The sequence below is a fragment of the Melanostigma gelatinosum genome (assembly GCF_949748355.1).
Source record: "Melanostigma gelatinosum genome assembly, chromosome: 7".
Taxonomy (NCBI): Eukaryota; Metazoa; Chordata; class Actinopteri; order Perciformes; family Zoarcidae; genus Melanostigma; species Melanostigma gelatinosum.
The window spans coordinates 19,321,005-19,451,414 of NC_136640.1; the positions used below are offsets into that span (position 1 = coordinate 19,321,005).

General features: G+C 43.1%; 12 protein-coding genes across 13 annotated transcripts; 8 read left to right on the forward strand and 4 right to left on the reverse strand.

Moving 5' to 3' along the window:
• Positions 1 to 2,675: 2,675 nt before the first annotated feature.
• Positions 2,676 to 5,055, reverse strand: lpar6a (lysophosphatidic acid receptor 6a). The gene has a single exon (XM_079271989.1). It carries the CDS (start codon positions 4,246 to 4,248, stop codon positions 3,157 to 3,159), a length of 1,092 nt encoding a protein of 363 aa, XP_079128115.1. The 5' UTR covers positions 4,249 to 5,055; the 3' UTR covers positions 2,676 to 3,156.
• Positions 5,056 to 11,530: 6,475 nt separating this feature from the next.
• rcbtb2 (regulator of chromosome condensation (RCC1) and BTB (POZ) domain containing protein 2) lies at positions 11,531 to 20,259 on the reverse strand. Of its 2 annotated transcripts, none has more exons than XM_079271827.1 (12): positions 20,070 to 20,259; positions 18,966 to 19,100; positions 17,835 to 17,985; positions 17,352 to 17,518; positions 17,093 to 17,251; positions 16,584 to 16,691; positions 16,352 to 16,494; positions 15,837 to 16,027; positions 15,240 to 15,366; positions 13,312 to 13,451; positions 13,099 to 13,229; positions 11,531 to 12,976 (listed from the first exon to the last, which is right to left on the reverse strand). In XM_079271827.1, the coding sequence occupies exons 2-12, from the start codon at positions 19,089 to 19,091 to the stop codon at positions 12,836 to 12,838; spliced, it is 1,584 nt and encodes a 527-aa protein (XP_079127953.1). In that variant the 5' UTR covers positions 19,092 to 19,100; positions 20,070 to 20,259; the 3' UTR covers positions 11,531 to 12,835. The 2 variants fall into 2 exon arrangements, with proteins under 2 accessions (XP_079127953.1, XP_079127954.1); XM_079271828.1 differs by having other exon boundaries at positions 11,531 to 12,992.
• A 2,105-nt stretch (positions 20,260 to 22,364) lies between these two features.
• fndc3a (fibronectin type III domain containing 3A) lies at positions 22,365 to 63,066 on the forward strand. Its single transcript, XM_079271826.1, has 26 exons — positions 22,365 to 22,752; positions 25,459 to 25,602; positions 36,157 to 36,232; positions 45,468 to 45,544; positions 45,650 to 45,890; positions 46,068 to 46,385; positions 47,035 to 47,093; positions 48,139 to 48,305; positions 48,421 to 48,480; positions 48,571 to 48,709; positions 49,393 to 49,446; positions 49,555 to 49,679; positions 49,916 to 50,090; positions 50,729 to 50,815; positions 52,768 to 52,906; positions 53,465 to 53,533; positions 53,650 to 53,768; positions 54,688 to 54,793; positions 55,153 to 55,328; positions 55,471 to 55,584; positions 55,699 to 55,848; positions 56,792 to 57,147; positions 57,597 to 57,809; positions 58,100 to 58,266; positions 59,333 to 59,457; positions 60,543 to 63,066. The coding sequence occupies exons 2-26, from the start codon at positions 25,492 to 25,494 to the stop codon at positions 60,864 to 60,866; spliced, it is 3,747 nt and encodes a 1,248-aa protein (XP_079127952.1). The 5' UTR covers positions 22,365 to 22,752; positions 25,459 to 25,491; the 3' UTR covers positions 60,867 to 63,066.
• A 1,879-nt stretch (positions 63,067 to 64,945) lies between these two features.
• LOC306779814 (E3 ubiquitin-protein ligase MARCHF6-like) lies at positions 64,946 to 70,807 on the reverse strand. Its single transcript, XM_079271829.1, has 7 exons — positions 70,612 to 70,807; positions 69,991 to 70,090; positions 68,482 to 68,552; positions 68,236 to 68,399; positions 67,677 to 67,749; positions 67,487 to 67,558; positions 64,946 to 67,292 (listed from the first exon to the last, which is right to left on the reverse strand). The coding sequence occupies exons 3-6, from the start codon at positions 68,508 to 68,510 to the stop codon at positions 67,489 to 67,491; spliced, it is 336 nt and encodes a 111-aa protein (XP_079127955.1). The 5' UTR covers positions 68,511 to 68,552; positions 69,991 to 70,090; positions 70,612 to 70,807; the 3' UTR covers positions 64,946 to 67,292; positions 67,487 to 67,488.
• Positions 70,808 to 72,800: 1,993 nt separating this feature from the next.
• mlnr (motilin receptor) lies at positions 72,801 to 76,269 on the forward strand (the record flags this gene model as incomplete). Its single annotated transcript, XM_079271753.1, has 3 exons — positions 72,801 to 72,938; positions 73,505 to 74,299; positions 75,962 to 76,269. The coding sequence occupies exons 2-3, from the start codon at positions 73,522 to 73,524 to the stop codon at positions 76,267 to 76,269; spliced, it is 1,086 nt and encodes a 361-aa protein (XP_079127879.1). The 5' UTR covers positions 72,801 to 72,938; positions 73,505 to 73,521.
• A 5,079-nt stretch (positions 76,270 to 81,348) lies between these two features.
• Positions 81,349 to 95,477, forward strand: LOC306780237 (capZ-interacting protein). Its single transcript, XM_079272525.1, has 6 exons — positions 81,349 to 81,482; positions 91,121 to 91,204; positions 91,326 to 91,394; positions 91,920 to 91,982; positions 92,630 to 92,845; positions 94,486 to 95,477. The coding sequence occupies exons 1-6, from the start codon at positions 81,477 to 81,479 to the stop codon at positions 94,903 to 94,905; spliced, it is 858 nt and encodes a 285-aa protein (XP_079128651.1). The 5' UTR covers positions 81,349 to 81,476; the 3' UTR covers positions 94,906 to 95,477.
• A 1,039-nt stretch (positions 95,478 to 96,516) lies between these two features.
• c15h3orf52 (chromosome 15 C3orf52 homolog) lies at positions 96,517 to 99,796 on the forward strand. The gene is made up of 7 exons (XM_079272534.1): positions 96,517 to 96,843; positions 97,081 to 97,158; positions 97,424 to 97,510; positions 97,710 to 97,821; positions 98,115 to 98,275; positions 98,948 to 99,018; positions 99,142 to 99,796. The coding sequence occupies exons 1-7, from the start codon at positions 96,775 to 96,777 to the stop codon at positions 99,329 to 99,331; spliced, it is 768 nt and encodes a 255-aa protein (XP_079128660.1). The 5' UTR covers positions 96,517 to 96,774; the 3' UTR covers positions 99,332 to 99,796.
• Positions 99,797 to 102,989: 3,193 nt separating this feature from the next.
• Positions 102,990 to 106,467, forward strand: guca1c (guanylate cyclase activator 1C; the record flags this gene model as incomplete). The annotated part of the gene is made up of 3 exons (XM_079272295.1): positions 102,990 to 103,058; positions 105,045 to 105,132; positions 106,331 to 106,467. The coding sequence occupies 3 exons, from the start codon at positions 102,990 to 102,992 to the stop codon at positions 106,465 to 106,467; spliced, it is 294 nt and encodes a 97-aa protein (XP_079128421.1).
• Positions 106,468 to 108,647: 2,180 nt separating this feature from the next.
• thrsp (thyroid hormone responsive) lies at positions 108,648 to 109,067 on the forward strand (the record flags this gene model as incomplete). Its single annotated transcript, XM_079272322.1, has 1 exon — positions 108,648 to 109,067. One exon carries the CDS (start codon positions 108,648 to 108,650, stop codon positions 109,065 to 109,067), a length of 420 nt encoding a protein of 139 aa, XP_079128448.1.
• A 289-nt stretch (positions 109,068 to 109,356) lies between these two features.
• ndufc2 (NADH:ubiquinone oxidoreductase subunit C2) lies at positions 109,357 to 110,864 on the reverse strand. The gene is made up of 3 exons (XM_079272728.1): positions 110,634 to 110,864; positions 110,132 to 110,275; positions 109,357 to 109,551 (listed from the first exon to the last, which is right to left on the reverse strand). The coding sequence occupies exons 1-3, from the start codon at positions 110,770 to 110,772 to the stop codon at positions 109,502 to 109,504; spliced, it is 333 nt and encodes a 110-aa protein (XP_079128854.1). The 5' UTR covers positions 110,773 to 110,864; the 3' UTR covers positions 109,357 to 109,501.
• A 719-nt stretch (positions 110,865 to 111,583) lies between these two features.
• On the forward strand, positions 111,584 to 115,552 carry rab30 (RAB30, member RAS oncogene family). The gene is made up of 5 exons (XM_079272630.1): positions 111,584 to 111,701; positions 112,908 to 113,006; positions 113,096 to 113,179; positions 113,348 to 113,531; positions 113,900 to 115,552. The coding sequence occupies exons 2-5, from the start codon at positions 112,914 to 112,916 to the stop codon at positions 114,148 to 114,150; spliced, it is 612 nt and encodes a 203-aa protein (XP_079128756.1). The 5' UTR covers positions 111,584 to 111,701; positions 112,908 to 112,913; the 3' UTR covers positions 114,151 to 115,552.
• A 704-nt stretch (positions 115,553 to 116,256) lies between these two features.
• Positions 116,257 to 127,035, forward strand: prcp (prolylcarboxypeptidase (angiotensinase C)). Its single transcript, XM_079272629.1, has 9 exons — positions 116,257 to 116,640; positions 120,677 to 120,817; positions 120,904 to 121,005; positions 121,184 to 121,365; positions 121,477 to 121,634; positions 123,197 to 123,369; positions 125,165 to 125,332; positions 125,454 to 125,641; positions 126,305 to 127,035. The coding sequence occupies exons 1-9, from the start codon at positions 116,461 to 116,463 to the stop codon at positions 126,516 to 126,518; spliced, it is 1,506 nt and encodes a 501-aa protein (XP_079128755.1). The 5' UTR covers positions 116,257 to 116,460; the 3' UTR covers positions 126,519 to 127,035.
• Positions 127,036 to 130,410: the final 3,375 nt, after the last annotated feature.

Sequence of the window (130,410 nt, forward strand, 5' to 3'; positions counted from 1 at the left end):
TGTTAAACCACATCCTGATGGGTATGCGATGTTCTGTCTCCCTCATTGTGTGTTTTTATTGCCTTCTTCTTTCCCAGTAAGCAATCTGCCCCCCTCCCCTGAGGGTGACAAACATTTTACCAAGCGATAATAATACCTGTTTACCCAAAAACCAAGTTGGGACTGTAAATACCAGAGATGTGGAATGTGATTGTAATGTCGGCCTAATTGTGGGAAAATGTTGCACATCTCTAAATGGGCACTTGGCTAATAACAGCTATTTCCTCTTCAATTCATCCTGTGAGCCATGCACTGGGAACACGGTGGATTAACCCTTTGCGGAGCGGCATTCAGTGGGACAGGCGCTGCCCTTGTCATGTGATCCGGAGCTGTGGAGTGAAGACCTCTCCCCCGATCCCACGTCAGACGGAGAGAGGTCCTCGTTAATGCCCCAGCGGAGATGACTCCTGACACGAGTGCTCAGCACACCAGAGGATCTTGGGTCAGATGGGACTGACAGAACTTCAAAGAAGCCATTAAGAGGGTCATTGGAGAGAACATGCTGGGTTCACCAACAGGGGGAAGAGAAAGACCTGGAGGGAGACACTCAATGACTATCTGATTCTTGCAGAAGACAAACGTTGTTTTTGTTTCAGTTAAAACAAATCACTTTATGATAGATTCTTAAAAGGTTGAACAATGCGAAAATCCTATTACTACATAAAAGCATTGGATGTCAACCTTTGAATGTCGTAATGTTAGAAGAATACATCTTTATGAGTGTTTTATAGTTTCTTCGCATCACTCGCACAATAACATTTCCCAGATCCCCGGATCTGCACGAGAAGAAGACTTTGATGCGCGCTGCCGTCTTAGAAATGACCAGAGCAACACGGAACAGTGTACGTGATGACACGCAGTGTGGCGTCTGTGTTTTCTCTCCCTGCAGCCCGCTGTGAAGGAAAGGTCAGGCTGATTAGATAACTGTTGTGTATATATGCAGGGCAGCCTGCTGGGCTCATGTGAGGGGGGGGGGTGGGTTCTGATCCCTGATACAGAGAGCTTACACAACCACAAGGCTTCAGGGTATACACAACTTCATGTCATGTTCAACACTGTGAAGCGGGAACAATTAGGAAACGTCTAGCAGTTACATCAGTCAGCGTTTATCAGGAAGGGGCTGGTTTCTTTTCTGAGTAAATGTGGCTATAGTCAGTAAGAGCTGTATTTACTTCCTCCATTTAGTTTAGAAAACCAAACCATTGTATTTACATATCTCAACTGCATTTGTACTGTGATTTCCTCTGCTTGCTCCGGTATCTCTGCCCTGACCTTTGGCCCTGATGACAACACCTTGTGTTCAGATAACGGTCGTGCGTGCTGACTTCACACGGCCTGACTCATCCACGCAGAGTGGTGAAACCAAAACATCCTCTTGAAATGAACAAGCTCGAGTTCAAGATGCTCAGTGTAAGCATGTGGGCAAGTCGCGGCTATACTCACACGAAGATGGCCTCCAGTGCAGATGACGCGAACCGCCTCCGAGTCAAAGTGTGCTCGTTTGTTTTCATAGCGGCCCGGGTCTTTGACCCCCGTCCTTGAGTCGCTCACATGGCTCCAGAACTAGAGTTATAGGTGTGAATAAAGTGCCGCTGCATGGCCTTCAGGCTATGTCAATAAAGCTAAAGTACCATGTTGCTTTCTTGCTCTTCACTCTCACACTGCGTTGACTCCTCACCGATGCCATATCACCACAAACAGGACACATATCTCACACGTATGTTTTTTTAGAAATCTATTTAAATTTGATGTCTTGTTTTCATATATATATATATATATATATATATTTGAATTCCCTGTTGATCAAAAGACCAGCCTCTTCAGGGACGACAGTTAAAAACAGCATGTCCTTGTGGAGGAGGAAAACAAAATGTCTCGGGAAGATAAAATGGAATTCCTATCGGGGTTAAGTTAAACATAAAAGACACTGCACTGCTTTCACTCCTATCTCGTACCAAACCGATCCGCTCACTATGTTTAAGCAGACATCAGAATGGCACACAAGTCAATGCTGTTTTAGACCTGGTGGTTCTTACACCACACTCTCATACACATTTATTTAATGTTTGGCTGAAAAATGTGAATAGTCTGCTTTTATTAGTTGCCAATAATAACGACTTCCTCTCCTTCACTGCTGATTGCCACACAGGAAGCTGCCTGTGGGACTCAGACTCACTTACTCCATCCAAATTTCTACTTCCATTTATTTGCCACCTCATTTGCATTCGGCACAAACATCTTAGCCCCTGTGGCAATGCTTCATAACTGGTAGCTAGTGTGCACTAGAGCCCGGCATATTAGTGTGCACTGAGGCCCCTAACTACCTTACGCCACTGCTACAATCTTCACCTGACTTGTGCAAACGGTCATAAGGTGTAATGTTGTAAACAAACATATTGTACCAACATGTCATTTTGGTCCATTAGGTCCAAGTTCAACATTTAAAATCATTCCTATTCCAGCATCAAAAGATAGCATCTTCTTCATTCAAATGACAAAAAAGGTTTCAGGTGCAATATTTTGTTTTAAACAGTACATGACTTTTATTCATTACTGTGGCATGAGTGCAGTATGTGAAATTCTGTGTCAGTGCATTTAATGGTCAATAAAGACAGAACAAAAAAAGGCACTTATTTTTGAATTATTTGTAATTCACAATTTTAAAAAAAGAAGCCCTGTACAATCAATATCTTGATATCACTTTATGTTAATTTAATGGATGCTAATCTAAAGTTAGCACCACAACTTACCACAGAAATGTACAAATATACAGGCACGAGTAGCATTCAATATCAATATCATAACTGTCCTCCTGGATCACATTCCCCTCAAGATCACATGCAGAGCAATTGTGCTGAACACAATTACAAAATACTCCACAGGAAAGGGAAATGAACGAGTAGTCATAAGCAATCCACAGAAGCGTGTAGCAATAACACTGCAGAGCCGAGGCCGTCAATGACAAGTCCAAACATTTGCCCTGAGATGAAGATTATACCTCTTTTGGCAGGTGTTCCATAAAGCACTCCGAAAACAAACAACCTTCCCATTGTCTCAAGGAGGTTAATTTTTCTAAGGAAAGATGGATTATTCATGTTGTGTGTTGGAACCCCGCCATCACACTGACGACTCATTGTGGAAGACTTTAGCTTTGAGGTTCCGCAGGCTACACTGCAGGTTGGAGCTTGTTTCTGACTGCAGCGCCTCAGAGAACTTGACGTCATACAAACGGTTCACCTGAGACTTCTTCTTGATGGAGTTCTGAATGGTCTCCGAGGTGAAATAGTACACAATGGGATCAAAGCAGCAGTTGGACACAGCAATGCAGAGGGCTATCGGGTAGATGGTCCGCACCACCGACTCCATAAAGCAGCCTTTTAAAGTTTCAGTGCGGACCAAAGCGTAGAAAACCAAGTTCACATTGTAGGGGATGAAGCAGAAGCAAAAAATGAAGAGATGCACAATTATCATGCGCAGGATCTTTGTTTTGTTCAGCTTCCCCCCACGATTGATGGTCTGGGGCCGGCGCAGAGTCTTCAGCACCATGATGGAGCAACACACATTGAGTAGGAGCGGGATGAGGAAGCCTACTGTCTCTATGAATATAACCACCTTGGACAGGTGAGCTTTCCACTGCTTGGAGGAGAAATTCTCAAAGCAGGAAGTGGCGTTAGTCTTGTTGTTTTCGCGTGAGGTGGTCTCCAGCATGAACCCTGTGGGGAGACTCCCAGAGAGCACCAACACCCACACGGCGACGCACACTATCTTGGCGTTGCGCTTGGTCCGGAGAGCCCTCGAGCGAAAAGGGTACACAATGGCTAGGAAGCGATCCACGCTGATGCAGGTGAGAAAGAGCATGCTGCCATACATGTTGGTGTAGAAGAGCGAGTTGGAGACCTTGCAGAGCGTGTTTCCGAAAGGCCAGTTCCCGTTGATGAAGTAGAAGATCCTCAGAGGCAGCGTGAAGACAAACAGCAGGTCAGACATGACCAGGTTCATCATGTAGGTCGTGGTCTCGTTCCGCAGCTTCAGGGAGCAGGTGAATATGTAAATGGACACAACATTGGTGATCAGTCCCACCACAAACACGATGCTGAAGACGGTGCTGTACAGCGGGTACTTGAACCCATCGTTCTTCTCACAGGTAGAGCTGTTTGCTGAGATATTTTCAGCCCAGCGCTGGGTGGGAGGGAGGGTACTGTTATACATTCTGAGAGACTGAAAGGCTATATAATGAAAGGGCTGCCCTGCACAATGAATTCACCATGAATGGAGAGTAAAGCACAGAACAGTCCTAAACCAGGATACATTAAAAGACACTCTGTCATCTGATAATTCAGGCCATTGGTACAAAGGTTTCTTTCCAACACGACTGCCCCATGTTAGAGAGCACTGCTGCACATGGTCAACATGAGTCCCTATCTGGATGTAGCTATCATGGGGGTTACCTCATATTGAAAAGACCCCCCTCCCAGAGGACAGAGAGACTCAGGCAGGAGCGTCCTCCCCTCCCCCTGGCCTGTCCTGTCTCCCGAGCGGGCTGCAGCCCACAAGTTGCAGACTGAGCTTGACTTACTCACATGGATCAGTCCACACAAAATGTGTCTCCTTTTCACTCCAGACGTCCTCAATAAGCACGAGCCGCTGAGTCCACAAAAGAAATGATGGTAAATCCACATTCAGGCCCCACACAGACAGATGTCCACATGGCAAAATCCTTTCTCTTTGTCAAAACTCAGTCCGGTGTTTTTGTTGTTGTTGTCCTTTTCAGTTCCAAAGCAGCAAAGTTGTTGTTAGCTCTCCACCTCTCTCACAAGGTCCTCACTACAAACCACCAGGCTCATTCAGAGGAGCTCTGGAGATTTGAGTGTGTCACAATGTGAGTGTCTCACTGGTTCCCTCCTCTTTCTTTCTCTTGCTACCTAACTGAGTCCCACAGTAGGTCTACTTCTCCTTCTCACTCACAGACTTCTCTGTCTCTCTCACTCTGACAGCCTCCCGAGCTTTTGCTCAGCACGCATCACACTCAGGCAGAGCTCTTCTTCTCCTTTGTGCCGGTATCACAGGCAGTTTTTGTACTTTGGAAGGGTGGTGAGCCCTCCCACTGCCTCCCATCTAACTCCTCCTACTCCTTTGTCTGTGCTACAGTTGGGTGTAGGAATCAACCAGCCCGCATGGTGAGGGAATTCATTGAAAGTTTACAACACATGCTCATCATTTGCTGGAATGCTGTCACTATAAAAACATGTTGATACATCAATAAATGTAAATGAAATAAATATTTATAGAAATGTTTTGAACTATTCTTACTTGAGCAGTGAGAGAGCAAAAGTAAAAAAAATGGCAATATTAAATGTAATACCACCAATATTGAGCTTATTATTAAGCAATAATATTCTGTATCAAGTAGAGTTTAAAAGTGTGCCTTTATAGGGCCAAGAAATATCAAAACATTTTTAGATATTAAAGCAGAACAAGTGCTTCGAGCTGCATTGGAGTTGAAACATAACTGAATCATCTAAAAAGACCAGCTCTGACTCTAAGCTGTGATGTACTGAGCAACGATAAAAGGCCTCTTAATGTATTTATTCATGTTTTTGTGACTTCTTAAACCCCGTACAACCCCTTACACTACAGCATCTGTGGTGGAATGTATCGAAGTACATTTACTCAAATATACTTCTCTACTTTTACTTCTACTTGATTACATTTATTTAGCATCTCTAATTACTAGTTACTTTGAAGACTATACGTTATTATATCACCTATATTATTAAATTATTATAATTATATGTCAATTAAAATGAGCTCCATCTCTGCATCATAAAATGCTGCTTACAGCAGTAAAAGTCCAATAATATGATACCGTAATAATAGAAAACTGTCAGGAGCCATTGTTTTGCATAACAAGTACATTTACTTCTGACGCTTTAAGTACATTTTACTGCTATTACTTCACGTAGCATCCTGAATGCAGGGCTTGTAAGGGAGTATTTCTATGTTGAGGTGTTGCTTCTTCTAGTTAAATAAAGACTCTGAATACTTCGTCTCTGTAAAGCTTGAGAGAAATGCAACAAAACAATCGAGACAATTTAATTCCTGGATTGCTGATTGATTTGTTTTTCTCATAAGTCAAGCTGTCAATAAAGACAGGAGGTCAAACGTGCCTGGGAAGTTCACCAAACCTCTGTAATTGCAGGGGATGAAGGCCTCCCACAGGTCTGATGGGCGGAGCACCAGAATTGAACTGTCTCCTTGTTGTTTTTGACAGCCTGTGTGGGCAGCAGCTCTGCTAAAGAAGCACTGTTTTATTCGGCAAGGGACATAGAGAGAGACAGAACAGAAAGCTTTCTCTATTCAGTGGCTTTTCAGGCGCCCATGTCTGCCCATGCCCACAGCTTTCTCTTCACATGTGTTGCGAAAAAAAGCATTCAAGTTCTCCTTTAGTAGAAACTCCCCACTTGGCAGCCAGTAAAAACATTGAGGCCTTTGTTGCGAGTGAAGTAGCTTAGCAGGGAGGAATGTGAAGTTTATCAATAATTAGTCTCAGACAACTTGAAAGTGCTCTCAGCTTTGTGATAGGCAGCGCGGTGAGTGAATACTGTAAACTGTTTGAGTGTGTTTCTGCTGACTGTAACTGTGTCAAATGGGATGTATATTACCTACTGGGGGTTTTCCCGTCTGTAAACGAATGTGTGTCCTGCAGCTAAAACAAGTGCATCGCTGACAAAAAACCATGCAGACATGGGGGAACTTATCCAGCGGTTTGTTATTGATGAGAATAATATCTCCCCACTTGTAACTGACTCCAGTGATACAAGCGTATGTACTCTAGTTGAGCAACATGACACTAATTCCACAGTGGCTCATTTTGACTTCACAGAGTTACCAACAATAGCCAAACAAATGAAGGGAAATATTGCAGAGAATCAAAGAGCCGGTGGGTGTTTTATGGCCACTGTGCCTCTCTTTGTCGCTCCACCGCAAAATAAACACCATCAAGGCTAGAATGAAATGTTCAAGAAAAACCTGTACTATTGTCTTTCGCTCGCAAAATACTTCCATCCAGCACATAAAAACAAGCTCTTCACATGCGAGTGTGCGGTCGCTAAACAAAAACATGTGCCTGAAATCCCTTGACTGGTGCATTTCTCACAATGCCAGGAAACTGTCTGGCACCTCCAAGGCCAAGACTGAAGGCTTTTAAAATAGAAAAGAAAAAAAAGGCACGAGAAAGATAGCAGGTGACAGAATAACTGTTGTGTAAAGATGATCAGAGACGGTCTTCAAACATCACAAATATCGTTTGAAGAATGCAACAGGAATGTGACTTCACACTAAAGGTTTGTTGCTCAACGTAGACTGAACCTTAATATTATACTTCTGATACACACTTGAAACCTGTTTTAGAGACAGACTACACTTAGCTCACTGGTTCTACTGAACAGACGCCTGGAGCACATTTGGGTCAGGACACCAATACAGCTGGTTAAACGTGTCATAGACTAGAACTGTAAGATGAAATGTGCTAAAATATGGTAAACCTGCAGTCAACAGGTAACCCCTTTGATATTAGTCAAAGGGGGGGGGGGGGGGATGCATTGTTTCTGCTGCTGGTGTTCGTGAGGTTCAGAGGTGCTGGTAGGTGGATGTTGTTACCTCTGGACAGAGCCAGGCTGTTTCTCTCTGTTTCCAGTCTCTGTGCTAAGCTAAGCTAACTGGGTCGAAGCGGCAGCTTTACGTACATAATGGAAGAGCAGAGTTAATCTTCTCATCGAACTCTCAGCTAGAAAGGGAATGACAGCACTTCCCAAAATGTTGAATAATTCATTTAAACAGAAATCAATGAGTTACTTGACTTCACTTCACTTTTAATGGCCTATAATAATGGACTATAATTCGTTTTTGGCACAGCATGGAAAATAACGCACCCAGTGTAGCTACCCTGTCAGTAAATAGTAATAACAATATTACTATTAGCTAAATAATATGAGGTTGTGTATCACAATATAAAACGTCATCACATTTGATGAAACACAAGGACTTGTTTTGGACTCTAAACCCCAAATAGGTTGGATTTGGGGCTCAACTTTGGGATTTCGTAGATTTCAGACTTGACACTCCCACGTGACTTTGAAAACAATGATTTAATCCCACCTCTTGAAGAAGATCGAAAATAACACATCCGGCAATACAAAAAATGAGCAACTCAAATGAAAACTGCTGAACAAATGTCTAACTTGGCAAAAGAAGACATTCTGGACCACGGACAGCTTCACTGCAACTCAAAGGGATTTTCGGCTCATTCCCTCACGTTCACCTTGGAAACAGAGGCCGCGCAAAAGTTCTGCTGGCGTTAACAAATGACGTGCGAAACGGACACAAACCAACAGAACTGCAGTTTATACACAAACCGCTGAGGTCAAGGAAGTGTTTCAGGACTGACACACTGACACATCTGGAATCATCAAGAATAGAAAATAAAAATGTTTCACCAAAGAGACTTCAAGCTTTAAAATGTCCAGAGAAGGCACCAAAGGGAACATATGTTCCATCAGCGAGGCTGTAATACCCTTCTCCGGATTGAATACAGCTTTTCATGACAGTGGGAATTCTAACTTTTTCATCTTTATCAGTTACCAGTTGCACCTACGATCACATTTTTTTGTCTTGACATTTGAAATATAAACACAGAAGAAAAGCGTGTGCTGCTGGTGCTCTCCCACACTGCCTCAATCTTTTGACTGTTTTGTAAAACAAATACTCCTCACCCACAAATACTTCACTCTCCCCCACTGAAACCACTGACTGCATATAAACAGTAGTATAAAAAGCCTTTTTATCACGTCTTATCTTATCATCTCGGTGTCAACTTGTCTTCACAACTTTCTTTCTTTTTTAACTTAACAGTCTCTGTAGCTCCAAAGCCCAGACAACTAAACCACCAACAGCACTAAACTAACTCATTTGCAGGCTATATTTACTGTGGGTAGGTAAAGTGGTTTGGGAATCAGGAACTAGTGATTTTGCATGCTGCGTAGCTTGTTATAAAGCATGACCTACAATATTTGTGCCTTAGATTCATCATGTAGTGTTGCATGTCAGTAAATGGCATGCACCTTAGACGGAAAGTCTTTAGTTAAGCTCTGCTTCACTGAAAACAAACATGAACGGGGTCGTCCGGCCTCCTGGCACCATGTTTGGAATCTAAAGACCTCGCCTGTTGTTTCCATTTTCTGGATGAAGCTCGGCGTATTCGAGCAATTCTTCACCGGAAACAGCCATCCAGATGCCATTTCATTCTCCTGCTACATGTACATGTTTTACTACATAATGTCATCCTGAGAGAGCCGACTGTGAGACCACTGATGTTAATGTTGTCTCGAGGGTAAAACGAGCCGTACTGCATGCTTGAGTAGCAATGCAGAGAAGTGTTTAGGAGGGGAAAGAGAAGCCAGTCGATGTTCGATTACAGATTTCACAGAAACTGTTGCATGAGACTCAAAAAAAAGAAACTAACACACTATTACAGCCAGAAACTAGATGCAGTGTTGTGATCACGAGCGGTGAGTAGAGCAGCCAACCACACCGCAGACCCGAGCTGGCCCTGAGAGAGAGCAAAGTTACCAACGTGTTGTGGCATCACAAGGGGACAGGTTGCGGAGGGGCGCTACATCCTCACCCAGGATCAGGGCCCACAACCCAAAATGGCCGCCGGGCTCGAGACTACAGCTCCCAGACTGCCTCATCATGCACCCAGCTGCAGGTGCTTAAGGCCCCTAACTGAGGCAGGGCTGGGAAACGGAATAAAAGGGGAGAGCACCACGGCAGAGGAGGGGGGCCGGGAGTAGGAGAGAGGACGCATACCTGGAGGAACCGAGACCAAGGACTTTGCCGGGTGGGAGTACTTTGTTGGATGAAGAACCCCCTTTCTCCTCCGGGACGCTTTAGGTTTATTCATGGGCTTTTTTGTTTGAGGTGTGATTTTTGGAGTTAAAGGAACTGCCAGTGAAATGGGCCAATAAAACCTTTATTTTTGTTCATCCGGTCTGATTGTGCCTGTTTGATGCTCTCTTTTGCACTGCCCCACCCTAGGGACAACTCATGACACTACAGTGTATAAACCAGAATGCAACGCTCTTCTATCAAACCCACAACTTCCTGTCAACACAGAGGATGCTTGACATTTAGCCCAGACTGAACTACCACCCCGCTAAGCAGAAGTTCCAGGATTCTTCATCTCGAATAATAGAGAATGAATTTGGTGGTAAGCTTACTCATTGCAGTACAATTTTGAGGTAGTTGAGTACAGTCATTTTTTTTGTGACATCATACTTTTACATTACAGAGGGAAATATTTTTTCTCAACTACATATTGTCTGGTGGCTTTAGGGTCTTTGCAGATTAAGATTTTACGTACATCATGTATGACCATCTTATAAAATGAACTTCATCCCGACCGGGAACATTTAAATGCTTCTTACACATCAATCCATGTGGCTCTGAATAGTTACATTTTGAATGCCGTCAAAGTCATTTTCCAATCAAGTAAAAGATCAGAATTCTTCTTATATGTTTTCTTAGGAAAGCCAAAGGGCTTTATTGGGATCAAATGAATCCATAATTTATGGCATTTCTGTCAGTGTCAGCAGGGTTCATTTGTGGCAGAGTGCCAGTTACCGTTGGCAGCTGAGTGCAGTTCCTTATTCTCTTGGAAAACCGTTTAACTTGCGTGCCAGCTACGTCGAGTCATTTTCTGTGACAATTTATCTTGTGAGGTGTCCCTGTGCTTCAGACCACACCCTGAATCTTTCTGGCAGGTATTTGAAATACTGGAAGAAGTCTGACTGGGTGATGCAACACCGTAACAACAGGAGCTTCCTCTCGCAGGAACACTGCAGTTGTCACATCTCAATGTGCAAACAGTTGTCAGATTCAGATTGTATTACACATGTTCAAATCATTGCCACCGCTTCCTCTATGCAATAACGCAAGGTGTGTGTGTGTGTGTGTGTGGTAGGACATATCTTTTAAACAGCTCGTGTTGCAAGCCTCATGCATTGCACTCACCGGACACTACTTTAGAGTTAAGGCAACTACGGTAGATAAGAGACGAGTTGATTTCTTTGGTAGCAGAGTGACGCAGGTGTGAAAACCTCAACATGTACCTTTGGGTACTCCGCAGGCTTTGTAGCAGAAACATACAGAAGTATGACAAGATCTTCAAGTGAAACACACTGCCCCCTGATGTCTTAGAGCTGCTACTGGTTAATCACAGGGTTCTCACAGTAATGTGTTTGTAGCTAAAAAAACACACATGTGAGCTAAATATTGACTCATTATACAGTAGTTAACACCGCGTATGCATATTTGTGAAGGCTGCAAAATATTCCACCACAGACAGACAACCAATTACAGCAAGAACACATACATACATCAAAGTCCATAGTTACTCAATTTAATATATTTCAAATTACAAATGTTACCCTTTGTGTCGCTGTCAGCAGATTACAGCACTTTGTTTCCATACAAAATGAGAAAACACAGGCATTTTCTTTAGTAATTATCAAAATGTTCCACAAAAACAAAATACAATAATTGGCTTGTTAAAAGTAGGAGTGTTTTGTTACATTTCTAGTTAGATGTATCTGGTGAATTATCTGGTGACTACGTTTAAAGACCCTGTGGTCTTATAGTCAGTTGGCGATTCCACCAAGCCGGCACTATTTAATACCCACAAGGTGCTACCGGGGGACTGACACACAGCAAGACTTGTCAAAAGATCCAGAATGTTGCTGCCAACATACAAACAATGATAATAAAATAAAAAAAATTAGAACAAAACTTTTGTAAACGGAGCAAATGAAACATCTGTAAAATCAGCTGCACCTACAGTGTGACATCACCCACAGGCTGCACGGGACTCAATATGCTCCTGTGAGTCAGACACTGTTTCCGGCTGCACACCGAGTGTAACCGACTGAACCTTTCTGCCAACTGTCGACAGCAGAACAGTGCAAATGTTAGTCGACGTTAATCAGTAACCGTAAGCTTGGATGGCAAAGGTGAACACTTACAATATAAAACAAAATGGCAAAATGAACTGGTGCAAGAGAACAGATGGTATCATTGACCAGGTACAAGCTACAGCTGTTTAGAAGAAAAAAAAAAAAAAAGGGTGTCCATCAGAAGTTTTCTCAAAAAGAAGAAGCGCTTGTGTTTTTCCTCATTAAACATTACTTCTCAATCCAGAATGTTTGGAGAATCAAGGCTTCGCAGAAAAGCAGCACAAGTTGAAGGGTCAATTCATGGCTACAGTGCGATATATGCGCATTGATCATTCGTCCCACACCTCAAACGCCAAACCCCTTGTAATGCAATGAATAGCGAGCAGCGTTTCCAGGCATTGTGTCTGATGAGCTGGCTGTAATGAGGCACCCCATCCGTCTGTTGATCAAACCAATCAGACACCTCCAGTTAGTCGCCCAGCCTATTGTCCGTGACACAAAGACCACTTTCTATTCCTGCCTCTGCACTGCCGGCTCGTGACTGAGTGAGTGGGGACACCCAATATTTACGCCCCGAGCAGCTACTGTGTTGGGGATAGTTTTAGGACGGCAGCACACGGACGCATCAGTTAGAGGGCGGAACCTAAAGCCATTTGCGTCTCCAGTGTTAACATCCCCAGCGACATTGAAGCGCTCATCAGCCTGGTGTTTACTTTGGTCTAGGGTCGACTCTCAGGGCCTCGGTGAACCGAGACCGCATCGCGTCCGTCGCTACGGGGGCCCTCTAGTCAGTTCTTGAAGGCCCCGTAGCGGCTGGCTTTGCTAATGAAGTTCTTGAGCAGGTCGTGGTCCATGTCCGCAAAGGCCTGGGTCTGCGTGACAGCCGTTAGGTGGTTGACGCAAAACTTGAAGCAGAACTCCTCCAGGTCCTAAAAATGAAGAGGGCTGTCTGGTCAGTGCTGAGGAGTATAACTGACTAGCTACTTGAGAAGGCCACCCCCCCACCCCCCCACCACGGTGTTTGACTGTGTGCCAGGGGCTATGAGCTTACCCGCGCCTCATACTTTACAGCGGCAGAGAGCAGAGTGACGGCGTTCTCCTCAGAAATGCCTCTCTTGATCGTTTCCTGGCACAGCCTCTTCAGCCGGGTCTCTCGGTAGTACGTGGCCAAGTCCAGCAAGCCTGCACACGGGAGAGCAACATTAGGGACTTCTGCACAGACCTTTGAGTGTGTAAAAGGACTGTGGTCCTTGTGCGGGCGTACCAATAGCATCCTCTGGTGGCAGGTTGATGGTGTCCGTGTAGAGGTACTCCAGAAAGGCTCGGTACACCAGGTATGAGAACTGGTGGACTTCTATGGCCTCCTCGTCGGTTTCATTCAGCAGTGCACGGAAATGCTCACACCTGGAGAGGGACGAAAAGGATCGGACTGCTCCGGTGACATGAAAGATACCACACCGGGGATTCAGAGAGTAATGTGTTTTGTAATGAATGTGTGCTTGACAGCAGTTTGAATTACTGCCGCATGAATCACTATCACGCAGTAGAAATTTAAAAAACAGCAGTGCAGTCTGCAGTGCAGTCTGCACTTGCAGAAAATTGCATTACCACCAAATGAAAATTAAATTTGCCGGAAAACAAATAATGAGATTCGAGGTTCGCTGTGATACAGTCACACAACTCAAGCAAGAACGTCCTAGTTAACGTTCATGCTGTATGGAAATAAATGGACTGACAATATGAATGAACTGCAGATAAAGACGGAACAATACCTGTAAAAACCTGAAACGCTACAGCCTCATTTTGGAAACATTCAGTAGCAACGTGAAGTATACGTGATTAGGAGATAAGGAAATAAAAGTGAATAGAACTCTATTTCTAGTTCACGATTTGTCTGAATTATAAGTAAATCGTGTTTCCTCTTCCACAGCATTATATCGGAATCCCAGCACTACCCCAAGAGTTTAAAATAAGTACGGTATGTAGCAACAGCTGTCGGTAATACACTGCTAATGTTACTGTAACATTGTAATGTCAGAGTAAAAAGGAAATATATTCCTGTAATCTAAGCTAAAGTTCACTCTTAATGCATACTTCCTGCAGCAAAGCTGAGGCACTTTGCCAACAACTACAGCCCACAGTATATTTCCTTCTAGTCCTCTGCATTATAAATACCGATTACCATTTTCTCTCGTTGCTAATCTCTACTGGCTCAAACCCCCCCCCCCACCCCCATGATTCAGTCTCAGGACGCGGTTGAGCAAACAACTGAATCTCCATTCTCGAAGTGCATGTCAGTTGCATGTGATGTCGCCGAAGCACGCGTCTGGCTCGGTTTGCATGCAGCTGCGCGTGAGCGTGTTGGCGCGAGGGGCGACGTCGCAGACAGTCTGGCTCCTTCCTACTGACGGTGCAAGAGACGGAGCAAGTGACTGGAACGCAGAGGCTGTGTGTCCAAGTGTGGTTATAAAAAGACGAGCAGGAAACAATAGGTCTGTCTTTGCGTCCCCGTGACATTAACAGGAAAGAGGAGGAAACACTGTCGCACAGAGTTTAAACACAGGCAACGCAGCATTCGCTCAGTATATGTTGAAGCCATTATCATAGGAAGGCCAGTGTGTTTGCTGTCATGATGGCTGCACGATTAACACAATTATTTCTTCCTCTTGATTTTATGTTTCCGTAATTAACAAGCACGTAATTCTGCAACATCGAAGCGTGTTTCTGTTCCTCTGAAAATCCCACTGTGGCATACCAAGCGCCTCTATTACTCATGAACAACCACAACCTCCAAATGTGAAAAATAGACTCATGTGACCAACATGAAAGTCAGGATGGAGAAGCACGATGCTCTGGTGAGTAAGAAAGGAAAATCATCTCTTAAAAACAGAGTCAAGCAAAGAAGAAAAGGAGCACAGAGGCCCAACATCAGAGAGGAGACCCTGGAGACAAAGGATGATTACGTGCATCCAAAAGTCATTCTTAATTTGTGCAAATAAGAACCAAAATAAGAAGACAGTCTAAAGAAAATGGTACACATTACCAGACACAGATTAAATGGGAACTGTGTTGTTTTGATTTGCTGGACTTCTAAATACATTTTTAAGGAGGCAATGTTGCACTAAAAACTAAAAGCTGCAAAAATAAGTTCACATTTTCACTTTGGACTCTGTGGCTCCTTGTTTTCTGTACCTGATTTTCAGCAGCGCTTTGTGAACATGGATGCACTTCCCGTCAACCAAGAACTTAAGGTCGGAAATCTCTGGGCAGTCAAACTCCCTCTTCAGAGACTGGGCAACGGTCAGGTAGTCATCGCCATCTGGCAAAAAAACAAAAACAAAGAAAAGTGAGTTCTTCCTTTAGGAACGAGTAAATAACTAAATGTTGCACGAGCCTATAGATATGACTCTCTCTGGCACACTTGCTCTTCAGTTTGAACAGGTGACAGACAGAAAGAGATAACACTCATGAGAGCGCCGATGATTTCAGTGGCTTTGCGAGTTGAGCAGATTACAATGCATCACAAAATGCAGTGTAAACAAAAAAAAGAAAGCTCTCAGAGTGAAATGTTCCTGCTCCTCAGTTTGAGCGGAGTTCAAAAGACATCAGTGGGTAAACATGTCTGTTTGATGAGCACAGGAAACAGACTTTCCTGTTTATTTCTTAAAGCGCTTCCAGGAATTTGTACCTATGGCCCACAGTCCCTATAACATCCTCAATTAGATTGAGGATGTTATCGGGAATCTCGGGCTCCGTTTAAAAACACCTATTTCCCCATCACACTCTTACCTACTGAGAGGAGGTGCCACGTGACCGCCGGCGTGGCGAAGCAGGCGAACACGTCGTCTGTGCTGCTGAAGTGGGTGAGGTGGGGGCTGGCCACAGCCTGACCTCGACACTGACCCCACATCAGAACCTGCCCGCTCTGTGTCTTGGCAGCTGACGTGTGGCTGGTGTGACATGCAGCCACCTCCACCATTCTGGTGGCAATAAAAACTGAATGTCAAACCTTAAAATACTACTAATGTGCAGCCTTCTCATGCAGGTTGTATGAGGAAATACGTCTCATGAAGAGGCAACGGAGGCATTCTATCCGAGATAAATAGATTTCTACAATGAGCGCTACTTCTCTAATACTTCTCTCGAGTCGGAAATCACGTCTTTTTTTCACACTATAATGTTAAACTATTTATGTCTTTGAGGCATTTAGCGGCTAAATCTCCGAGGATCTTGTGATGGGGCCCCTCGGTGACCTGTTGTTGTGGCAGGGAGGTGTTAGTGCTAATTTTGGACAAGGTACTAACCTCTCCTTGTCAGTGTTTATTAGGGTGGGGAGAGCTTGGTTACTCTTGTTGCCTGTTCCCAACTGCCCATAGGAGTTGGCTCCCCAGGCGTAAACCATCCCTTCGTCTGTGAGTGCCAACGTGTGCGCATATCCACAGGCAACCTGTGTACGCAAGGGATTACGCTGAATGTTAAGAGATGAATCATCAAAAACTGGAGATTCACGAGCTGCATCTCACCCTCGGCTCTTACCTGCACGACGTTGACACCTTGCAGAGCAGCGATCCTGCATGGGGTCTGCTGGTTCCCATTGTTGCCCAAACCAAGCTGCCCATTGCAATTGTAGCCCCAACCATAGATCTACACACACACACACACACAGGGGACACATTTAGAGGACGCACACAGCTACATCAAGGCATTGGTTGTTTTCTGTACGTTTCGGGCTAGTTGTTTTCTGCTTCTATTAGCTTTTACCTGCATGTATTCTGCATAATATATCTTTTAGTGCATACATTCTGAGATGAACACGGTCTTCTTGGTGGAGAAAAACATAACTTCTAATGAATCTGTATGTTCCTAAAAAATATATACATAAGAACATAAAATGATTAGCCATGCCGTCCTATGTTAAGGTGTGTTACACGTTTGCATTAGCCAACCCCCGTCAAAATAAGAGGGAATATGCCCACCGCCAATCAATTGACCTACTGGTAGCTCTGACTCGCTTGCTGTTCATGCAGACTGACGTGACCCGTTACCTCTCCGTTGTCCAGTACAGCCATAGAGCAGAGCTGACCACAGGCTATGTTCACCACCACTTTGTTCTGCAGGCAGCTGCTAACCCGCCGCGGTGTCGGCTGGTTGGCCGTAGACCCCGAACCCACTTGGCCCGAGTTGTTGTAACCCCACGCGAACACCTGAACGCAGAGAGGAACGCTCACCGTCACACCGAGACACACGCAGATGATGAAGCAGAGAAGAAACTCGCGAGAGGACACAACCGGGGAGACAGGTTACCTCTCCATCAGTCGTGAGGGCAATAGTGTGGTGGGAGCCACAGGCCACCTCTGTCACTCTCTTGCCGAGGAGGTTGGTGGAAACCAGGGCGGGGGTCAGTCCGTGGTTGGTGGTGCCATTGCCCAGCTGGCTGTAGCCGTTATGGCCCCAAGCAAACACCTCTCCTTCTACGGAGCAGCAGGCAAACTTGCACTCATGTTGTCTCGATGGTTCATATTGTATCATTAGATCATTAGATGATTTAAAGACAGCAGGATAGAAAGTATTCAGGTTATACTCATAGGAATACAAGTTATTAGACTCTAATAATCTACTATGAATATATTTACCACCGTTTTGTTGTAATTGGGGGATTTTTGACAGTGTACTGGCAGCATTGACATAAAACCAGATTCTAGACATTTGCATGCATCGTCTTGTTGTTTGTGATGTCATACCCGTGCACCCCTCAGGGACAAACACAGGTTTTCTGGACTGGATTACCTGCAGTAGTGATAACCACATGTGGTCCCGTTCCATAGCTTAGGGACACAATCTTCTTTCCACACAAGACGTCAATCCGGCGCGGCTCTATCGTGCTTTGAAGGTCTCCGAGGCCTAAACAGCCGCTGCAGTTGGTGCCCAGAGCAAAGACCTGAAAAGACCAAAACGTCACTGATGAAATGGTCCCAATATAAATAAAATGACACATCCTGTTGTTCACTGATACATACAGACACCACAGCAAACACGAAAGATTTGCTGAGACAACATACTTGGGAAGACGCTGAATAACATCAAAACTTTGTATTATATTTATGATTTGTAGTTATAGAAGAGTCAAAAGTGTGACAAGTGTGTTCACAGTAAATTAAATGTTCAAATATTTTTTTAACTGTCCCACTTGAATTCTTAAATATGCAACTGGCCAGCAACTAATTATATTTACACTATTGCTAATCCGTCTATGATGTTTTTGATCAATTGTGTCAGAAGTCTCCAAAATGTCAGAAAGTTTGAAATGCAGAGATTTGGACTTTGTGTCAACGGACTAATTAATTAATTAATGGACTAATCATTTCAGCGCTATTCACACACAGGTAACACTACACCTGCAAACAAAACGTAATCTTTTGTGAGATTCTGTTTTCAGAAATACTTCAGCATCTAATTTCCCAGAATGTTTGTGTGCTATATAAAAATAAGATAAACTTAAGAACTAACTGAAATGTACCCTACCATTTTAAGCAAACCCAACAAAATATACAATTTATATTCCGCCACCAGTTACTGCTCCGAAAACACAACCTGCTTGGGCCACAGGGACAAACAAATGAGCACGGGTGGCAAGAAGGGACGCGGCCTTTACCTTTCCATAGGATAAAAATGGAGCTTGCTCGGGTATTAGGCCTCTAAGGATAAAGATAGCCTCGTTCTATCTGCTTATCTCTGTACCTGGAACTGCAAGCTGCAGTATCAACCACAGAGAGCGAGGCCTGCAACACTTTTCATGTCCACTTCTAAAATCGTCAACAATCACACCAATCTGTTATGAGAGCAGGTTAAGTCCATCAGCAACACATCTTCACGTAAACAGGAGGATTACAGCACCCGGGCTTAAAGCCAAAGTGTTACCTCATCATTAACTGTGACATAGAGGGCTTCATTTGCAGCACTGCCAAAGACACAAGCCTGCCGAATAAGCCGTAGCTCCTCGGGAGGAAGGAGCGCAAACACAGGCCACTTCCCCACCTCCAGCATACTGCTCAGCTGTGCAATGAAGAGAAAACACAGTTAGACAAATGTGAATACGAGGCATGTGGAGATTTTGATTAAATCTTCAATGCACACAAATTCCGTGCTGTTTTTTTTATTTTTATAAATTGTACAGTTGTCAAAACTAGACCGTTTAATAAATATGCCAAACTGTGACTACTGTAAACTATTGTCCAGCCTGTAGCAACCGAGAGGAGGTTTTCCATGTCTCAAAAGTGCCCAACGCAGACGGCAAGTGGGCACTTAGTCCACTTTTGTAGACAGATTAAAACATGTATGCCTGTTAACCGAGGTAGCCTCATTAACAGCGCGTTTACTCTCAGGAGTGCCACCAGATCTACAGCCTGATGCAATACTTCCCAGTACAAAGGAACCGAAGTCAGATGTGAAGGGTGCACTCTTCTTTTGAATTTACATCATCAGTGTTCTCAGGGTGGTATGTATGTAATGGAACTTATTTATCATCTTGACTACAGGATCAATACATGCTCATAATAAAAGATCACTGGTAATGAAAAAAAACTAACGGTAATATGATGGAGTCATTCTCAGCTGATTCACAAGCGCCAAGTGCGCAAAATTCGACTCTTTATAATAATTAAGAAACTTCAAAGTGAGCCTTGCATAGCTGCGTCTCTCAATGATCAACAGCATGAACCCAGACCTCGTGAACACCACCCCCCCCCCCCCCCCCCCAAACTGCAGTAAGCCTACACACGGCTTTTAGGAGATGTCCAACACTAAGATTAGGAAACGCCAAAGAGGATGCACACAAACAACGCTAAAGTAACGGGGCGTGTTTTGTTGCATCCTGGGTTTTCCAATTTAGAACATCAAAGAGTTGCTAATGCGTACCTAGCATTAGTGGTGCCCTGACTATCAAACTGCCCAACACAGAACAATGAAGCTATTAATCGAAAGGACCGATGTTGCTGCTGGGAACAGCTAACGTTATAAGCTTACCTTGCTGTTGTCCTAGCTAGTGTTTCTCCCGCGGTGTCGTTTTCTAATCACTGAGCAGTGAAACATTGACAAGTTGTCCGACAACATATTGGCCATTCAAGTTGCAGGTGGAGTCATCTCGGCAGTCTGTTATGGATCTCTCCTCACATCACTTGTCACCTCGTTATAGTTTAGCTCTGATCGCTGCACCGCCGACTGACAAAAACACACCGCGGTACTTCCTGTAGTAAAATGGTGCGTTCACTAAAGTCGGAGATGGGACAGTCTGACGTTTGTTATGGGCAAAAAATATCATCACCATCTATTAGTAATTTAAAGCTAGTTGTAACATTTAAATCGTGTTTTGTGACGCAAAAGGTATAGCTATCTGTATACAAAAAGTGCGAAGCACATATAACAAATGTATTTTCTAATTAAAGCTCCAATATCAGTTTGATTTGAAAATCAAAAATGGGTGAAAACGAGGTTTTCAATCAATAAAACTAAAATACAAAACTGCAAGTAAATAAAGTCATTGTATTATAATTTGTATTGTATTGGAGCAAATGGAAACCTTTTCAACCCTGATTAAATAAAGATTTCATTTAGGGGATAAATACATTAGAGACATTTTGTGTGGCTTTTATTTGTATATACTTGCCTTGATTTTAACATTATACAATACAAACCCTTACGAAATTATACTCAATTTAATTTGGAAACGTATCATCATGTAAATATTCACACTGTCCTCAGAGGCACCTGATGCAAATGGATCTTTCATGACAGTATTCACACTTTGACTATTTATCTTAATGCATCTGTGTAACTTCCATTGTTGTTCACAGAAACAAAATACAGTGTGGAGATATTTATGTTTAATGTTGTCATCGAGATAATTACTAGTCCACCACTTATGTGACGATATAGAACCGGTACAAAACAATATAAAAACAGAGAAACAAAGGGATGACAAACATGCTTTACTAGTTAACTGAAATGTAAAACGAACAAATGCATCACTTAAACTGTATGTAACATACAGCAACCAGCAGGTGGAGCCATGGGTAGCATATAAATTCATGACTCATTGCACTTGTTTCTGCCAAAGCTTTACAGACTCTAATTTGACGTGCTGGTATTTTATTTGAAGATAAATTCATAGCCTATGTGTCGGTGAGTATAATTAGTGTCTTATAAATGACCTGTGAGGTAATATTTCAAATAGTACTTCCATTTCCACGTGCACCTTTAGACACATAGTCTATATTACAGATAGTGTTTGCACATGTTTGTTTATTGGGTAAAATAAAAACACTTTATTGAAATATTTCATTTTGATGCCACTCACTTTACATAATACAGCTCCTTAATATGTTGTTTGGCTGTACCACAGGTTGTGGTTTAACAATTGTTCTGCATGTCTAAGTTGGAGTTCAGCACTGTTCCATACTATGGAATGTAAAGGGCTGCACACAACCAAGACATGCTATGTGAATTTACTTAAAAGTATGTATGTGATACTGAGTTGTGATTGATTGATTGTGATGTTTCCTGTCAAACCTCAGTGTCAACTTCCTGGGACTTTGTGTCAATCGGGAGGTATAGTCATGGAAATGTTAGCATCCATATGCAACCACAATTTATATCTTTGATATATAATGTCACACATGGGAGACATTATGACTTAATATAAGATAGATGGATGGATCGATCGATAGATAGATAGATAGATAGATAGATAGATAGACAGACAGATGATCAAATATTATTTCGTAATGAATGAAAAAAATATGCACAAAACATACTTTCATTCATTTATTTCCAGTTTACTTATTGGTACTTAAAGTGAATATATTTTCTGTACAAGGAATGTGGAGAAAAATGGAAGATCTGTACCAATATTATCCTTTGAAGGCAATATGATGCTGTGAAGGTGGACCGGAGAATTCACTGTTCGGCAGGGCAGTACTGAAGATTACATTAACAGTTGAATGTGTTTCTGACTCTTTTGTTTCATGTTTATCTGCGAATTACTTGGTCAACAAACCGATCACGGACACGTCAACCTTTAGTTCCTCCTTAATTAAAACCCTGAACACGTAGACACACAGATGACGTTTATGAATTAAATGTGCGGTGTACTGACCACAACCACGACACAAGCTAAATTAAAACGGCGTGACAATATTATAAATGTTTCTCTTCGCTATCTTGGAATTTGGGATTCGTCATGACTTGCTGTACCACACGCATGCGCACACAGAGCCCCGTAAGCGATGGTGAAATTCCTGACTTTTTTTTGCGAGGAGCAGGGTTGGATGGAAAGTTACCTCGATAAAACTGTCAACCAGGCTGACATTACCGATGCTTAGCACCATCACCGGTGCTCGCTAGTAACTTCGCTTTGTTCTAGGTGCAGCCGATGCGAGCGGCCGTCGTTGAAATTACGAGAAAAAGCAACATCTTCATCTTGCTAACTGTTAGCTTGGTAGCATTAGGTAGCTCACGCTAGCATGTCACATCTCGCATTGTCTTGTGTTTATCTAGGTAGCTAGCGAGGTATCCGTCTCAGGTGTTGCAGAGAGTAGCTGGTCATCGGAGCTCGCTGACGTGAAACATTTCCGGAAGAGCTGCAGAGGAATCATCGCTGTGCATCGGCGTGTCTGTGAAGACTGCTACTGCTGCTGTGCCGACTGACAGAGTGAGTAACGCTAGCTGACAATAACCCACTTATGTTACAGTGTATGGTGCATTTTATACGAGGGACTCGAAGTAAAACTCTAAGGTTATCGTTCGTGAATTAGCTAACTTCCGTGTTATGTTGCAGTTAGATACCGAGCAGCTAACGTTGTGACATAACGTTGAGCACACACACCTGTAGCTAGAGTAAACACTCGTATTGGCTGCGAGGTAGCTAACCTAACGGTGGGTAATTTAACGTCAGCCATTGCAACAAAAAAATAAGGAACATTACCTCTGAACATTTACTTTAGTGTTACCAGTGCGACATGTTTAACATGCTTTTAGTTGATACAGCGTTACGTTGTAAGGAGGCAGAGATAGGTTTAGCTTCGTGGGTCAAATACATGAGCAGCTGTTACACTATGTGAAGCTGTCCGCCATAGAGAAACATGTCTCCAGGTGTTTAAAGGTAACCCGCAGAATTAGAGAATTAATCGTCACTAGAAACTGACGTTATGCCACTTTTTCTACTTGACAACAAGGAATAAACACAATGTGCTATTATTCTGCCCATTCGGGGTTGTTTTCTCCATCTCACCAAAACTGTAACTGAAAAACAGCTGTTGTGCCCTGGTTGACTCCTCCATTAGCCACAGTCAAATAGGATCTACAGTCAACAACAGATGTTGCCACAATTTCGATGCATAAGTAATGTTTATTGTGCTGCGACAGGAAAAGGCTGTTGCATAATATGCTTTAGTGAAAGGCAACTGCAATGTACTTTTAACACTGGAGGCTGTGGTGACCTGATTATTTATCAACTTTTATAGCCACAGGAGCAAAGATGGGAAAGTACCTCCACTGTGTGTTGTTAGCACAGGTAACAAGGCACTCATTCAGCCTCCACAGGTACTAAAAACTGTGTAAAAAAAAAAATGTGATACCACCCTTATGAGATGATGTAATTTCTGGGTTAATTAACCCTCAAATCTTATTTTCCACCACGAGTATCGAGTGCCAATTTGGAGTTTCATGAAGTGTGTGAACCGTGTGTGATCAGGGATTCCCCATTGTTGCTTCTTCTGTCACTAACTCCTCGCTAGCTGTTGTGTGAGCGGTCTTGGCAAACTTATTTTCGACTTGAGCATGAATCAATGTGTTGGAGAGTAATGTGCCAAGTGATTGACTCAGAGGGCCTCATGATATCACATGTCGGTCCCCCGCTGCGAGCAATGGTTCCCTCAAACCCATTATATTGACCATCGCCCGGTGAGCTGACTTTGTTGTTTAAGCTTAAGGATGGGAGGGGCTAACAGATAAGCCAGATCACCGGGCGGTTTAAGGGGCGCATGCGCTAGATTGTAATTAGGTTCAAGGACATATGTTGCATTTCTCTCGTGCTGTTCTGTTGTTTTTTTGACAGAATTTCTGAGAGCCAGAGTTCGTGTAGTTGTTTTTCACAAGTGATCAGTCAACGTGGCCCTTTGTTCGGCTCATGTCGTTGCAGTGTATTTAAAGGCTCTGTATCTTCCCTATTTACACTCACAGGGTTTGACTTGACATAAGCTTACGTATTATCCCTCTTTGTTGATGTGCATTTGTCGATTGCTTGAATTTGTATGCCTCCAGGGTCAGCTTTTGAATATTTGTGGTTGTTTATGTGAAGGATGTGAGCACACGTTGGACCGCAGTATGTATTTGTTATGTGGCCTGAGAAACAATTCATTTTTTCAGTAGAAGGGGCTAGCATGTTTTCATATGCAACGATGTATTTAAAATAACAATTAAGTGTATTTAACTTTCTTAGAAAGGGAGACCTTTCCTGTGTATGACAGGAAACGGGTGCATATCAATAACCACTTTTTAAATTGAGCTGTGATTTATTGTTAAAACAGAAACTTAGTTTGCGTCACATTAACGCAAATTGAGAGACACAAATTCCATGTAAGTGGAGCATGCAATAGACAACGTTGACTCCGTGTCAATGTTGTCTATGGACACGGTCATAAGGAAATGCATCTGATCAACCCTGTCTTTGGTTCTCAATCGCTTTAGTTTGGATGGAATATCTTTTTTCAGTCAGCTGAACTGGGCTGCTGTGCCAGAATGCTGCCGGTGCGTGACTGGCAGTGGAGAACGGTGGATGTACTTTGAAATGAATTATCATGTGCTCCAAATTCCCACTCAGTGCGGTTCAGCGAGTCACAACGTCTTTACGGAGAACAGTGCATTTAGAGGTTATTTGTGTCCCATTGCCTGACAATTGTTTACAAATAATATTTACGGTGTCTCTTTCATATTGTATTGTATATTGTCACTCTGTCACAGTTTGCAGTAGTAATTGGTACAAATATCCATCCTTTCATCCATCCATAAATGATCCTTCATTTTCATGACCTGCTTAAATCTTAAAGCCAATAACGGCAAGAATGTTTCTGTTTTTGTTGTATGATTAAACTTGTGAAACGTAAAGAAATCACACTTCAGAATAAGCTTAGTTGATCATAATTTTAATACACATATAGCGATTCACAATTTGTGTGTAGTTCACATTAAAGGCATTCACAACCCAACATTATACAGATAGGTGAGGAGGAGAGAGAAGCCACGTCCTGTGGTCATTCTGGGTAATGTAGTTCTCAGCACTGGTCTCATGACAATGACACCACATCTCTTGGTGGTATACGTTTGTGCATTTTCACTGATTGCATTGTCTTTGTTGCAGGAGTTCCTCTTCAGTGGTGTGAATGAAGGAGACATGGCAGACCACACCTCACCTCTGGAGTCCGGCCAGCTTCTCAGCCCTGAACTCCAAATGCTGGCCTCACCACTGCCCCAAGCCATGGTCAATGGGGAGGGCCCCCAGCAGGTACCGGTACACTCATGTCTCCCTGCTATTAGTCTCAGTCGCTGCATCATCAATCTTTAAGCAGTCTGCCTTGTTATTCCAGTTGAAGGAATTTGTTAGAAGCAGAGCCTCTGGCTTATTTTCTCTCTTGTTGGCCTTTTATTGAACAGTTCTGTGTTCCTACGATATAGAAGAAACAAAGCTATAATAGCTTGTGCTAGTTTTATGTGTGTTTGTCAGAGATATTTGAACAATTTAATGCATTACACGGCTGCTTTGCAAAACCATGAATATCAACGCATTAAAATGCACTACTTTCACAAACTTAAATTAGGAAGTTTCAGCACACTTGAGCACGTACTCCAATAGTAACACTAGAGGCAGTGATGCCGTGTATGGTTTGACCAGCGCAGCAGGGAAACACTAATGTGCTGTTTGGCCTGATTGTAGTGCAGCAGAGGATGGAGCCAGGGTTGTGTGTGGGTAAGGGGATAATGAATCAAAAGTCGCCTGCATGGAGAGTCTGTTAATATAATCACTGTAGAAAAATCAGATGCCGCTGTGTAAATTGGTTTAATTTGTTGATATTTAGCCTCAACTTACTCCAGCAATATTTTCAAAAACGCTCTTTTGACTCTTATCGGGCTGCTGCGAACTCCATCTGAGCTGTTGGTTCCATCCAACTCACTTTGACAACGGCGTACAACATGCACCTCGTGTGAAACCTGCTAAACAAAACATGCACATTTGGGTAAGTATTGAAACAAGTACTGAAACGGCCCAAACGGACCCGCTGTCCTCTCCCAGCAGCATATTTCACAGGCAACAGGTGCTCGTTAGTCAGGAACCACAACTCTCTCGGTTTTGATAGCAGCCTCGCCTGTATGGGTGCAGGATATGAGCTGATCGCCTCTCGTCCGTATCAGAGTGAGATTGAGTGGCCCTGACAAGCCCGGGCTGTTTCCCTGTCATTTGTGATGGTCATCTGTTCAATTTGCTTAAGTTTCCATGACTTCTTTCTGGAGACGGGTGGTACCCAACAGTTCCATCTTTTCCGTCATTTCCTCAGGCTTATGCAGTTCGTCTAGATAAGACTCGCTAATATTAGCTCTGCCCCACGGGCCTTTCCAGTCGTCTCGTCTTTTTCCTCAGTGGAAAAATCCCCCTGGCCTGAATCTGGCTTTGTTCACGCAGAGATCAGGTTTAGCTGGTTGGGTTGTGATGGTGTTGTTCTCATGGAATTCAGTTACCCCCCCCCTCCCGCAAAGGTTACCTGATTACCTGTGCTCGTCCTCTGTCTGTGTTTACAGTTTTTTATTTTATTTGTCAGAGTTATAGGAAAACAGTTCCTACCTGGCTCACGTCATTACCACCCTGCTGCCCGGACCAATTTGAGACGCTGCATGTTCATGATGGCTGAAATGTGCCACGAGGAGGAATAACAAGTGTCTGATAACAGAGCGGCTTCTGTGTTTGTCCACCGACAGCACGATGGCTTTGTTTATGCACCAGAGGTATTACTGTATATACCTCTCAGACATATCAATACCCAGCATACATTGTATACAATCGGATGCTGAGACAATTCATCGATTTGACGTTTTTAATTCCACATGAAATAAATTCTATGAGGTTTGAATTGCGGTAGCTTAAAAATAACAACAATATTATTAATGACAAAATAGCAATTGCGAGCAATTTCTCTGAAATGCTGGATATTATGCGCTGCGCTTCCATGGCCAGCGTCATCCATCTGTAGCCAGCATTTTCAGCACAGCTCTACGGGTGCATGTCCTTGCGCATATAATCCCTTATGACCTCAGTTTTTACCTTTTGACCGTGAGGAGCTGGGTGTGAGTGTCCAGTTGGCTAATGCTAGCATGGTTAGCTTGCCTTAGATGGACTTTCCCCTGCAGGTAGCGTGTGTACCAATATATGTATTTTATGGTCGCTTCAATTTTTGGCATGGATCTGTTTTTCTAGTTTTTCTAGTTTTTAGTACCTTGTGAAAGCCTATATGGCACATAAGGCGATCATGTGACTACTGATCGTGATAGGGGATTATTATTATTATTCGATATCGGGCTTTTTAAGGGCCGCTGTTTTGTGTGTCCCTGCGAATAAGACGGCACTCGTGTGTGTTGTGTGTCTGAGGAGGTGTGTAAATATCCTGACAGCTGCAGAGCGAGGCGCAGGAACCACTGGAGGGGTCTGGGGCCCTGACGGTGCGAGGCAGGACGGTGGTGACGGTGAAGAGGATTCACAGCGATGGCTGACCCCTCCCTCCTCTGACACCCCATTCGTTGTTCTTGGTTTCTTTCTTCCTGCCTCGGCTCGGTAGTAGCTCTGTTGGACCAATTATTGTGAGTCAGAGAGAAAACTGTTGTCTTGGGGTCAATACCTGAGATGATTCCTTTTGAGAGATGACTTTGGCTACAGTATGATTCACTGCTTCCATCACCCCCCCCCCCCCCCTTATGTTCCTGCTCTTGCTGTTTGGTTTGTAGCTATATTGGTAACGGATGAATCTGTCCGTTTCTGTCAATGTTTAAGCCCAGCTAATGGCTTATGTACTTACGGTAGCTGTTGTTTGTGCTGATGGTTATGTATATTTTCTTCCATTTTGTTCATTACCCTTTTTCATGAGGCCATCCATTTAATGTGTTCATGTTCTTTTGTGCTTGCGTCAATACTCAAAGTCTGTTTGTAACCTGAACGACTGGAAGTGATAAAAAAAAAAGAAAAAAAAACTTTTAGAAGTGGTTAATTGGCAGTTATGTTCCAAAGTATAAAATCTGGGGGGGGGGGGGGGGGGTGGTCACTCCTTGTCACTTTGTGCCGTGCAAACCCAGGAATCATCCAACATCTCTGAATATAAACTCAAGATTTTTCAAGAATTCATAGGGACAGCGTTGACAGAAAAGTGTAGAGTAAGTATTTTTCAATTGGTTTGAATTCCCGTTCTATTCTGATGTTTGTCAAACATAATCGTGTCGTTTTGTAAATCTTCCAAAAACATGAGCTGAGATTCAAAATACAAGAAGAAGCCATTTTCTCCAGTTGTCTGAGAGAACACTCTGCATTGAATAGTCTCTACAAATTGAACAGGGACCACACACAGCCGTGAGTCTGTGTGTGGTCTGCTCATGGCTATGCGTGGGCGAATGTTACTGTGGTATAGTGAGACCTCACCCGCGTCTCGGCCGTCTTTACTGCTGGCCTCGTACGCTGTAGCCACACACAGGAGACGGGGCCTTGGACATGTTGCCTGAGGACTCGAGATGTCGTGACAAAGACAAAAACGCCAAAACAAACGCAGCCCGCTCTGCTCGTCTCCTGGTCCGCCACCGACTGGTCTGTGAAGATGGGGGCGGCCCACTGTTTGTCACCTGTTGTGAGGAGGTGGACAGTGAGTGACTCAGTGTTTAGGACACTTTCCTCCCAAAGCCAGGGAGAATAACTACAACAGTGTTACTGCACTGTTGGGAAAGTAGAGGGGTTTGGGTTATCAGTATTTAAGAAACTGAATTCTTGACATTAATAGAATTATTAATGTAAGTAACAATTATTAATGATTATTAACAACAACGGGGCACCACCCTGTAAACGGGGACTAATAACCAAACGATAAACTAAGTCTCATAATTAGTGGCCACTCGTAATGTCAACGAGGGGAGGCCCATATGAGGGACTCAGCCAGCCAGGAGATGGCGCCAGACCCCAACAGCACCAATACTGAGAAGTGCTGCATATTTCATCATGCAAACCAACCGATGCTGATCTGAGCTCCACTCAATAAGCATTCAAGTAGATTCTTGCGTTGATCAAGATACGCACTGCACGCTTAAAGCAAGTACAACTAATTATTTCTGTTCAATATTGTAGAACATGGTCCCTTACATATTAAGTATAACGGGCATAACATTCGTCAAACAAGAGCCAAACAAGCAGAATGTTTTGTTGGCTTAAAATGGCGAATTATGTCATATAACTAATAATAAAAAGTGACGAAATGAGTAGTGGTGGTAAAGTGATTTTAATTGTAAATTTTTAGCATAAGAACTGTGTTCACATGTTTGTAACACCATCAATTGCTTTTTTCTTTTGCACTAAAATGACAAATATGTGTTCTCCATATCAAATTCTAAAATTTGAAATCCAAATCTGGTCATCTGTGTTTTACTGCTAACAACCTGGCGACATGGAGCAAGACAAACCTGGGAGGAAAGTACCCGTGGAAAAGAGTAAAACCTACATTTATGGAGGAGCACATAAGGCTTTATCATTAAAAATGACCAAACGTGAAACTACCTTGACTTTTCCCGAGAGCACGTTGACAAAGTGACCAAGCTAGAAGGACCTGAGCAAGGAGGCTGAGCCGGATCCCAAGGACGGCACCCGACATTAGTGAAAAGTACCTGAACTAGTCCTCTGGGAGGACTGCACTCGTGCAGCTCTTCACACGTCTGGAGCCAGATGAAAGGCTCTCCTGAGGAGAACAAGAGCGCGTGACTGCATGCCTGCTATTTGCAGAAATTCATGTGAAATTTTGAGAGGGCAAGAGCCAAAAGATAATGTGGTCTGATTGAAGAAAAAAAGAATATTTGAGCTGTAGTGGAGAGCTCGGTGTCAGGACTGTAATAGCCTCTCACCTCCCTGGACCGGAGGGTTCTTTTTAAAGAAGGGAGCAAACAGCACAGTCAAAAACACGCAAAGTCACAGCAGCATCCTTACTTATTGGACAATGATCCTAACCATGCAGCCAGATCAATACTGGAGTGTCTGTTATTGATTTTATAATGAATCTTATTTAAAAGGAGTTCAGTGATGTTGCGTCAAATTTAGAGAGAAGCAGAGACGTGACAAAGTCCAGATGTACCAAACTAATGACGCCATGAAATCAATAGACTGGCAGGTATTTCTTGTTTTCTTAGTACCAGACCTCACATAATCAAACCTCATTTAACACTAATATGTAACACTTTATGTTCGGCCCATCAGTGGTCATTTCCTACATTTGTCCAAGGACCAGAATTTTTGTAAGCTAAAATAAAAATCTTGGATACAAAATTAGCCTATTTTTATTAACTATCAGTGTGAACATAAAATATGTGAAATCCATAGTAATAGTTCGTAAATACTCAGGGAGAGGGAGGCAGTCTGCGACGTGCTGGATGGGAAGCTTCGGTGGGCCGTATGTGGCTGACGATCACTGCCCTTAGTCACCGTTGGTCAGGAGTGGTTGATGACGTGGTTTAATTAATACACATAAATATAGACCGACATAGGAATCAACATCGAAAAAGATAGTGGAAAAACAAAAGCAAGTGTAACGTATAAAACAGAAAGCTGAAAACAAAGGTCGTCTCTGTGCTTTGATAACATTTCCTCCGATAGATCCATAAAACACAATCTCTCCTCTGTGACTTAACATGGCTAAGAAGATACTATTTCTACTTACAAGGACTTGCTACCGCAGATACTTCTTACTCGGACTTGCTGCAGCATGAACACCTCACTACTTTCCTATCATGCAATGTTTCCAGGGGATCTTGGAGGGTGGAGGATCATCAGATTGCCTCGACTTATCATTGCGCATGTAAGCGTACACCATCAGCTGCAGGGAGACCGGGACCCCCCCCACCCCCCCCACCCCGGGGGGGTGGCACGGTAAACAATTAAGAGGAACAAATAGTGAGAAACCCGAGCTCTGAGTCACCGACGTCTGAGAAACGTCAGAGCTAACAGCCATGAAAAGCACAGAGCGGGCCCTTTTTCTCCTCCTCCGGGGTAATAAAACACAGCAGTGGCCATCTGGATTGATCCGCGCTCTTATTGCATGAGCGTCATACATACGGTCTTTACAGCGGTGCGAACGAGACACATTTCTTTTGGCGAGGGGGGACATACTGTTCTCTGAACCTGTGGCAGTTTATTTTGTTTTCTTTGTCCCTCTTCTCTTACTGCATGGTTTCTTACACCCAGCGCTCTGTTAAATAGATCATCTCTGTTTGTGAATGTGAGCAGGAAACCATTTCACATCACAGTGCTTAGTCATCTGTGTGAAAAGTAACCTTTTGCAGTATCCAAGCGCCTCTCTTCTGAGTCTATGCACTTCCGAAATGAAGTCCTCGTACAGTTTGTGACGGCGGCCACGCATCCAGTGACGCAGTGGTCGTACAGCAGCGGCGTGGCTCGGGCAGAATGCATCTGACGGTAGCAGCACTATACATTCAGCTGAGCCTCGGGAGATTTAAAAAGCTTGGTTTGGGATTAGTGCTGCAACGCATCATAAAACTCACGGATCGGATCAGCACAAAAGAAAAAACATGGCTAATATAACTTTTAGAGATTCCTGATCATGTTTTATTGCCGCCGATACTAATTGCTTATCATTGATGATCCACATCGATAGAAACGGATCCCTTTGTTGTTTGATTATACAGCTGCTCTACAACCGCTCTGTAGTTGATGTAAACCATGAAAAAATGTCTAAATGTTGTTCTTTTACTTTGTTATAGTAGATACACCGCTATTACGATCAAAGTCCTTCAGTCCCGAAAGCGATACCCGGGCATCGGCCGGTATAAAGTCCAGTGTGTGATTAATAAGCCGTGTGCCTTAATGTGTAAGGAAACCTCAAACCTGACTTAAAGATAGCTTTCCTAACTTTATCAAACAAGATGTGACCGTGGATATAAATGTATTTTATTCATTAAAATAATGGTGTCCAATACCAGATCAGCCAATTGTCACGATACCTGATCCAGCTATGCAATATGGATATCATCTGTAGTTCATGTATGGATAAGGGTTGTTGTGATCAGAAGAGGAACTTGACTAATCTTAAAACAATATATTAATCTCCTCCCTTTTTCCTGCCACTTACACACTTGCACTAAATATGTTGTAGACAAAGCTGCACAAAAACTGAAAAGAGGTTGTCTGACATTGATGTGACATTATGAGGCAATATTAGCAGTCTTAAGCATAAAATACCTGACAATACCTCGGTAACCCATCTATATTCTAAACTCCCAAAAACACTAATCACATCACGCAATACAAAACTATATTATGATGTAACATTGAAATCAAAAAAATAAATCTGAACACCATTTCAGCCACAACCTCATTGCAATTCTATTTTGTAACATCAGCCGTATATATACATGTGGGACTGGCAGCACGAAGCAAACATGGTGCTTGCTGCAACTGGTTGCTTGACTTTGTGTGTTGCCAAGTTGACTGCTTATTTGACCTATTCAGTTGCTGGGGGTGCGTCTACAGTTCAATGAATAGCAAAAGGGGGCGTGATTATCATGGAGAGATGCATCCTTATTTCATCACATTCTCAGCATCATGACCATAACAGATCTTTTGAATTCATCAATGCAAAGTCCAGCTGATTATCCCAGTGCTTTCTGAGCAGTCTTCTTCTTAAACATTAAACTGATTATTGCTGCGAGTGGCTATATTATTCTATTTACTTAAATTCCAGCTTCTTTTTTTTCCCGGAGTAAAAAGAAGCGTCTGTTTCTCCTGGTGGAGGCTGGGCCATAGGTGTACCACCCCGTGCGCAGCAGTATATCCGTGACGCAGAGTATCCGCTAACTTGGCACGCGCCGATCAAGTGGCGAGCGCTGTCCCTTTAAGGAACGAACCGTTTAGAATGAATGAGGACAGATGTTACAGAAGCACTGAATACTTTACGAGCTTTCTTGTTTTATTGTGTCGCCGTACAAATGGTGTCCCCGTTCTGACAGTCGGCGGTGCCGCTTTGTGATCTTTTTGAAGGCGGCGGCGGAGGACTCGAGGGTGCAATCGTCGCTGAACGCTGGCGCTCTGAAATTTAACTCCCACCACCTCGTCTCCTCCCACCATCGATCGGAGTATGAAGAGAGGGTGTATGGCATGTCACTCTGTGAATGGGGGAGAGAGAGAGAGAGCCAGGGAGAGTATGAGGGGGAGGGAGAGCAGCGGGGGGAGGGAGTGGGACTGTAGCGTAGTCGTATATGTCAGCCTCAGAGGCTGCGTGGGTCGCTCTGCTCCCTCACGCCATTATTGTTGTTGTGGAAAAAAAAAAGGCAGAACAAAGGACTCACCACGCTATGGAACCTCTATACCGGTGTTATGATCACGCCCTGATGGAATGCTATTTAAATGAAGCACATTAAGGAGCACAGCAGGCGGTAACGGAGCTGGCACACAGTCGGTGACAGAGAAGAGAACTGAGGGTATCATTCCTCTCACATTTGGTTCCGTTTCCTCGGGTTCATCCGCCTCCCTTTCCCCCCCCCCCCCCAGAGAGTGGCCACTGCTGATACGGTTTCAATCCCTCCTCTGAAGGTTTAGAAGCGGACATCGCCGTGGCTTATTTGTTGGAGGGGTTGCTGTGGATACTGACTGGTAGGGAGGCTGCACCAGGAGCCCAGAGGCAGAGAGTGAACCAGCCGCCCTGCTGCAGAGCGAGCGAGCGATCGAGCGCCGCCGCTACGGAGCAGATGAGACCGAGCCACGCTAAGCAAACATGAGATTCACGCCACACTTTCTGTGAAGGCTGCGTCCAGCGCAAGAGAGACCAAGCCCTCATCCGCCTACATAGCTCCTGCTGCACTCCTCCTCCTCCTCGCCTCTCACCGGCTTCTCCCTGGATTTCGTTGCAGGAGTTGATGGAAGTGGAGGGTGTAAAAGGATCAGCCCAGCCAGATGTGTTAGCATCGCAGGCCATGTGATTTCTGATGAAGTGGTGGAGGGTCTGGTTAGACCCTAGAGCATCTTTGTTGTGGTCGTTTTTTCTTTTTTTTTCTTTTTCTTTTTTTCTTTGACTGCGTGAATAGCGACGCCTGAATGAGAAAAAGCAATGCGGGCGACAGTAAGTACCAGTCACATCTTCCAATGCAACGAATGTATCTGTGTTGATGTCACTGACACTGCGAGGATTAACATTGGTCAAAGGGGAGGGATCGTCCTGGGAGGGGTGGACCACACACACACACACACCTCTGTTTGATTAGAAACCCCCCCCCCTCTACACTCACTGCTGACGCGGTCTGTGTAGGTGTGTGTGAACATACGAGTGTGTGTGTGTGTCTAGCGGTCAAAGGGCTCTTTCCGCTCCCTGCCGAGCACATGAATGGGAGCAGTGTCAGAGATGGAGGTGCTGATGGTTTCTGTGCTCGAGGAGAACCGTAGCCAGAGCCCTCTGCCAGCAGAGTGTAGATTCTATGACGGAGACTTCCACAAGACTGAGGTAACTCGCGCCCACACGCAGCGCCGGGCAACTGAAAACCCCTTAATAGAGTTAAGAGAATGACGAATCTCTGACCTGTTAGTGAACGGGGGGGGAAACATATTGTTTGTCTTTAGTTGTGTTGATTTCAGTTTTATTTGACGGCAATCGGAAGAAGGCGACGTTGTCGGGGATGTTGAGTGGTTTGAAAAGTTAGTTCCTCGGGCACAATGCACCTGTTCTTCTGAGGCTGATTCTCTTGTGATGACAGAAGCAGCATGACTCAGTGCAGGGGAGCAGTGTGTACCTGATGCTTCCAGTAGTCATGTTGAACTCTATGAATAGGATGGAGATATGAACGGTTTGTGAGGTTTATAGTTGAGGCTCGTAAGGCCGGATGACTAAAGTTGTTTTTGCCGCACATTACAGCTAAGGTACAAGGGAGAAGCAGTTCAGTTCAAAATCATGAATCCTTTGAAATATTAACCCAATCAATATGTTTAGAGATTGAAATAGGGATCAGCTTTCTAGTTGTTGTTTTTTCCTGCTGGCAACATCTGTTGAATGTTCCTGAGATTTACAGATTGTTGTTTTTACGTCATATTCACAGAAAGGTAAATGATCACAACAGTGAATGCATCGCATTAACACATACTTTGAAAGTTATCATGTTAAACATTCAATCGTTTCATCTCTTTGATTGACAAGATAAGCAGCCGTTTAATTACATTGTGTTTTTGAAAGAGACCCAAATCATAAATTCATGATTTCAACTGTTTTAATCATGAATTATGATGAGCTGGTAATGTTCTTGTGCTTTTTTTTTTTCTAGAGGAAAGGGTTGCATGCTAAACTGATACGTTTGTCTTTGTCGCCTTTAGATTTTGTGGATGACTTTAATGAACCAATAATGAGTCTTCTATGCTTTTTGCGACCAAAAAGAACCAGAATGAAGATGTGATGTGAAATCGAAGCTGTATTCATTACACTGCTGCTTATGAGAAACAGTCCCACACTCTATGTCTGGCAGTGAAAACTGGTGCAGAACATGTGTGTGTGTGTGTGTGTGTGGTACATTCAACACACGCACACACAGTTGTCCAGGTATGGCAGTGATTATTGGTGTTCACACTTTAGTCTCCCATGTACGTTCAGATGAATGAATGCTTTATTGTCATTGTAACGGCGAACACTGTTTGTGTTAACGACTGTTGTTGAATGTTGCTGCTTTGATTCATACCGGAGGAAGGAGTCCCAGAAATGTTACACGATCTCGAGTGTGAAGTTGTCCATGTGTGGAAGTTAACTTGGTCAAATGAACCGTTGCTTGTGTTTCTCCACAGGTAATCCTGGTGCAGGTAAACCCAGGTGAGGCCTTCACTATTCGACGAGAGGATGGTCAATTTCAGTGTATCACAGGTGAGACGGCTGCTCTGTTGTGTGGAAACCCTTTCACTGTCATTTAAATTCAAATGCATGTCTGAAAACCCAGTGGTTGATTTCAAAATATAGATTTTTATCATGTAATACAAAGAAAGTAAATAAATACCATATTTTTTTAGCCTTGAAGAAACAAAATGGGTTTATGTAATGACATCTATGATTCCATTTTTAAAGCTCAGCCGTGCCTCAACATTTAAATAGGGTTTGACAGTTTTAATTTCATACAGTTAAGCCGTAGCGTATGGTTCAGATACATGAAAGATGAATACAATTATTTGATCAAAGTTTCATTCTAGTTATAGCGTCACCTTCTCAACATGAAGACGCGCAACAATGTGCACGGGCTCATTGCGTTTAACAAGCACGACTGTTCCAGCAGAGAGTGCTCAAAGGGAGAGCAGACGACGCGCTGAGGGCGAGTTTCAGGGCGTTGTGACCGCAACACAAACGCCTTCTTGGCCACGCTCTCCACGGGGCTGCCTCCATTAAATGTATGGCTGGTTTAAAAATGCTCTGCTTTTACCTTGACATCTATGGAAAAGGAAGAGCACGATAAAATATGCAAAACCTCAAAGGTACAAAAACTTAAATAACTAATTTTGTTATTTTCTTAAAAACTTAAATTAGTTTTGATTCTAATGTGGTCACCTGTCAAAATGCACACCCATTCAAAGAGATTGTATTTAAAAACTAACACAGGCTTTTAAAAACCAGAGATGTTTCGCTTTCCATTTGTGTTTGGCTTATTAATAAAAATAATATTACCTGAACATGGGATAATTTTCCTTCTGAAATTGCCTCGCCTGTAAGCAAGAGCTTAGAATCTCCGTGCCTGCTTGTGTAGGTAATTATGTCGACTCAAGAGGCCCCCAAAAAAATTAGGTTGCGAAAAGGCTCTTGCTGCTCAGAGCAAATTTCATGTTAGCGCTTAAAATCACACTGACAAGTTTTAATAGGCATATAAGTATAATCTGATTAACTGAGCTGGAATTTTGCTTTCACCTCTTTTTATTTCCAGCGATCACCTTCACCCGGATTCATCCAGCTTTTTTTATTTTTTTCAGTGTGTGCAGTGAAAAGGGGGAGGGGCTTGGCCAGGAAGCGTTGACATATTTTTTTTACAGGAATGTCAACAGGATGACAGTCATGTCTCATAGGCTGCTCATAGCTCGATGCTCGCTCAATGACATAATCACATCTTCTGGTTCCACCCGATGCGATGGAAAGCATAGCTTGAAAGGATCTGTTATTTACGTGCATCAATATGTTTTTAAGAAATTTGATGTTTTTTTTTTTTTAAGGAGACAGAGCTGATGAAGCTTGGTCACATGGATTGACGTTACACTTGCATGCTGTAACTGACCAAAAACGTGTTATGATAATTATAGGGCAATACGCACAAAATGCTTCCTGACATCTTCATTCTTTAGTTCAGGACACATGAATGCACCCTTTTGGTTTTATGTAGTTTCTGTTACAACGCTTTATTACACTGCTCCTGTGTCATTTGGCACGCGGCTCTTGATGATGAAATGAGCTGCGTGCCGCCATGCTATCATAATGCAGAATAAGCATACGGTCTGATCAGTGTGTTGGTAGAGGAGTTGGGGCTGAAAGGCCGTGTTTGAGTAAGATGTGTTCCACATTCATCCCGATGGCAGTCATTTCCTTCTCGATTGTGTTGTGATTGCGCTGGCTTTGTGACAGCGACAATGAAGTCTGGCTCCAACACGTCGCTGACATTGCTAACGGAAGACAGCTGGAGTAGTAGGAGGTGGGGCCGTAATTGTAAATAATTATGGTAAAACGGGAGATCTGAAAATGATTAGCTTTGTTTTGTTGTGCTCCGTGGACATCCCTCCGTGTATTTCTGTGAACTCGCTGCCACGGTTTTCTTTTGGTTTTTTTTCCTGTGAAAGGTTTGATTTGATAAAGAAAGATAAAGGATCTCGGCGTAATGAAGGTTTGTGAGTGAATAATTATCGCTACCCTTTGTGACCGCAGTAGGCAGTCGCTCGACATTTCAGCATAAATATAATGAGTCATGTATAGACTTGTGCTTATTATCCCTCTTGTCCGTAGCCTTTGGCTATGCCTCGTGACGTACATGAATAACAATGAGACGATAGGCCTCGGGCATCCAGGTTTGGATGACAAAGAAGCAAAAGCAGTGATATGAAGCCATCATACGGTTTCCCAAAGCAGGGGCTCTTCCACCTACTCCTGTCTGCCCGAGCTCCCGCACCGGGCCCTCTCATCATGAGCCGAGTAAACCTCCCTAATGGGGAGCGAGCATACATAGTCTCTCCATCAGAGGAGAAACAAAGGGAGAGAGGTGCCACATAGATCAGTGCGACTGCTACTAACTGGCCTGTCACAGGGTGCACTCATCTCTCGGTGACGTGAATAGAGGGATGACTCACCGCTTGCGGTGCAAGGAGGGAGGAAGAAGAAAAAGAGTGTGTGCGTGCGGGGTTGGTCGGTTTGTTGTGTGGTCACAAGAACAGATTATCCTTGTTCACTGAAGTGTGTTGTGCATATGCATGCTTTCACCTTTTTACCCTAGTATGTACCGACAGAGACAGCGCGACACGGTTCCGGAGCCAGAAGGATCCGGTTTACACACACTTATCAGGATTTGCTCCCACACCCAATTTGTGTTTTCAATTATGTATTTCTAGCAGCTAGATGTGTGTAATTGCTTCGTGTTAACGCATGACAGCCTGCTCAATACAAACAGGCAAATCTTATAAAATGCAGTGCCTGGAAGGCAGTTGCCTTTTCTTTTTTTTTGTGATGCGTGAGGGGCAAGGGAGGCTAATTAGCGTGGCCATCTAGTCTCTTCCTGCTAGCTGTCGTCCATCGCCATACGGAGAGTTCTGTATGTGAGTGGACATGCCCCCCATGACCCCCAGCGCTCCACAGGTCGTCTTCTCGTAGATCTGAAGGCTGCATCACTGGCACCCAGCAATAGACCACCTGATCAGCTTGGTGACTGACGAGGCAAGTCAGCATCAGGACCACTGGGTTGATTAGCTCCACCTCTTTATCTGACTCGGCCTGCCGGTGATTCACAGCACTGTGGATGATTCAGTCTCTGGTTAATGGCTGAAAGCAGCGTCTCGTTCCACTCGGCTTGCTGAGCCTGATGGAGATGTGCCTTCTCCCACAAAAGCCAAGGCGGCCATTTCGGCATTTCGACTGAAATTGACTTTTAGGAAGCTTTCCTGCTGCAATAGACGTTTTCCATAATGTGTTCTGTACAACTTCAAGCATTGACTGTAGAGGAAAAGTGGACGTAGTCTCCGTCGTTTTGAAGCCTTGAGTTGGCTCACCAAAGACACCATCTTGGTTTTTGAAGTGACACGACGGCTGAAGAACGTCCTTGCAGGGACCTGTCAATCACAAGGTAGCCCCGCCCTAAAGCGTACCCTGCTTTATGGTCTATTTGACTCTAAATGGACCATAATTTACTAAATGAACATCATGCTGCATTAAAGACTTGAAGCTGGAGCTTGAGACCAAAAAGTCATGTTTACAATGTTTAAATCAAGTGAGAAGGAGTCATTTTCTTATAGACTTCTATACAACCAGAGGAGTCGCCCCCTGCTGGTCAGTAGAAAGAATGCAAGTTTAAGGCCCCTTCACAATGGCTTCACTTTTCAGCCTGGAGGATGCCGCCTGGCTGCAATACACATGCTCCATCACATGTCTGTTCAAGACGAGTTCAATTGTTACGATTGAGTGAAAGCAGTCCAAGTGGTGTCATTAAATTGAATTACTACAGTTGGGGCCTGGTTTTGATCGGAAATAAGTAGATTGTAGCTGTTACAGAGTTACTAATGTTTAAAATGGTTGCAACACGCATCTTCACACACTCTCTCTAGAACGACATTCGTAGAATTGCACTTGGTTGTCCAAACGAAAAAGTGCCACAAATGGGTGTTAATTGTCAAGAGTGAAGTTCACACCCTCACCTCCACACAGCTGGACAATCACAACAGGAAGTGGATGTTGGATTGTAGTTTTCAAAAAGGACGCAGCCCACTCAATCCCAACGTCGGAGAGGTTTGGGTGGTTCCTAAGCTGTTCGACTGTCCGTCATAATTCTCAATAGGCAGAGTCTTAATGACGAGAAAAATGTAGACATTAGTGTTTTACAATCGGTGGGAATTAAGGAGCCTTCATTTTTACTGAAGACTATCATTCAAAAATACATTTGCCATAAATGACCCCTCACCTGAGACACTCTGTAGTAGAAAGTATTTGCCACATTGACTCGGGTAAATATTATGATGTCAGAAGGAGTTGCATGAATGAAGCAAATACACATCATATAAAAACTGCGTGGGCTGCATCATTCAGATTGTTGTGGGGTGGTTGCATGTTTCCTCACACCCAGCACCCTTTTTTTTTTTTTTTTAAACAAAGCTCATCACATATGGTTCACATAATTCGACCGCAAACATCAAACACATTAGCCGCATGAGCACGTTATTTTTATACTCGCTACCTCCCCCACCGAACTCAAAGTACACAAACATGTGCGTGGAGACGCGCACACAGACGAGGTTCATTCACAGCTTCTGCAGTGAGTAGAATGACTGAGCTTGTGACTCATTCTCCCTTTTGCTGCGTTGATACGAAGGGGGGGGGGATAAAGAGGATGATAGAAGATGATGTGTTTAATCAAAAAACATTCTTCCCAGTGAATCAAGGGTGGGATGTCCAGGGGAACGGGGCGATTCCCCCGTCCACTGGGCTGTGTTTGTTAAATGATCCACGTCACTGGGTTTGTGAGGTTAGCTTCTCGTCACAGGAGGAGACAGCGTTTTTTAGAGTGGAATCGTCATATCCTGAACGGAGCCAAATCATTCATTATTTAAAAACCAATCCGGCCCCTGTGGTCATGGCTCTTCTCTCGCCCTGTGTTTGTCTGGCTGAGAGCAGCAGCAGCAGTGTGGCCATTTCTGTCACAAGCACAAGCATGAAGGTTACTGATTCCCTCCCCTCCTGTAAACGCCATTCATGCTGGTGGGTTTGAAAGAACCATGCGGATGCCTTTTTTTTAAATATCTGCAATTCAGACAAAGTTTCCCAAATATTCTTATTCATTTGTTCCATTGTCTACTGTACAGCTTCCTCCCTCAGGCTGTGGTTTGCACACAGATCAACACAGAGTGCCCTTTCCTTCCTTTTCCACTTGCCCCGGCCGAGGATAGAGCGTGTCCATCCCCGGCTTTGTAATCTGCTAATAGAACGGTACGGTTATTGCAAATTACCGCTCGCTTAATTGATGGAAGATCTTTCCTGCCGGCAAAGAACAATGGGCCGGGCCGTGCCATGCAAGAAGAGAACCATTCGCCACGGTGTCATCACTAAGAACGAAGGTTAGGTCGCAATTAGTCCTTTTTAAAATTTTTTTTTTTTTTGCTTTACTGACGGTTCAATACTTCGCCTCTTTCCTGTGCTTGGCTGTAATTAGTAACCTCTGCCAGTTAGTCGGCGTGCCTTCCCTCTCCTATCCTCTCTCCCTTTATTTGTGGATGGAGACAATGTATTAGCTCCAATTAATAATCAAGCCCGCTCCATCTTTATAGGCTTACAGTTTATCATGTTGCCATTGAGAGCTTATTGCGAGCTCCCATGTGAAACCTCTGTCTCGCTCTCGTCTCTCTCGTCTAGCGTGCCCTTCTTCAATTTTCACATCTTTCTCTTAACCCAGCCAGCCTCTATCTCGCTTGTCGTCTTCTTTTTTTAAAATTTTTATTCATCGTATCTAATTGAGGGTTCATTTGCACACCCGATTAAATCCCGACAGTTCCCTCGGCTTGCAGTATGCCTAAGAAGACCTTCGCAATGTCCCACTTGAATTTGTTTACAATCTCGATCCCTTTTCAGGAAACAGGTGGGTGCTTAAAGTGGCGTTACCACCCTAGCGTATCCGTTTACGTGTATGTACGCGTGTTGACGTGTGTGTGTGTGTGTGTGTGTGTGTGTTGCCCTTTGGTAAGTCTCTCCCCTCGGCTTTTTCACCCGAGCAATTCTCTCCCCGTCTCGACTCAGACACGCCACACCAGTCGATACCGTCGGCCCGCCCCGGGAGGCGTGGCGGTGAAAGACGGGTTATGCGAGGTTGACGGGAGACGATGGCGGTCCCAAAGTGTTGCCCAGCCTCTTGTTTACGCTGCCAGAACGGGCAGCTTGTTTGTGGCTATTCTTGGCTCAGTGGCCGCCTGCTGTTTCGTGTGGAGGAGGACTGATGTTCCCCCCCCCCCCCCATGGCCGCTGGCACTCCTCGGCCACGTCGGCACAACCGATGCTCCAGTTGACTCAGGCGGAGGGAAGGGGGGGCGATGAGCATGTGGCCTTTTCTATCTGATATCTGTCAGCACTCGTGCGTCAGCCTGATGTAAAAGAGTGGGTGTCTCTCCCCCCCCCCCCCCCCCCCCCCTACCTTTGCTCTCCTAGTCGGTACACACGAAGCGTCTCGTTCTAAACAGACAATCGCATAATAATAATAATGTGATTCATTCGATTTCCTGTTAGTCAGCATTGCCGTAATCGGTCATCACCGAGGTGCACAGAGGCATTTGGCTCAAGCAAGAGATCCTTTATTAGTCTTAAAAGTGAGTCGAGTGAACACTGCACACTTTGAACACCCACTCAAATGATGTGGATCTGAAATCAAAGAGGACTGAGTCGGTGTGACTGCCTTCATTCAGGCCGAGCTCTCCCAATGCTCCCTGGATTTTTTTTTTTGTCCTTGTGTTCTTAGGCAGTGAGTCACTTCCCCACCCATCAGTCTGCTGCTTCAGTGTACTGAAAGGGGCTTCAAAGCCGTTTGATACCAGGATAAGAGGGCCGACCTGCTAGCTGTCTTCTACAATAAAGTTTAGAATGTGTAGACTAATGTAGTAGACTTTGAATGTTTTTACTAACAGAGTAATAAATTGTGAAGCATTGGAGCGAAGAGAACCGTGAAAAGAAGTTTTAAGAGGAGCGCGTCCTCCGGTACACAGTACCTGTTATTTTGTGTGTTTCTTAGACGATTTTGACATTATCAGAGTATTGCAATCTTTATGATAAAGTACTTGAAGTAACTCAATTTTTTCTGTTCACTTCAGGTCAGCTCTGTCCACCTTATTCACAAATTGACCAATAAGATAAGATAATCCTTTATTAGTCATGCTGTGGGGAAATTCACAGGATCACTGATGCCAACCACTGCACTGTGGATCTGGTAGCGTTCATCCACTGTACCACGTCTTCCTTATTTGCTCAGTGCTCGGCAACATTGAAGCATATAAGGAATGAGTGTAGTGTTAAAAATCCAACCGGCTCTATTGCCTTGCAAACATAGCGTGTGACATTGTTGAGCATTGAGTGCAGCAGTAAACTCTGTACCCGAGTTGTTACGTGTTCAGGTGTAAACTCGGTTGTCAGTTTATTAGGTACACTGCGCTAAAATGAATGCAACCGCCCTACAGTAAACTGTATGATCATTAGGAGGGTGTTTATCCAGCTGCTGAACGGTGCTACATCATACACAACATTTACACATTACAAACCAACAGCACCACAAACTTCCACCTCCAAAAAGACGTTTACATAAATAAAAAGGGAAAACTGTATGCGCTTATCTGGAAACGTCCTTATTCCAACACTTGGAGAGAGGTGGAGCCTGGACTTCAGCACCTGGGGAGGTGCTACTAGACGTTTTAAATGTGTCATTACAAAGCCAGCCTCTGGTCGTTGGCCCAGTATGGCTGCTCATTTAGAAGTGTCTTCTCTCTGCTCACGGCAGCTTCGTCAAAATGAAGAGACACTCTTCCTCAGGCGGGCTGCTGGGAGGTCAGTACGTGTTGTGGATCCCTTTTTGCTCTCCTGCATGACATCTGGCGTTGGGGCCCCAGTGTTTACGTCTTAGGTCTGTAAGAAGAGAAATGTGCAAACTTGGCACAGAGGTCCCTCTCTCTCCCGCTCAGGCTTTCTGCTGAGCTGTCACTTCTCTGAGCTGAGCTAAGCCGCCGCACTGGCCCCTACAACAGAGCCATGCAGGGAACTTTGGTCTTTCTCAGCACTTTTATAAAGTGGCCTTCTTGCGTTTGCCAGTATTAAAACAAAAAAGAGAAGAAAAAAAGCCATTCTTTGCCTTTTAAAAAAATGAAATAGTCATTGAAAATACAGCTGGTTTAGAAGAGTGAATGGACTGTCGGGATTGTTCCCGTACTGAATTTGCCTCTGGCGAAAACCTGACAAGTGTTATATGCCAAAGGTGGCAAGCTGGGAGGAGTTATTATGGTTGTCCAGATATCCAGAAATATAATATAAAGTCCATTTATTATCTGTGTTTAAGACTGTTTAAGACTGTTTAAGGCAGTCGGAAGAAACTTACAAGTTTTGATTACAAAGTCAAAAGCACTGTCTGACGGGGCCGTCTATAAAAACATTAAGGGAGAAGTCAACAAAGATGTATTTTGGATGTATTGATTTATTCTGATCTGACAGTTCTGGTGCTTCCCCAGAGCCACTGAGACTTCTGGGTAGTACTGGTAGTAGTACTGGTAGTTTTTAGAGTAAGCTGCAGTACTAAGCTGATGGTTTGTGAAATATTTGAAGCTGACAGTTTGTTAATCATGCAACTGCTATGTTGAGCCACATTTTCAACAACACTCTCAAATGTTGGTGTGAGCTTCAACGGAGCTCTGTTTATGTTAATGAAACACATTTATTTGGGCATAAACAAGTTGGTATTAGGGATGCAAGATGATATCCGCACGTCATCGGTATCGTCGGAGAAAGGCCTTACAATGAAATTAACTTTTCCACCGATATGACGGAGACTGAAGTGTTACATAAACATAAATACGTTTACATGTAAATTACCGTAGTTGTGTTATGGCCAGTGATAACCGTAGACATGATATGTTTATTCCACTACAGGACAGACTTGAAAAATAAGTCTGTGCGATTAACGGTATTGGCAATCGGCCAAAATTTGCTGGAAATATTGGATAACAGCAAAAATCCAATATAGTGCATCCCTATTTGTTATGAAGACATTTGTTAGTTGGGGCCCAGGCTAGAGCTTTGATGATTCCAGTCAGACTGGGGCCTGCGCACCACTACTTTCAACACATCGCCCACAGATGAAACAGCTGTTTTCCCCCGGGGAACGTGTTTGATCTCGCTCCTTCCTGCTTCACAGGTCCTGCTCAGGTTCCCATGATGTCTCCAAATGGTTCAGTGCCTCCAATCTATGTGCCTCCTGGATACGTTTCACAGGTATTTATTCTGAACTATTTCCAGCGCAGTGTTTCCGACTGGCATCTGGTCGACCTCGGAGCGGCTTTGATACCGCGTGCGTGTGTTTGTGTGTCTCCTCTTCAGATCATCGAAGAGAACGGAGTGCGGCGGGTTCTGGTTTTACCTCAGCAACCAGAGTTCCACCCAGGGGGCCACTCCCCTCTCCACCACCCTCCGCCCCATGCCCACCTGCCTGCCTTCATTCCACACCCTGCCATGATGCCCCTGCCACCCCACCTGTACACGGGCATGGCGGGCGGCGTGGGCGACATGAACTCCCAGTACATCTCCCAGTACCATCCAGCCCACATCTACTCAGAGCAGGGTGAGTTGGAGCCAGCGGTGTCCGGGCTGTATTGTTATGTTAGACGAGTTTTTACAATCAAGGCCTGAGTCAAACTGCTAAGTCCTTCAGACTCTTTATGCGGCGAGACAGGTCTTTATTGTGTTCCTGTCTGAGTCTATACAAACTCTCAAATCTTGTCTTTTTTTGCCCCTTCAGTCTCTACAGATTCTCACTCCCAACACGGACGCCCGCCGTTTGTTCACAGAGACGACAGAACTAGCAAAACGTACGAGCGTCTGCAGAAGAAACTGAAGGACCGTCAGGGTGGTGGTAGAGGAGGAGGAGGAGGGGGAGGGGGGCAGGTGAAGGACAGCCCTCCGCCTTCGCCACAGAAGACCTGCAGCAGCCTCCCGACAGTGGACATTCACAACGGCGTCGGAGGGAAGGGGCCGGAGGCGGAGCCAGGGCAGCTCAGCCACGCTGTGGCCGGCCCCGACAAGCAGACAGGCAGGGGCAAAAATGGAGAGCCAGGAGGTGAGGAGGTTAAAGTGTGGAGGTTTGTCCAGGTTCACAATCTGACGTAAAGCACTCGCAGTGTTTTCCGGATGCGATGTGCGATCAGTGCGTTGTGTTGAGGTGCTGAGAATAGTGCCTCATTAGCCGCTGCAGCTGGTGGCAGTGAGGGATTAGCAACACGGCCAGTGTTATTCTTGATTGCGTGAACTCTGCTCATTAATCGTGGCGTTTAATACAGCTTTTGACAGTGGAGGGGAAAAAATAATTTCACCTCATGAAGGTTTCAAGAAATGTAGAAACACGAGCAATCTACGGCAAAATTGGAATAGGATGCTCAAAATCCTGCTGTCTTTTGCATTCTATTAGAGGCGGGCATACAGCTGTAACTAAGCTAGTTTGTGAACTTGTAAATTAGTATAACTGTGGCAGCAACCCTCTCAGGATTGTGTCAATTATTCTAACGATTTTGCAGAGCTTTGAATTTGAACGACTATCAATAAAACCTTACATTTCCTTTTGATTCATTGTAGATGCACTGAAATGTTCTCTGTGTTGGTTCAGATGGTTGGTATAGATGGAACCCGGCATGTTATTTATCACAATCCTTAATTTCATGAAGACGGGGCTGTTTTTTTTAATCCATATTCGCTTGTATTTCTCTTCTCAGAGCTGGATGAGGAAGCTCTGGCCCTGCAAGCATTATTGAGCACCATCAGTACCCCAGTGGTTCGTATTCACTCCTGATATCTTCCTTTTTATCTTAGCAATGAAATTTGGATGATGTTGTGTGACGCTATTAGCGCAGTGTTTACGAGAACCCGTAATGATGCGAATGCATTGCGTCATTAAACACTGTATTAACATCCATGATGGATTCTTGCTGACATCGTGCTAATGGAGTCAGGCGTGCTGACTAGCATCCATGTGAGTATTTCTATTCCCACATGTGCCACCAAACAACGATGCTAGCGTCTCCTAAAAGCTCTGAGCTCTTTGCGAAACAGTTGCTTAGCTCTCACGTCTTCACGGTAGTGTGCTTACAGATGACGATCACGATTACTTTTTGGCCAAATGAAATAATCGGATGGAAAGACACATGTATGCCAAAGTCCCCTTTGTCTTATTCTCTGAAATAACCAGTGGTATAATGATGCAGGGAAGCAATGAGGATAAACCGAAGAGGAGCATAGCTGTTTTAACTACAAATAGGATTTCCTTGACCTCGTATAAGATGGGATTTGTCATACACTGTCGCTAAGGTCTGAACTCTTTGTAAAAGGAGCAAACCAAACCTATCGTAAAGATGATTGATCAGGTTAAGGGAGGATGTCTAAGGGAAGCTTCTGATTTTTGCTGCCAAACTGCTAAGAATCACACTGTGTGAAGTGAGGGAGTAAGGTGGCCCCCTAGGGCAGAGGGGAGGAGGTGGAACAGACGTGACCTGATTGAGTTCTTCCACATATGAATCTGTGTTGCACAACACATCCCTGCCAAGTGCTGAAAACCTTTCCCAGAGTGGTATCGGCTCGAATATTTTGAGTCCCGTCTCTTTTCCACGACCCGGCAATGTGATTTTTGTGTTGGTTTTGGGATAATTAAGAATCCTACATTTTCTTAGAAACTTGATACACAACACGCGACCCCTCTTTGGACTCTGGTTTAGGGTGGTACAATTTAGAAAAGTGAGTTTATTTTGCCGTGGTTAGAGGGACAAAAAGCTCTCTTTCCATGCTCTGGTTTGGTTTGATGGTTTTAAACCTTCGCACGATAGGTATCAGACATCCAGGCCAGAGCAGCAGTAGCGAGCTGGGTCGCGCCCACCAGGCCAGAGAGTGAGAACGGAAGTGTAGAGGACGACCGGAGCCCCCCGGAGCCCCTCGGCTACGAAGTCTCCGTCTCATTCAGCGGCAAAGATGGGAAGTACAACAGCATGTACTGGTGAGCGTGAGTAGCGAGATGCTACGAGATTCAATACCAACTTCTCTAACAGCATTTTACACAGACACAGATTTGAAACAACACTAAAGAATGTTTTGTTTTTGTTTTTGACCAGCGGGGAAGAACTAAGTGCTACTTTAGAAGACCTTCGACCAGCAACAGAGTATCATGTCAGGTAGGCGTAACCTACTGCCTGCTTCTGTTTGAACTACGGCGTTAACGCTCGGCGGAACATGCTGTAACCGCGTTCCTCGTCTTTCCTCAGGGTCCAGGCTATGTGTAACTGTTTACAGGGAAGCCCGTCGGAGGCTGTGAGCTTCACCACTTCAAGCTGTGAGCCAGATCCGCCCAACGCTCCCAGGAAGGCCAGTGGGACCAAGAACACACTGGTACTCCAGTGGAAGGTAATCTCCCAGAAACCAACAGTGTCGGGGGCGGGTCCTTCACAATTAGCAGCCGTATAGACGTGACAGAAAGCAAGCAACAGATTAAGGAAACATTTAGACCACGATCTCTTGTCTGCACAGGTGAAATAAAATGTTTTTGCTAATTGGTAGTCAAAGCGCCTTTAATCTTGTTGTGTAGTTGATACCTGCCACACATGAAAAGGTGTTTCAGAATCAGTCTCCCCTTCTTCAACCGCCCCATCAGTGTGTTTACCTTCTGTGGCGTCATTAAAGTTGCTCAATTGCTAGCAGTTAAAGGCAGCGGTTACGCAGATCACCTCCCAGGTGTGCGTGTCAATGTGTGAGAGTTAAGCGAGGCTCTGCAAGAACAAATCGTGCATGCTCAGCAAACTTCACTGATTTAATTAAAACATAGAAGAGTGCGCACACCTGGATGCACGTTATTTGTTATGAGCATGGCCTGACAATGGCTTCTTCGTAATTAGCGGCAGTAATGAGAAATGTTTCGCACAAGATTTTAAATGAAGTGCGGTGTGACTCAAGCCATTCAAACATTTGAGTTTGGCTCCGTGTGCTCACATTTAAAGTCAAAGTAATGACTGGGTATTAGTGGTATGTGTGTTTTCTGCATGTGTCTGATTTGAGATGTAATAATCACTCAATGCACGGTTTGTCTACAGGCTCCGTGCGACAGCGGCTCCAAAATCCAAAACTACACTCTTGAATGGGATGAGGTAATTGTTTAGTCATGAAGGAAATGTTGATCACTGCACAGCACCCGCGTGTTTTATGTGCCACTAAGATTCCAAGTTACTTCGTATTGAAAGGGTTGTTGTCTGCAGGGTAAGGGCACTGGGATGTATGAGCAGTGCTACTACGGCCCTCAGAAGCAGTACAGAGTGACCAAGCTTTCCCCAGCTTCAAGATACTCCTTCCGCCTTGCAGCTAAAAATGACATGGGAGTAAGGTAGGCACTCCAGATCAAGCTCGATTTTATTTCCTGGATGGCACCCTCCCTGTTGTCCATTTTTATGTTACTGTTTCCTCCATTCACTGTCTCCATCTGTGTGTGCATGTGTGTCTCTCACTCTGTCTCTCCTGTCCCTTTCTCCCATTCTCTCCCATCCTCTGTCTCTCTTTCTCTATCTCTCTCTCTCTCTCTCTCTCTCTCGCTCTCTCTCTCTCTCTCTCTGCCCTCCCCAGCGAGTTCAGTGAAGTGGTGGACCTGTTCACCTCATGCAGTGTGCCATTGCCACCCTTCCCTCCAGAGCTGGAGATGGCGGGGGTGACCTGGCTGTGTATGAAGTGGCAGAGGCCCACTAGCTCTCCCAAGGAGGATGACATCTACTATATTTTGGAGATGGAAGAGGAAGGCTCGGTATGTCTCGCAGGCTCTTTTTCTTTTCTTTTTTTTTTTAATCGAAAAATCTGAGCTTGAGATGCACAAATGACACGGCAATATCTGCAACTGAATTGTTCCTGTCAAATATTCCACATTCCCCTTCTATGCAGTTGCAGGGCCATCACTTTTTTAGGGGGCAGTAATTGCCAAGTTTATCTCTCTGACTTGAGTCTATCTTCAGACAGCGTGAAACATCTATGCTATTGACAAAGTACATATACAGTTTTCACATTCATAGTCTAGTCTATAAATAACAGACGTACTTTTTTCCTGGTTGATGTGCATTCTTGCGTAGCTACTTGGTGTGTGTGTGTGTGCAGGCATTATTCATTTCAATCCAGCCGGAGAGAGAAAAATCAAAACACTTGAAAAAAGTTTGCTCTAAAAAGTTATGACATTTCTAGCTAGTTACTGTCACTTCTGTCTGCACCGCCTCGAGCAGCTACCTGCAGACATAACGCCTGCCAGGGAAAACACAGAAAAAAAACCGTTCCCCTGTAGCCGTTTGTCACCTGCAGACCGCTTTATTTAGCGTGCAACAATGGTTGTCTTGTAAGTCATTGCTCACTTGGTTGTTTTCATTCTTCCCTCTGTCATTCGTCTCTCTGTCCCAGGGATATGGCTTCCAGCCAAGCTACGACGGCGACGAGCTCTCCTGCACCGTCAGGAATCTCCACAGGAGTACCAAGTACAAGTTCAGGGTAAGGGAATCCTGTGATGTTTGCAGTCAAAGCCGGTGATCCGCGGCTTGCATTTGAGCTGCGGTGTGTGTGTGTGTGTGTGTGTGTGTGTGTGTGGTGGGGACGACTACACGCAGGATGGTGCTCAAGGCCCACAGTGGCCCTATGACTCATCTGTTTTTTTGCAGGATTTTGCCAGCAGGGGCGGTGGGTAACTGACAGGATAAACAGGAGTGCTCATCACATGCCTGGCCCCGATGAGAAAGCTAGTCGAGCAAAGCGTTTGAGCTAATGTGGCTTTGTGACCTGAGTTTATGGGCTGACAAGTGGCTTTCTCTCCATGTCACTGCGTTGCTCTCTTCTTCTCTCACCCTCCCTTCATTTCCTCATCTCTGTCTGACGTTCTCTACTAAATTATTGCTCTGCTGGAGGTTTGACTATTTACTAAATGGCATCCGTCACCTGTTACAGAGAGACCATTAGATGCTCCTGATAATGAGATGATTATTTGAACTCAAGGGAATAAAGTGTGCAGAGATTAATAGATAATCTACAGTATATTGAAGGCCTATATTACATCTAACTGCATGTGATTTTGGCTTTCAGTCATGGGATCCGTCCCAGGTACATTTGTTAAGGTGTTGAACGTCTTAAAATTGGCTTTGAGAAGGCTGTGGAATGTCTGCAATCAGAGTTTGACTCTGTTACAACGAAGTGGAAAAAGCACAACACATCTCATTACATTATCAGTCTGTGCTCTTAGAAATGTGAGTCTAACACTGCCGGAGTTTGCGGTTCAGTCCTCAGTAAGGCCATTCATGCATCATGCATATACAGTCATAACACTCTTAAGGCGCTGAGAATAAAAGTACTTTAAGGTTTGAACTCTGCCTGTGACTGGCTGACATTGGCATATTCAGAGCACGTTTGGGAGTTGTTCATACTATGGGTTGTGCTTGTGATATGATCATGTAATATTTGTGTTATAAATGTCTTAAGGGTTCAGTGTGTAGGATTTAGAGGGATCTATTAGCAGAAATGGAAGATCGTATTTCTAACTGTTTTCGTTGGTGTATAATCGTTGTTCTTGTCAGCTTACCGTGAGCACTTTATATCTACATAGGGAGCGTGTCCTCCTCACGGGGTCCTCCGTGTTGCACCACCATGTTTCTACAGTAGCCCAGAACAGACAAACCACACGCTGGCTCTAGAGAGGCCCCTTGAAGGCCACCGTAGTTCTCTAACTCGCTTGGAAAGGTCGGGGTGAGCAGAAGGGGAATTCAGTTTGTTGTAATCTGCAACCTCTCCACCAGACGGCACTAAATTCGGCACACGCTTTAAAGGATCAGGCTGATAACGTCCTATATTATCGCCCGTGTGTAGCCGTGAAAAGCGGCACCACAGAATTCCTCAACATGATACTGACGGAAAGGTATTGTGTTTGCCAAACAGACCACCATTCGCCCCAAATGATAGAGATGTGTGTTAGTCACTATCAAGACTCCCTCCCTCCCTCATTTCCAATTATCCAGTTGCGCAGTGTGAGGGGCGGCTGGCTGCTGTGCCGGTTTGTCTTGGTACAGTAAGTGGATGAGCCGTGCTCAGCAGGCTCACAGAGATTTCCGTATTATCGCAGATGTGCGCTGAAAATGCAAATGGTAGTAAAGCTCATTGCTCCGTTTTTTGATTGCACTGCTTGTGGTGTCTGGTGTCACTTTTGTTAAGTTTTATGTATAGATTTAAGGAGCCGAATGGCTTCGGATATTATGGTGTTTGTCTGTGGCCATTATCGTCGCAAGCAGGGAGCGTACTGCCTCCATTACGCTCCTCTGAGTCTAGTCGGGGCTTGTCATCAGGAAACGTAACGACCTTTATTCACTGCCCTCATCGACAGTCTATGCAAACAGTGGAACAGTATTCCAACTGAGGAATAATACAACTCCTCACTGCCTGCTTTCCTGCCATTCCTCCAGGTGGCAGCGTACAACTCTGAGGGGAAGAGTAACCCCAGCCAGGTGGTCGAGTTCATCACCAACCCCGACAGACCCAGCAGTCCCTGCAGGCCCATCATCAGAGGAAAAGTCCTGCCCAACAGCTTCAAGATAGCCTGGGGTGAGTCTTTTTCCTACCAATTATCTAAACTCCTCTGTCTGACATGTAGTTTACAATTACACTCTTCTCATTGAGCTCTGCCTGACTGTATATGTAAATCTGCTAGAGGCCGGTGACACCCCCTGTAGTCCGTACAGTAGATGACTGACAGTTCTCCCCTTCATTCAGACACCAGCATGAATCAGTCCTCCACCTCACTGGTCAAACGCATCGCTCGCTGCTGTACTTGGTCTGCAGCTCCGAAATCATTGTCAAATTTCTCTCCGTTTCCACCAAAATGAGTTTCTGAATAAATGTTTCAGGCTGAAAGAACCTCAGTGTTTGCAAGTCATCTACATTTACATTTATTAGTTGTAATACTTAATATTTCATTCTGAGTTTGGGAAGCTTTAAGAGGCAGCGTGTTCCTCTATTATCTCCCCAAATTTCATAGTTTGTTGATATGCTTCAGCACACATCTTACTGCAATTAATTGATTCCAGACATGGCATGAGTGAAAACGGACGCTTGCTGGCAAGTGCAGTTTGATAATTTTAGTTTTTTTGTTTTGCAATTTAGAACCGCCGAAAGATAACGGTGGAGCAGAAGTCACAAAGTATGTTGTGGAGCTGTCTGAGGGCTTAAGCGGTAAGTTGCTGATAATAAAAAAATTTTAAATTGAAGGGAAAATTGTGTTTTGGGCATTAAAAAGCATCAGTTCATTTACCTCATTAAAGATGATTTGCAATGCGTTTGTGTTGCAGGCTTGTCATGGGAGCTGGTGTACTCGGGGCCAGCCGTGGAGCACGTGTGTGAAGGCTTGAAGCCCGGCTGCTCTTACCAGACGAGAGTTTACTGCATGAGCGAGGGGGGGCAGAGCCCGGTGAGTCATTCAGCATCAGCACACGTACGCACACAGCCGCGCACACGGCCTTGTGTTTTGCCACAAGGAGTCTAAGAGTTTGCTGATCAGTTACAATTTTTTAGGTAGAAATAAATCCTGCACATGAATTCACCAAGATTATCCTGGAAATTAGAATCTGTGACACAGATTTGATTGGCAACGTATTTTGTTAAGTTGACTGAAAGGGATCACTCCATAAACACAAACGATATGTAAACAGACACTCTTGCCTTACTGCGGTCCACAACAACGTAGCTGTACAGTTTAATTTACACTGCTGGGGGGGGGCAGCCATGAATCTCACCACATCCCTCGGTTGTTCTGATAAATTTTACATGAATCATTCTAGATCGGCACTCTATTTCTGTTGAGTTTTAATAGGAAATTGTCATTCAGCCAGTGTCCTATGTTGGGATATTAGACGATGCTTCCTGGTGTGTAAGAACAAGACAAAGCCCGCTAATCGATTAACCCTCCCTGCATGTGTCAGAGGATGTTTTTCCTTAATTAGTCGAGTTCAAAGACGCTCGTCATTAATTTCTTCATCAGCTGTTGGTGCATGCATTTATTCATGATGCGGCTTGTGAAGAACCGTGACTGTTGGTGCAGCACAATGTGACATAACACTCACATGTTTGCCTTTTGTCACAGCAAAGTTGTGTCTGGTGGGGGAAACAAAAGATGAAGACCTATTTGTTCTCTCGCCAGACAATCCGTCTAACTTTATCCGGGGCTCTGCATGCCGGTGTTATTTAAACGCCGCGTTAGCATTTCTCTCCGTTCTGGTCTGAAAATGACAATTTGTGCCCACTGTGTTTTGATTGTGTTGGAGGGGAAGAGAGGAGTCAATTTGTTATTTGCGCCGGGTCTTAATTGGTGTGTTGTCTTCCCTTGCAAGCTGTCGGAGACCCTGCAGGTCCAGACTCTTGCGGTGCCCCCAGGGCCCTGCCAGCCCCCTCGGCTGGTGGGCAAGCCCAAAGCCAGGGAGGTGCAACTGCGCTGGGGTGAGTCATTCTTCCCCAACTCAGATCTGTGTGGGATGCATTCTAGGTGCTGTTGATGCATTTGTTTGTCGAGCAAACAACCTCAAAGCAGTGCGTTTTGATGATGCAGTTTGTATTATTTTGCCGTGTGTGTGTGTGTGTGTGTGTGTGTGTGTGTGTGTGTGTGTGTGTGTGTGTGTGTGTGTGTGTGTGTGTGTGTGTGTGTGTGTGTGTGTGTGTGTGTGTGTGTGTGTGTGTGTGTGTGTGTGTGTGTGTGTGTGTGTGTGTGTGTGTGTGTGTGTGTGTGTGTGTTATTCCTTCTTGGAAAGCCCTTTTTTTTTTTTAAGTGTATTGATTTTATAAACGCACACATTTCCTAGGTCCGCCTCATGTAGACGGAGGCAGCCCGGTGTCCTGCTACAGTGTAGAAGTGAGTGGGCCGCAGTCTGAGGAGAGCAGGGAGGTTCACCAGGGTCCAGAGCTGGACTGCTCTGTGGGAGGCTTAATGCCCGGCAAAACCTACAGCTTCCGGCTCAAGGCAGCGAACAAGGCCGGGGTGAGAAAGCCCGTCGGCGCTGATCCATCAGTATCGGGGCAATTGTCTTTTTCTGCTACATGCTTTCAACCCTCACTAAATCTGATCTTAAAAAGTCGATTACGATATGTATTAAACTGTTTTTGTTTTTGTGTGTGGATAGTTTGGACCTCTGTCGGAGCGCTGTGAGGTTACAACCGGCCCCGGGGCCCCTGAGCAGTGCAAGGCTCCTTCCACCACATGCAAATCCCCCAGCTGTGTTGTTGTGAGCTGGGAGGTAAGACTAGCTCCCCTTCCACTGAACACACATGAATTGTATAGCTGCATTATGATGAAACTGCGTCATCAAGTTAAGTGCTGGTCGCCATTCTCATCGGTGTTTGCCTTCCAGGCCCCACCTTGCAACGGAGCTCCGGTGACCGAGTTTCGTCTGGAGTGGGGAGCTGCTGAGGGCAGCATGCAGGTGTGCCACAGTGGACCAGGGCTCAGCCACGAAATGAAGGGGCTGCTGCCTGCAACCAATTACTTCTGCAGGATACAGGTGAGCACTAGTAAACACTGTATTTATTTTATGCCTAATTTTCATCCGGGGGGGGGGGGGGGGGGGGGGGGGTTCGTTGGCCTTCTCCAGATTTGGGGGTTTTGTAGATTCCTACCTTGAGGTCTTAGCTGATTGGAGAACATTTGTGAACTTTTTGACGTAATCTCCCATCGGTGCAAAGGGATGAGTCAGTTTGAATATATTAAGCAGCTGCGTAGCAGATGATGATTTTTTTTTTTTAGGATCAGCTGTATTGGTTGGCAGAGGTTTAATTCAGTGTGTCCCTGCCGGTTATGATTGGCTAACTAATGCTTGCTAAGAGCTGAATGATCACAGTTTATAATCTTAAATTACAGTTGGTTCACTTGTTACCGTATCATGATGATCGTGCAGCGAGTTAGACTGTGTCTGTATTGTGCTGTAGCACTGAATGCATTTTTAGACTGTGACCAAATGAGCCAGCGTTTTAGCAAAAACAGAGAGACTCTGGCCTCAAAACACTGGCTCTGTCCCTCGGGTCTGGCTCAGGCTGAAATTTCAGACCGTGCTGTACTCTTGCCGACACTTTTGTGCTCCGAAGAAGGTGGAGACACTGGTTACTTGTGGCTTATTATTTCCCCCACTACAAGACAGGTTGTACTCAAACTCAGACCACTCCTAAATATCACACTCTGGTCCAGCTATACAACCAGACTTTCATCATAGTCGTAGATTAAAAACATAAACCTTATGGTCCTAGTTTTTCAAAAATGTCGTCTTCTTTTTTTCACTTAATGGTTTGGCCAGAGAATAAAAACAATACACTCGTTAGGACTTTCGACCCATAGCAGTTCTGTTTACATTGGAATGCCACCTTGTGCTCAAACATGTGCACTACACGTGTCCTTCCTTGTCCCAAGTGAGACTAGACGTTTGCTTCATCAGCCGTCTCGTTTGTCTGCAGGCTGTGAATATGGCCGGCGTGGGGCCCTTCAGCGAGGCGGTGTTGTGCCAGACGCCCTGCTCCGTGCCCGCAGGCGTCAGCAACATCTACGCGCTGAAGGAGTCCGCGCTGCGAAGCTACGAGACCCCGGCAGACGACGCAGATGAAGACGAGGAAGATGAGGACGGCGGTACCCAGCCGCCGCCGCCGCCTCTCTACTCCCCGTCCACCTGCCTGGGCGTTAGCTGGGACCCGCCGTGCGACCACGGCTCCGAGATCACTTCCTACCTGATCGACCTCGGCGAGCGCCAGCCCGTTGTTGTCGGTCCCGTCACCAAACACGTCATCCAGCATCTGCAGCCCGACACCAGCTACAGGTCGGTGCTTCCTCGTCAAACTCACAGCGGTTACAAAGTGTTGCATTACGAATTGATTACACACACACACACACACACACACACACACACACACACAATTAAATTAAATGTCCGCCGTGGATTAGTGTTTTAATAAAGTCATCCACACAGGGTTGTATCTAATACTGGTTTGATTACATGAGGTTTATGTTTTAAGTCCACTCAGAGGTGTGACAGTTGTGCAGTGCAGTGTGGAGGCATGTTTTTTATTGTTGCAATAAACTAAAGGATGAGAGTGAATTAAAGTGCTGACTTTCAGCTTTTATTCAGGATGAGTGTTGCCGAAACAACATGAAATGTGAGGCTGAACATCAATATCTGCCAATGAAATAAAATGCCGTTTTATGCCACTTTGGCAGTCCCTGCAGTGTTTGTGCTCAGGTCATTTATGTCCTTGACCTCCTCCTCAGGATCCGAATCCAAGCCCTGAACAGCCTGGGAGCCGGCCCCTTTAGTCATACCTTCAAGCTGAAGACGAAGCCCCTGCCCCCACAGCCACCCCGCCTGGAGTGCACCGCCTTCAGCCACCAGACCCTCAGGCTCAAGTGGGGCGACGGCCCAGCCAAAGCCGCCACCTCAGACGCCCTCCAGTATCAGCTGCAGATGGGGGACAAGAGTGGCAGGTCAGTGGCCCCATTAGTCAGGACGAGAGGAAGTGACCTGACGAGAGATAACCCGATAAGAGAGGAGGCCGGTGTTTGAGCGAAAGCTTCCGATGACTGTACCGAGGAGGGGCACATAGAAAGTAATGCTCCAGACAGAGTGTCGTTACAGGGAGACGGGGACTGATGATGTGTTACGACTCTGTATGTTTCCTGACTGAGGAGTCGTTCGTCTCGTTTGCTTTTTGTCATGTTTTGCTCATTAAATCCTCTCTCTCTCTTTCTCTTTCCCCATGTTTCTGTCATTGCAGATTTCTATCCTTGTGTAAAGGACCATGCCACACACACAAAGTCCAGAGGCTTAATGAGTCTACCTCTTACATGTTCCGCATCCAGGCCTTTAATGAGGCGGGCGAAGGGCCCTTCTCCAATGTTTACACATTCACCACTCCACGCTCTCCTCCGGCCCCTGTGAAAGGTACAGTGGCAGTCCTTTCTCTCTATCTCCCTCTATATCTCTCTCCATATATCCGTTTCTCCCCCCCCCCCCCCCCCCCCCCCACCCCCCGGTGTAGATCAGCTCTTATTATCTTTACAAACACTCGCTGCTGACAGCAGGCGTGCTCCGCGTTTAACCTCAGTTGATCCGAGTTTGACTTGCATTTGATTAAGACCCGGCAGCCCCAGATTCACTTGTCGGCTGTCATCACGAGTCGTTCGGCGCTGTGCTCCGGTCTCAACCAGCCTTTGCAGAAGCCTCCCTTTGATCCGACACATTGAAGTCAGTAATGAGGACGTGGGTTTTATTCTCAGAGCGGCACGTCTTTTGATTCAAGCAGTAGTGCGGTGTTACTCAACAATGTTTGTCTCCCCACACAGTGAAGTGGACTCCCCACCATGAACCGTTTGAATTCGGGACAAACCGTCGCGACATCATAACGCCAAATAAAATCCCTGCTGCTGTGTTTTGTCGTGATTACCGCACCGGGGCTCTTCACTCGTTCAAACCAAACACTTACTGCTGCTGTTTTCACTTCAAATGCCACCCACCTAAAGAAGAGCGTGGCTCATAGTTCTTAGATGTCACTCTTTATTCATCAGCTGAGCCAGTGCACATATCGAAAGTGAGCTCTCCAGTATTAAAGCAAAAGGTTTCTGGAGCAGCTGCACTTAGAGAAAAACTCCCAAAGCTCTGATTTAAACCGACTGTTCACAGTACGTTTGCTGTTTATTTCGTCTGCCATCAAACCAAATGGTGTCTTTCACACGTCGCAGTGGCAGTAATGTGGCGCTGCCCTTCACCTGCACCACGTATACAACTTCAAACTTTACAAGCGCTGTTGTCGGCAGATGTTGGTGTCATTCATGGTGTTGACATTATGATGCATGAAGTAAAGAACCTCCTATTCCTCCGCATTAGAAATCCCTTCTTGATCAGATGGATCTCTTGTTTTCGAGTGGTGGATGTTGAGTTTACTGCACATGTCTCCCGTCTTCAGCACTACTTTTTAATCACATCTGCGCTCTCTTCCTCCAACCTCCAGTCCCTAAAGTGGAGCGTCTGGACGACAACTCCTGCGAAGTCGCATGGGAGGCCCTGCCACCCATGAAGGGGGACCCGATCATTTACACCCTGCAGTGCATGATGGGAAACTCTGAGTTTAAACAGGTACTGATGTTGCCGTGTGAAGGTTTGGTTCTCCCTCTTTTGTATTTGATGTCCTTACCTGCGGCTGACCTAACTTTCATCACAATGGCCTTTTTTAATGCCGATAAGGATACAGATGGACCCCGGGGCCTTAATGTCTTCACCGCGGCTTTGCGGCGGTTGGCATCAGTCACCGCTGGCTTTAAATTGCCCATGATGCAAAGGTCATTGATCTGTGAGGTGTCACAGGTGTCTAGCCCCTGCCAGCACATTCATCCCTCTCATTGGCCTGCAGCCATGTTAACCTGGAGTAATGGCCACTGCAGGCTGATGCTAATCTCACCACATCATACATGGCGATTGGATCAGGGAGTTTAAATATGTGGCTGCCATCCTGCATGACTTTGTTTCAATCCTTATTGTCAGTCCCGGTGGCCGAGACTCTGAAGGCCGTGTATGAGACAGAATTATTCAGTTATTTTCTCCAGATAGAAGTTTGATTGAACTGAACAGACTAGTGTCGTCAGGCTGCTGTATAAGGGACTTATATTTACTTCTGATAGTTTGAATTGGCTGCTTTTTTTTTACTACATTCCTTATTTATAAGCAATGTAAACTAGTAATTTGTTTAATACAATTTGAGGCTTACTGTCGCAATTTAAAAGCAACCAATCAGAGAGAACCAGGTTGTCTGAAGATGTGGGTGTGTCAGCAGAGGCAGATGGCTTCCCCCTTCATCCACGGTGACAAACAACATGACTGCAAAATAAATCAGAAAATAGTCTGTAAGTGAGGGATGCAGAACTGCTTTTTCCCCCCTATTATGTTTGCCACTTAGAGAGCTGCAAGGCAATCCATTAGGCAGAAGCAGTAAAGTGGAAACCATTTTGTCAGCAAATTAAATTCAACAAACCTAATTCCTCCAATATTTGTCACCAGGTCCTTAAAGCAGCTTAATTATAGCATTCCCTCAGTGACATATTATCATGAACATCGTGAATAAAGATGAGAAAGAGACCGATAATTCATCCACAATGAAATTTCATTTCACTTTTTGTCTCCGTTTTTGAAATCACCCTTCTTCTGCTCTTCCCTCCCGTCCGCAGGCCTACAAAGGCTCTGCCACGTCTTTCCACGTCCACAACCTGCAGCCCAGCAGCGACTACCGTTTCAGGGTGTGCGCCATCAGGCAGTGCGAGGACGCCCCTGAGCTGAGCGGGCCCTACAGCCCCACGGTGACCCTCTCTCCCCAGCGGACCGACGTGGCGGTGGGCGGCGGCGCGGCTGCCTCGGCCTCCAGGGCCGGTACGGAGTCCAACCGGGCCAGGCGGAGCTTGACGGACGAGCAGTGCGCGTTCCTCCTCCTCATGGTTTTTGCCGTCATCGCCATCCTCATCGCTTTTGTCATCCAGTACTTTGTCATTAAATAAGCAGTTTGCACCACCCAGCTGCAGGGTTATAGCTTTATTCTTTCCCTCTCTTTATGTTTTGTATTCTCCGTTTTGTACCCTTTTTTTTTTTTTTTTTGTGTGTGTGTGTGTGTGTGTGTGTGTGTGTGTCGTCGTCCCCCCCGCTGTCGACAGAGAAATCGCGTTCGCTGCATTGGGGTGCAGAGGAAGGGAGGGCTGGTGAGTACCTGCTCAATAGCAGTTAGAAATTGAGGATGTAACACCGTATTTGGTATCTGTGACTCCTTGTCACCCAGTCCCAACTTTGTGCTATCTGTTGTTCAGTTCACATTTCTGTTTCAGCATCAGCTTCCCGCGCAAAAGAAAGAGCAGGGAGATGGTTTATTTTGGGGAGGGGCACTTTGACTCATGTACTTGTACACATATATATCTATATATGTGTATAGAAATAGTCATTATTTATATTTCCATTTACGTATCTCGTATGAAACCGTTTTCTGATAGTGTTCCAAAAATAGAGTGTAGGTGAGTCTGTAGCCTCTGTGCCGTTTGATCTCGGGACCTGATGGGCCAGTGTTTGCACAGTGTGGGTGGGGGTCCAGATTTGTATACTGTATGTAGTCGGTGCCACAGAGGTGCACGGCTGGGAGGGCTTCAGGGCTAGATGAAGGGTCTTACCCCCCCCGGCTGGAGTTTAAGGGTTCTACTGCGAGAAGAAACGGGGAAAGAGAATCTTTGTTCACACTATAAAGCGTCCTTTTAGCACTTTCCAACCTTTTTGATGTTCAGAATGTTTAAGGATGCAAAAATGACTGGAGAGATGTTAGTATATTTTTGTACAGTGACGACACAAGGACCTGTAAGTTTGAAGAAAAAAAAAAAAAAAAAAAACTCTATAAAGTTAGAAAACAAACAAAAATCAAACTCACAGCGAATTCTAATTATTTTTACTATCATATAGTTATACTGCTGCTTTAATCCGAAATATTGTTGTTCAGCACAAACAATGTATGCTTACCTGTATGTTTTGTTTTATTTTGTCTCTCCCCCCCCCCCCCCCCCTCCTGTAATTGATTTTTGCACCTTAGTGAAAGAAAACCTCGACTGACTGCGTCTTGGTCTCGTGATGCATTTTATAGAACACACTTTGAGATTGTGCAACCCTACTTGTGTTTTTAAAAGTTGTAGTACCCCATAATGTGTCACTGAAACAGCTGATCTCAGCAAAAACAGAGGATTAAAAAAATAGAAAAAGTAAGTACCAGTTGTTTCAGAGGCCTTAATTGGAGAGGAAAGAAATCTCGGGAGATTTTTCTTAATTTCTCTTAAGTTTTGATGTTTTTGTTTTTTTTGTTTTAGTGTAAACTTAAAAATGTGTTTTATTTGCGGTTCTTTTTTGCAACATTTATTTGATGTTAGTAAACGTACGTAATCGGGAGAGAAATGGAAAGTAGTTCTTTGTATTGTGATTTCTTCAGATTTCTTTTTTTTTTTTTTTTTTTCGTCAGGTCATACATGTGTGAAGTATATTTTTTTTATAATATTGAAGTAATATAAGTTAATACTCTCCAGAGAAAATAATAAATCCTGAGTACTCATGAATCATGGAACGCAAATGGCAAATACAAAATGTGTTTATATCATGTACTTCCTGTGAATCTAAATTTGCCTTTTCTCTGTGTGTTAAGTATTCGTCACAGATTTCTGACGCTGACGTGTCAGCGGTCATCTGGCTGTAGGGTCTAGTGTTGTCTGGTTTTTTGGGGGCATAGAACTGCTGTTTGCAACCGTCAAAATGAAATACAGGTACCTTGCAAAAACATCTTGGATAATTACATGATTTGGTCCTTCAGGCATTCTGCAAATGTCTTCTCCTCGTCATTTAAAGAAATCAAATGACTATTTTTGATAGCGATTGCAACATGTGCCATTTTAACACCTCTCCATCCTGGGCTGACCGCCTTCGGTTGGGGAGATCAACAAAATGAGTAAAATATGCACAAAAATAGACCATTTTTATGTAATTTGAATGTTTGCAGTTACCTCATACACCGTACATTCCAAAATGAAAATTTGTTATACTATACATACTACCAGACATATCACTTTAAAATGTTCGTTATGCGAAAATGTATAATCATAGATCTGTATCTAAAGTGTATCTGTATAGCCATGATATCTACAAAGGATCCATGCACAATAAAAGATTTATAATTCTTAATCGTGTTTGTCTTTGCTCATCAAATATAGCATGGACATGAAAAGACTTGTTTTTGATTGGTTGCCAGGTAAAACCCCAAACGTGTTTCTGTCCAACAATTTATTAATCTGTCTATATCGATATCAATCAACAGAAAATAATAGTCAGATATTCTTAGAATCCATTATTTGTTAAAGAAATTAAAGTAAAACCATTAAACATCCACTGGTTCCAGCTGTTTTTCTTTGTTTTTCATGATTGTAAAAAGGCATATTTAATTTTGACTGTTGCTTGGACGTATTTACATTTTTTGATGATTTATAGACTGTAGATTGTCTATAGATTATAGACTGTTATATACTGTAAAGGTTTTAGTTGTAATCTGTTTTTCAATAATTCATTCAGTTATTTTCCATAATTTTTCTAAATTAATAATCAAATCAGTTGGTGTTAAATAACTAATTTTCAATAATTTACTTGTAAATAAAATGTATTTATCAATAACTTATTTCATTCACACACATACATATATATATTCATAAATGTACATATAAATTATATGAATTAATTAAGTTCCCTATTTTATTTACCTCAACATGTAATATTAAATTCATCAAAACAGCCTTTGAGTCAAATGAAAATTAAAGATAAAATGATCACTTGCACAATATTTATCGTATATTAATTGTCATACATTGTCAGATTTTTGAATTACATCAGAAATATGTTTCGAATACAAAGACATATTTAGAAAATATGGTCCTGTGGTCCTCCATCCGTCTCATCTGGTCCTCTGGTCTCTGTTGTCTAAGAGATCCAGGATGTTGCTTCCTGTGTTACAGCCATCGATACCTGAGTAAAAGAGACTTGGAAAACTTTTCTTAACGTTAGTAATTTTTACCATACCTCTGTCTGATACAAGCCAATGGAGGTCACAGCAGTACGCCATCAAGACCAAACTTAAATTGTATCAGAGCAGTGTTTTATCCACCCTATTGTATGGTTCTGAATGCTGGAGAATGACACAAGAAGACCTCAACAGACTATCAACCTTCCACACCAAGAGTTTGAGACGAATACTGCACATTTTCTGGCCAAACACCATTTCAAATAAAGAACTGTATGACAAATGCCAACAAGAATGCATGGAGACCATCCTAATGAGCAGAAGATGGGGATGGATGGGACATGTGTTGAGAAAAGATCCTGCTGATATTACAAGAACAGCCTTACATTGGACACCAGAAGGGAAAAGAAAAAGAGGCCGACCAAGAAACACACGGAGAAGAACTGTGGAGGAGATGCAGAGCCTCAACCACTCATGGGGCACCATCCAGCGACTCGCCCAGGACAGACAGGAGTGGAAGACTTTTGTTGCACACATTCCTGTCCTTTGTTCGTAAAATAAAATCTGTCTCCTGTGGTCTTGCTATTGGGTCCTGATCGTGAACTCCCGTGACAGAATCTTCACTGTTTACTTACCTCTGGTTTCTGTGTCCAGCATCAACCATTTTTCAAATGGAAAATCAACGAAGAGATATTTAAAAGCTCTGCTGCAGGATGCTGCCTATCGCCAACCCCAACCCCGTATATGATTTATACTAGTTATTTTTATTTTATCTTTCAGTGCTCTATTACCATGAGTAGCTACAGCTATGAGTTGTAAACATTACACAACCAGTCTCTGCTTATTCAACAAATCTGTATTGGAAACTAAATTGAGAGAGAGAGATTAAGTAAATATATATACATTTATTTATTTCTCAATGAATCTTTCTAAGACAAGAGCCTGGATTGCAATAAGGCAGAGGACAGTTAACAAAAACAACAGCAGCAAAACAAATGTCAACAAACGTGTTTATTAACTTGCAGTAACACATATGCACATACTTTATATGTTTTTGCTTGCAAGGCAGTCACCCTCCCCTGCAGGATTATTTTCTCCAAAATTTTAGTCTCAATAGACATTTTAGTCTCAATATTTCCCAAATAACAGTAGAACTTTAAGATGCTACATCATAGCGGTCACTTTATTCTACTATATGATGGTCTTGAATGAAAGATATGCCCAAAAGTCATGCATGCATACTAGGCAGTCACTAGTGGGGAGCAGGCTAGGTAGCAAGCTATGAAGAGTCTCAAAAACAAATGGGATTAAAATGTATCAGGCGATCATTTTGTATGTCGAAGGCTAAGCTACATTCAACAAGAATTTTGGCTACTTCTATGACTTAAGGTTAGCAAGCGCAAATAAATTAGCATGACTAGCGTAGAGTAGCTAGTGTTCCACTGCTAAAATCATCTGAGTCCTACTATGCCTATGCTACAGTGATATAGCAGCTAGCTGGGTACGCATGGTGTCAGTCGATTGGATGCAGAGACAGAACACTTGTTTGTCCACCAAGTGTTTCCTGTAGATTTAAAACACCGGTTTGTCTAAAGATGTTGCCTTATTGGTTTCCCATTTTTTTTTACAAAATGATGACCATGGCCAATGTGCTGCATTGAGCCATATTGGTACAGGAAATATATGACACATTGTGAGAATACAACAATAATTACGTTAAACTGAATCAAATCAAAGTACCGCACTTCCCGGACTATAAGCCGCACCGACGAATTTTTAAAAGAAGAAGGAATTTCTCCACAGATAAGCCGCACCGGACTATAAGCCGCGGGTGCGCAGGTGTCCCCATTGAACGACTAGATGCTTTTCACAGTACTAAAGTTGTCTTCTTCTCTGAACATCATAACATGTCCGACTCGCTAGCTTCTAAGCTAATTTTAACATTACCGCCAATGGGGAAATGGTAACCGCGATTAGCATTAGCGAATATAATATATCTTCGTAGCCTACATCTTTTCATGCTTCATACAGACATACTTACATTACAGACTAAGGTCTCTCAAGGCTACCAAAAGGAAGAAGTAAAACGAAGCAGCGTGTCTACATAGCTCGTAGCTCTGAATAGCATTTACGGCTAACTGGCTTGGCCAGTTGCTGCTAGCACAACAGCTATTCAGAGCTATGAGCAACAAGTTATTGCCTCGTTGCTTTTAGCTTCTAATAAGAAGACACGCTGCTTCGTTTTACTTCTTCCGTTTAGTAGCCTTGAGAGACCTTAGTCTGTAATGTAAGTATGTCTGCATGAAAAGATGTACGAAGATATGTTATATTCGCTAATGCTAATCGTGGTTAGCATTTCCTCATTAGCGGTAATGTTAAAATTAGCTTAGAAGCTAGCGAGTCGGACACGTTATGATGTTCAGAGAAGACAACTTTAGTACTGTTAAAAGCATCTTGCCATTCAACCTTTTTTGTTAACAGTCCTAGTGAGAGGTAGGTCAAACGTCAAAGGTACTTCATCCATATTGTAGCGACCCCGTCAGTAACAGCTGGTAGCTGAGGGGAGGAGGGGGTTAACTGTTCTGTGTCGGGAGCTAGTAAATGTTGTGTTAGACCGGAACCGGAAGTTGTGGTTGTTGTTGTGGAAAACACACTGTACGGATAATGTTCGAGGGAGTTGCTCGGCAATAAGAGCGACGGTTTCTGTGAATAAACCCCTTGCAAGGACCCTGTCTCCGACTCGTAAGTGGAACATTACAATATTTATGTTAAATGTGCGCAAAGCTACGGAAAAATCCGCATATAAGCTGCACCGGTGTATAAGCCGCAGTATCAAAGCGTGGGGAAAAAAGTAGCGGATTATAGTCCGGAAAGTACGGTAGTGCTCTATTGCACAGTATGAAATCATTACATGGTTAACGGTATCGTTTTTTAAAATCACAGACCGTTTATCAAAATACATATTGAATAGTCTTGAGAGGGAAAGATGCACGCCCTTACCGTGTCTAATATTTTGTCTACCCAATTAATATCATGAAAATTAGAAACCCAAAAACAAAACCAATCAATCAACAATTCTGTGTCTACGGGGCTGACATTTTGGATCCCAGTGTTGTCATGGCGGTCTCAACGAGCGGTTCTGTGTTGTTGGGATCGTAGACTAAGGTTTCCGCAATTTTGTCAAGCTGCTCTATGGCAACGCGTGCGGCCTGGTCATAACCGTCAGAGATCCTGATGACAACTCCAGTGGTTCCATCACCAATCTCATCATCCTGAGACTTGGAAAGCTCCACCATGAGCTTGGCAATCTGGTGGTCCACATCCATCAGGCTGAGAATAGTGGCTCCATCGTTTGTGACAGTCACCTCTCCATCCTTGCCAACCATCATCTTGTCAAGACCTGGATACAAATAAAGAAACAAAAAAAGGTTAAAGAGAAGTATAATCTTGGCTAAAAATAAAATGTAAATGGGTGATAATTGAATGAGGTCTAAGAAATTGACAAAGTAGTGGTTAACTGTATTTATTTGCGCAGCAACTACGCAGCCCTCTCGAATCATTGGGGCCAAAGTAGCGGCACTGGTTTATACTCACCATTAGGTCCCAAAGATGTCTTCAGCGTTGACCACGAAGCAGCCCTGTAGACAATCTGCAAGCAGGTTCTCTCTGCAGAAGCACAAAGATGAACACCTTTAATAAGTACAGGTTGTGGGAAAGAACGGTAAAGGAGACGAGCTTTAGCTTCAGTAGTGTGTAGAGGGAGAACGCTAGTATCATCACTCACGTGGAGAGCATGTCCTGCGGCAGTGTCAAAAGTGAGCTCACAGAGCCGGTAAACAGACACTTGTAGATGTGACCTGAGCCAGAGACCAGATACATAAATGAGTGTAATTTTTCGGTTCCAAAAAAAACGATGCTTTGTAACAATTTACACAACATGTGAGAATGAAATAGATCTAGCAGGGTTTTTTTTTTTTTTAACATTGAGAACTGAGATGGATTTAAATATCTTGAAACATGCAACGCACTGCCTGTTACGTCATGGTACTAAAGCTATAATTCCCTTCATCGTGTTAAACCATGAACATGAGCTAATATGAGAAGCTTACTACATACAATATAATGAACCTCTACTTTAAAACCTATGACGCAAACTGATCAGCTACAATCAGATCGATATTTTTATACCACGTTGCTTTGTTGAATCAATTCTCAAGAAGAAGTAGATAAATTACATGTTTAAGATAATAAAACTGGGAAACAACTGAGCTGTAGGAAAGGTCTAATCCATTATTGAGGAGCTCACTGTGGCCTTTAGTACACATCCACTATTTCTTACTTACATGCAGTGAGAGGAACCACCCCGAGCCATGCGAAGGCCACCAGTGTGTAATGGAACCAGTAGCGGATGGCCGTGTCCACACTGGTCAACAGGCCGGCACAGATGTCCTGGATGGGCAGACGTGAGGGCATGTCCAGGGAGTGGTTCACTCTTTCCTCTTTCAGTCTACAGACATTTAAAATCATCTTTTATCTTTGATAATGCTTTAAATATTATTCAAAATTGCTCAAATGCCACAAGGACTTACTTGGTGTGAACGCAAATCTGTGCTTGCATAATTCACAGTCCTTCCTGCTGTGCTTCAGCCACTGGACCAAACTGTGAAGCAGAGAGTCAAGAGTAGCATTCAGCAACGCAGAACATGTTCTGCTTGAGAATTAAATGTGTTTAGTACATAGTTTTGCATTTCAAATAAACACAAATGGAGACCTAGTACAGAGCATATATCAATTAAAAGACCCCCCTACAAGTTCTTACCAAGTATTTAAAAAGTGAAATTTCAAACGATCTGATTTCAACAGATTGTATTGGTCCCTAGTTTGGACATTTTCACTCTTCCAAATGGTCTTTATTCACAAGGCCTTGGAATGAACAAGATCAGACTTCATACCGTCACTAGAAAGAAATAACTCTGGTGTTGCAGATTCAAACCACTGTCTGGGGCGTTAACGTTGTGAGACAAAAATGATATATGCGATGAAGTCGCATGCTCGGCTAACACATATAACAGCATTTAGGCCTGTGTCATTAGACCTACACAGTACAGGGTTATACATGGGTTTCCTCTACCCCCACTGTTGAAAAAAGTCACTCGGTTTCCCCCCACGATAGAGCACATTTATTCCATCCAATATGTTGTTCAGAAAACTTGTACTGAGATCAGCATTATAGGTCCACAACAGCTGGATTTTAGTTTAGAACCGGCAATAAGAAAACAAGGAAATGCGATAACCACAGCTAGAGTTAGCTGCAGCCTGCAAACACTCAGCACAACTACACAATCCAGACACAATAGACTTGTTACTCTGAACTGTGTGGGGCCGGACGTGAACTAATATGAATACAAACTGAGGTTCAACAATCACCACAGAACAATCCAGGCCTGGCCTTTGCTTCAGCCTGGGGATTTTCCATGCACCTGACCACGCAGGACAGATGAGAACACAGCACAATCTCCAAAAACACCTGCAGGGGGGCTGGTGCTGTTTTCACCATGTCAATACTACAAACAGGGACACGATGCAACCTGGACGAACCTGTTTTGCATTCTTTCATGATGCTTCAATTGCATTTGCTATCAAGCCACCACTGTGGGAATAATCACAGGGCATAACTTATGCAACAAGTTATCCAATTACTTAGTAACCACCCTGAAATGTATCACAAACCATTATACTGTATAGTTCATATTAGGATGTGAGATCCTTGTTTTTTTTGGCTTACTTTAGGACATTATGCGCATGTGTGTTGAGTCAGGATAGGAAGTATGATAAACATTACACTGTGTTCTTCTTTCAGAAATAATACATTGTAATACATTGTCATACATTTTGTAACACAAAACTATTAACAAAACTGGCACAATCAGTTCTACAGTCTGTACTTCAACCTTTACAAAGACACTAATATCACAGCGTCCAACCTTTGCTCACATTAGTATCAGTGATCTTTTAGTGCACAAAAACGTTTCATAAAAAGGAGAAAGTGTACCGGGTAGGGGGAGTAAAGTGACAGCTGAGGAGCCAAACACACTTACCATTCCTAGTGGATAAACTTGATACTCTCAGTGCAGACACACGGGTGGTACAAGGGTTTGTCTGGGGTCCCCTCAGAGCGGCACACGCGCCAAATATCCGCTGCACACACAAACAAACAAACAAACAAACAAACAAACAAAACATGTGAGTGATGATACCCATCGCCAAAAGCCAAGCAAACCAGAGATAAGCAGACAGAGTAGCGTGACTGCGATGTGTTAATAGACAAGTGCCTTTAAGAATAAGGAGTTTAATGGTGATGCAGGCTAACGTTTACTTGGATACATACACATCTAAGTGAGTTACAATTTGTAATCCATGTGGCCATACATCAACAGTCTGATAACATCACCACCAGTAACGTATAGTCCCTCGATCACATCACTGCTCTTATTGAGTTTGGCTGCATTAAAAACAACTTCTATCAGTCATCTCCCGTCTCCCTGAATTAACCTCACACTAGCGTTACATTGTGAGGCTACCAAGCTATGCTAAGTAGACCACTAGCAGGCCAGCTCTGCAGCAGCAGCTTCGCGGTGATGCACTTTGTGAAGCTAACCGCTAGTTAAACCCCAAACTGAGAAGCAACGCGAAAGAGGTGCCTTTAGATCTTTATTTACCTTCTTCCGCAGTATCCATGATGATCGCTCGGCACCGGTCACCGTTTCTTCCAGGAGTGCCTCGTACAGCGGACCCATCCACGACACAGACAATATCGCTTAGCTGTACACCAGTGTTTGCTTCGTTGTGTCCTCTCACATCCAGTCTGTCCCCAGGCAACTCCATCTTGCTTTCTGTTTTTTTCAATCAGTCTGCCTCTTGTTTCCTCGTTCTCTCAGCCTGGAGGTTATCGGCTGCAGCTAACGTCACTGTTCCTGTCACATCAGGTTTGTTTTTGCCGCAGCGGCTCGAGTTTTACGGCAGGGGAACTTCCATAACAACCAGTCACGTGGTTAGTGAACGGCAAGCCGTGAAGATTATTTCAATAATGTCAAAACATCAGAAGCTTGGTTCTAAACACAACTAGAAAATGCATTTCCTGCTGAAAATGCGTTGGAATGCTGAAAACTGAAATTAATTGCAAAAACATTGCTGAAAATAGATATCCAATTCATAAACAATTTCAAAAAGCTTAATAATTCAAAAAGTTGAAAGATTACTAATATGAAAAGTCATATCACACGTCTCCTGAAAGAGCTGAACATTTTGATATTCGAACGGTTTCTGTAGCTTAAAAGAATTCCAGCGGTAGTGATATTTGTTGTAGTAGTAGTAGAAGTTGTAGTTGTCTAGAAGTATTATTAGCACTATAAGTAGCATTTGAATAAGTACTAGTTGTAGCAGTAGTGATATTTGTCGTTGTAGTCGAAGTATTAGTAATTAGAAGAAGAAGTAGCAGTATCAGTAGTCGTAGTAATAGCTGTAGTAGTGGTTGTAGTATTTAATATAACAGTAGTAGTAGAATAAGTCGTAGTAGTAATAGTAAAGTCAGTTTTTGAAGTAGCAGTAGTAGTAGTACTAGTAGCAGTCGTACGAATAGCTGTAGTAGTATTAGTACTGGTGATAGCAGTAGTAGCAGTTTTGGTATAAGTAATAATAGTAGTGGTAGTAATAGCAGTAGTGGTAGTAATAATATTTATGGTAGCAGTAATAGCAGTAGCAGTAGTAGTAATAGTAGCAGTAATACTAGAAATATTAGCAGCAGTAGTAGTTGTCTCAGTATTAGTAAGAGCATTCATTATTTCAACAAAAAAAGCCTGACTTTGAGTTTAATGTTTAAATACAGTTAATCCATGGGGCTTTTATTTTGAAAGGGTGGGGCTGGGTGGGGAGGGTGGGGGAGAGGAGACATAATCATAATGTTTGACACATAAACAGAGGTTATTAAATGACAGGCTTCATCACAAGCAGTTCAGTTAGGATTCATTCTGTGGGGCTTTTATTTTGAAATGGCGTGTGTTTGGCGGAGGGGAATAAGGGGGGGTGGAGGAGGCAGACTGAAAACCTCAGAATTTGTGTGTTAGTGGGATGTGAAGTCAAGAACACTGTGCACTGACTTGCTGGAGGTCACACTAAATGAAAGCTTGTATTCTCATATTGAAAGCCAGAGTGTAAACTGTGACCAGGTGGAAGAACTCACACAACTTTTGACCTTTTAAGTCCCTGGTTACACCTCAAAATACTGACCAGACGTTATATAAATTCTTAGAACGGCATTCCTCTTAACCAGCATTGTTGAAGTCAGGTTTATTGTAACAAGTCTGATGGGTAACGTGAGCGTGAGGAGGAAGAGGAGGAGGAAGAGGAGGAGGAAGAGGAGGAGGAAGAGGAGGAGGAGGAGATGAGCTGGTGGGTGTGTGGAGTGATGAAGCCAAGCAGACGGACAGTTTGGGCCGGTGTTCAATTAATCAAACACAGAACTTGTTTTTCAGTGACGTTCTCCAGACAGCTTGGCAAACACCCTTGGATATCACTGATTTATGCATTAGTTAATAAAGTTGTATCCCTTTTTTATGTGTTTATTTATGTTGTATTCATGCTCAATCCAGATTAGTATGATCCTCAATCTGCATTTATTCTCCCGGAGGAGCAGAGCTGCTGGTGGGGGGGGGGGGGGGGGGGGGGGGTTCCCTCAAATCGTATTGCCTCCATCTCATGCCTTTTACCGTCATCTGTCCTGTCATTTGATTAAGAAGATTACTTAGACGCACACACACAGCAGACAACCTGCCTGTTGCTCCCCGACTCCCCAGGGTACTGTGGAGGAGGTGCTCCTTCCTTCGTCTTTCACCAGAGCTCGACTGGTTATTGAGCATCGGGGACCTGCTCTGCCACTTCATGAGATTCTCTTGCTGCTGCTGCTGCTGCTGCTCTCCATCGACACACAGCAACACAACAGAGACCAAATAAAGTTCAAAGGTTTGAAGGATTCATCTCAGTTTTAAAGGTAAAGTCACCAGCAATGATTTATTTCACACTCGGATGTTTTTTTTCTGCTTTTACGGTTGAATTTAAGAAGTCACGCCAGTAATTTTGCCTTTTGACTACACGCTGCTTTCACTTTATATTGAATTTAATGTGTTGTTGTGTTTCACTTATTTTTTTTATATATTTTTCTAGGCATCCATTGATTTCCATTCATTTCTGTGTCGACAATTGAGATGCGTAAAATGAAATTGTGCATTTATCTTTCATTCTTGCTACAAGGAAATGCAGGGCAATCATTTCAAATGCCCTGACAACGTCGCCTTGCAACAATCATGAAAATAAATAATGTGGATTTTACATTCACCGTGTGAATTACCTATGCATGGTAACGAGTTCCAAGATGCCGCGAACAGATGTTCACAATGTGCATAATCGAATAGAATCCAACAGCTGCCTGGAATTAAAACAAATCCTCTAGAATCTCCACAGCATGTTAGCAGAAATGTGAAAGTTATACCTGTGACGGTCTAATCTTTCTCTCCTCGGCTACTTGTTGAGTCCTGATTTCACACGTTGCTGCGCCAGCCCTCAGCGAGGAAGGCATGCCCTGGACCAGACCCCAGGTGGACCTTCATGCTGCTGGAGCAGAGGCCATGGACCAGTACAACATAGACGCCCACCACTACGAGGGCTCCCTGTTCCCCACCTCCACCCTCATCCCCGTCACGGTCATCTGCATCCTCATCTTCATCATCGGGGTGACGGGCAACACCATGACCATCCTCATCATCCAGCACTTCAAGGACATGAAGACCACCACCAACCTCTACCTGTCCAGCATGGCGGTATCCGACCTCATCATCTTCCTCTGTCTGCCCTTTGACCTGTACCGCCTGTGGAAGTACGTGCCCTGGCTGTTCGGGGAGCCGGTGTGCCGCTTCTATCACTACATCTTTGAGGGCTGCACCTCCGCCACCATCCTTCACATCACGGCCCTGAGCATCGAGCGTTACCTGGCCATCAGCTTCCCCCTCCGGAGCAAGGTGGTGGTGACCCGGCGCAGGGTCCAGTACATCATCTTCGCCCTGTGGGGTTTCGCCCTGGTGTCCGCAGCTCCCACACTCTTCCTGGTTGGGGTGGAGTACGACAATGACACACACCCAGACTACAATACAAGGCAGTGCAAGCACACCAACTACGCCATCAGCTCGGGGCAGCTGCACATCATGCTGTGGGTGTCCACCACCTACTTCTTCTGCCCCATGCTCTGCCTCATCTTCCTCTACGGCTCCATCGGGTGCAAGTTGTGGAAAATCAAAAACGACCTGCAGGGCGCTTTGGCCCGTGAAAGATCACACAGACAAACAGTCAAGATCCTGGGTGAGTGCAGACAGATGTGTGTTTCTTTTATGCTTTCTGAAAGCTTTCTCTGCTTTCCATTGCCAGACAATCCAGATTCAGGAGCGACAGCAGATGAAACTCTCTTTGTAGGTACAAAAAAAGCTTGAACCAGAAAACCACCTGTTTACAAAATGAGTCTGCCGTTCATTGTTGCTGAGGCAAACAATGAAACAGGCTGACAGAGATGACTGTAGAATCTAGGATTTCTTGTTTTCTGCACTGGCTCTATTGTGTGTTTGCCATTGCAAATTTAAATTGTGTTTTCATATATATATGAAGCTTTGTTCTAGACATTTAAAACCTAAAGCAGTTAAACCCAAACCTAAACCTGTCCTATCAAATCCAGCTTTTCCTTGTTTTTATATTCCATTTTGTCCGAAGCTCATCATGTCCTGCCACTGCGTATACTGATTGGCTTAAATCGCAGCTCTGGTATATAGCGCAGGGAACCCTGTTTTACAGTAAAGGACCGTGGCCAGGCCAATCCGTATCAACCAAATGTTCAATCAAGATGCAGCCATTATGTTATTAATGCCGTTCATTAGCTGAGCACACGGTGCACAGAGCTCACATTGTCAGACTTGCATGTAATTTGTAACCACATTTGTTGAATCCCAAATTGGATCGTCATCAGAGCCCTCCATAAATCAACGCTAATGGCAATTTACATGCTGCCACAATCCTGGGCTCCTTTTAAATCTGCCAGTGTGTCACACAAGGAGTCAGTCGATGATGAAAGACATCATCTGGATAAAACCGTGGCATCTGTTCACTATGCGAGTCCATGATGCAGGCCTTCAATTTATAGATAACTGGTACTGGTTCATTCACAGATAATTAGGCTCATGTAGAGCCAGATACCCTCCTCCTCTAATTACAGAATGGACATTTATTATCCTTATAGAAATGACTGCCCCCATCGGACAAATTGATGGTGATTTTATCTGCGGGGGCTTCTTGATCAATACCAGTGACACAGTGATTAGCTCACCCAGCGCTGAGATTTCTGGCTTGTAGAAGCCAAATAAATCTTCTTTTTTTGACATATATGCTATATATATATAAGCTCTAATCAGCTCGTTCAGTCTGAATCGGGAAAATGTCACTTCATCGTTGGGGCCAATTGTAGGCCACCGTCACTTAAGGGAATGAGGCAGGTCGTGATGAAGTGAGAGTGTGTTTGTGCGTGGGTTAAAGTTCTTTTGATGGTAATTACTGCTGGTCATTAATAAATGTCCAGGGTGACCATAGATCATATGATGTTTCTTTATCAGCGTCTTGTGACAAATGAACCCAACACGAACACACTTTTAAGTCAGAAGAATACTGGTTATTTCACGTGTGCGATTTGGGTGTGTTGATATTCTGACTGCTTTGAAGCGGACAGGGTTCTGTTGAAAAAAAACAAAAAGTCTGAATCTGACAATATAAGAAACTGAATGTTTTGCCATCTGAAAAGATGCAGCTGTCAATTAAACCTCATCAAACTATTCCCACTCAGTCTTAAAAAAGCAGATTGGCTGAGTGTTTATGAGAAACGTTAATTTCTGGTACCAAAAAAAGCATAATTTCAAAGCTATTCCTTAAATCCGCCTTTGAATGAAACTCCTCTCCCCCCTCCTGACTTTGTTTCCCGCTCAGTGGTGGTGGTGCTGGCCTTCATCATCTGCTGGCTGCCTTACCACATCGGCAGGAACCTCTTCGCCCAGGTGGACGACTACGACACGGCCATGCTGAGCCAGAACTTCAACATGGCCTCCATGGTGCTCTGCTACCTCAGCGCCTCGATCAACCCCGTCGTCTACAACCTCATGTCTCGGAAGTACAGGGCTGCAGCCAAACGCCTCTTCCTGCTGCACCAGCGTTCCAGACAGGCCCACCGCGGCCAGAGTCAGCTGTGCGTGACCGACCACGTCTCCACCCTGAATGAAAGCCTGACTGGGGTCTGAGGGGCCTCGGCACACTCTTGTTTTTTTTTTAATTTCTTCTTTTCCAGGCTTGTTTGACTCCACCACCAAGGGAGAGTTTGCAGGCTTCTTTAATAAAGTTCAGGACTGCAGCTGAAGAGGAAACTTGATGAAGATGTGTCGAGGAGGAATCTTTCTTCCATTGTTTTTTGTCTTTGAGGGGGAAAGCAGGGCTGAGAGCGTCACTGCACTTTCAACGCAAATTCAGATTTACTATTTAATGGCATTTTGTTCAGAGAGACTGGATGATGAATTTCATTTATTGTTGTGTTTGTGAGGAAAATAAGACTTCATATACGTGGTCTTGTTTCAGTGTTACACCTCATGCAAACAAACTATACATTGTGTGCCGCTGCATGCTTGGTGTCTGCGCTTATCGAACATGTGCGCCGTTTCAGTTCACTCTTACCATCGATCCACAGCACTGATTAATCAGTCATCCCTCTTTGTTGACCACAGATGGCGTTTTGCCACATTTGACATGACTGATCATTTATAATGTTGGCAGATTGGATTTGCTTAATGTATGGTGTGCAGTTGCTATCATACGGTTTGTGTGTTGCTTCCATAAATCAAGAAAAACAAAACAAGTGAACCTATTAGCTGTGGTCCATTAGTTGTGCAGATCTGACATTGGGTGTTCCGGTTTGTGTGTGTTTGTGTGTGTTTGCAGGGTTGTGTACCATCTCTCTAGTGAATAGATATAACATAAAAGCACATTACTATGAAAATGGGACAGTTGATGTGTGCCTGGTACAGAAGCCACCTGAGCCCTGAGGTTTTTGGGGCCTGCGTACGTGCCGGCCATCCTGTAATCTGACACGGCTATTATATTACCTGGGCTGTGAGTTAGATTAAGGCCGGCAACCAACGTCCCTGCATCACCATATTCAAAGTAATGGCCGCTCTAAGTGCATTTCAAAAAGGAAGAGAATATATTAGGCCGTCAGCAGCAGCAGAGCTTCTTGCTTTTATTGCTTCCACTTGCATAATCTTGACACCGCTGTTCAATTCTCCTGCAATGTTGTGTTTTTTGGATCAGAAATTGTACACTTTTGCACCACGAGCACTCTGACAAGAAACGGTAACGTCAAAGTTATGTATTCATAACCTGAACGACATCCCAAAATAAACTGAGTTTTCCAGATTCTGTCTGCCGTACAGCTCCTTCTTTAAAAAGCACTGTCATGATTCTGCCCATGAATCATCAGGCCTTGGTTTGCACAAACACAAAGAGACAAAGTCGCTCTGGGCTGAATCATCCTCATGACACTTATTTTTTTTTTCACTGAGCCATTCATCTCTGTCTGAAGCAGCGGCTAAAAGCTTATATGCCACAGACCATCCTGCCATCAGCTGGGGAAAGATCAGCGAGTGTCACGACTCCTCTGATGTTCTCCATCGGCGGACCTCGAACACTAACTCCTCTTCCTCTCCTCTTCTGGATCTGTTATACTTAGACAGAGATTCATTTGAATAACAGAAATAATTTGATATCATGGATCACATGTGATAACACATTTCCTGAGAGAGGTGAAAAATACTGTTATTTCCAAACTGACAAGTAATCAAACTATTACTGCAATGATGCTGTATTACTGCTGCTGTGTACTGTACTGTAATCATTGTCGCCCTCATCTCAAAAGTGTATCAGTCCTGAGGCCTGTTATTAAGCAACTGAGATGAAGGTTTCTTTGTTTTTAATTCATGAACAAAACATATTTAAACTGATTTTGGATGGCTGCGTCTGCCCCATTTTAACATTCGGCCAGTGTTTTATAATTGTTTCGGTAATATTAAATAAATATGCCAGTCGGAGCCGGCCCTGACCAATTTAGAGTATAGGTATATGTATAAAATATAGGTATGATTTGATCTTGCCCCTTGTGTCGCAGCCTATTCCACCACCAATCATCGAGCTATGCAGATCACACTTCAAAGAAAAACTGTGTTTCTCAAAGTTGTTCTTCAAACACCTGAATAATATTTCCAACTTTCCCTAATGAATTTAAGGTAGGAGCTATTTAATCAATTAGCTAATACAGTTGCACATGCCATCATTTCAGTGTAATGGTCTTTTCCACCAGAGGGGGGGGCCAAATGCCACTGCTGTCAGGGGAGACAAACTGCGTATGTCCTATGCAGTGGAAACGAAACATGACATCAATACCAAACATGTTTTTGGACTTAGATCAGTCAAACATTGCTTTTAAACTGCATCAACATTGCTCTTTAAGTTTAAAGTGTCTGCTTTTCTCTTCTCCCTGTCAGAAATCTTTATCAGCTTCCCCTTTCAGCCCATTTCCACAAATTATCAGCCACACATATTCCCTTCCTGTTTGGCTCCCTGTGCCTGCTGGTCCATGCATGCACGTGGCCTCAGGAAGCTGCACTAAAATGGAGGTTGTTTAGGAGAAGGGTCTGAACGACAGCTCTTTCTATAAAGTCTGGTTTCGGTTCTCTTCATGGCCTCCGGGGCCATCGCTCTCTCTCTCTCCTCCTCCTCCTCGCCAAACCCAAATGTTTTTCCCACCCCAGTCTGATTGTAGCAAATGTTTGCTGTTAAAGCTGACAAAGGAGAACCTACAACATTTGGTGACCACCTCATTTGGACGTGGGAGGTAATGTAACTTGTGCAAACACAAGAGCCTGGAATGGTTAATCCAGTCCACCCCTTTGGCAATCATGTCTCTCTGCCACAAAGAGCCAGGCGTGTGCCCGCTGCCACCTCACTTTCATTCTGCGCTCTTGTTGTCACAGCTGCATGACAGTGAGACAACAAACTCAAACGTGTCTTTGGCTTCAACCCACCAGGCACTCCCACGGTGCATTCAAATGCCTTTAACGGCAGATAATAAGCTTCATCTATAAAGCACTAATCACCTTGTCTTCTTAAGCTTTTAGTAAACAGTTCCCGTTGTGTAATGAACCATGTCACTCACGAAGCCATTGCTCTGATTCTTTATCTAAATTAGCAGTAGAATCTACAATTTGGAGGCTAATATATACTGTGAAGTGTTTGTTCGTGAACAGTGTTTGAAATTCGGCCTACTGAGAGACAAATGTAAACTCAAAAAAAACAGAACCTGTTTGTTTGTGACTTTTCAAACCTGTGAAACCAGATCACAACTTGCTTTTTGCTATTTGACAAGTAAACAAAAATATGTTCAATAAACAATTTGGGCTTGGATGAGGATCAGAATGCATTTTTTCATGTGAGCAGATTCAGCGGCTAATTCACCAAACGTAAGGATAGTAACGTTGTTTCTCTCCATCACGACTTAGGACTGAGAGGTTGTAAAGAATATTATATACCAGCAGCAGGAGGAACGCTCGCTCCTGCAGCTGCGTGTCGTGTTGTTGGTGAGTTAGAAACCAATACATTAGTGTAGATGGCTTCTCTACATTACCACACCACAAGCCGCTTAAGTGACTGACTCGCCTTCCTCCTGGCTCCATGCAGGACAGCAGAGCTGCTCCCAGATATTTTATCCTTCCATTGAAACTCAAAATGAGAATAATTACCTAAAAAGCAGCTGTTAGTCATTTCCATATGCATACCAGCTCAGAGTGACTGGCATCGTAGAGCAGAGAGAACATGCAGATTGCAGTACATTCAGAGGAGAACAGGCAACATGCACATGATAAAGTTGTTACAGGTGGAGGTGAGACATGCAGAATTAGGCCTAGACCTAATACGAACCCTGCAGCCATATGGTCCACACATGAAGTGCAATTCATAATCCAGCCTTCAGATACTTTTTCCGAAAAAAGAAAAAAAACTCCTTTATCTGCAGATCTATTGTCAAGGCTGAGCGTCTGACCTTTGAACTCCTGTTGTTTTGCTTGTAGATATTGAAGATTATATATTTTTAATTTGGTCTATTTTCCCATTTAAATTTTGGAGAAACGACAGAATGTTTTGAGAAGTTATGATGATAATATGAAAAAAACCCAAACCATTAGGTGCCACAAGAGCCTATAGGAATAATATATATATATATATATATATATATATATATATATATATATATATATATATATATATATATATATATGTATATATATATATGTATGTATATGTATGTATATGTATGTATATATATATATATATATATATATATATATATATATATATATATATATATATATATATATATATATATATATATATATATTGATCAGGGTGAACGTATAGTGGCTGGAGGAATAGCTAAATAGCGGTTTCTTATTCACAGCTATGGGGAGTGATGCCCCACCTCTGAGTCAAGACAGAGATAGACCGTTAGAAAATACTGCTTTCAAATGAAAGTGTAAATATGGAGGGTAATTCTAGCTACAGGTGTCGTCTACATGTACTTTCCAAGTGAAGCTACATTGAAGGTTTGAAAGGGTAACGAGAGAAAAATGTTGCAATGTTGCTCATCCGGCCACATTTCAATCAATGATGTCACAGCAGGTGTTTTCCATCAGCTGGAAACATGGAGACTGAACTCATGTGGGTGTGGCCAGGAGTAAAAACATACCTGCTTGAAAGTTTTGGCTCATAGAAAGCTGGGCCTGCAGCTTGGATTGATTGGTAAATTGATGAACAACAAAGTCACCGCCCCATTTTTCATGCAATTCTGTCATGGTGTGCGTTGAGTATTAGAGCTCCACAGGGCCACGAGTAAGGATACACGTAGACCTTTTTAGTGCATGTAGCCTGCTGTCACTTTATCCATCTAATGGTGAAATAATAGTAATTGATCATTTACACAGTTTGTAGATGCTCCATTATTATTATTGGATTGCACCAAGGGTATAATTGGTAAAAGTTTGCATCAATCTGACCTACAAATCTCCAAAAATATATGTTTTATGTGAAGGCACGGAGGTTTAGCCTAATAATCCAGAGCAACAGTTCCAGGGTTGTTATTATTTTGAAAGTCTGTGGCAGAAGTAGTTTTCTTTTTACCCTGAACGATTTGACAGCGCTGACGGAGCCAAATGCGCGTAAAAGTTGTCCACTCCTCCTCCTCGTCCACGAGGCTCGTTTGGCTCCAGATATAAACACAGAGCTGCTCTCTGTCGGCGCTGCACTCCTCAGTCTCCTCTCAACCAGCGGGCAGTCTGCTCCAACAGGCCGAAAAACTGCAACAAACAAACAAACAAAGCAGGAGGGGACGATCTCTGCCATTTTCCCCAGGATGGAGGTAACAACTCTATGACTCTGAGCGCAGCTTTGTGTTCTAGCCTGTACTTTCAGGCCACTTGAGCAGATGTTTTTAACATTTAATGTGGTTTTGTGCAGCCATGTGTGGTTGGAATCAAAACATGCCCTCATAGGAGCTCAGTGAGTAACTGTGTAGTATATTTAATGGTCTGAGTATTCATGTGGTATTTCTGAAAGGACTAGGGCCTGTCTGTGCAACCGTTTAACAAATAATAATATTGCATTTGTGTCAGTATCTTACAACTATAAAGTACTATGCACGTTCAGTTGTGTTGGCTGCTCATCACTATAATAGTTCTTACTAATATTTCCTGTGTTTACCTCTTAACTCTGGCATTATATGTGATACTATGTTGTACTTATGACCAACATTTTATGTTTTATGTGAAAAGATGACTTTATTTCGCTTTCCTGAGGGTGTAGTTGTGTTGTCATCACACACGCAAACATGTCTCAACATAAATGTATGTTTGAGCATCCGGCTGATGGGGTTTGAAAGTAGGTTTGTGGTAACGACTTAACCACAGGGAGAGTGGAGGGAGCTGGCAGAGCATCTGTCACGAGCCAGTGTTTGTGCGCTGTGATGAACGTGTGAGGTAAATTTTCGTCTTCACTGTAATGCTGCATTTAAGTCTGAACATAGACAATTTCCCACCCATCGCACCCACAGCTGACGAGCCATGCTTTCTGTTCTCAAACCGCCCTTCACGCACTTACACTGGATTTAAAAGAAGGTGTTCTTCTTCATGGAACTGGAGGCCTGTCCAAGACCGTGTCTTCATCCAGGGTTTGTTTGCAGGTTTGTGAACTCCTCCCTGCAAAACAAGCTGTTCCCTCTGACTTCCAACATCTTTCTCCAGTGTTTAATGTCATGTGGCAAATAGGAAGAGAAACGCCCTTCTTCCCCCCCCCCCACCAGCATGTGACGGAGCACATTAGTAATCTGCCACAGAACTACTCTCTCATACTTACACCACCCAACGTTAGGACTCATTATGCTTTAGGCCAGTTCAGCTTGGATCTAAAAACGTATTCTTTTGCCAAAATTGAGAGACAAGAATTTGGACTGGGGAAAGATGAAAGATTGATAACTATTAAGATAGAGGGGGGGGCTTTTTTCTGATATAATTACACTTCCTGTGAGAAAACGCTGTTTTGAGAGAGAAAAACAAACCTGTGCAAGCAGCAAACTGAACACTGAGATGAAGAACGCAAGTTCAACTATTATCGGTGACTCCAGCTTTTTCTAGAAGAAGCATCACAAACCCAGCAAATCTCACAAGCTCAGTTTTAACAGTAGTCTAGCAAGTGATTTCGAGGTTGATGACAATGAGCAGCGCTGCAGCTGAATTCTTACTTGCCTCTTGTTAACTTTCTGATCTTGGTGAACAACTACCTAACCAAGGCCCGGTTAGAAATGTAAACATTGCTCAGGGATTTGAGAGTTGATCTCTCACCTGGAATGTATTCAGAAACATATTTCTGTTGAAGGTTTGGGTATAATGTGACCCTTCCAGCCACCGGGACTTTAAAACTTGAAGTAAAAGCTGTGGACGGCCCACTGAGTCCTGTCAGGTTCAGCTGTTTGATGTTTCAGACGGTCATCTGTCGGTGGTTTCCTGCAAAGTCGCTTTGGTGATGATGACACCCAAGCAATGCCAATTGAGTCTTGCAACATTCATGGGTAAAGTGAAATCTGTCAACTGGTTGTGCAACGGTATGTTGCTGCTGTTGGAGATGAAATTGATGTGACCGAATTGATTTCAGGGCCGGGCAATACATCCGTATTACATTGACACGAGACTCGATTTTTGATATTGTAATATGGCATGAGTGTTGTCTTTTCCTGCTTTTACAGAAAAGCGATGTATTCCTCTGAACTTACCAGACTGTTCTGTTATTTACCTTTTACTCACCATGTCCACATCCCTGATGGTTATTTTTTTTTTAAATGTTATTGTGTAAATATTTTGTAAAAGCACCAATGGTCAATCCTACAATATGGTCATAAAATCAATATTGAGGTATTTGGGGCAAACTGTCATGATGTTTAATTTTCTCCATGTCACCCAGCTCTACCTGAAACTGAGTCAGTTCTCCCAGATGTCAGGTGTTGGGAATGGAAGCCAACATCTGCTGCAGCGTCGGTTTTGAGTTTAATAGGCTGGTATTAAGCTACAGCTGTCCTCGACTAACTATCATACGATTATGACGACTAATCGATTGGTTTGATTTAAATCCGACAGCTCTGCAAAACTGAGTTTCTCATCAAAACTGAGTTTCTCAACAAAGAATCGCACAAAAGCACCACTGTAGTCTTGTGTTTACTAGACCAAAGTGACTAAAAAAGACTCACTCACCATCATTTAAATTGCGTAAGCTTTGCTCTTTGATGACATCACCTCTTGGTCTAAATTCTGCTGTGTTTCTAGCTAGCCTTAAGGAGAGTGACTCATTGGAAATTCTAAAATATTGTGTTTCCTGTGTTGCAACGACAGTGAAGTGGACAAACTGGACATTTTGTGTGTTTGTGCATGCACCTGAGGATTTACTGCGCATGTGTGTCGGCTTGTGGGCTGGGGTAGGGTGGGCGGGATGGAGATTTTCCTTTGATGGAAAAACAACACCACTGCTGGAGTGGATATTTGGGATTGCCTTGCCAACCATATGGTGTGCACATCTATTATGTAATCCATAGTAAAGTTAAGAGACCAATAAGAGAAGAACTGTCTGTACCAGCCAGACGTTTGCTAATGAGTTCGTATTTTCCCTATTTTGTTTTTACAACAGTATGTCATTTACTTACTTAGTGACACACTATTATTATGGACCAACAGTTCTATGCCGACTACTTAGCACTAAAACTACTTCTAGAACCACAAAAAGCAGTAGAAAGTCCAGTGTCTCAGTAAATAAATCGTCCTTTAAAGTGTTGTATGATGAAGACGCAGGCTAAAAGCATCTGCTGGGATTATGTTAAGAGCTTGTAAAAACAGGATATTATCGTGACTGATGCAGCCTGAGGTGTATATATGAAGCTGTGTGTGTTTCAGGCCCGTATGAATGGTTCACTCTGTCATAAAACAGACACCTAACTGACCGTGAAGCTCAGTGGAATTTAAAGCATCAAGGAAAGGCCACAAAACGTTACCACGCTCTCTACTTCAAGGTCTCGTTATAGCTGGATCTGTGATCCGAGGGTGTAAAATGTATCGATGTAATCTGATTTTATTAGCTTACAGAGTTCATTAAAGCGCTGCAGAGCCATGATCATTAGTGATGATACAGTGGGACAAACCTTTAGCATGTCATGTGATTTTTAAAAACTCAGATTCCACGAATGCTTCCTGTTGTGTGCGTGTTTTTTTTTTCTTTTTTTCAACATCCTGCAAACCACATCGTCTCTCTGATATTGTCTTTCTAGCATGTTTTCTACCTTACGTCCACTTATTTGAACTCAATCATCTTTTGTAACCAGCACTTATTATAGTTGCAAAATCAGTTTGAAAAGAGAAGCAAACAGCAGGAAGTGCAAAGTTTCTGCAGAATATTCACATTTTCACTGCAGTTCCTGCAGTTCGTCTTCACTGTTTCACAACATATTTAGTTTCCCCGGTGATAAAATTGAACTAGATTTGTGCGAAATGAACTGTTTCCATGTGAGCTAAGCTGCACTCAGCATGAAAGTAACATAAACCCACACAAGGTGACAGTCATTTCTGTTGACTGCTTTATATACTCTGGAGGCGATGACGTATAGTACAAGCTGAAACTTAGCAGGCCCTTATGAACAGATATATTTGCTTTAAAAAAGATAAGTAGCGCTCTGTCTTTTGGAGAGCGCAGTGTGCACAGACTGCATGAAGCATTTCAATTGTTTCCAGTAAATGTGTGATCGCCTGAAGTTAATCTCAAATATCATTCTGAAATATATCATTGGTTGTGTTATGTGTATGTCTTTCACCATCTAGTTTGTTGCCTGTATTTTACATCTTCTTGCTGACTTCTCTTGTGGAAACCTGGCTCATTGGAGGATATGTGAAACCTTTACGACCAATCAAATGCTCCATAAACCCTCAACATTCCATAGCTGCTTTTTATTGCAGAGCGGTTGTTGTTGTTGTTATCTTGTATATTGCTGCCCTCACGCTATACATGATGCAGTGTGAGTCCTGCTATCAGAGATGAGGTTGTGTCAGACCCTGCTCCTCCAGTGTGTGTGGGGCAGAGAGATAGCCTGGGTGGGAACTGAACTACAGACAAGATAGTGAGGAGGACTCTGTGATCTGTAAAAGAAAAACACACACGCTGTTGGCTCTTAAGGACGTTATGTCATGGATGGATACAGACTGAGACAGAGAGGCAGCCTGAGTCAGGCTTTAAGCGGTCTCAGACATCTGCAGTTTCTCAAACATGTTGAAATGAGTCAGTATCATGTCTACAAATGTGAGATTCGTGCAGATGGGATTTTTAGAGCCACACAGAGGAAGTGGAAACTCCAGAAAGAAACCAATATCCTCATGACTTTATAACTTACTTCCAAATCTGCCTGCAGACGAGTTAACCCGTACTGCCTGCACCTCCTCAGCCACCCTCTTCTATTTGGCATCTAGCTATGCTCTTTATTTCCTTTTTTAGGAGAAAGGAGTGCAAACACAATAAGTGCTGCAAGCGGCTTGTACTTTGCAAGCGCCATTTATTTTTTATTTTTCTTTCAAACCAAAGGTTTTGCATTTTGTGAAATATTGAGGTTAGGGTTTTAGGCTTAGAAGGCAGGTGCACGCTCAATATCAGGAGAGCGACTCTAGAGACAAGTCCACAGTGTCGGGGGGGGGGGGGGGCTTGGACTGTGACCTTAGCATAGGAAAGACAAACTAACCAGATCTTTTACTTAGTTACTATGGGGAACTTTTAACTGGTTGTGAAACAGTTACTGGTGATGTGTCTATGATGTACATAAGTTAACGGCGCCATCAGGGAGAAGATTGTCCCAGGCCGCATTTCCGGGCCCGCTGGCGGGAAGGGAGAGCCAGGACTGATAGGGGCAGACTGTCAGACCCTGCTGCAGTAAAATGAATGAAAAATACTCCATTCGGAGTCAAAGCCCTGGATTCAAAAATGTACTGCAATAAAAAGACAGACATTTTATCAGCAAAATGTATGCAAGTACCGAAAAATAGAACTACATGGAGAGCGGTCTCTTTCAGAGAGTATATTGCATCCTAAAGTAGCACTGCACTAAGCCTGCCGGGGATGAATGGATGCCAAACCCTGTGGCGATGAATCTGTGCAGGGCTTGCACAGCGTTGTCGTGGGGAACGTGCAGGGCTTTACTGTATGAAGTCATCCCACGGCTGTTCTTTTCAGCCGCCCTCCACGACAACTATCTGATCCACTGTCCAGATGTTTTTTTTGTCTTTGTGATTGCTGGATCAGAGAGGATGAGAATACCAGAACACCATGTAGAATCCCCAACAGATGCTTGTATCTCAGTTGTTCTTGCTTAGCCTCAAAACACTTTGAGCATGTACTGTCTGCTGTGAGCTGTTTACATTTGTTATCTTTTCTTACTCCCCAGTCACTCTCCATAACCCCGCCTTCTCATTGCACAACAGTTCAGACCATCTCAGGCAGGCTACTGTAGTTATCACATTGAAATATCACGCTACATTCCACGAGCAAGCCCGGCTCCGTCGTCTGTTCTCATATCGTCATCGTTTGCCAGTCAAATTGCAGTTAAACAGCATCTCTCTAAAGCCTCTTGGGGTCTTGACTCATTTGTTGTTGCATTTGTCACACTTAAGAAATATTTCCATCTTTGGAATTATAACTTTGTCAGCAGCTTTCTGTTCCCCGGTCATCTGGATTTATTTTTCCTCTCTCTGGATGCTTATTATTTTGTTGCATATTTGTTGCCCAACCCTACAGTACATGTGTCTGCAGCACCTGCCATTTCCGTTGAGGCAGAGGCAGCAATGTCTGGTAGATGAGGGTGTCTATTTGCCTCACCCCTCTGCTTGAGGGCCTTTCCAGTGTGCTTCTACACACACGCTACACCACATGCGAAAACACACAAAGTCAGTGCCAGCCAGGGCAGCGGAAAAGTGAGATATTCAGATGTGGTCTGATCCAAAAACACATGTTTTCCTGGAAAGGCAGCGAGCGAGAAAGGTGCCTTTCCGCTCTCTTACCACTTAACAAGTGCCGGCAGAAGGTAGCTGCTCACTACGGTGTTGTTTTACTCCTGGCAGAACACGCTGACTTGTCAAAACAGAAGTCTGTAGACACAAACTGAAGCCATTACGCTCGGTGAACGTGCTTGCTCAATACCTGTGCTTTGGTTTGCTTTGCTTTATTTATGTTCACATTCACTGATTTCCTCACCGCTGGAGAGTTTACGAGGATTAAGAGTTCCTAGAGAAGAGTTAAAGATCCTCGTCTTCATCAGCTCCACGGTGGATTACATGGCCTGTTCTCTGACCGCCGCTGTTCTATCCAGCAGATATGTTTGGATTTAGAGAGACTGCTATCATGTGCTTCTGCTCCCCTGCCTCTGGACATTGGAATAACAGGAACGGACAAAAGCGGGCTTTGTGTGGTCTGTTTGTCTCTGTGTTCTCGCTCCACATCTGCCGGTCACACGGTTCACCTCGTGTCTCCCTCCGCAGCTTGGAAATGAAGACGCTTGTTTGGATTAACCTTTACTCATACCCTTTTCTTTGCAGGTGTGGTCATGTGCCTTCTCAGCCATATTGGAAAAAAATGTTTTGTTTTTAGCTCAAATGGCTAAAAACAGCTGATCACATCTTTAAAGTGTACTCTTCAGTAGGGCTTGGTGGTATGGTTATATACAGCGTACTACATGAGATTTGTCCTCCATCCATTTATTATTTCTCGTTGTATCAGGTCTTTAGACCCTTCCTGTCGAATTTCTTGAACGCAGCATTATTTTGGTGACATTGGTGGGGAAGACGCATGCACTGCTTTCTGCCACAGTGTCCTCGTACAACGACTGCTATGAGACACCACAACCACAGGGTCACCAAAGTCGGCCACTCAGCAGTTTCACTTCATTACTCAGATGAACCTCAACGGTATTAATGTCTCCTGATTATTCAAAGTAAAAATGTTTCCGAGAACAGTCCACTAAGTCTGTACTGTATGTGTGACTGTAAAGCCAGCAACAGCCAAAGGGTCTGTTTCCATGGCAGTCAGAGTTCAGAAATAGCTTGTTTCTTTTTAGCGTCGACACAGGCCCGTTTTTGGAAAACTTTAAATCACATGGGTGCTTTGAGAACCTTTTTTTTTTTTTTTTTGCTCTCGTAGTTCCTTGTTTAGACATGCTCAATTTCTCTGTATACCGGATTACAGTATGTTTCAGATGCGGTCTAGCATATCCAGGGACGCTCTCTCTTAGGAGCTGAGGGGCTACAGAGCAGAGCTGTGATCCGGGCTGCCTGCACAGCTCTGGGGCTTTTTCCCAGGCCTGGAGGCCCAGAAATAGAGCTTGCCCTGCTCTCTCCTGCAGTGAACCAAAGTTTCCCACTCTTCTACAAAGCTTGGGGTCCCAGCTGAGTTTAACATGAGCAATACTGATAACCAGCCCAAGGCCTTGTATGGCTCATTGGAATAATGTCTCTTTTGTCGTCTCAGGGAATCAGTTGGTGAAATGAATTGAGAGAACAATATGCTCATTTTCAATGAAAGACAAAGGCAAAAAGGCTAATTATTACATTTGTTTAAATTTCTACGTTTTGTATTTATTATATATTTAGCATAATGCTGCTGACAATGTCTCTCTAAAAGGTTCTTTTTTAAAAATCATAGCAGATAAAAAGCTTGCAACAAACTATGCTAGAGTGTAGTTCTGAAGTGACATTTTGATACTTGTGATACATCCTACAACATTTGAATCTCTCACCTCTCTATACTGTGAGCGTGGTCCGTGTATTTGAAGTCATGTTGGAGACATTATTTTCTTTCCGAATGTAGAAATAAGTTTTCTCTCCAAAATTAGTTTTTTTATATTCTATTAAATCATATGTCTGTGAATAGAAGTAACTCAAAGTAAACATTGTATGTTTGAGGGTGCTGGTAGACTGCCCTCCTGTGTGTCATTTAATTAAAGTTAAACATTTTGTTTTTCTTTTCTTCGACCAAAACACCTGAGCAGCGTTTCAAACATCCTTTTGCCTGCACTGGCGTGACTACAGTTTGCGCTCTGAAGGAGGCATTTGTTTTTGATGGACAGGAAAGAGTTAAACAATTGGAGGTTGCAAAATAATGGGGCGGCGGTTGGTCCCTGGTGATTACTATTTATCATGGATGAGAAAGGAGAACTCAGGAAAAGGGTTGGGATGTAGATTAGGACGCAGAGACGCGTCAACAGAGGCACCGCGGGGCGAGCTGATGCTGTAATACGTTTGGGTGGAGGGAGCAAGGTGGTGAGGTCATGTTGAGAACAAGGGGAAGAAGGAAAACAAAGCTGGTGATTAACATGTGGAATGTGTGCATCTGTGAAGTTCGTGAGATCCATGGGCTAAAACTGTGCAGGGAGGGAAGGAACCGAGAGTGCACACACCCAGGAAATGTGAGGAAAAGGCATGAGCCTTTTAGTGGTCAATTAAAGTAGGATGGAAATGAGATGTGGCACCAAAGCCAGAAAGGGAGGAGCACCACAAGCCGTGACTGTACAATGCAAATCAGGACATGGACTATCTGCACAGTCCTGACACATCTGGACATCAAAATGTCTGGACCCATTCACAGTCCAAATACTTGGCACAAAAACAGCTAGAACCTGGAAAACGGAGTTCTTTTCAAGGCTCATGCACGTTACAGCCGACGGCCGACTTATCACTGAGGCCACAGATATGTGGAGTGAGTCAATGGTCATGAAAGGGCAGCGCGGAGGAGGGAAGTTTAGCAATCGGCTCGGGAATAGCGGGAGAGACAGAAAGTAAAGGGGCCGGGAAGTGATGAGAGTGTGAGGCTTCATAGACTGCTGTCACAGGCGTGATGCTGAACAGCTGTGGAGAGGGAGAGGGGCTCACTTCCTGTGCTCACTTAAACATGCTTTTTATGACTGTACTTTAAGGAAACACAGCAGTGCTGGAGTTAATACTGACATTTCTTACCAAAGATATTAAAATCGGCATTTGAAAAATGGCTCAATGCGTCATCTGCTGTTTTAAATCAGCCCTGCATCTTACCAGACCAATGCTGCAATGGAGTAGACCGTTCTCTATCATATTCATATTTAAGAAAAAGAATGTTAATGCTGTCAAATCAGTCACTGAGCAACTCCTGTCAACACCCCGCCGCCCTCCTTATTTTTTTTGTGCAATGGTAGGCGTTAAGCTCAGACCTGGGGGTGAACTGACACTTTAAGACAATGTATTGTTTCCATGTTTGTACCAGTCTTTGTCCAGCAAGTCAGTGCCCCAAAAGGGTTTGTTGGCATGCCATGCATGTGTTCTTAACATTCAATGAAACTGGCATTTGTTTGAAAGTTCTACACTTTACTCTCAACTCACGGGATGCAGTACTTTAATTTTAAAATGTGACCAACAAAACTCAAAACATAGTGTTTGATTGGATGTCTTTCTTCTCTAATAGGATTCTCCATCCAAGCCATCTGTGGCTGAGCTGGCTGGAAGGTTCAAAGGTCACATTCTACCGATGCCCACCTCAAATAACGAGGTGCTTCATTCATGTCTTATATCTTACAGCATCCATGCAAAAATATACAACTAATTTTTTGTTTAGCTGCCCTAGAACTCAAATAGAGTAGTTTTTATTTACTCCTCCTTTCTGGTTATAGTTGCCATTTCGAAGACGACCCCCATGTTCCCTAAAGTTGCAGAACCAAAAAGATGATAGTCAACCAGATGTAAGTCATTTTCTTACTTCACTTTTATGTGCTACTAATGTGTTTTCTTCGCATACAAAGAGTCTCCAGAAAACAGGCTTGGATTTGTTTACTGTGCAATTTCATTGCAACCTCACAATTTCATCACAGTAGAGAGAGTACTGTTGCCCAAATGGACAATCTGTCTGTTTCTTTCTTCTGCCTACACATTGGGAAAGTGGTGCTGCTTTTTCTTCCAGTGAAATCAAAACAAATATTGACATGGGCAAACAAATCACGCAAACGTATCCCATTATAGCAGTGCAAAAATGTATACATCACAGGCATGAACGGCAAAATATAACAGTATTTATTTAATACCAATCCATTTTCCGTATTCGTACGTGCTTGTATGGCCCGGTATACTAGTCTACAATGACAGTACACATTGTAAACAAAGTGGAAGTATCGCACAAGATATTAGCTTTCAATGGTTTAAATGGGGGTTGTGATGATTTTGCGTATTTGTCTTTTCATTAATTCTGGTCCGACTGTGTTCTCTTCCAGAAAACTATCGTCTCACCAAATCCCTTTAAGATGAAGAACTCCGCCATCATTGAGAAACTCCAGGTAGATGCATCATTCAACATGTGAATATTTTGTGAGGGGAAACGAATGCTCGCCTCACCAATGATGTCATAACAGGATGTAGTAAACGGGCAGAAGTAGTCGGGAGCGTGCATCATCAGGCGATGTGAGGCATTACTGCCATCCACTGCTGGTGCCTGAGCTGTGAGCACGCTGAGAAAAAGGGGAAGGGCTTGTCCCTGATGCCACAATCGGCTCAGATTAATGATCTAATGGGATCACGGGTCACTCATCCTGGTACAAACCCGCCACCATCCGTCCATTAGTTAGCGATCCACACGGTGGGCAGCCATGGGACAAGAGGGCTGCCGCTTCTCCTTCTTCCTTTTCTCCCCAGTGCAGGTAGGATGCTCTAAACTTCAACAGTGGTTTGGATGCCAACCCCAGATGTGGTGTGCTTTAGTTCTTAGACTGAATGTGACAGGTGTAGTTTGTGACACGTAAGGTGCAATTTCCGGCCGTGCTCCTAGCAGCCGCGTTTCCAAAGTAGGAGGCAGAGCCATGCTCTTTTTCACACATTAAACACGTTTAATGAAAGCCATTGTTTTGACAATTAAGTTTTGTCAGGAACACAATGCACGAAGGAGATTACAGTGTCCAGGCTTCAGGATCTTCCTTTCCCACTGTAGGCCAATCTTGCCCTGTCACCCACTGCTCTGCTGCCTTCACCCAACAAGAGTCCCGAGGTGAAGCTCCAGCCAGCACCGTTGTCCCCGATCACACCCTGCAGCCCGCGGAGCCCCCTGAGCCCCACCCTGCGGCCCTCTCACCCGTCCAGTGAAGAGGAGGATGCCGTCTGCTTCGACAGCCCTCCTGAAGGCGCCCCGCTGCCGAGCATCAACAAGGTAAGCATATGGGTACACACAATAGAACAAAGAGATCGAAGCTATTCATTCCATCTTCTGTGGGACTAGTGTTGTGGTATGATTGTATGGTGTTGAAGAAGAACCTAGATCATGTTATGTTCATTTGTAAGCATTTTTCAGCAGTTAGTACTCGTGTGTTTCTCATGTTTGCGTGGGGTTTTTGCACAAGTTCCGAGTCGCGAAAGGACAAACATGAGCTGTCACATTGAGGCCCCTGAAATGATTCTCACGCTATTCCTGTCACAGCCGGACACATGGTCCCTGTCCCCGCTGACGTGCTTCTCAGCGGGCGTTCTGCATCTTCTGTTTAAGCAGGCCTTGGATAAACTGGAGCAAGATGCCCCTGTAGTGCATGCGTGCCGCTGGAAGGGGGATTGAAGATGTAATCCCCTTAGCCTAGTTAGAGGCCCTAGGTACCATTTTGTGCAGTGTTCGCACGCACATACTAAGACGTGTACCGAAATAATTTGATGGTACAAATCTACATAACTATGTCAGCAGGGGACTATAATCCCATACAAGGGCTGGGTAACTGCATTGAACAAATCAACAACTGGATGTGCCAGAATGTTCTTCAATTGAACAAAGATAAAACAGAAGTAATTGTTTTTGGTACCAAGGACGAACAATTGAAAATCACCGCTCAGCTTCAATCACTGATGTTAAAACCCACAAACCAAGCCAGAAATCTAGGTGTAGTTATGGATTCAGACCTCAACCTGAACAGCCATATCAAGACAATTACAAAATCAGCCTACTATCACCTGAAGAATATATCAAGGATTAGAGGACTTATGTCTCAACAGGATTTGGAAAAACTTGTCCACGCATTTATCTTCAGCAGACTGGACTACTGTAACGGTGTGTTTACAGGTCTCTGTAAAAAGTCCGTCAGAAAGCTGCAGCTGATTCAGAACACTGCAGCTCGAGTCCTCACTAAGACCAGGAGGGTGGACCACATCACTCCAGTTCTGAGGTCGTTGCACTGGCTTCCTGTCCAACAAAGAATTGACTTTAAAATCCTGCTGTTGGTTTACAAAGCACTGAATGGTTTAGGGCCAAAATACATCTCTGATCTGCTGCTACCTTATGAACCATCCCGACCCCTCAGGTCATCTGGGACCGGTCTACTTTCTGTTCCCAGAGTCAGAACTAAACATGGAGAAGCAGCGTTCAGTTTTTCTGCTCCACATATCTGGAACAAAGTCCCAGAAAGCTGCAGGTCTGCTGAGACCCTCAGCTCATTTAAATCAAGATTGAAGACTTTTCTGTTTGCTGCTGCCTTTAATTGAACCACATTCAATTCATATATTCATCAATTTCCTGCATTTTACTACTGCATTTTATTTCTTGCACTGTTTTTTAATGTTTTAATGAATGTTCTTAATTGTTTTTAAATCTTTTCTTTTGCCTTGTGTTTTGATGCTTTTAATGGTTTTATGTGAAGCACTTTGAATTACCTTGTTGTTGAAATGTGCTATACAAATAAACTTGCCTTACGGAATAATTGACACTGCATATAGATTCTTAGCTGTCTTATAGATCTAAGTTTGTATTTTATTTTGTTAACAAACATGATATAAAGTCCCTGCTGGTTCTTACACTTCTTATCCACACAGACTCGTGCACGGCTATCATTCAAAAGACGCCCGCCCACGAGACAGCACAGGAGGTCAGCTGGAGAGGAGGCGGGAGCCTCCGGGAGTGATCTGTCCCCGTGTGAACTGTACAGACAAAAAGAAAATGGGGACACTGACCAGGTTTTCAAATACGGACAGCCGGCAAGTCTGAAAGAAGCTGAAGAGAAAGACGGGGACTGTGAAAAAACAGAGGATGTGGTAGCTGAGAGTGACCCAGATGACAGGGGAGATCCGGGGTCGGAGCAGGAAGCGAAACAAGCCCAGAACTTGAAGGCTTTGGAGGAGGAACAGCAGCCTTCAGAGCCTTGCCCTGCCGAGCAGACAGAGGGCCATGTTAAGACAAAGGAGGAGGAGGACATGCCTCTGGAGGAGCACCAAGGAGGAAATGACATGGTGTGAACTGTGAATGTTTACTTTAAGAAAAAAAAAAAAGTGTACATATATATACACATATAATTTTACTGAATAATTTATTCAGTGCTTTGATTAAGAGAACTCTTTAAATACTCCACGTTAATCAGTTTTAAATGTCTTGGTTCCTGCTCTTTTTTTAGTCCCTCTGTCGCCCTCTCCTGGCCGTCTACAGAAACAGGTCCATGACTGGAGAGTTAAGAGAAGCAGCTGTTCTCTGCACATGGAAACAAGCCTCAAAGTTGATACTGTATCCGCTATCTGGAAATGTGTTTCATATTTTATCAAGTCTGCATAGACAGACTTCTGCTTTCAGTTTTTTTTTTTTCTTGAGCAAATTTAAAGACATTATTAAGAGTGCAATTCCATGTCAGTGGATGTGGAAGGGCTCGGCTCCTCGGCTATTATGCACAGAAATGTGAAGACAGCAAACCGCTTCCTTCTTCTTTCAGAAAACAAGTTGACATTGCATGTGTATGGTCATGATTTGTGGGGTTGTAAGAATCATGAGTCAAACTGATTCTGGTGGGCCAGTCAGTAAATAAATACTTTAATGCTGAGTATCATCTGCCCATTTTCAACCTGAGCAGAGGTCTAATCAGAACAACTGTGTGAAAAGCAAGAGAACATAAAACACATGACATGATTTCAAAGGAATCTGAATATTTATAAAATCGAATTACTTTGATATATCTACTTATGATCTGCTCTTCTTTGGACAAAATGTGCCTGGGCGTTTCTGAGGGCACTTACAGCATGGTATGAAAAGCTGGTAAAATAAACAAACGAAACAATTGTTGACATCTGTTGCCCTCTACTGGTGATTGTTTAGAAACGCAGCAATTGCAATAAGGGTCAAATGTATTTCTGTCCTTATGGTCCCCTGTAATTTGTACTTTACCCAAAATGTGCAATTTAACTTGGATGTGTATCTCATGTCAAAAATGACCTTGAGTTCGTTATCCACAAGCCTACGTTTTATTTTGATGGCAAGTCCTTTTAAAATTGTTGTTTTGTTTTATAGTGTAGCAGCAAGTGAGTGCAGGTGCACTATAAACTTATATCCCTCACTGTGGAAGGTGTGTGACTTTCCGGTTTAATTTAATTGACCGATATGGCTGATAGGCTACTTTGTGTTTAGGCCTCTGTAATTACCTTAATATATTCAACATAATTCAGATATAATATCAAAATATTAATATCATCGGCATCTTGACTGAGGACTTGCATTTGACAAATTCAAAAGAGCAAGACAACGTTCTCCAACAGGCATGTTGACTCTTCATACGTCAGCTTTTATTTGGTTACGCAAATAATCATAACGTCATCGAAGCATTTACCTGGGAAGAAGAAACTTCATGACTCCGCGTGCATATTACAAATACATACAGGCAAAAAAGTTACCTACGGTACGAATGAGTGTTTACACTCCGTTTCCGTTCTATTTCCTTCATACCGTGTCCAAACAAAGGCCGGCGGTGAATCGTAGTGCAGTCCCTACATTCCAAGGAACGTCGGATGTGTGTCATGTCGTCCCATAACTGTCAACGTTTCCTCCCACCCACGTTTCTTCTCCTGACAACACCTTGCGAGGTCAGCTGCACCGAAACTTGAAGAAGCTCACCTGGCTGGGAAAGAACGAGCAGAAGAAACGAATGGCTTCGTCTGGGGAAAGTTAAAAAGAATACATTTAGACAATGTCTCGCGACCTGCTGTTTTTGATGAGTTTTGCGCCGCACCTGTGACGTTTACTGCCTCGCAGTTTCATTATTTAAAGTTATAGCTCATAGGCACTTCCGGGTTGGGATTTTAGCTAGGATTACGAAACTCCTATTTGGGAGTTCGAAACAACCCAGCATGGAAATTGAGCTGCAGCCCATCAGGGAGAATGGGAACGATGGCGCAACATATTCTGCTAATGAACGGGTGAGTTAATAATAGTTAATAACAAGAGAGTTTATGTTTAGCCTGACTGATTATAATAAGAGTGATAATAATAATAGTAGTATTAGTCATATCTTATAATAAAAAAATGTTATAATACCACTTCTGTATGTATTGTTACTTGTATTTACTGTGAGGAAACTTATCTTTAGTGGCATCATTTTGCACAAAACATCCCATTGTGGATAGCGTTATTTCCCAATACTTGGCTGCTCCTAGGTGGCAGCAGGTAATGGAGCTGGTGGGGCCTCCAGGATCCCTGATGCAACAGAGACAGACGGGTTGCTCTTTGGACAGGTGAGCTCCCATCAAAGCATGTGCTCCTTTGTTCAGATTTACAGTCTGTTCAAGATATTAGAATAACACATATATTCAGTTTATCATGCATTTTCCATTTCTGTGTAATAGACACAAACGAAAGCAGCACTCGTTTCTGAGGAAACAACTTCTCTTAGTCACTCATTCTCTGCACTTCTGGATGTGAACGAATCGACACACTGTTCCCTAGAACAGATGACATTCCTAGTAAAGGGAGGGAAGTAACTTATGTCTGGTGTGTCAGCCTACCAGTTGTAACGGGGAGACCGTGCCCTCTGGCCATACAACAGAAGCTCAAAGGACTCTGGGAAATACATTCTGTCCTCGAAAGGTATGCATACTTTTACTTAAAATAAGTGTTGTGTTTCTGGGGCTTTTCCTTCCACGCCTGGAATAAAAGAAGAGTAACTTTTCTATTATGCCTCGTGTAATAATTCATTGAGTTACTTTCCCATCCAGCCAAATAGTATCAAATTTAAACCCACATAGGGTGCGGCCCCGTTGACGAAGTATTTTCATGATGCTTTCAGATGAACTCCGTGTGCAGGATGAGCCGAGAGAGGGTCAGACTGTTGCTGATCATCGTCTGTATCGTTGTCCTCATCTGTGCTGTGATTGGGATTTCGCTGGCCATGTGTGCAGGTAAGGTTGCATGATGTGTGTGTTAGATGATGCTGCGTTTATTAAAGAATACCAGCATAATCAAAGTTAAGGGCAGGTTTCAAAGTTTGATAAAGTACTTTGAGCTTTACTAAGGCAATTTATCACAGTGTAGAGCGCAAGCGTTGCAAGGTTATGGCCAGCTGAAGGCCAAAGTGTGAGTTATTTTGAAATGCTCATGCGAGAACACATCAACATTTACAGAAGTGTAAAACAGTTCAAAGCGGATGATAACATTACGTGCTGATGCTTTGACCAATTTCCTCTTTGAGCAGCGATCCACGTGGACGGGGATGACAACTTTGACAGTTCGTCGTTTAAAGTTCCTCGGTCTTTCAATGGGAGCTTCCAACTGCCCAATCGGGTCTTCACGGAGGAACTTTCCACACTCTCATCCAATGAAAGCCAAGCACTCGCTGCTGACCTTCAAGAAAAGGTTTGTGTCGATTATGAGCATGTATTTCAAATCATGTGCTTAATAAATATAAATTAATTGATTGTATTCATAACTCGGTATATAGGAGCAAACATACGGACTTTGGAATACGCTGACAAACATTATTCCTTTATTTTGCTCAAGCATCAGTTAATTAATGGTAATAGAAGGGAATAGTTATGCTATTAAGGCACGGTACGGCCATCTTTTTTACATTAAATAGCACATTCATTACAAGTAATATCAATATGCTTTACATTAAAACAAGTAATGTACAGAAGAACATGATGAATAGCATAAGATAATGCAACAAAAAATATTTGAAAAAGGTGTATTTCCTTCCAATGCCGATTCATTAAAACATTAAACCCAGAGTTACTCTGTAATCACATTTATATAATATAAGTTTTTAATATAAGAGAGCTGCATAGCCGACTTCATCCACACCTCACAATAGCAGCTGTGTAGTATATAAAATGTAACTTCTGTCACTTCCAAGTAAGAAACACCTTCTAAACTGGGACAGTTTTTCCACAAGCTTCGCATAACAAAACGCTGCTGATAGCTGCTGGTCCTGAAAGCCCTCTCCTAAGTGACAGTAGTTTAGTCTCGGCCTAAAAGGTTGCGCTCTAATTGTTTGCCTCTGCATGTGTGGGTTCCTGTCCCACGCAGCTGGATGGCCTCTACAGATCCTCCCCTGCCCTGGGACGGTACTTCTCCGCAGCAGAGATACAGGCTTTCAGGTGAACAACCATCACCCTCACATGCAGTGTTCATGAACTACATTTATTTTCACCTCTGCTACATGATTTAGCCTTTTTGTGGTTTGTAAAAATGTGTGAACTTTTGTTTTACGCTCCCCACAGGAACGGGTCAGTCATCATCGCTGACTACCAGCTGATGTTTGTCATGCCTGAAGAGCAGCAGGATCAGCTGAGAAACTTCACCCTGAGCAGGGAGATGGTGTACAACGTGTTCAGACAGTTCCTATACGACCAGGTGGCAGATGAGTCGGGCCAGATGTACATTGCTCCAGTTTCCCTCAACATGTTTTAAGACTCTAGAAAAACTGGTCTCTCTCGCTTTCTTTCTCACTGGAGTGAGACACTCCTACAGTGAGGGGGTTGTTGGTGTCAGACTCCTGTGTGATTGTCCCATGGGTCTGCAGAAATGTTGCATTGTGATGCGTCTTTACCACAGGAAGCCACGCGGCCACGGTTACACAAAAGCCTCAGGTCATATGTCTGATCCCATTGTGCGGTCTGTTTAAAAGGCTTTTAAGATTGTTCTTATTTCAATCAACAGTGCATGACCTCTCGGGACTCAAAATAGACTTATATTGTCTAACTGAGTGGTTTCACTCACTCAAAAGAAAATAAGTGTTTTATCGAGTGTATGAAATACATTTTTTCCATATTGAATTGGAGACTTTATTACTGTGCCTTGTTTAACTGCAACTGTAAATGTCAATGCTGTAATTATTTATATTCATTCCCTGACTATCATGTATGACCATTTGTACAAAACCTGTGCCTGAAATTGTTTTTAAAAAAAAAATAGAAATACATGTGTTTATATTTGCATATCTGTGCTGTTATTTCCCGTCATCGGACATTATTTGCAAACCAAACTGTGGAACATTTGCCTATAGAGCAATAAACACTGCGGAGAACTGCAGTGATCATGTCAACATATATATACATATATATATATATATATACATATATATATATATATACATATATATATATATATACATATATATATATATATATATATATATATATATATATATATATATATATATATATATATATATGTATATATATATATATATATATATATATGTATATATATATATATATATATATATGTATATATATATATATATATATATATATATATGTATATATATATATATATATGTATATATATATATATATATACTTTATTCATCCAATCAATTTGTTTGTCAGTCTTCCAATAAGATTACAGCTGTCATTAATGTTTGTGGCAAAGTATCTGGTCACAAACAGACATTCTTCACATGCACTACAGGGTTATTATAGGCGTCCCCTCAGCTGGTTGTGCTCCATACAAGGCTTCATGGAAAGAGCTTAAGTTTGAGTCATTTTTATGGTAAGAACTCACCTGGTAAAGGTTTGAATAAAATAACCATGTAATATAATTTATAAGGCCTATTATTTCTAAAATACAGAATATTTTTACAGATACATTAATTGTCAGAGCTGAACGTCAGAGTTATTCAGTTACAGTATAACTAATCAGAGTTATCGTTTCTACAATGGACTCAATACAAGAAGATATATGTTGGAAACAAGTATAGCATTGACATATAATTGACATTTGAAGATACATTTTTGAGTTTTGAATAGCAATATATTATGATTCAGACAGCACTGCACATAAAAAAGATCTAACCCCACAGAGAACCAGCCGAGTTTTATTGAGGACCTAATACTGGCTATTCAGAAAAAGCACAATTAGAATTTGAAAACATTATTGTGTATGACATGAAGTCCTAATTTGTATTCAGAATGAGCTGCTGAGCATGTTGTGACCCTGGGCCACCTTTTCCAGAAGGGGAGATGTATTTACACATGCAGTCCTGGCTGCATGACAGTCAGATGCTGGTGAAAAGATCAAGTTTAAACAGCAGTGCATCAGTGGAATCCAAGAGATTTCGACAGTTTATTACTGTACATAAAACCAGATCACGCCACCTGCTCTATGAAACCTTCAAATAGTGCAAATGTTGGGATAAACAAGAATAGATTTGACTAGACTGGATTCATTGATTTTAAATGGACAACTTGAATTGACTTAAGCGGCTGCAGGTATTCAGAGTTCAGAAGAGTTTCTGCATGTGTCTGTCTCTGTTAAAGTAAACACTTTCTCTAACAATAATCGTCTGAATCCAGATTAACTATAATAAGCCTTGTGAGCTTCGATAGCCACCACTGCCTGTCCTTTATCGAACTCATGATCCTCTGAGGTTGGCATGCAACGTCACTAGAACTGGTTAAACATGTATTCATCCATTGTGGATGTGTGTGCAGAGTTGTTATATATTCTATTGACTCAAAGTCTGTCACAGATCATATCTATTCGATAAAAATAGTACATGAAGCAGATTTTCATTATAAGGCTTGAGTTACTTCTTACTTGTTTGATAACCTTAATCATGTTGTTATTTTAGGGTCAGTGGCAAAGGTGATTGTTAAAGTACAATACCTTTTTTATTCTTCTTGTCACTGAGAGAGAAAAAAAGGCAAGGCAAGACCATTTTATCTTTATAGAACATTGAATTGCACTCAATGTGCTTTACAATAAAGTGCATGCAGCAACAAAGTATATTGAAGCAGGGACGGATGGGTCCTCGCCCCTTGTGCACATCGGCAGTACTGGCAGGCTTCCAACAGCTATAACCTATAAAAATGTCCCGCCTCGCTACATCGATGCCGTTCAACGAAAAGCCCAATCCCTTTACCCAGCTGACTTGTGCCAAAATCTTTCATCACACACTGAGCAGCTCTAAGTTTTCTCTCCTGTGTGCGTTCTCATGTGTCTCTTTAAATTTGAACCACGGTTAAAAGACTTCTTACAGACTGAGCAGCTGAAATGTTTCTCTCCTGTGTGGGTTCTCATGTGTCTTTGTAAAGTTGAAACCTGGTTAAAAGAGTTCTTGCAGACTGAGCAGCTGAAAGGTTTCTCTCCTGTGTGGGTTCTCATGTGTCTTTGTAAAGTTGAAACCTGGTTAAAAGAGTTCTTGCAGACTGAGCAGCTCAAATGTTTCTCTCCTGTGTGTGTTGTCATGTGTCTCTGTAAATGTCCACGCTGGCCAAATGTTTTCTCACACTCAGAGCAGCTAAATAGTTTCTCACCAGCACTACGCCTTGAATCACTGACATGGACTTCATCAGGTTTCACATAGTTTAAACCTGACTGAGGTTCTCTGGTCTCCTTCCAATCATCACTGTCATCAGTGTCAGAAGAGTTTCCAGTCTTCTCATTAGTATCTGGTTCTGGATGTCTATCTGGATCTGAGTTCCTGTCTGGTTCTGGTCCTCCACAGTCCTCTCCATCAGCTTCTGTTTCCATCTGTTTAGTTTGTCTTTGATGAACCTGTGAGGACTGAGCTTCCTCTTCATCATCTTCACTCTTCACAGGAGTGAATGAGAACTTGACATCAACCTCCTCCAGCCCTTGAAGCTGCTCTCCCTCCAGACTGGTCCAGAGTTCCTCCTGTTCCTCTTTAATGTGTGGGGGTTCTGGGTCCTCCTGTTCCTCTTTAATGTGTGGGGTTCTGGATCCTCCTGGTCCAGACTGGAGCTCCACTCCTGCTGCTCAGGGGGAACCTCTTCTTGAACCACCAACAGCTGCTGGACGTCTGCAGGAAAACAGTAAACACACACAGAGACGTTACAAAGAAATATTAGTATTGAGCAAATAGTCTCCTGAACATACACTTTTATTTCCTGACACAATGTGAACTAATAAACTTCGTCTAGAGCAGAGGTAGCCAACACGGTTGAATGACGATGCTTCAGCATCTGGGGCTTTTGACAAAGCAGTAGAAAAGTCCTCTCAAGTCATAAACAGACTAGGGCAAGAGTTTGAGAACAGGTTTTGTGACTTTGATCAACTTGAGCCATGTGTGTCATTTGTTTCATATCCTTTCATGCAAGTGGACATGACATGCATTGCTGAGCAACTAAGTGCTACGTTGAACTTGGGTGCTGGACAGGTGGAGATTGAAATCGTAACGTTGCAAAATGACCTCCACCTCAAAGCCCATCAGTCTGCGCCAAACTTTTGGTGCCTTGTGGACACAGTGCATACAAAGGTGTATGCACAGTGCATACAAAGGTGTATGCACAGCAGCTATGAAAGTTGCCTGCCTTTTTGGTTCAACCTATCTCTGTGAATCAACCTTTTCTGACATGAATTTAATCAAGAACAAACACAGAACACGCCTCACTGATGCACATCTACAAGAGTCACTCAGAGCTGCAGTGTCAAATTATACACCAGATTACAGTGCGTTGGTAAACGGTATGCAGTGCCAGGCTTCCCACTAACATTTACAGACAAAGAAAGAGATAACATAATGTTTTCATTGAACACCATGACAACATTAAACTCAAATATTGTACAAAAATGTGAAAAATAATGTTCAAAAAGGCTACAGATTTGGTGATTAGTACTAATGTGATAGGATTCATTTAAAAAAGTGAAAGAGTTGATTTTTTTATCTTACATAACTGATAATTTCTATAAACATGGGACAGAGTTCACGATTTGTTCAAAAACGTTACAGTCTGACTTTCAAATGTTGAAAGAGATTAACAAATAAATGTTTCATGTTTAAATACATCTGTTTCTGTCATTTAATAACCGGTTTGTGTTTATCTAACATTATGATTCTGTCTCCTCTCCCCTTCTCCCCCACACCCCACACCCCATTTCAAAATAAAAGCCCCAGAGAGTGAATTCTAACTGAACTGCTTGTGATGAAGCCTGTCATTTAATAACCTCTGTTTATGTGTCAAACATTATGATTATGTCTCCTCTCCCCCACCCTCCCCCACCCAGCCCCACCCTTTCAAAAATAAAAGCCCCATGGATTAACTGTATGTAAACATTAAGCTCAAAATTAGGCTTTTTTGTTGAAATAATGAATGCTCTTACTAATACTGTGACAACTACTACTGCTGCTAATATTTATAGTATTACTACGACTACTGCTGCTACTACTTCTACTCCAACTTTTGCTGTTGCTACTATTACTAGTGCTATTACTGCTACCATCAATATTATCACTACCACTACTGCTATTACTACCACTACGACTATTACTTATACTACAACTGCTACTACTGCTATTCATGCTACTACCAGTACTAATACTACGACAGCTAGTAGTACGACTGCTACTAGTACCACTACTACTGCTACTTCAAATACTGCCATTACTTTTACTACTACTACTACTGTTATATTAAATACTACGACCACTACTACAGCTATTACTACTACTACTGATACTAGGCTACTACTTCTTCTAAATCTTCTTCTACTACTAATGATACTTCTACTACAACTACGACTTCTACTACTACTATTACAAATATCACTACTGCTACTACTACTACTTATTCTAATGCTACTAATACTTCTAATACTAATAATACTTCTACTTCAACTACAACTTCTACTACTATTACTACAAATATCACTACTTCTGAAATTTGTTGAAGCTACAGAAATTGTTCAAATATCAAAATGTTCAGCTCTTTCAGGAGAGGGGTGCTTTGACTTTTCATATTTGTAATCTTTAAACTTTTTGAATTAAGCTTTTTGCAATTTTCTTTTGAATGGGATCTCTATGGAGAAACTCTTCAAATCCTGTTATACTTCAACTTTCAAAGCCTTCTTCTTCCTCATACTTTCAGCTCCAGACACCATAGTTAGACATTTCAACTAGAAGGTTTTTCAGCAGTGCAGTTTAAATGCTTTCGGGCTTCAACATTTTTCAGACAGATAGTCTCACATTTCTTAATTTTCAGCAATTTTTTCACAATTCATTTCAGCATTCCAACGCATTTTCAGCAGGAAATGCATTTTCTAGTTTATCTTATTACTCACTTATTAAATGCATTCAGCAGCTGTTTGAAGAAAGGCAGAGTGTTGTGTTTCAATTATAGACCATTTAACTAAGAGTTAACTGTGTAAACTCTTCTATCAGGCCATTCAAGATATCACCAGATGTTACGACGTGGCTCCAGAAGAGATTGTGACTCTTGTATATGAGAAGATTGATGTCCATGGAGAAGGTAAGGGATATTTTACTGTCAAGCCAGGACATACGTGATTGTTAAAAATGTATTATCAGTGTTCGTGGTCAGAAGTAAAGTCACCATGACCAGCCCGGCCCAGTGAAATATTGCATGAATATGAGGCATTAATTAACCCTCTAGTAGTAAATGTCCTGACATGTGATCATTTTAAAATAATAATCTAATGTTTGTAATGCGTTGACGCCCTTGTTGTCTTTTCTCCTCAGACACGGATCCTGAAACTCTCTTCCGCTTCCACCTGATAGGACTGTTTTCTGTGATGAGTGACCTCACCAAGATGACTCAGAGCCTCACTGTGAAATATATGGACATCATTGGAGTGGCAAATTAGAAAGCGTTGTAAGATATGTGAACTTCAATAAAAACGAAAATATGGTGTTTGTAAAAGCGCTGTTTATGTAGCAGTCACCTGAACATGTCAAATGTCAGAAGTGTTTACATTCTGTGACCCAATGCTTCTATGGAATGAACGTGCATTGTCAATAATGATCAATTCTATCTCCTCACAACTGTAATAGTCCCTTGGAAACTATGTCTAGGAGATATGTCAAAATGATTGATTAAATGATCATGAGACAAGAGATCAGTGTTCTACTTTTATGTTCAAACACACGATGCTTGTTGTTGAATTCAGGTATTTATTTTATTTACACAACTACTCTTCTCACAACAAATGACAGATTTCACAAAAACACCACTCAAGGCTGATGGTGGTCTACAAGTGTCTCCTCGCTCCCTCTTCCATCTCACCAGCCGCAGACACTTAGCGCACAGGATGGAAAGGCTCGACGATCTCGGCAAAGGTCTTCTTTTCTGGGGAGATAAAAGGAACGGAGAGAAAGGTTACACACATACATGGGCCACCAAGTTCTAAAATGACATCTAAAGTCTTACAAATGTGGTATTGTTCTTCAAACACTACATAAACTGGGCACCAACTACACAGCTTGGGGCTTCATGCCCTCATATTGACCACGTTCTAAAATCCCAGTCTGTTGTCAGCATAGGATTACTGTTAATGATGGTAATTAATTATATATATATATATATAAATAAATAAATGTGCAATAGAACAAACCATGAAGGAAAAAGGTAAATACAAATATGCTGAATAAGAAAATGTATCCATACAGAGCACTGCATGCTTCTACCGATAAATGTCTTTTCTCCTCAGGTGAGCTGACACTGGAGGAGTTCATCAGTGGAGCCAGGGATCATCCCGACATCACGGATATGCTCGCCAAGATGATGGATCTTACCAACGTTCTGGAAATCATTATTAGAGGTCGACAGTATAATGCCGTAAACTGAATCCGTGATCAGCGAGCCGGACTGTGTGGAGAACTGAGATTGTGTTTGGAGGATTTTCAGAATGCAGCAGTGTGAAGGAAATATTGAATGTGCTTGATTGGTGAGGAGCCTGAACTGACTGAGCAGTCCCACGCAGACAGGGTCGCTCTGTATGTCGCCCCCCAAGGGAGGCGGATCATTTGTCCCTTTCCCTCTGCTTGTGCTCTCACACTTCTTGGGCGACGGGCCCTTCAGTTCTGTGAAGTTTAACAACATTTTAACAAGGGGATGTGTTTGGAGAGTCTCAGTGACAGGAAGATCTGCTTTCAGGTTTCCATCACGGTTCCAGTAGACGCTGCAAAGCACGGCGAATGACTTCGACTTACTTTATTAAGACACGGAACCATTGTATGGGACTCTTGGTTTGCAGAACTCTCAGTCACAAGAAGACAGCTGACAGACTCTTTGTGATTTTCTGCCATCTATGACATAATTACAGCATATGGGTGTTTACATGTTAACACTGTTTAAAGTTAAAATCTAAAACACTCACTTGTTCTTTTTTTTGTGTTATTGCTCATGTGAGATCTGCGTGAGAACTACTCGTTTGAAAACTGGATGGTAACTGAATATCGATGTCGTAACTGAATGTAAAAATATTTGACGTGCAATGTTATGTTTTACTGTATTTTACAATAATTAAGGTTACAATGTTGCCTTAAAAATCAATACGTTTTTGAAAAATAAAAAAAATGTACTTTTCTTCTTTCTTTAAAAGTGTGCAGGGCACAGATACAGGGTTGGGAGTTAAACTCTCACATTACAGGCACCTTCTGTATCTCATTAGCTGAGTTGATATATTTTATTAATGTATCAACTTATGGTTCAAAGAGATGGAAAGCATGCTTCTGCTAAGTGTGGTGGAAATGTATCATATGGTTCTTTTAGTTATAACTTGTCTCACTTAAACCTTCATATACCAGCCTAACCCTGTTCCCACGGAAAGGCTGGGAACCTGGCCTTGGTGGGTGAAGCAGCCGTCAGCATCTGTGAGGGGGAGGGTGAAGGGAGAGGAGATGAGATAACGCGCATATATACTCTATTTTGTTTTTTATTGTTAGACCTCCGAACCATTCGTGGGGAAAGAGCTCTATCCATTCAGCTGAATTTTGATTGAAGTGTCTGTTCATTAAATATGTTTTTAATACTTTAAGAAGTTCCATCGTGATTATTTCTCACAGAGAGGTTAAAAAGATTTTTTTTTCCACCACACTAAGACCTGATTGTTGAAAGAATACAGGGTTTGTCACTAAGGGAGTCTATCTATTCAGGCCAAATCCATCACTCTTCTCAGCTCATTATTAGTTGAATTCAATGTGCAAACTTCCTGTATGTCACTGCACGGACATACTGTATATTTAGAATCCTACCTGAATCCAAGAGCAACTATCACATTCTAAAAGTGATTCGCTGTGTCTTTTCATGTGACACAAACTGGTATTTTGTGTTCAGGGTGGTGCTTGGCTCCTCTTCTGAACTAGTCTGCCAAGGCACAGACTGTCTGCAGAGCTTTCAATTCCATTTGAGCAGAAAATCCCAGAGCTCTTCTCACACATGAAAGAACCGTTATTATCCAATTTAGATCGGAGGGGAACAAGACCTAGAAACAAATGTTTTCACCCAGGCCCACCTGGGCCCTTTTATTATTATGAATATATTAGAGCCATTATAAAGCAATGTTATCTGCAAAGAGTAGACAGAATAACAAGTAGTTCAGGCCTCTAAGATTAACAGTAAGGTTATATTTGTTTCGTCGAGCTCCCTCTGCTCATATTTAATCTTAGATTAATGAATGTTACCACTTCATACTGAGGCCATTCAAACATTATGGTCTGCATGGTTAATGATTTGACAGGGGTACATTTTAGCACACACACTGGTCAGACATTATTATGACCTCGGAGATATTACAGGTTGTGTAAAACAAATAAAGATAAGAGTTTGACTCCAAATAGCACTCAAAGCAAACTCAGATCCTGAAATACATCGGGTGATGCGATTGCATAACCGCACTGATCAACCCACCTATGCTCATCGTATAAATTGCCCAGCATCTGCCCTCGAGGCTTTGCGCTGCACACTGCTTCCCTACTGTAAGCCACCACAGCACGAGGAGCAGCCGACCACATCCAACTGGAACCATGCAGTCTGCCGATGCCACATTCAACAAGAACAGCCTGCTGTTGGCTCTGAGAGGGTACAGCTCAGCTGTTCGTGACATGGAGCGGACCGTTCTCCTGCCGAGCCTGCTGCGAGATGTGCCCACTGACGAGGCGTGGGACTGTGACGCTACAGAGGAGTCCTGCAGAGACCTGTATAACAAGTATCTGATGCTGAAGGCCATAAGAACCACGGCGGAGAGCAGCCTGGTTCTCCTGGACGACCACGAGGCCAAGAGCAACGCAGCGCTCGACAAGACCCTGGAGCCTCTCCTGGACATGGATCCTGAAACTCTCTTCCGCTTCCACCTGATAGGACTGTTTTCTGTGATGAGTGACCTCACCAAGATGACTCAGAGCCTCACTGTGAAATATATGGACATCATTGGAGTGGCAAATTAGAAAGCGTTGTAAGATATGGGAACTTCAAGAAAAACGAAAATATGGTGTTTGTAAAAGCGCTGTTTATGTAGCAAAGTCACCTGAACATGTCAAATGTCAGAAGTGTTTATATTCTGTGACCCAATGCTTCTATGGAATGAACGTGCATTGTCAATAATGATCAATTCTATCTCCTCACAACTGCAATAGTCCCTTGGAAACTATGTCTAGGAGATATGTCAAAATGATTGATTAAATGATCATGAGACAAGAGATCAGTGTTCTACTTTTATGTTCAAACACACCATGCTTGTTGTTGAATTCAGGTATTTATTTTATTTACACAACTACTCTTCTCACAACAAATGACAGATTTCACAAAAACACCACTCAAGGCTGATGGTAGTCTACAAGTGTCTCCTCGCTCCCTCTTCCATCTCACCAGCCGCCGACACTTAGCGCACAGGATGGAAAGGCTCGACGATCTCGGCAAAGGTCTTCTTTTCTGGGGAGATAAAAGGAACGGAGAGAAAGGTTACACACATACATGGGCCACTAAGTTCTAAAATTATATCTAAAGTCTTACAAATGTGGTATTGTTCTTCAAACACTACATAAACTGGGCACCAACTACACAGCTTGGGGCTTCATGCCCTCATATTGACCACGTTCTAAAATCCCAGTCTGTTGTCAGCATAGGATTACTGTTAATGATGGTAATTATAATTATATATATATATATATATATATATATATATATATATATAAATAAATAAATGTGCAATAGAACAAACCATGAAGGAAAAAGGTAAATAAAAATATGCTGAATAAGAAAATGTATCCATACAGAGCACTGCATGCTTCTACCGATAAATGTACAGATAACCCCTCTGACCTATCGTTTCCCCTGTTTAATGAAACACCACCTGACAACTATCATGCCACAAATATTCATCAAATAATGTCCCTCCAATGTGTATAATAACTAAATATCAAGAGACGTGCTGGAACATTGGCCCTAAAGACAGCTGTAGTGTTGGGTTCTTGCATCTTCTGCTGGACTAAAGCACTGATAATTCACTTACCCTTTGCTGCAAATTCCTCTGGGTGGAGTCTGACGTACTCGTTCATATCTCGATCAAGTTTGGCGAAAGTGTAATTCTCATATTTTGTAAGGTGGTAGCCGATGAACCAACCAATGGTTGCCAATAGGAATTGTCGGTGAACACCTAAAAAAGGCAAACAGGACAGATGATATGATTGGATTTTAAGCACACAATGTGACAATACTATAATATGAACTTTGCACTGAAAACACAAATACAAGCTTTCATTTGCTTATGTGGAACCTCAAGCTTGCACCTCATACTTTTCAAACTAAGGTACAAGTCACCTGGTACCGACATGAAGTCAAATAAAGTAAAACAAGTAGACTATATCAGCTTGAATATACAGTTTGGGTCTTTAAAAGGGAAGCGCTGAAATGTGATCATCATAGAACATTATTTAGATAAGACATTTGAGACTTGAGAGGAAAGTGAAACACCGTACGATGAAGTGTGGAAGACAGCTAACAAACATGCTAACCTGACTTCATCGGTGGCCTGTGGTTGATGGCATTATGGAGCATCGCGGAGCACCAGCCGACGCCTGCGAGCCACAGAGAGTTCCTGTTCGCGACGGACGGAGGAGGGAGAGACTTCCCGAGGTCTGGAACGAACCCCATGCTAACAAATTCAGATATTCAGGTGACCTCCCAGCGTTTACTTTTCGGCTATCACCTCTCGTAGGAAGTCAAGGGCATGCTGCGCAACCAAATAAGACGTCCGGGCACAAACAAACGAGAGCCGCTTCCGTTCCGCCTGTTCTGTTTCCTAGCAACCAACGCCAGAAGACGTTACATTTAGCAATGAGGAGATTACTTTTCGATAACATTACTGTGATTGGATCGTCTTATAGAATACACCCACATAACACTCTTACCCACGTTAAGAGGGATATTTACATGAAACGAGCAGCTGACTGGACCACTAACGTTACTAACGTTAGCTTGTGTTGTAAACGTTAGTTAGCTTAGCTAGTAACAGTCAACAGTAACGTTACTGTAGCCGGACCAGTATTATTATTACCAGCAGGCTGTTCTCCTAACATTCACGATAACGTACAAAAGCTGCAAAACACCGGAAACCAGAGTGCACCACTTAAAGAATCCCCCCTTTATAAAAGCGGTGCCTCATGTCTGTGTGTTTAACGTGTGTATCTTTGTGGTCTAAGTTATATAACAAGTTATGAGCCGAGCACCCTGTAGAGTTTATCCTGGCTGCACAGCCGACAACACTTTACATCATAAAATAGTGTTTTCTCTATGCGATGCAGTGAAGTAAAAGCATCATTTTTAAAAGCGCAGAAATGCTTAAGCTACAGCTCCACAGAATAGCGCTGAAGTGCAGTAATAGAGCAGATGTACTGAGTTACTTTGCATGCGAGCTGATGACATCATTGAGTGCAGTCCTCCTCCTCCTCACACAGACAGACCGCTGCGGAGGAAACACAGCCAGAGGAACGATGCCCTGCCCAGCAGCGGCTTTGCCTGTTTGATGAGGTGACCTATGCATACCGAGTAGTGATAAGTCCGGGGATCTCCCCGTGTTTCTGGTAAGTGAAAACTCTTTCCAGACTCCATTCTCAGGGCTCACTTGGATTTTTGTCTCCTGCATCTGCAGACTATAGTGCCAAAATGGTCACACGGCATAGCTGCTTGTTGCTACTGTCGCTAGCTTCGCCCTAATGGCTATCAACTCAGACCGAACATGAAGCATTGTTAGGAACAAATGTACAGCTGAGATTGAGTGCGTGCAAAATGCTACAATGTTACTTTCTTTTACAAAACGAGGTGAAACGACGGAGGAGGAAATGCGACACAGGGAGCAATCTATGTGCAAGCGGTATCAGTTTAACGAAACCCTAAAATATGATTTATTGTATCCAGGTCGGCATTTAATGCATCACGTCGTCTTGAGAGCAACAGCTTGATTTCTGAAATTGTTAATTTTTTTCCTTTTAACAACGATATATTTAGTGTCCACGCACGTATAGGCCCGACCCTCCGTGCTGGTACCGTAGCAAATGTAACGCTACTGCAGATAATAATAAAAAATGTATATAATTGGTTTACATGCATTTTAAACGCCGCTGTGTTGTGGGTTGACGCTGACGAGAGACATAGAGATCCATTAGCTCAACATTTGTGCTTTATAATGCGGATGATTCGCTCAAACAGTGTCTCGAGCCTCCGTGGCTCCATTATCCACCCAAAGTGGTGCACTGCCCCCCCAAAAACTGCGCTAAGCAATGTGCACACATCACAGGCTGTTAAAATGGGAGGAGAACAGCAGAGAAGTGAAATAGCAACATCTTGTTTTTGTAACTATGTACTGTTTTCAGAGTCTGCTCAGTGTTCGAGTCTTTCGTGATGGAACATCGATTGTAAAATACAATTTAATAAAACATCTAGGCCTATTTCATGATTTGTACGAGTAGCCTAGAGAGGTGTAACCAAAACATTAATACACATGTTATTGAACTGAGACTTGATGAACAGAGAGATTTAATTAGGAAATGGACATTTCTTTGTATCATAGCCTACAGTTGCCGGTGCTGTCAGTGCATTTGTGCAAATGGGCTAGATCTGAATTTAAATTGGCATTCTGTGGATATGACCCAAGGCATATTTAACACATTATTTAGGTCAGATGTCAGCTGTGGTCCCCTGAGCATGCCGACCTTTCCACCAGTTTCACAACAGTTTGGTGTTAATTGAATATTAATGCATTTACTTTGTTCCTTTTTTATTTTTCACAGTTTAGCATGAGCATGGAAGATTATGACTACCTGTTCAAAATAGTTCTGATAGGAAACGCTGGAGTTGGGAAGACATGTCTTGTCCGGCGCTTTACTCAGGTTTGTATCAGTCTGAGCTTCTGTGTTTGAAGTTCTTGAATTACAGGGTATTATAGTATCAGACTTTACATTTCTGCTTTTGTTTTCAGGGCCTTTTCCCACCTGGACAAGGGGCTACTATCGGAGTAGATTTCATGATTAAAACCGTGGAAATCAAAGGGGAGAAGGTCAAGGTACACACACATTTAAATAATTTCATATATATATATATATATATATATATATATATATATATATATATATATATATATATATATATATATATATATAAATCAGATGCCTTTTATGTTTTGTAATAATTTAGATGAGTAGTTGCTCATTTCCAGTGTTGTGTCTTCCAGCTGCAGATATGGGACACGGCTGGACAGGAGAGATTTCGCTCCATTACTCAGAGTTATTACCGTAGTGCCAACGCCCTCATTCTCACGTATGACATTACCTGTGAGGACTCCTTCAGGTGCCTTCCAGAGTGGCTGAGGGAGATTGAGCAGTATGCCAACAACCAGGTGGTGACTATATTAGTCGGTAAGAAGCTTGACTTTAATAACCGCTGGACCTCTTTTTTTTATCATCAGGCTCATTGTTCGTTTTGAGAACACTGTGAATAATAGTGTGCGCTATATTTGACTGGAACTGGCCTAGTTTTCGGAGCCCACGTAAATGTGAGCCTGAGTGAGCAGTTTTCTGAATAGATTTGCAAAAGTCAAAGCCAGGTTTGTTAACATATATGTGATTTAACTTTTATCCATCCCACACATGCATGCACACTCGTCCACCTCCACCTGTCTCATCCACACCCACCACTGTTAAGAAAGACAACCAGCTTGGTGATGCGAGAAGCCGCATTCTTACTTGATTCGTGTATTGACGGATGAATGTCATGTTTCTTTCAGGTAATAAAATAGATCTGGCAGAGAAGCGAGAGGTTCTCCGGCAGAGGGCGGAAGACTTCGCCGAGGCTCAGAGCATGCTGTATCTGGAGACCTCGGCCAAAGAGTCCGACAATGTTGAGAAACTTTTCCTCGACTTGGCCTGCGAACTCATTCGCGAGGCCAAGCAGAACAAGCTGGATAACAATGACACTGCCCCAATGCCCGGTGAGGGTAAAACCATCAGTTACTTGACCTGCTGCAACCTCAATTAGGGAGAGCTCACACTTCTGGCCATTTTAACTGAGTAGCCATTGACTGTAGAGGGCAGATGGTCGAGCCTCGATGCCGCCGTCCCTCTAAGATGGCATAAAGCCACCTCTTAGTCCCGTCATTTCTAGTCCCATGCCTTTTTAAAACCGTACAAGGGAGTTAGTCAACTTTAGTTTGGCCTTCCAGGAACAAGCATTTTATATGCTGCCAGTATTGAGAGCTTTGTCCTCAATGCAACGGGATGTAAAGTGTGTCTGCCTGATGCGTCCAGGAATCTGAGTAAGGCTCCATTTTGTCCTCTTCATAGTGAAATGGCAGCACCTTCCTGTTTGGACTTTAGGATCCATTGTCATTGAACATCAGTATTCACCAGCAGTATTACGTGAGTAAAAAGTTCTACCAGGTATTTTGTTACAGATTCCGCATAGCTGACAACAAGTGTCATGATCACCAGAGGTTATCAGTAAATGGTAACTTGATGTTTACACACAGTACATTTTTCAGATTACCAAGTCTGATAAAGTTGCGAAAAAAAGTTTTGCAAATTTACCCTAAAATCTGTTGCACAATCAGTTATTCCCACTAAGTCTTTTGCTCTGAGCATTGCATACGACTTTATTAGCTGTCATGATCTCATTTCTGTGTAGTTATTTGCACCCGTCATTACAAACTGTGAAGTATTTGTTCCCAATAGAAGATTTTTACTTGCTGCTAAACAATGTTTTTGTGTCAGATAACATAAACCTAAACACACACATAAATACTACATTGAAACAGTATTCTGTGATGCCATTATTATTCTTTTTTTGCATACTTGCAGTGCTTGCAATTAGTCGGTTGATATAGTATGAAGCAGTTGGGAAGGCCTCAGATATCGTCAGTCATCAGTAGAAATTATTAACAGCTTAATCAATTGACTTTTATTTGAATGTCAGCAGTTATTTTTATCCATAGACGTGAATATTTCTGCCTTTGTTGTTGCTGCCTAGCCATGAATTTGTATCACTTCTTATTTGTTTGAAGGGGTATGTTCATGTAGTTTCGTATATGACTTGTTGTACTTCATATGCTTTTATTGTGAAATGTCTTGATTGTGAAATTTCTTGGCATGTTTTGCCATAATTTGTAGTGTCTAACTTTATCTTTCATATATTTGCCATAACTGTAATGTACTGTATTGCACAATGCCATATACTGCACACTTATTATTTTTATTATAACATTTTGTTGTACAGACTTGTAGTACTTCTTGGCACTTTGCTTTTATACTTTTTATTTTCTGTAATCCCTTTGTACAACCGGCGAGCATTTTGTTTTGCCTTTTACCTTTAGGTTTAACAGCAGTGATTTATTGTTAATCCCTTGCATCTTCTTGTCAACACAATATGGGAAATACAAAGGAAAACACTATTGGGCTGTTGTGCTTCTTTTCTTTTATGGACTAAATAATTCCAAAAAACTGTCCTTTCACCACTAGAGGGCAGCAAACACTCGTGACGCTCAACATATAGCATCAATATATAGCTAGGTAGACTGTACACTTTGTTATACAACAATATAAAGATCAGCACATCATGTAACACTACATTTCCCAGAGGCGTTAGCATGGCTGCATTGACGCTAACTTGATACATCTAATATTGCAATTCTTCACAGAGGGCAGTGATTTAAATACACAGGTCATCTCCACCAATCATGTACCGCAGAGGAAAGACTGCAACATTTTAATAAACATTAAAAAACACATGTTAAATCGGTTGTTTAACCTGCTAACTGGTAAGTAAATAAACCGACTAGCTTAGTTGCTTACTTGACGCTTGTTTTGACAGTTCCGGTGTGTACTTTCAAAATAAAAGCCCCAACACAAGAGGGATTTTTACCCCCAAAGCAAATACAACAAGGCATCGTTAGTGCGCAGCATCAATTTCCATTTTATCTCTGCTTATCACTTCTTGTATACAGTTTAAAGGCTTAACATAAAACACGTGCACACACAGAACTTTAAACTCCCATCAACCCTTGCGAGATTTACAGTAGGAACCTTCTGCTAAGTGACTGCTAGCCGGCTACAGTGAAATTGAAGTTGTTCAAAATGTTGGGAAGACATTGAACTCTGACGCCTCCTGTTCCTGCCCCCCGTGTTGCTAAATATAGGTCACAAGCTGTCTGAACACACCTCGCTGCATTTGCTGACAGACGAGTCTCACTTCCTTTCTTTTGAGGGACAGGGCTCCTATTCCCGGGGATCACGCGACCTCGCTATCATGTGCTGAAGACCAGTCTGCTGTGAGCCGCGTTTGACAGTAGCAGCAATGAGGGCTGGAGTCGGGACGCAGGTATGGGACAGAGCTGCAGCTACCTGCCTCCTGACGCTCTGTCTCGGCTGTTTACACGTGATCGCCCTCAAGTCACAACTGTTCACCAGGCTCGGAGGCTCATCTACCTCCACTGAGCCCCCCATCAGCTATGAAACGTTTTATTTTGACCAGAAGGTGAGTTTGACGTTCATCTCTGTAGTTTATTTTAAACTCATTTGTTTTATGAAAAGTATTTATTCAGGTATGTTTCACACTGGTTTCTTCCTCCTTTACTTCTTTCTGTTTCACTTCCCTTTCACATGTTTGGTCTGCACCCTATAAGTAATCATTCAAATGAGTACGGTAAGTAGGACCCATAGTTGGTCCCATACAATACATTAATACATTAATTATGATCAGACTGGTGTTATACTGTCAATATGATTTTTACAAAACCAAGAGCATTTAAAGCACCATTTGCTGTTGGCTAATATCTGCATCACTTGCTCTTTCTTAACTTTCAATGCACTTACTCCGTATAAGTTGTTCGTGTGTTTAGTATGCAGACAATGGAGTGGTCTCGTGTGACGTCACAGTTTAGCTGTCGGCCATGTTGGAGTACATGTTGGAGTACACACAGCCACTGGCATGCACGGCTGAGTCGCAGAACCTATCGATCATGGTGAACTTTTGTGCTGTCTTTGGTTGTGGCAGCAGAGCTGATAGAGACAAGAAATCATTCTTTGGTTTGCCAGCGGTCATTACACATCAAGGAAATTACACGAAGGAGCTACCCAAGCGACGTCGCCAGAAATGGCTGTCGCGCATCTCTCGAGATATAAAGGAATCGAATTTGGGGTACACTCGAGTATGTGCGGATCACTTTATAAGTGGTCAGTGATTTTATTTGCAAATTCGTTTGTGAACAGTATTTAATAAAGGAAATATAAATTAAACATGGACATGAGAAGGTTACCGAAGCTTCATCGGCCCGTGACAGCAGTCGGTGCCAGAGACGTGTCGCGCGTGTACAACAGGCGAAACACAGAGATGCGGCCTCAGCATTGCTTGATATGAGTTTAACGTCGTATCATGTATATATATATATGTGTATATATATATATATATATATGTGTGGGGGGGGATGAAGTTAGGAGTTAGTTGAAAGTGAATTCCTACACACACGCACACAATGACATGCACGTACAATGTAAACAAACACACGTGTCTGTTTGCGCTGAGTAAACATTGAATATTGCTAAATATCGGACCAGATCTGTATATATTTACCCTTCCAATGACGAGATGAGAATTCTCGACGACCGTTTCTTTGACGTCTCGGACCCATCCACTGACAAACTGATTATAAGCGTCGAGCCCTTTGTAGCACTCCAGCTCGTCTTTCGTGTAAGGACTCGGGGTGTTCACGAGATACGCGTAGATGTTGGCGTAGTTTACCGATGGAAGACAAGTAGGATCGGCACTGAAACGATCTGCACTCATCGTATAAGGATCCAAGTTACCAATAACCTTCAATTTGGCAAGGTAGCGAACCTTTGATGCACTATCCAGTGATTCAAAGTATGGTATTTTCGCCGCACTTCCTTGTTTACTCGCCGCCATGGAGGATCTGTATGTACTCCAACATGGCCGACCGACCTGGTAACTAAGGAGATCGTGACGTCAGTGAGACCACTCCATAGGTGTTTCCCTCGGGTTTCCTGTAGTGAAGGGAAAACCATCACAATTGGTTTTGTTCCTGCCAGCAGAACTGTAACTATCCCTGCTGGCTTCCTGCCTAAAAAGCTCCCCGGGGCCCAGTGAGTGTGAAACACTTTACCTCAGAGATCTTCATTCAAGCCTTTGCATTTTCCATTTTGCTGTTACTTCATGGAGAATCAGATTGCATGTTGAGTTCATGCAGCGCTACGTAACGCGGCGTGACGTTCAGTGACTTGTGAACCTGACTCATACACACAGTCACAAGACTGTGCACGTGTACATGACTCTCCTGTTCCTGCAATCAGGGATGCTGTGAACTCAACTCACATTTAGAGCCAGTCTGTGATCTGTCTGTATTTACCTTTTGCGTAGATACTGAAAAGACAATCCAGGAAGTAAATAGAAACAATCCCTGATGCTGTTTCAACCAACGTTGAGAGGATTAATAAACACCTTAGAATAACACACAGATTATAATAAAGTGTGTATTACCAAAGCACAGAATATTCGGATTTTAGAGCCACAGTGATTTGTTGATATCTCATTGCAGCTGTTTTGATAATCGATTAATCATTTAAGTCAGTTTGATGGTTCCAGAGTCTCAAATGTTGCTTTTGATTCAGTCACCTCGGGCTCTAGAACAATGGTGGAAACTCTTTCCCGATGTTTTATTGACCGGACGTTTAGTCGATAAATCCCCCCCAAAAAAGAATCGACTGATAAATCGAAAATGAAAACTGCTGTTAGCTGCAGTCCGAAGTGTAATATTAACAAACTACAGACACTATTTGGAGAAGGGGGACAAAGCTCCACACCTGGTCCAGCCCACCACATCCTGTCCAATCAGACACGCCGACAAGAAGATAAAGACCATTTCCTCCCTTCTGTCGTCCTTTGTCTTGTCTGATGTGCTTTCTTTGGCCAATCAACAAACGCATTATATGCTTCATCTCGACAAGTAAACCAAATCAAATCCCTGTAATCCACTTTTCAGTCGCAAGTCTGCTGTTTTTTGTTTTGTTTTGTTTTTTGTTCCAAAAGTATCATCAATCATGCTGCCTTTTTTCGACACTCTGTGGGACGAGCTGCTGCGAGGGGAGCACCGAGTGATCTCGAAGAGGAAATCCTCCCGACTGCATTTTGCCTCCAGACAATGAATGGAAGGGCCTTTAGCATCCTCCCAATTAACTGTTGTAGTTTACGCTTTACTAGTTTCCCTCATGTCTTCATTTGCTAGACTGTAATACGACAGGCTTTCCCCCCCCTGTTGAATCGTCAAAGTTCTGGTCCAGTTGATGTCCAGTATGTGAATGGAATTTTAATTGGAGCAAAGTGCCGGCTGCAGTAACCACATGGTGGCACTACTCATCAGGGTGTGGATTTGTTATGAAACCCGTCTGGTGGGGTTTTGTGATGTGCATACTGAGTGGGTGCAAATGTACGAACCACTTTAGTTTGGCATTTAAATCATAGTTCAAAGGAATATTTCTGTTTGCGCTGCAACAGAATTTGTCTTTCAGTAATTTAAGCGTTTCACTCCCAAAAAATCAGACATCTACAATTTTAAAAAACCCCTGTAGGAGTAAAAAATGACTAATAAGACAAAATGAAAACGTTATTAGTTTTTTAAATCTTTTCAATGGAAATGCAACAACTTAAATGTTAAGAAAATTCTTGCATTACACTTTGGATGACTATTGCACTACTGAGAGCGATTTAGCTGGGAAACTGCCGAACCTTTCCTTTTAACTGTCTCATGGTCCCCTCACACTTAAAAGCATTGCCAAGCGCTCAGGAGTCAAGGCTTGAATGAACACATTGAGGCCCCAGAATCTTTTTGGTGTCACTGGCTCATAAAATTGCTGCCTCCTTTGTGTCCACTGAGGAGGGAAGTGAGCGAGGAGGGAGGAGGGGGGAATGGGGGGGGGGGGGGGGTGAAAACAAAACAAAAAAACATTTTGTGTTAAGTGTTGGTGCTGTTTCAAGGGGTTGGACAACCCGATGGCGTCATGGGGCCGTCGTCTCTGTGAAGTTGTTGGTTTCTCTCTGCTTTTGTTTCATAGAGAATACAGGGACATAAGGTGAAAGGGAAAGATACCCCGGAATCCCTGAGTTTGGATGAAAGGACATCTCGTGGCTCATCTAAAGTGGAACTAATGCGGCGTCCCTTAAACTGGCTCCAACATATTTTAATACAAATTGGGGCTAATTACTCCAGAATCCAACCTCGGGACTGTCATTTCACAAGTTGGCACGGGGCCATGTAGCCACAGATCCCGTCCAACTCAGAGTAGTCAATGCACGCTGGACATTTTAATGTCAGTAAATTATTGCCACGTTGGCTTTTCTGTCAACAAGTCTGACCGATGCACAAGAGACATTAACATTTTGACTTTTACATGTTGCTAATTTTTTTCAGAAAGTGAGCTGCACATTATGTTATAACCACGTTATGTTTGTGATCATCTAAGATTATGCACCAATTTCACATTTGTTTTACGTGTCACAGATCGATCATTTCGGTTTCCTGGAGGATGGCGCCTTCAAACAGCGATACCTCGTTGCCGACAAACACTGGCAGCAGCCCGGAGGACCCGTTCTGTTCTACACTGGCAACGAAGGCGACATCACCTGGTTCTGCAACAACACTGTGAATATCCCACCCGTGACCTTTTGTGTTTACACTGCGCATAATCCCCGCTCTTAATTCAGCGCCTGTCTTTGTTGTCTCCGTAGGGCTTCATGTGGGAGATTGCGGAGGAGTTGGGCGCCATGCTGGTTTTTGCAGAACATCGTTACTATGGAGAGTCCCTGCCGTTTGGACAAGACTCTTACAGTGTAAGTGAAGTGTTATACTTAGAGTACATCTAAGGCTGACTCAAATCTGATTAAATATTGATGATGATTGATGATTTTACATATATATATATATATATATATATATATATATATATATATATATATATATTGTTTTGAATGTCTTATTTTTACAACAATACTGGTCACCCGCTTGCAGGACGGCAAGCACCTGAACTACCTGACCTCGGAGCAAGCCCTGGCCGATTTTGCGGTGCTGATTCAGAACCTGAAGAGCACTTTACCCGGAGCTCAGCACAGCCCTGTCATCGCCGTCGGAGGTTCCTATGGAGGGATGCTCGCCGCCTGGTTCAGGATGAAATACCCCAACATCGTGGTTGGGTAAGACATCAGTGCGGGTCTGGGGGCCTTTAGGTTGGATTAACCCCAAAGATGTGCAGCTTGTGTAATTTTGAGAAATAGAAATGTTTTTGCTTCTTAATTGTATTTCAGAGCTCTGGCAGCTTCTGCGCCAATATGGCAGTTCACCGGTATGGTGCCATGTGGAGACTTCTACAAAATAGTCACGCAGGACTTCGCCAGCAGCGGGAATAACTGTGACGCAAACATCAGAAAGTCTTGGAAGGCCATTAACAATGTCTCCTCCACTGGTAAGTTGTACAGTCAAGATGGGTTGATTTATCCTATGTGTCATAATGTAGGGAATCTGACTCTTTTGAATTATTCAGAATGATGAATGAACCCCGTTTTATCTTATATATGAGGAAGCCTCCTGGATTTTAAGAGTTTCTGCACGTTTGTCCACATCGTCCACATTCGTGGGTTTGATTCATTGTCGGCTAAAGCCTGAAACCAGACAGCTGTTACTAAAACTTATATAAAGTGGATATAAAGTCTGGAGCCTCTCCACAGCACAGAGAACAGATTGTTACGTGTGGATCCATAAAATTTACAACCTGCATAACTCAGACTAGCTCAGTCCTTTAGTATTCAGCTCAGATCAGAAGAAGAGAGTTTGCCCACAGGATCCCTGGTACATTCTCACAATCCTAAACTGTAGGAATAAGCTTCGTTGCATTGTGTGGTACTGTTTTATTACCATCACAACATTAAAAAGTACACCAATAAAAAGGTTGATACCACTTTCTGATAAGGCGCCCTTTATAAGCTGTAATTAATGGCTTGGTTTTTTGTTCTTAAATCATGTTCTAATGCTTTATAGAACAGGTATAAGCTTTTAATAACTATAACCTTGAAGTTGCCAGGTCAGAGAAAATCCTCCTCACACAACAGTCATGTTGGAGGACGATAGACCACAACCTGGCAACCCAAAAGTTGTTCTTATTAATGTTTTATAACTGTTCTATAAAACATCAGTGAATGAAGAACAAAACGTAGTCAGGCCATGAACCACAGCTTATGAATTATATACATATATATACCAATTTATATTCCACCGCTTTCATCAAATATTGTCAAAATGAAGTTTGATAAAGTTATAAAAATAATGTCAAAACAAGAGAATCATTTATCCACATGCTGTAAGTGATGTGTAATAGGCATGTAATCACTCCACTCATAGGCCACGCATTTACCATCACATAACAGTACAAGTGTGTTTGTCACAATAATAAATAATACAATTAAACAGGGAAAACATCTGGGTGATGGTATGTTTTTAGCCCTTCATTGTGACCCAGAAGCTTCAAATAGATGGATGATAGTGTGTATGTTGGCTGTTTCCTGGTAGCACCTCTCCCAAAACCGTGAGATTCTGACGACTGAAACAGTTGAAGATGTGATATTTGGACAACCAATCAGAGACTTTAGCATAAGAAGAAATTAACTGTTTGATTTAACTTCGATGGTTAAAGTATGAGGAATTTTACCATAGAGATGTTTCGGTTGGTTACAATCCGAACCATATAAACTGACGTTTTCTGTGCATATATTAAATGAGTATTTGCTCCTTAACTTTGAGCACAACGATAATAAATTGTTCTTTTATATGCATTTTGCAGCTAAACTTATCATGAGGTTCTGACATCATACCTGTAAAGACCCGAGGGAGTTGTAGTCGTTAAATGCTGGAAAAAAACAATCTTGTTTTTATCTTGGTTAAAACGACAACGTCAATGTCAAAGTTTGGTACACAGCAGTAGACGTACATGCAGGAGTGACATTTAATCATTGTTTGCTCTCTTCTGACAAGCGTCTGGTCTTCAGTGGCTGTCAGAAGAGTTCAGTCTCTGCGGCCCTCTGAAAAACGACAACGATGCTGTCGGCTTCAAGAACTGGCTTCAGGAGACTTGGGTGAACCTGGCTATGGTGGACTACCCCTACGAAGCCAATTTTCTGCAGCCACTTCCTCGCTGGCCGATCCAGGTACAAAGATCCACGAGTAATATAAGATTTAAAAGAGAACTTGTGGATAAAAAAAAAACGGATCCCAATAACATAATAAACTTCCTGCCAAAGGTCTTGACTTCATTGCAACTTTAAGTTGTGTTGGCCTTTGGTTAAGTGCCTGACAGCCTGTCCTTGATTGAAGTGAGCGTGTTATTTAGCCGATTGTGTTACAAGTGTTTGTTGTGGTCGTCCAAGCTTTTGTTGACAACAGCTGTCAATTAACTTCATTAATATTCATAAGGATCTCGTTTCTTTTGGATTTTAAGTATTCTTTAGATGAGCAGCTACAAGTAAGCCACCGTTCTTTTCTTTCTCTCGTACCAATGGTCCTTTCATTTGCACACTCCGTCAGATCTCTGAGGTGTTCCTCTTGGGACGCTCGCATGGCTCCACAGAAAGAGGACATTTGCCCAGAGCAGCTCATGAAGGCCATTAAAACAAAGGTTCACCCCTCTCCATTGAATGAGACTGTAACAAATACTTCACAAGACACTTGATGAGAAAAAAATACCAAAATTGAAAAAAGAGCCAATTTCTTAAAACTCTCCACATTATAAAACGTCCTTGGTTTTCATGTAAGCGAGCTTGTATGACAGTAGGGTGGCTGTTTGGCTGCCGCTGATTGACTTGGATGCAATGTATTCCACCAGTCACCCTGACATGTCACGTGCATAGCTCTGCGACTGACCCCGGACTCTCTGTTCGGTGCTCCAACACCCCTCCGAGCACCCCATACAGCAGACACGCACTAAAACTTTTACCAGTGCGATACATTTTTTTTCTGTCTGCTTATTTGTTTATCGTTAAGACTCTGAATAGGTCCAGGAGCGTCACGTCAGCGGAAATAAACACTAAATGGCCATTATGAGTTTTTTGGCTCCTTGCCTTTAATGTATGCGACCCCTATGGGTGGTTTAAGCGGTTTAGGCAGTGGGTGCAAAGAGGAGCTTTTTTAATGACAAAGCTAATGTGATTATCTGAGTGAGTGTGAGAACGGGGTATTGAGGGCTTAGAGGAGGGAAATCTGTTGGCAGAGATGAATGTATAAGCCTAATCCGATCTGAAAAGTAAGAAGAAGATGCTTTGGAGCAATTGCAGTGTTTTTCTTCTTTTTTTTTCTTTTTCCACGGTATAAATCTTTGGTTGGACATGTCTGTGGCCCTCCTCATCCATCGACCACCAACTCCTCCCCAGCCCGCAGACAAAAGCCTTAGTAACAGACTCCACACTAGCGCAGCTCCCCTCCAGCCCGGGACAAGAAAGCCCAGTTTGTCTGCCTCACAAAGAGTGCAGAACAACAGCCGCAGCCAACTCTGCTGCTGCAACCATAACAACACGCAGTGAAATTAAACAGAGGCTGAAACTCAAATATTTATCATCCACGCTATTAATTCTAAGGAAATCAACCGTGCTCAAACAAAATAGTATTTAGGAGAGCAACGTTTAGATCATTGGCTATAAGTAAATGCACTTTCTACTCCCCGTGCCAAGACCGCAGCGATAAATTCAAGTTCATTCCGGGGAATTTCACATGCAAATTAGGCGCCACCACTTTTTATGTGGAAAAACACTTTATGGGCCACAGGAAAGCTCCGGTCTTGTAAACAACTCGGATATAAGCTCTTTCGATATTTGTATATTTCTCTTTAATTCTATTTAAAAAGGAAGTGAATGAAGCTGTCAATGGCTTCAACAGCTCGCCTTAAGTTGAATGGAATCACACACATTACTTTCGAATGTTTTGCTTCTTCATGGGTTGTATTTTTTCAAGGTGGTGTGCAAGTATCTGGCTTTCGATATGGCTGTGTCGGACTACCAGCTGCTGCACGGCGTCTCCCAAGCAGCAAAGGTCTACTACAACTACACCGGAAGCTCCTCCTGCCTCAACACATCGCAGACGGCAACCGGCAGCCTCGGCTTCCTCGGCTGGTTTTACCAGGTGCGGTGACGCCCGAGCTCGGGGATCGAGTCTTGTCGTGCTCAATAAAATCGCAGCACGCATGTGTCAGCGGGCAGCTTCACCTGTCACAATGAATACGTGTTCAATCCCTCATTCCCAGGCCTGCACAGAGATGGTGATGCCCATGTGCACGGACGGCGTCCAGGACATGTTTGAGCCGGAGGAGTGGAACTTCAAGGCCTTCTCTGACGAGTGCAACGCCATGTTCGGGGTCAGGCCGCGAGCCGACTGGGCGGGCACGGTCTACGGGGGGAAGGACATCGCCTCGCACAGCAACATCATCTTCAGGTAAACGTGGCTTGCAAAATGCCAGGGCTAGGCAGAAGGTTTTCTGGGTTTGTCGAGTGCAGCGAGAGACTTTTAAAGTGCAGCTTTTGGCTGGCTTCGATTGCAGACGAATACAGAGTACCCACAGGAGGTAGACAGAAGCATGTAGAAATGTGGCTCAATCACAAACAACAAGGTTGGTGTTATGCGGTTGAATACCAATTACCAGCTTTTGTCAAGCTATAAAATGGTCTTGCACTCAGTTTTCAAAGCAGCCCAAATGAATTGTCATAACATATCCCGAATATTAAAAGAGAGCAGCCCACGTGGGAGGCTGACAGATACTGACACACAACCTACGTGGACCCAGGTTTGTAGCAGTGGTGGTTTAGTCAGTTACAATTAAAGTGCTTTGTAATTTTGTGTCACAAATTTCATTGTGCTTTTTATTCTACTTACATCTGTATTAAAGTCTGTTGCCTTCTTTTTATTGGGAAGTTCTGGTGTTAAAAGGTGATTTTTAAGTAAAAAGAATAATGAGGTATTTTGCTCTTTCCACTTCATACTTTGTCCAAACAATTCTACAACAATTCGCCAATGATGCTCCATGTGAATACCCTAAATGAACTCCCCGTATATGCGGCACACCAGTGTCTGATCGCCACCTCCGCTGTTGCATTTCAGTAACGGAGGACTCGACCCGTGGTCGTCCGGTGGAGTGACCTCCAACACGACGGCTTCCCTGGTTTCCGTTGTGATCCCTGACGGAGCCCATCACTTGGACCTCCGCTACAGCAATGACCATGACCCACCTTCAGTCCGCGCGGCCCGGGCGTTAGAGGTGATGTACTTTCGAGAGTGGATCAAGCAGGCTAAAAAGACGCCTCACACCTCTTAGTGCCTAAAAAGCAGCGCAATGTCACCCGACTCAGTCGGCCTCGCTTTAATGCACGTGACAGCATTTCACAAGGTGCTCGCTTCATCATTCTGCCAAAGTTATATGCCTTTTTATTAATTCATGTTGTGGACAATCATTTTTCTTCACATTGAATGATGGCCTTTTTATTTAAATAATTGCAACATAACTCCTGATCTTAATGCCATTAATCACGTGAGAATGTTTTAAGTGTATGAGACACACTCCATTTCTTCATGCCAAACTATACTTTTCCAAGCGCTTGGAGAGGCACTCCATTATGAGCAATAAATGAGATTGAGTTGTCACTTTCTATGTCAATAATTTAATCACATTGTTGTCATCAAAAGACAGGATCATCCTCATTTATGTTCTTTATCTCCGACGCTAACGCTTGCCAAAAACTCATTAAAGCCTCCAAACTTGTCTTTTCCTTTTGTCATTCAGTGGTACAATCAGGGATATGTTTAGTTATTACCATCTTTAATTTCATTTTTGTCTCCCAGTTTCATCGTTACAACTTGACACCCCGTATTTAGTTAGTCTTCTCGATTAGCCACTGTTGTTACTCAGGTGTAGTTCTTCTTTCAAAGTAAGTGTTTACTCAGATCTTTTGCTTTTTAACACTTGAGGAAGTCTCAGGAGAAAAGTTTGGCACCAAATGGAAAGAAAATCCAACAAAAATGTTTTTAATATCCTCTGCACAGAGTGTAATATTCAACTTGATTTGTTATTGTTCACAGTGCCTTCCTCACTCTTTAGGTTTTCTATTCACGTCTTACACCACCTTCACTTAACACGCTGTCTACCGGTGAAACGGATTAAAAGGCTGCTGATGATATTGTCTTTTGATCATAGAAGGATGTACCGTTACTCTGTCAAGCCAACTCTTTGTCATGTTGTAGAGAGGCCGGGGCTTTTAAGTTACTTCCACCTAGCAGGAGATTTAATAAAAACCCAATTGGAGGAGGCCAATAAAGTCAGTGGTGGGAGATTATTGCAGCTCCGCCTGCTGACCTCTCCCCTGTGGACCAACCTGTGGGATTCCCCCCGGCACGCATTCATTCACCGGCTGCCATTAAAGCTTTAAATTGCGGCACCAGGGCAGCTCATAGTCCCGGGTTTGTTCCCCCCCTGCTAGTAATATTATTAATACAACTCCTGGGGTGCCAGAGAGGTTGAGGAGGGTTGATGGAAGGTTAAGAGTGAAGCAGGAACCGGCAGGGACCAAGAAGCCTTTTGTAGTTCACCATGAAGCCGGGTTTTTTCTGTTAAAAAAAAAAAATCAAACTCAAAGACTCAAACGCCATAAAAATACTAAGACTGAAACACTTTGACTGCTAATGAAATCATGTCTTGTTGCTTTTTAATTTCCTTTAATCTATTCTGGCCCAATTACCCCCCCCCCCCTCTTTTAAAGCAGAAGTTCCTGACATGACATGACTTTGTGAGGCAGATGGGGGAACATGTCCTGCACTGGTATGTGGGTTGATTTTCTACCGGGAGACACAAAGCCTGGACATTATGTCACAGGCTTGACTGGATTTCAGACACCCCAGTAGAAAGACACACAGCTAAACGTGGGGGAGGACGGGCTCTTCGCCGCTAAATGCCGTCCTTAAACTTTTTCTCAGGACTTTGAGAGGTCATTCATTTTGCCAGCCCTTTCTCAGTCTCTGACACTGGCCATCAATCAAAGGTGTTATTAGTATTCTCCCGACCCCGAACTCCGAGTATGTCCCATGCTCAGACAGGGACCACACACTAGTATAGGAAGAGATTAAGCCCATCACGTTGGGCCGAGCTCCCCGCTCCAGAGGAGTAGGGTGCTGCTGAATTAGTAAATCTCTCAGGCCCAGAGGGCGTGGTGGTGGTGGTGTTTAACAATATCTCAACAATGTGGATCTGTGTACTTAACAATTTGGTTGTAGGGGAAACGGCACAGCAGATTACTAATGATTTGCTCCGAATTCAAATTCCCCCAAAGCTCCAAACATAATGAGTCTTTGAAGATGTAATCTATAGTTTGACCCCCTGTGATTAGCGCTAAAACAAACGCTGGCCCGTTATAGGAATAAAAAAAAAATAACGTAACAATTAACCTCACACTTCGCGTCTCGAGAGTGGAAACAAGTCAACAGCTCTCGGTTCATATATATATATATTAGGGGTGTAACGATACGCGTATTCGTATTGAACCGTTCGGTACGAGGCTCGCGGTTCGGTACGCATGACGAACCGAATACGTTTGAATAAAAAAAAATTACATTATTTTTTTTTTTAAAAAACCTTTATTTAACCAGGTAGTCCCAGTGAGATTAAAAATCTCTTTTGCAAGATGTAAGTAACAATACAAGATGTAAGTAACAATACTACATAACATTAAGGAGCAGTTTTAGTTTTTTATGCTTCTGTGTTGCTAAGAAGACACCCCAGAAGATGGGTCACTCAGGTATAGTTCCATCATTGTTCAAAGTCAAAGAATACCTTTATGATGTTAGTTGTAATGAATACATATATTTTAAAATCAAGTACATTTCTCTGGCATTTATAGTTTTCTACTGTACCGAAACGTACCGAACCGTGGCTCCACTGTATTGTACCCAACCGTGAATTTTGTGAACCGTTACACCCCTATATATATATATATATCACCCTACTATATATATATATATATATATATTCCGAGCTGCTCTGCCTCAGCCCAACCCCTCTCTCCCTCGCAGCCTTTATGCAACAATAGAAACTTGTTTCTGGGATCTGTGCGTCAGGCTCTGTGATGTGAATGACCCACCAGCACAAAAGCCAAAGCCTCTTGACTGTGGGGGGGGGGGGGGGGGGGGGGGATATAGCTGCCACGACTGTGATGATGTCACTTTGCCAAAACTGTGCTGCTATAGCAAAGAGAGGGAGGCAGAATGACTTTGTCCAGGCGCTACAAGCTCAGTTCTCCTCCACTGAATCCATGAGACGTTGTGGTGTGGCATCACTGCGGTGAACTCAAAGTTTAGAATTTACAAATACATGCTTGTAGTATAATGCCAGATGAAATGAACTGAAAATGCGAAGTCTAGTTTGTTTTCTCGCTTTCATGGCCAGCTGTATAAACAGAAAGATATTATTTGTTTTGTAGCTATTTGTTGCTCGTAGATTTGAGTTTTTCTACACTTCTTTTCAGCTGCAGAGTTGTGCTGGGCCGCGGATAATTAGATCAGTGCTATCACTTTCACTGTCTCGCTTTCTCCCCAGGAATTAACATAAGAAAGAATTTTTTAACGGCCTCACTCCCTCGCTGCTTCAGACTTTTTCTTTTCATCCCTCCAACTCTTAAATGAGTCACTGCTTCACCTCAATGTGCACTTTTTGTAAGAGGGAGGGATCGTCTTTCAATAATTCAGCTGCAGCGTCTCTTAAACTTGAAATGAGAAAAATACACGAAGGCTTTAGTGTGATCAGATTGAAACTCGTGCATTTTCTGGTAAACAAATATAAAATATGTGCTGAGTGTGGCAGAAAGTTCCACGTTTTTACTGCGTAGTTAAACTAGCCTGACAGTCCATACACTTAGAATCCGGTTGGAATTCCACTTAAATTGGGATGAGTGCTGGCAACATGACAATCTGGCTCTTGGACACATCCTCCGTTGTATTCACGGCTGGCCAAGAAGCTTCCTGTAAATAAGTTATTGTTTACAACAGAAGTTTCATACCCAGGATTTCTTTGGGTCAACATTTCTTCTGGCACACTGAGCCTGAACTGCACTTTATTCCCCTTTAATTTAACAGCTCCGGCAGCTTTTCTAGTTAAATCGACTGTTCATTATTGAGACCCATTTCACGAAGGGGCTGTGAGGTGCAATTTAATGAATCTCTGG

Excerpts from the sequence above, each read along its gene's own strand:
- rcbtb2 (XM_079271827.1), bottom strand. The coding sequence starts at position 19,091 with ATGCTGGAGGTGGGGAAGTGGCCTGTGTTTGCGCTCCTTCCTCCCGAG. Across the intron at positions 16,692-17,092 it reads CTGTACTGGACAACGGAGAG|ATCTATGGTTGGGGCTACAA; the intron begins GTAACGGGTCAC and ends GTGTGTGTGTAG. Across the intron at positions 16,028-16,351 it reads ATAAACACTGACAAGGAGAG|AATGGTGGAGGTGGCTGCAT; the intron begins GTTAGTACCTTG and ends TATTGCCACCAG.
- fndc3a (XM_079271826.1), top strand. The coding sequence starts at position 25,492 with ATGGCAGACCACACCTCACCTCTGGAGTCCGGCCAGCTTCTCAGCCCT. Across the intron at positions 53,769-54,687 it reads GCGAGGGGGGGCAGAGCCCG|CTGTCGGAGACCCTGCAGGT; the intron begins GTGAGTCATTCA and ends TTCCCTTGCAAG. Across the intron at positions 58,267-59,332 it reads TCCTCCGGCCCCTGTGAAAG|TCCCTAAAGTGGAGCGTCTG; the intron begins GTACAGTGGCAG and ends TCCAACCTCCAG.
- prcp (XM_079272629.1), top strand. The coding sequence starts at position 116,461 with ATGAGGGCTGGAGTCGGGACGCAGGTATGGGACAGAGCTGCAGCTACC. Across the intron at positions 121,366-121,476 it reads TACCCCAACATCGTGGTTGG|AGCTCTGGCAGCTTCTGCGC; the intron begins GTAAGACATCAG and ends ATTGTATTTCAG. Across the intron at positions 123,370-125,164 it reads TTCCTCGCTGGCCGATCCAG|GTGGTGTGCAAGTATCTGGC; the intron begins GTACAAAGATCC and ends TATTTTTTCAAG.
- ndufc2 (XM_079272728.1), bottom strand. The coding sequence starts at position 110,772 with ATGGGGTTCGTTCCAGACCTCGGGAAGTCTCTCCCTCCTCCGTCCGTC. Across the intron at positions 110,276-110,633 it reads CAGGCCACCGATGAAGTCAG|GTGTTCACCGACAATTCCTA; the intron begins GTTAGCATGTTT and ends TGCCTTTTTTAG. Across the intron at positions 109,552-110,131 it reads AGAGGAATTTGCAGCAAAGG|AAAAGAAGACCTTTGCCGAG; the intron begins GTAAGTGAATTA and ends TTATCTCCCCAG.
- LOC306780237 (XM_079272525.1), top strand. Across the intron at positions 91,205-91,325 it reads TGCCCACCTCAAATAACGAG|TTGCCATTTCGAAGACGACC; the intron begins GTGCTTCATTCA and ends TTCTGGTTATAG. Across the intron at positions 91,983-92,629 it reads CCATCATTGAGAAACTCCAG|GCCAATCTTGCCCTGTCACC; the intron begins GTAGATGCATCA and ends TTCCCACTGTAG.
- rab30 (XM_079272630.1), top strand. The coding sequence starts at position 112,914 with ATGAGCATGGAAGATTATGACTACCTGTTCAAAATAGTTCTGATAGGA. Across the intron at positions 113,180-113,347 it reads TCAAAGGGGAGAAGGTCAAG|CTGCAGATATGGGACACGGC; the intron begins GTACACACACAT and ends TGTGTCTTCCAG. Across the intron at positions 113,532-113,899 it reads GGTGGTGACTATATTAGTCG|GTAATAAAATAGATCTGGCA; the intron begins GTAAGAAGCTTG and ends TGTTTCTTTCAG.
- LOC306779814 (XM_079271829.1), bottom strand. The coding sequence starts at position 68,510 with ATGCAAGCACAGATTTGCGTTCACACCAA. Across the intron at positions 68,400-68,481 it reads CAGATTTGCGTTCACACCAA|ACTGAAAGAGGAAAGAGTGA; the intron begins GTAAGTCCTTGT and ends AAATGTCTGTAG. Across the intron at positions 67,750-68,235 it reads GGTGGTTCCTCTCACTGCAT|GTCACATCTACAAGTGTCTG; the intron begins GTAAGTAAGAAA and ends TCTCTGGCTCAG.
- lpar6a (XM_079271989.1), bottom strand. The coding sequence starts at position 4,248 with ATGTATAACAGTACCCTCCCTCCCACCCAGCGCTGGGCTGAAAATATC.
- c15h3orf52 (XM_079272534.1), top strand. The coding sequence starts at position 96,775 with ATGGAAATTGAGCTGCAGCCCATCAGGGAGAATGGGAACGATGGCGCA. Across the intron at positions 98,276-98,947 it reads CTGCTGACCTTCAAGAAAAG|CTGGATGGCCTCTACAGATC; the intron begins GTTTGTGTCGAT and ends TGTCCCACGCAG. Across the intron at positions 99,019-99,141 it reads GCAGAGATACAGGCTTTCAG|GAACGGGTCAGTCATCATCG; the intron begins GTGAACAACCAT and ends CGCTCCCCACAG.